We start from the raw sequence: 125,141 nt of genomic DNA on the forward strand, positions 1-125,141 counted from the left end.
TGATGCTGCCCAAATATGTAAAGGTTTTCACATCTTCCAAATCTTCTCCGCCTGAAGTCCCTCCGAGGGCTACTGCTGGTTCCAAGCCCGGATAAAGGAGGAGGATTGGGCATGGGGTTAACGTCCCCATCCCGTAGAAAACTAACTCGCTAAAAAAACGATAACCAGAGCAAGATAGTATCCAAACCATATTAAATTTTCATTCAAATTGTTATTAATAATGTGATGTAATTGTCAAAAAGTATCACTTTATTCTTTAGACATACCAAAAGTTTTGATTTGCTATATTTTACATGATAAATAAGGTCTCAAGTTTATTTCAACTCTGTTGAAAGTGGCTACGTTTTTAATTACATTTTTACTGATATGGTTAACAGGAAATTACTACATATTACGAATATCTTGGAAATTCTTAATGCATTATTATTTTTTATTTAGAGTTTGTTTGTTAACCAATTTTTTAAGGTAACAGATTGATAAAACATAACTTCGTACACATCAATATTCACCAGTAGTGAAAAAATAAAGGAAGAATCTGTTATTACTAACTAAATAAACAAAAAATGTCACATCAGTTACACTAATTGCATATCACGTTACACCACCATCTCAATATCATGTTACATTTTTTAAAATTAAATTTTGAACTGTTAGCTTTTTCATCTATGACCTAAAATTGTTGTTATCATGGGACTAAAATGACTGGAAAAACTATAAGTTTTATACTTTAAAACATATACTCAATGATTCTCGGTCAGTATTTACGGATCAATTTTCTAGGTAAACATTTGGGTCCAGAAAACGATTATTATTAAATACAAATAAAAATGGCATTTTAATTGATTGCAATTGTCAGAAATCATCGAAACTGGACATAACTTCTCTGTTTAAGTACCAGTAAAATTTAATATAGATTGAGAGAAAAATTGTTTAACGGTGAAATTAATAATTAATTTGAATTTTCTAAGATTCCATTTCAAATTATGAGTTTTTTTCGAGACATTGTTGCTGTTCAAATGCACATCATTCGACGACAAAATCTTAGTTATTGAAATGTTTCCAGCACTATATACCTAACTATATAAACTATCATTCAGTTTAGATTTTCAATAACATTCGAAACAGTTTCATCGCAGAATTTTAGGAGGCTTCATTAAAAATATGAAATTTTCCACACGACAGAATTTTCTTTGTGGTTGCAAAACTACTGGTTTAATGTATGATGTTAACAAGATAATGTGTGATCTTATTATCAAGAGTATGGACACTTCTCGTTTAGTTCAGTACTAACGCATCTGACTGTCGCACCGAGTAACGTGGGTTCTACTCCAACTCCAAGCTTCGGTCTCTTCAAAATTCTACTTTCGTCTTTCTCTAGAGTCACACTTAGTACAAAATACAGGACTAGCGGTTTCTATCGATTTTCTTAAGCCGACAAAGATCATAGCAAGATAAACGCGATGATAAGTTATGTGTTTTAGTTGCAACATTTACAACTGTGTCGATTGAATTTGATCACTGTCTAGGACTAGCTAAAAAAACAATTCTTCACGATGAGAATGAGAAAGCTGTCCAGCTATCCTCGGGTTTCAGCGATTTTCCAACCGTTGTCATTTAGCGATGAAACTAGTAATTTAATTTGTTCATGATATCCTTTTCATAGTTTCATTATAAGCTATATTAGCTTCTGATTATGTTAAATGAACCGTTGTTTTACGGTTAAAATGTATTTAGCTTTGAAATCCCATATTGGCTTATGTCATTTAATGCTAAGGTGTGATAATCCTCATATTACATTAAAACTTACACTCTCTTATTCAAATAGTCTTTCAAAATTCTAGTTTGATCAGTAGTTTTCATCACTTAAGTTTTTATAATAAGTGTTTTCGTTTTTTGGAAATCTTCAGAGATTTGAAAATGGAATAAAATAATACACTGTAATCCAAATAATATTTTTTTATTAAAATAGCTTAGTTACTATATTCTAAAAGAGAAGAGATTTCAACCAAGCTTTATCTTATAAATCTATCTAAATCATTCTGTACACATTCTATTACAAGGGTAACAAAATGATAAGAACAACTCACAACTAGTTATCTTGGGTTATCACAGCTTTAACTAGTGTTAATCAGAATCAGAAGATTAAATTATTTGGTAAACATTTAAGTCGAAAAATTCATTAGGCTAAATGCCCATGTAGTGTCTATTGTCTAGTTGCAGTTAGATCAGTTTTGTGTTAAAACTTGACTGTTATTATCATCACAAAACCGTTATATAAATGTCGTTTTATTCAGCGTAGCAGAATATTTTAAACTTTAAAGCAATTGATCATTTTGATAAATCATTACAATATCCAGATTTTAAACTTTCCTTTATTTCAGACACTGCTTAGTGATTACAGAGTCCTTCATTCAACCTTAATAACTATATAGTCACTAGCAAAATTAATCAGGTTGTTATGTTTGGATTACTGAATATTAGATAAGTTACTTTATGGAATAACACTCGAATTTCTCCTTCACATCTTTTAAACGTTCAAAAACAGGTTTAGTGATTAGACACTTTGATGGTTATGCAAAGTTAAAATCACAACCATTACAGTCAAACTACTCTAAGTAGTTTGCCATTTTGTTTCATGACGTTACTGACACAAACATGCAACATTTTTTATTATGCTGCTTAAGTAATTTGTGATGAATATTCCCATTAGAGGTTTCTTAATCATTTACAAATTATCTATCAAACAAATATAAATTACTGTCTTAATCAAGTATTTTGTGTCACGACGAGTTTCTAAACCCACAAATGCAGTATTTCGTACACTTTTTTCTTATGAGCACTTGACTGGTCATTACGGCAGATTTGTCTTCAACGAGTGGCTAACGTAATTATTTTTGGTTAACCAAATATTTCTTTAACAAATTCTGGAAATCTAGCTAATTTCCTAAAGATCTATTTACATATGAGATAAATTAGTCAGTTAGCTATTTATTTAGTAATGTTGTGATGTATGCTGCTTATATCTGTCGACATAATTAGTATATGACCCTAATCAGAAGTGGAATGTCTGTCAAAAGAAGGTTGAAAAGATTGAACTTAAGAAAATAAGAAGGGAAACATAGAAAGTGAGAATTGGAAGAATTATAAAGAAGTTAAAGGACAATTGATGAAAGATTTGCAAACGAATGTATGGTTTCAAGTTAATTGAGCATTGGATAAGAATCTAATGATTGATATACAAATTGTGGGGAAGTGTATCTCTGATGATGCGTGACTTACTGTAAGCCACTTCTTCAAAGTGAATAAATAACCGAAATAAAATTAACATAATCTTAAATGGTAAATAGGAAACAATACAGAATAACTTCAGTACAATCAAAACCATAATAGGTCTGAATATGTTCAATCCTCAATAATTGATCTTCGACAAAATGTTCGAAATAATACATAGTAAATATAATGAAAATAACTTTCAGATTTCTACTTAAACTGGTTCTTATTTTGACGTGAATTAAACCAAACATTCATGATATACAAGTTACATAAAAAATGGAGTGGTAGTGATTTTCTAATTAGATTCAATTTCATGAATTTGTATTAAAAACAATGTAACTAAATTACATCGTTAAATCATGACATTCTACTATTTTTTTAAATTCTGGCATCTTTCAGAACTACACGTCTATTCATTCCACAGAACTGTAAATTGGCAAACAACACAATTTCAATTTTTCTTCATCAATGACGTCATATATTTTTAGAAATTCATAGAACTTTAATAATTGTGTTTGTTGCCAGTCACCGATTTATATTTCAGATTGCAAATTTTGTTTGACATTCAGATGTATAAACATTAAACGTAAACCATCATCATCATCAACTAAATCTTACTCATTTAAAATGATTTAATCAGTAGATTAGAAACTTAATAGCCATTAGAAATCAATGTGAAACCCCAGTTTTTCGATTAAACAACTAAATTTTCCTGATCAATAACTGTGATAGTTTAGGAAGTTTTAAGCCCAAACACTTTTATAAAGGTTTTTCGCACAACAATTTTTATGAAACTTAATGACTAGTGAAATATACTGCAAGATAAATAAATAAATTTTATTCTCGTTTTTTTTACAGAAAAGAACGTTTGCACGTTTTGTTTTTTACCAAGCAGAGTAACACAGTTGTAAACCATCTAGAAATGAATCCCATAATAAATCAACAGCTTCAAACAAACCTCACACATTGAAAATTCTGCTCAGACAATAGCTCAAGCTAGAGGAGAAACGGCCTTTACCAAACAACTAAAAGTTGAAGGATGTAGTAGTATCAGATGAAAATAATTTTGAAATCTTTGTAAAATCAACTGCAAATAATTGTAATTAATTTATAAGTAAACATTTGATAAGGTGACCGGTTTTTTCATTATCTAGAAAACTAAAACCAACCAAGAAACAATGCTCTGTTTTTTGTCTTAGTTTAGAATTCTTCAGTGTTATATAGCTATAACCATTTAAAAAATCAAATTAATCCTATTTTGGCAGTGCATCAAATTAGATACTCTCAGACAAAGAATTTAGGATCTAATAATACATCCTTTCGACTTCAATCGATTCACCTTATAATATGATTATCATCTGATGCAACTATAGACAACTGTATCAATCTGCACATGATCAAATCCAGTGATCGCCAATAAAGTAAGCTTATATATCCGAAGAAATATTGTTTTTTCGTTTCGCCAGACCGTACTTTCTCTTTACTTGTTTGTGCCTAACATTATTATTTATTCACTTAACTTAAAGTTGATTTCATACAAACAATTATTATAGGCCAGGACAATTTAATCATCTACTAATAAGATAAAGATGCCTAATTATTCGACCCTAGTTAATTGAGGAATAAGCGACATACAAAACCGATTTTATTCAATCTTTTTTGCCATTTGATCACTTTATTCAAATCACGTGATAAATCTTCCGCCTAGAGCAGAAAAAGGATTAATATAAAAAATTCCTGTTTACTTAGCAAACAATGGTGACAAATAAATGTCAATAGTGAGGGTGTAATTGGTATACAAGATAGAAACATGATTTTTAATAAACTGGAAAGCTTTTATAACAAGTTAGGATTATCAAAACTTTCTGAATATTGTTACACAATGATCCTATTTTATTTTTGTTGTGGTGATATAATGGATAAGTGTAACAGTTAGGCTCTACTCATTGATGAATTAGCTATCTATAAAATCAATTTTATTCAGTTGTTTTTTATCACCTAATCGTATTGTTTTCCTGGTAATATTTTGTACATAGCTAAGCAATCTTTAAGTTGAAAAACCATTTTTCTGGTTCATGATATTGTTTTTGACTCAAAACATTCAGGGGGTTTAAGTCAATAAATTGGTCTTGTGAACAATCATTACATAAAATCTCCCGTTCTCTTCTCTTCGATCTTTCTAACCTTGTGCCCCCAGGTATTTTGATTAGTGATACTACTGTAGTGAAGGAGAACACAGGTAGGGACAACCGAATTAAGATGGTGGTTGGAGGTAATCGACAGGAAACCCTGGACCCGGGTTTCGTGCTACTTGGCACTCGTCAGCAAGGTGTACCTGTAATCTTGAGGGAACTGGTGCTCCCTGGCCGACTCGATCTCGTGTCACCCAGCTTCACAGTCAGAGACGTTACCACCGAATGTCGAGTCACCTTGGCTGGTGACCACATTGCAAATTGATCGACAGCATTCGACCTACACTAATAAGGACTAGACACACATGACATTGATTGCCACCCAGTGATTAATCAATTGTGACAATCGAGCATACCAAACATAGAAACTCCCAAGTTAGTTGGCAAAATAGAAAAACCATATAGTAAATCGTTAATTTGCAAAATATCAATCCATCATATCAAACCGGCCTGTTCCTGTTGCAATCATTAATCCATTGTCTCACATTTCTTTGTTCATGCGTTTTCTTACAAATTGCATTGTGTTCCCGCTCTTTCTTTTTTTATCTTTCCCTCATCTTCTGCTGCCAGACATTACGTTTTAACTCGCGTTATATACTACTTATGTCAATATAAGTAGCACGCACCACACTACTTATGTTGATATCAGTAGCGTACACTACAGCGTATTAAGTAGCAAAAGTGTATTTTAGCACCAGACCAAGTCGTTTAATGAACTTTCAAATTGATTGAAAATTCATTACATAGAAGAAAGGAAATACTACTTTAGATCTAGTTCGTTTTCTAATTTGTGTGCTGCTCAAATGAATGGTTCCTATTCTTCTGAATAACTGAATACTTTTGATCTGTTTAAATATTAATTGTTATGTATACTACTTATATAAGTAGTGTGTAGCACCAATCAGAATTGTAATGCATGCCAACAGAAAATTAAGAAGATTCAAATAAAGAGAACATAAAAGTAAATAGAGAGTAATTTTAATTATCAATATAGGGTTGTGCAGATTATTAAATTTTTGATTCACATCATGAACCGATTGATGTTAAACCACCATTGAAAACCTGAAAGCACTGGACGGACATTTCGTCCTATTGTGACACTTCTCAGCAGTGCGCATCCACAATCCCGATCGCGAGATTGGAACCCAGGGCCTTCAGTCTCGCATGCGAACGCTTAATCTCTAATTTGAATAACGACATAATTGAAAAAAATCATGAATTGTGCAAAAGAATAATTGATGGAAGATGTGAAAATTATATATTTAATAATATGGTTTTCATATTTTGTCATCCCACTACGTAATTTTACATTGTAGGTCTAGTAATTTCAATAGTTGAGGAGGAGTCCCACGCTAAGACGAAACAGCCATCCAGTTCTTCCAAGTTTTCCATGATGGTTTAGCTTCAATTGACTCATGATCTCAACTATAATATGAATTTCAACTTAGATTACCTCAACACATTTAATACATATTTTTATTTTATAATTAATTTTTTATGAAAATTTAATTATCTATCTTGACAATGTACCTTGTTTTTTTTTCTGGTTAATCAGTTTGTCTCATTTATATAAAGTTTTATTCAAGGAATTAACAATAATAACCGACAAAATTAAACCAGTTATAATGATTATATTTATTTTAACCAATAGAAGCCTAATAGTGATTTTCTATGGTAATGATCTGAATATATTTTAAGAAAAATAAAATTGATCAAATGAACAAGCTAATTAAAACAAAAACACCTTCCAGTAAATAATAGTTGCATTCTAATCAGTATAGTAATAATTCTTTTTTTTTCAAACAAAAAAAATGTCTCATTTAAACAGTTAATCAATAAACTGGTGATTTATTTCAACATTTTTTTTACATGTAATAATTGTAATGAATAATTTTGAATTATAAAATAACAACAACCATAGTAACAGCTGATCATTATTCTACTCATAAATGAATTGATGATTTGTTTTGAACAATTCAATGAAAATGTTTAAAAGAATATTGAAACTTGACAAGTCATATGTAAGTGATGTTTTTTTTGGTTTTATTTTAGTGATATATAATCATTGTATAGAAATCAATTAGAATAGATTTCATAATATGCTTTTTCTTTCATTTCAAATTATTAAATTATTTATTGAATAAGTGATCTGGCAGTGAACAATGATATTTGATATTGATAGTAACTTCTTTGATATCTAACGTATGTACCGGTTATATCCGGTTATTTTAATGAGTAATCAGTTCGAATTATTTTCATACATTTAAACAATGTGAACAAAAGATAAGTAACTGATCCGTTTGTTACATTTCTTTTTATTACATTGAAATATTTAAGAAGATAAAATGTAGAATACACAAATAGTAATAGATACTGGAATAAAGGTTAAACATGAATAATATAATTGATAAAGAAATTATTAGTGTCATAAAATGATAAAGTATAGAATATCAATAAGATCAAATCCCATGCATAGGTTTATGATAAATGTTTCTGGGACATTGCAATAGATTTTAGACCACAATACTCGAAATTTTTAACCATACATAAATAATTTTAATCTGGAAAATGAATATATATATAAAGTCAATAAGGAATATTTTTGATGAACTGGTTGAACTTACACAATAACACTGTTGGATGCCGGCTCAAAGGTCTAGGGGTTAAGCGTCTGCGTGCCAGAACGAAGGTCTTGGATTCGAATCCCGCATGCAGTGTCGTGGATGCTCACCACTGAGGAGACCCGTACTATGATGAAATGATCGACCAGTGTTCCCAGATTTTCAGTGATGGTCTAACATTGATCGGTTCATGATCTCAATCAGAACATTTTTCTAATATTGGTTCTCTGTTTTTATAATTTTCTGACTGCTGTTGTAGTTATTCTACTATGTTGGTTTTTCTGATACGATGCAGTGTAAGATCTATGATTTCATTTCTATTCTTATTACTAGATGGACACTCAATATTTGATATTGCACTGGCGTGATATCCAACAATTTCTTAAACAACATTTTTGAATTTAAACTAAATAAGTTCTACATACAAATTCAACTTTCATTTCCACTATTTTCAGAAAAACAACTTAATTAGTTAAGTAATTTATGAGGGTTTTGAACCAAGGATCGTTTTTATTCACGTGGTATAAGCTTACCAATTTTTTTATTTCCTGTACTTTTTTTAAATACAGTGAACTGCGTAAACTAGTATATTCTGAGTTATATAGTTACTTGAAAGTGACGTCTTAGTGAGTACTGTATTGTGTTACAAATGGACTGATGTAAAACACCAGAATAGTACATAATTGGTTTAAACCCTGTTACGTCCCAACGAAAATAATCAATGTTAACTGTTGGTATCTGTTTATGGACTAATACTATACATATATTTTTATTGTATAATTGTTAAGTAACTAAACTATTCATATTCGTGTTCCTCTTACTATAAGCTTTATTTTAATTTATAGACTGTTATCATACGATTTACCATTCTTAAGTTATGCCCAGTTTATCAATTACAATCTCCCACATTCACAGTCACTTTTGGCTAAATCTTGTAAAAATGTTATTTTCTATTTCGTGGTACGATGTGGTCTGTTTGGTTTGTATATAAACAAATTATATTTGAAATACATGATTCATATCGCAGAAACTGAGATTGGTATTCTGGACTTAACGAGTAGAGCTAAGCAGGAAGCGGGACCGGTAAAGACTCTCGACTGCTCGTACGGGTTTTATGCGCCATTGGTCCGGTCGATAAAGCACTGTTCTCCGATTGGTGGTATCATTACGTTATACATTAATAGGGCACAAGGCCACAAGTTATAACAAACCCCTTTTGGGTTATCCATTCACACTGACGAACCATTTGTCTATCCCTCGTTCTTTTCCAGTATTAGATTCGCTGATGTTAACGCATAATAAAGACTAACATTCATATATTTGTGTTGGTGAATTCAACAATCCGTATTTCACTCGGTGAAAAGATATACTAGACCAAATATTAGCTATATAAGTGGATTAGAAATGAATTCTTAACTAATAGTTGCTAGTAACTTAGTCCGTACTGTTTTCACAAATAGGTTTTTTATGATAAAGTAAAACAAAATGCATATAGAATAGAATAAAATGAATGAATCTGTAATAAAAGTAGTCAACTATAATTTCCTGAGATGATTAAACCAACAGAAAGTTACGAAATTAAATTAAGTTCAGTATTTATCCATTTTAGGGTAAATGTTTCCCATCTTAAAACACTTAGCCTTGCGGCCTATAATGAATTAAGGCAACTAACCCATGAATTTTAACTCAGACAGTGCATATTCTGTAACAGTCTATCCGTTTCATTTAGGGCTTTGCATATCTCTGTCATTGAAAAATTTCATTCGGTGATATACACATTATCTGTGAAGAAGACATGGACCCTAGTGAAATTTTGAATAGATTTAATAATTGTCACCCGTCAATTCAATATACCTTAGAAGCAGAGGCAAACAATGAATTTTATTTTCTTGATGTCCGATTGAAAAGAATGCTGGATGGTTCTTTTACAGAGAGCTATATATAGAAAACGTACCTGGAATGGACAATACACGAATTTCTATAGTTGGGTCTCACTGAGTAGAAAGAGGAACTTAATTCACTCTTTATCCTCTAGGATCAATTGAATCTGTACCAATGACATAATTGGTGAAGAACTATTTCAACTTCGACAGACCCTCATCAGAAATGGTTATCCACCTAGATTCGTCGATAGCAACTTAACACCTAGACTTCATCATGAAAAAGTATCAATGGTAGAGAAGAAAACCTTGTTTATGAATATGGAATGTAAAGGAGACACAGCTGCTGAAATCTTGAATAAACGGATTTCAAAATCGTTGAATAAAACGTTCTACGCATCCAAGCTCCGAATTGTTTTCTCTCGTTGACCAACCATTCTAGGATGTGTTAAGGGTAAACTTCTGCTTTGGGTCACATCAATCTGTATCTATAAATTTACTTGCTCATTTGGGGCACATTACACAGGCCACACAAAGCGATCACTGTCCAAACGTATATCAGAACACTATCCGGCATGGCTTTTAAAAGGAGAATGTAAAACAATTACAAGTTCTATATAGGAGCACTTGATTAACTGTGGACACATTGCTCCAAAAGATTCTTTTTTTAAAGTAATCTACAGAGTCAAAGGAAATGGATCAATGGGGTGTTAAACCAATATTTTATGCACTGCTGAGGCATTGGCAATCCACGAACTCAAGCCTGAACTTTGCGTGCAGAAATGATTCGTCCAACCGTTCATCCTTCCTTGGCCTTAATTCCCTTAATGAATATATTTTGGGTTGTTTTTTGTACTTTTATTTGGTTATTAGTGAATTCTTTTTAACTTTTAAATTATTGTTTTGCAATTTTAAACTCTAATAAGTTATTCTTATTACCTTATACAAGTTTTTTATATTATTATTCAGTTTATTATTATGACATTTGTGTTTGTCGTTTTCCTTCATATCTGTCAATTGGACTATTATCTGACCCATAAACTATTTTCTTCTTTACCCCTTGATTAGTACGTAACTTCATTTGTTATTTAGTCTCAAATCCATTTTTGTAATGCAATCTTTTCTATCCTCCTATAGATATATATTTTCCATATAACTATATATACGAATGTACAGCTTAAGTAAACGATTTCGTCGAAAAGAAAATTTTCTTCGCTGAATTCTCTTTTTCTTATTCAATGACATAAAATATAAATAAAATAATTCCAGTCACCTTTAAATTTGTGATTGATTTCATGTGGGGAAAAGGGTATTGATTGTTTTTCCTTCGGAGATGGCTATAAATATTTTAAGTGAATGATTGTCTTATCAACTGATCATATGCTATGAGACATGTTAAGTTTTTAAGCATAAATAAAAATAAAAGGTATTCAATTAAGATATTGTACTAAAAAGTTTCAACGCCTTAGTTTCTGATACATTGACAATGAATAGACTGAAAACATACAAAAATAAGATTAACGATTTGTATTGATGTTTATAAATTATTATTTAAGTAAATATCTTTCTAAAATCAGATAATATAATTGTTTTGGAAAGTGATTTTTACCTTGAATTTCGGTCCCTTCATACAAGCTATAATCCATGTTGATAACTAAACATATAGTTGAGAATTTAAGAGTGAGTAAAAATATAATATATCTGTTTTGTTTATTACAACTGTAAATTTTTGAACAATATCAAGTGCTATATTAGTCAGAGTCGTTGAGTACCCTGTTATCTTTTATATCTTAAAAGAATGTACACGATTATTTTCTTAAATCGGCGTAAATGAAGTAATTGGCTGTTATGAAAAAAAGTGTGTATCATAAAAATGATTAAAATCATCATATGCATTTTAATCACTATGTAAGAAAAGTGTGAAACAATTGGAATACATGAAGCTCTTTTATTACAGTAATTTATTTATTCTTAGAAATGGAGGAAAGTTCTGATGCAACTGATTGATTAAATGATTTAAGTTGTACTCTAAGAATACGTTATACAATTCAGATATTTCTCTTTGCATAACAGTTATAATATAACAGTAAGGTTGTTTATTTTTATAAATATAGTTGTAAATACGATTCTAAATAACATTAAGTTAATGTTGCCTTTTTGTTCTTTAATTATATCCTAAGAAAAATCTATGACTAAATACTAAGCAATGATAAAAGATTTAATGAAAAATTAACACAGTAGTTCTTATATTTTGAGTCTGTTTTTCATCACGGATTAATGTCAACGAAAGGACCATATAAAATCAAAAGGTATTGAACATCACTTCTTTCCGGTTTAAGATACCCCCTATCCTTGTGACATTTTCAAACCGAAGACCTTTAGATCTCAAGGTAACAATGATACCACGTATGTATTACAGCATAAAACTGAATGTTAGTATTCATCAAGACTGTAAAATGTGTTTCCACCTTGAAAAAAACGAAAAAAAAATGAAATTTTATTAGTTTTCTCTCATTGGACAGTGGCATATAACTTAAGAATTTAGTGTAATGCAATAAGTACAGACGGACAATAATTAATATACATTTTTGATTTATTCGCTGTTATGACAACATAAGTGTAACGATAAATATGATTGACGATAACAATAATAATAGTAATAAGATTGACTATTGTTTCTATTATTTCATGAATATAAAATTTTTGAATCTACAGTCAAATCTTATTTTTCGATTAAAATTAAATTCACTATTAATTTATGCATGTTTGTTATTTCATACCACAAAAAAGCGTTTTCCACTGTGTTTTTTGGCGCGTCAATCATTTACCTTGACTGGTTTGGTTGAATAACCCAAGTAGGTAACAATATTCATAGCTATTTTTAGTAACACATGAGATATTCAATTTTCTTACGGATATTCTCTGTTTTTTAACCGGAAATATAAAGTTTGGTCTTATATTGTATGTAGGCGTGGTTTTTCATTGTTCTCTCGAGAAAGAATAATTTATGAGAAAGGTGAGAAAGTATTCAAGAATGTTTAAAAAATTAATAGAACACATTTGATTTGGTAAGAATATCGTGTTATTACACGTTATTTGTTTACTGAACCAGATCGACAGATCTATGGTAGTGCACACAATCCATTTGATGTTAATATTAAAAAGTATTTCCCTCAATTTATTACGATTACATTACATCAAGTAAACTTTACATTGTTTAGTTTCTACTAAGGACAACAATTATTGTAATGTCATTCACCGAGTAACTGAATTTCGATAACATATTACCTTCTTTAGTAGAATATTTAATTGTAACTTAATGAATCAAAGTTTTGGCATGAAATGTGGTAGACATATCGTTAACTGATGAATCTCAAACAAGAAAAACAATATTTATTCTACTGCGATAAAACAATTGAAGGATGCACTATGTGGACAAAATAGAAGAATAGTTGCGTTTTTCCCTAAAAACTTGACTTCATCTTATAGTGAGAAAACTGCATAGAAAGGTTGAATACGTTTCATGACAACATCGACTTATTACTTTTACCTTGATTCAAGACTATCATTAGTTTGTAACAAAAATAGTCTTCAAGCTCAAAGAATGTCCTGTTGATAATCACTTTAAATTCACTAGTAGCCAGTTTCAAAATGAAATTCTTTGGTTTCTAGTGAAAAACTACAATCAATGTAATCAACTACAAACGAGAAGTAAAGTTGTAACTCATCTATGAAGTTGGTTCGGGCCCACCGTGTGATACAAATTACTTAAACTAAAGGAAAAGAAAATATATACTATAAGATCAGTTGTCTAAGGTTATTGAGTTTGTTATACGACACTAAGGCGTTAAATTTGTTTTAGTGTTTGATTATATTTAGGTATTTATCCAGCATTTACAAACGGAATGTTCAGTGACTTTTAATTTTCAATAGTTTAATATAATTGATGCTATTTCAATTCTTTTCAAAAATAACAGACAAAGCTTAAATCATAGTACCGTGCACTAGTGAATATTGTTACTGTTTGGAACATTAATGAGCCCAATAACTTTTAATGAACTACATAAAATTGTTACTTACAATAACTGAGAGGATACACTGTTAAAATTAAAAAACTTTTTTTGATGATTTTTAAACAAAATAACTTGATAGTGTTTACATATTGTTATGATTATTATAGATCTAGTCAAAACATTGACAAATTCATATCAGTCAACACCTTTTCATATTTGTTTTTATTGACTCAGAATAAAATGTTAACTATATCATTGATATCATTGTCATTGAATAAAATAAGTACTTTTCCAGAATAAATCATTATTAATTTAAACAAATATCATACATTATTAACTTTAAGAAGTTATATACCTATTTTAATGTTTATAGATGATCATTATCGAATTTTTGAAAAGAATTTAACTTGTTAATAATATCTCCCGATTGTTTTAAGAAAATTTATTAACATAACGCAATTTCGTGGATTGGTTGAAGTAACACCGTTGGATTCCGGCTTAGTGGTCTAATGGTTAGGCGCTCGCGCGCGAGACCGTTAAGTCCTGGATTTGAATCTCGCGATGGGCGAGGTCGTGGATGCTCACTGATGATGAGTCCCACAATATGACGAAACGGCCGTACAGTGCTTCCAGGTTTTCCATGGTGGTCTAGTTTCAATTGGCTCATGATTTCAACTATTGAAATAACATATTTGTGTTAAAATTCCACATTCATGTAATCTAATATTTTTCTAGATTTTTTCAATTAGAAAACATTCTAGAACATTAAGACTGTAAACCGGACATTGCTGATTAGATATATCAGGCTTTTATGCTTAAGCTAATCCACAAGGATAATCTTTATAAACATAATTTTAGGTAGAATAATAGAATAAATACCGTTATATGTGTATAAATTTACATTATTATTTTCTTCATCAATCATACTGTTGTTTTTATATTGTTACTAAACTATCCAACTAATTCTAAACAGTTTCGTTAAAGAGTGAGGATACTTCACCAATAAAATTAGGTGGCAATTCAAATTAAATAGAAGGATGCTGTTTAAAAATTATCAAAATACACATATTACTGCATTGATGAGAGTTAACAAAGGGATAAATAAAAAGTAATTTTCTTTAATAATTGTTTCAATAGAACAATGAGAAGACGGAGTTGATCTGAAAAATGTAATGTATTTGCGCTATACATTTCGAATAATCCGGTCACACACATGTCATGACACTTTATGTACCGTTAACTAAGAAATACATATCATGGTTAAATTGAAATGAATTTCCATCATTATCATCCATAAGTGAATTTACCCAGCTTTTGTGTGGACACACATACATAAAGAGAAGTAATCGAACAATGCAATCAAGAATCATTGAACACGTGCCTAGATGGCTTCAAAACCAATTAGTATCAAATGATCCGATCAACGTGGGAGGTAGAAAACCATGTTCATCGGTAGAGAAACATATAATTGAAATGGGGGCACAAAACTGAGATTAATACAGCTTTTAAAACCTTGTATAGAAATTGTCAAGAACGAATTCTCAAGTTTATTGAAGCCTTGGCTATTCGTGAATTTAATCTTCCCTTATATGTACAAAAACAATTTGTCGTAACCTTGAATTTACCTTGGTAATCTTTAAGTCATTCTATGGCCTAGGATAACGCGACAATTTCTTGTTCTTTCTATACGATGTTAAATTGTTTCTCTCCCCTTTGTTACTTTTTTACTTGAACTTTCATTTAATTGACCTTCATTAATTTTCATATAAAATGTCCTGACAAGTGTATGTGTGACCGGATTATTCGAAATTTATAGCGCGAATACATTACATTTTTCAGATCAACTCCGTCTTCCCATTGATCTATCCAAATTTATAGAAGAGACCAATTACTTTAAGAATTGTTGTTACTATTAGCTTTATTCAATATTATATTTTCGGTATAGTATAGTATTTTAACAAGTTTCCGTTTCTTGTTTCTTGATCGACTCTGAGGATAAATATTGAATGATCGCCAACTATGTGTTAGCTGTTCAGGAATCTGAATTATGTACATTCTTTTCGATGTATATTGTCAACAACCGCAATAATTCTGGTTGTGTGCTCTTTTCTAAATCGTACAGCGAGAAGTCGTGAACTTTTCACAAACGCACCTTATACACTGTGCAATTAATTGACATAATGATCTGTTAAAACAAACAAAAGACAGATGATTTGTTTAAATATCTAGATGTCGGGAACTGATAGCCCAGATATTCAAGCAGGCCTCCCATAATTGTTCGTAAAGTTGGTCTACTGCTTTATAAACGAATATTTAATTTTCTGTCTGATGCAAGTAAATTTTGTTAATAAGTTAAGAAATAAAATTACTTAAAAATATTTTCACTGAAAGAAATATTATGATTAGAAAATCATTTTAATTCATTCTAATTGAATGAATTCGACCCAAACAGCATGTAAGCGGTTGTGTCGCATCCCAATGTGTCTATCAATTTACATATACGTGAGGAAACACGTACATAGGGAGAACCAATCGTGGTCTTCAAGTAAGGGTGGCGGTGCACATGCGCAAATGGCTGCAGAAACGAACGAATTCCAATGGTCAAATAAGATCACAGGATAGACAAACATCCTACACCATTACGAAACATTTGGTTGATATCAAGTCAGCATTTGTAGTCTTGTACAAAAGCCTTCAAGGGCGTATACTAAGGTTTATTAATGCCTTGGCTATACGGAAACTGAAACCCCCTTTATGTGTTCAAAAACAATTTGTTCTTACTCTTAACCTACTCTGGTAATACTGATTTATAATCCAACGTGGTTATCACACTGTGTTTGTGTACTTTATTTATTTTTTGTTACGGCTTACCTTTAACCTGTCTAGTTGACCTTTAAGTTTTCATATAAAAATATCTTAACAAGTATATGCGTGATCAGATTGTTCGAAATGTGTTGAACAAATATATCACATATTTCTGATAACCCTCATCTTCTCATTGTATTATCGAAATATCATTATCACTGTGTGATATTCGTCCACATACTGATCACTATAAGAGATTCAGACAGTTGTTAATTGGAATTCTGTTTCCACTTCACTTAATCATAAGATTAAAATCTAATTCATTAATTAGACTTTTAAGTGGCTGTCATTTAAGGTCTCAATTAAACGGTGGTCTAAAAAGTTTTATTAGCTGTATGGCAAACAATCCGTATATTACTGAGAAAATTATAAAACATATTACGTGGTTGTACATCAATTGAACATCGAGAAGTAAGTAATGTCATATTATCCAGTCATTAATCTTGAATGAATCGAAAAAGTCTTTATATGGATGGTAGTCTTCATAACTCCTCATTACAGAATACTTGTCTTATGTTAAATATTTGCAGGGAGCTCAAAATTTAAATTTGGTGCTAGTAGCTTTCCGTCGAATAAAACGTGTCAGTAATTTATTATAAATTAGTTTACTAAACTAAAAACTTAAAAAATTGCCTGAAAATGAGCGAAAGTATAGATGACATCCGTTAGTACCTACATATACTTTCTTAAGTAATCTGACTTGCGATTTGTAAGATATTTGGTCTACTGGATACATCAGCCATATGAATATTCTAGTATTGTTCTATCAAATTCACTAACAAATATGAGTGATGATTATGCATGTTAAATAATTTTCAACTTATTATTCATTAATATCTCATTTACAGAGAAATTCAAATAATTATTTTTCTATAGAAGCTTAACTCTAATTTATCCATATGGATAGGATAATTCTTTCAGTTACCTCATCATTATATCACAAGAAGTGATAATAAACTCTCATTATTTCATATTTTAAGTTATAGTGTAGTGAACGAGAACACTAATGGGAACAATCATATGTTTCTGAATACGAAATTACAGAAACTCTTATTTAAATTTGAAAAACTACTTCATTTGCAAAATATCCATCAATTGTCTTAAACATGATTATTCCTTCATTTTCACATCAATCACTCTCTGTTCTCATTCTCATCATTTCGATCTTCTTAACCTTGTGTCGCCAGACATTCCACTTTCGATTGATAATCAATATTACTTAGATCTGTTGACATTAATAGTACATACTACAATTGTAAACATTATAAGTAATAAATATATCATACTAGAAAATATTTTTACACTGATTTACACGACTACATTCTGTATTATTACTCTGGTATATTCTATTTGAATTATTAATTAGAAATACTTCGTATGAAGTGTATCAATTTATTAATAAAAGTTACCCAATATATCTTACTATCATTTCATGTTCTTTTTATTTTAGTGCAAATTTACTTAAGGTCATTTTGTGTAAAAGTGATTTCATTTTTAAGACACATTGATCATTTTAAAAGAAGTCATTTTCTCCATCCAATGTGTTCAATGTAATATGTTCTAATGATTAGAAAGAAGAAAAAAAAGAACAAGTATCTTACTATGGTATTTTCATAGACCATACACACCATTGATCGATTATAATAGTACTTAAAGTAATCCAGTTTGTAATATCAAAAATACCATCCATATTAACAAACATCAATAAAATACGTAAAATAATAAAGGTTATTTAACTGGATTTGGTTATTCAATGTATAATAGGTGACATCATAAAAATATTTTATCAAGAAACGAAAAAAGAGAAAAGATTTCACTAAATAAAATTGCTACAATAAAATACCTGGAATAAAATATATTTCATAAACTAGATATAATGCATTTAAAATAGTGACTACATTGTTAGTTGTAAGAATGTGTGTTGTTTCTTGTTGTTGTTGCTGTTATTGATATCTTGGAATAAATTAAATTAGTTTGTAATGATATATTGGGTCATTTTGAAATATGACATAATATTTCATGCATCTACAAATTTTATTATCAGAAGGGGTTTTGTAGAGATTGTAGTAATTTCAATAGGTGAGATCATGAGTCAATCGAAACTAGACCACCGTGGAAAACCTGAAAGCACTAGACTGCTGTTTTGTCCTATTGTGAGATTCCTCAGCAGTGCATATTCACGATCCCACCTTATGAGATTCGAACCTAGGAGTTGATACTAATCAACATGTACTCACTAGTGACTGGCTTTAAGAGGTATTCCTGGAGTTCTAGCGAGAAGTAGTGACCAGTGGAGTTCAACCAGGTCAGTTGTGAGATAGTAATGGTGGATGCGTCGCTCAATTTCGTAGATTAGTTAAAGTTAAACATTGACACCGTTGGATGCCAGCCCAGTGGTTTAGCGTTAAGATCCTGGGTTCGATTCCCACGAGTGGGATCGTGGATGCGCATTGCCGAGGAATCCCACAATAGGACGAAACGGTCGTCTAGTGCTTCCAGGTTTTCCATGGTGATCTAGCTTCAATTGACTCATGATCTCAATCATTGAAATTTTATTATACTTTTGCTAGGTCTTTATCAATGGGATAACAGAATGCAAGTTTTATACAATTCGGGAATTATCAACATGAAGCATTTACATTCTAGTGCTTATATTCATATTAGCATTTAAACCTAGTACCCACAGCTTCATCATCATTGTTTGAGAATAAAATCATCTTTAAAGTAGTGACATCTGTTTATTAAGAAATCAAATGTACTATATTTAGCAAAAGTTACCGTTGTATGTAAACTTGAAATTCGTTTTAAAACAATATCTTATTGGATTTAATGGTTGGCAGTTTAGGAAAAGAGGTAAATAGTTCCATTGAAATATTCATTGCATAAAAGTACAAATTCACCTTTTATATTCCGTCTATTCAAATTGTGATTAATTAGAAAAGAATAGTTAAGTACTTGAATACACACACTAATAATCTTTTCTACACTGCACTAACGAGTACTCGTTCTACTTGATGCAATATATGATCACTTTGATTTGTAATAGTATAGAAACTCTTCACCATCGTAGGAGTTAACTATCTAGAGTCCAAAGTTAGGAGTAAGCTTACATTTGACTATGGTAGATAAATCTCTCACATTTAAGGGCATTCAAAATTTCTATACTAAATGTATTATTGCAGTCAACTGAAGTTTGATGGACAGTTAACGCAAATAAATGCCTCTGTATTAGACGTTTCAACCCAAACTGCAGGAAAGCAAAACCAGTTGAAAATATGGACAGAAATCTTTCATCTCACTATAATAAACATGACCGTTTGTAAACATATTACACACATTATTTAAGTTCCATTACAATTACAATAAAAGGCTCGATATAATGTAGATAAAAAAATCTAACTATTATAATTATGTGTCGCTTACTGAAGATTTGGTCTCTAGTTTAGAGAAAGATTAGGTTCGTTTGATGGAATATTCAATCTAGAGAAACAGATTCATGTAGATATGCTTTTTTCTAACTGATAATAAATATCAGGTTGAACTATAAGACTAACTGAAGTTAACTTGTATCCACCAGTAAGTAATGTTACCTAAATATCGATAAATGATCTAAAAGATAGACACTGACTTTTCTTATGTGAGCTTTACATCATTGGTTTTCTATGTTGAATAAGTGTACATAAACGGTTAATCGCCTCAGCGCTAATTCGGTAATGTTTAAATCACACTTGCTTTGCTAAACATCAATAGCTTTTAACTATCCATGTCTTTCAGTGGTATATTGGCCAAGATTTTATTTTTTAATAGTGTTTTCAAGGATGTCATATATTGTAATTTTCCGAAATCAAATATGTTTACTTTCTAAGCTCGGCTTTGCTCGGTTACTCCATTTTCAGTTGTTGTGGTTAGTTTCTCCGATGCTACTAACAGAAACTGATGATCATCAGCAGAGTAAGGAAGACAGTTAAACATTTTACTGTCTGTTTCTCAAAATAACAGTATAAGCTTTATAAAATAATAGTTATATACATATAGTGTCAGAGTTTCGAATGTTTTCACGTGATCATTAACGATTTTCATAAATCCAGTAGTAGTGATTTACTAATTTTAACGAATCATTATTAGGTAACATACTAAAGTCAAACATTTCATCTTAACCATAGTCTTTCTTGAGTATCCAGCCATACATTATTTATTGACGACAGTCATTAGAGCTTCTTCAAGCCTTATGCCTAACCTTGGATATTATAATGAATTTTTGAATGTAATAATGTTTTACTGGTGACTGTTCTCATTTGACTATTCTATTTCTAATGCAATGAACAGAACACAGAAAATTTTGTTAATAGACTATCTTATTAATAGTAAACTAGATTTTATAAAAAGTCAATGTCCTGGATAGGAATTTGAGATAAATATTCAGAATGAAAAATGTTTAGTTTTCATTTGGCATTTCTCTTTTCTCAACTTTTAAAAATAACTTAAAAATGAGTGCCAGTAATCACAAAATATGTTTCTATATATAGAATGACATGCTTTGAATAACATGCTAAATCTTCAGCACACTTTATTCGTTATGTTAAAGCTAAATTAAAAGAAAGCCCAAAATTAAGACTTAGTTTGTTTATAATTATTTAATTTGTAAATTGATAATGATCGATCGCTATAAAACAATCTAACAGACTCTAGTACAAGGTCAGATGTAATTTAAACTATTAGTATAATTGCATGTAGCAAAATACCACTTTCACACTAATATGAATAGTGAATAATATAAATAATGGTTGATCTTTTCTTTGGAGATTGTAGATAGATCTTTTCATCTATACAAATGAACATCGTGTACTGTATTCTTAGGAAATCAGAATCATCAAAGAGAGTGATCACTGATAATATGTAATACATACATTATTTTCATTCCATTCACCAGATTATTTGGTAAAGTTACATGGGATTTGACTATTGGTTCCATCCTAAACACCAACCATGAATACTCAGTACTGACTAATAGAATTGTTCATTTCTAGAATTCACTGGACAATTTGTTTAAACCATTAAACTTGGGTTTTTAATAGTAACAGAACAATACTCTTGAGATAAACCATTTGTTATCAATTAAAGATATTTTATTTATACATAAACAGCTTTTTAATTTATTCCTATAAATGGTTATTTTTTATATATTTTAATTTTTCCGCAGCATTTCCAAACAGAAAATACGATAGATATACTCTCTGAACGAGAAAGATGCATAGATCGTCGTCCAGCTTGGATAAAAGCAATATGCGCATTCCTTATGATAGCAAGCCATTATGGTATACTTAATGTTGGTGCTCTATTCTACCCTGGACTAGAAGAAGCATTAGAAGTTTCAGTTAGTTATTTATTTTGGCTTATGACTGGACAATTTGCAATAACATGTTGTTTAGGTATGTATTATAACATGTTAAGGTAAATATCCAGATTCGTTAAGTTCATTTTTTTCTTATCGGCACCATTTCTTAATATGTACTTAAGATTCATCTAATTATGTTTAATGACAATTGAAGTGATGAAAATTATTAAACGTAGTTATCGAAATGACTGGGAAAAATTATCTTACTTCACTGACCTTTAACCAGTGGACAATGTGTTACGTTATAAAATTTCATTGACAGGAAACTCATACGAAAATAAATTGGTTAAAAAATTTCCTTTTGTTTAATGATTTTTTTCAAGTTTTAATTATGTAAGGTGTTTAGTTATTTGATTATATTGAAAAATTTTAATTTGATTTCCAAGTTCAGAAAGGAACTTTTTCCCTTACTGGTAGTTATTTGTATAGCTATTCATCAAAAGGATATGCGACTTTATAGTTCATCTTTCATAGTGACCTCATTCACTATCAGATTATATCTTACACGACAATTTCTTAGACATTTGTTACCTGTTTTCTTTTATTAATCTAAATCAGAACTTTAAAACAGTTAACTAATTGAGTTTACATCAAGATCAAGTTACTAATATAATTAATATTCATATAAATAACTACATTATGTCTTCATTTGGCTCTGCAAACTGTATTTTAAAAAAACCGATAAATTTAACTATTAAATTATATTAATTTCAATGGTTGGGATCATGAGTCAATTGAAGCTAGACTCCTATGGAAAACCTGGAGGCGTTGGACGGCCGTTTCGTCCTATAGTAGGACTCCCCAGACATTAACACCGTTGGATGCCGGCTCAGTGGTCTAGATCCTAGGTTCGAATCTCGCGAGGCGAGGTCGTGGATACGCACTGCTGATGAGTCCCACAATAAGACGAAACGGTCGTACAGTGCCTCCACGTTTTCCATGGTGGTCTAGCTTTAATTGACTCATGATCTCAACCACTGAAATTACTATGATATCCACACAACCTTTCTGACATTAAATTATAGTTGATAGACTTAATAATATAATGCATTTGACAGAATCTATTAGTTGCAGATCGAGTAGTTTGATACAATGTTAGTAGGAATTTAGGTAGGAAAAAATGGTTAGTTTAGAAAATAGATATCATATATAGATCAAACTGATAATCTTGTAAATAATTTACAACATATTACTTATATAAGCATTATACCCATTTGCTTTACTTCAGGAGTAATAAAACCTAAAACCTAGATTATGTCATTAAATTGTAAAGGTTAAATCGTAGTTTTAATAATCCAGCATTAGTTAAATAGATTAAAATGTTTCTTTGAGTGAAATTATTTATAACATAGTCAATAGAAAATAATAACTTTCAGTTTTGGTAGACAACATAATGTTCCGATATACGCGCCGTGACATCGAAACAGTCGACACGTTTACCATTAGCTTGAGAATAAACCTCGGCTTTTTCTTATTTATAATCTTTAAAATAATTCATACTAACCCAATATCCCGATTATAAAATAGGTACAGTGATAAATAAATCTCCCACTTTATTGACAAAAATTAAACTTCTAGTTCATTAAACTACAATCCAATTCATCATTTATTCATTTCATCATACTTCACAACTGTTAACATCACATCGAATTATATCTCAGTGCGTTGTTTTTAATTATTTACTCTCCTATACAATTCTGTTGTTAATTAAAATTGAATAATATTTTTTTCATCAATGTTTAGCACCATTATATAATCGTTTATTGGATGTAGTAGCCACTAAACGTGCTACTATTGTTGCTGTGATGATAACCAGTATTGCTATGATTGCTTCAGTATTCTTTAATAGTTATTGGGGATTTTTCATAACGTATACTTTAATTGGAGGTAAATTAATTCTGTTTTAATTAAACACACTTATTAAAGAATTTCTTTACAAATGAAAGTATATTTTACTGCTTATGTTTCTACTCATTATTATTCATCAGTAACCAAAAATGTAAATACATTCATGAAATATGTATTTTGAAGATTGAGTAGAGCTCCATCGACTATTTCAGTTAAAGAGAATTTCATTATTACGATAAATGAAATACATCTCTTTTTCAAAATCTCGATAATACTCATCATGATATGCATAAATAAATCATTATAATACTTGTATAGGTGTTGTGGAGATTGTTAGGTTTTTGATTGAGATCATGAACCGATTGATGTTAGACCACCTTTGGAAACCTGGAAGCACTGGACGGCCGTTTCGTCCTATTGTGGGACTCCTCGACAGTGCGCATCCACGATCCCGCTCGCAGGATCCGAACACAGGGCCTCCGGTCTCGCGCGCGAACGCTTAATTGAAATATGAAATAAATATTAACAGTCTTTCAAGACAATCTATAACGTTAATTATACTTTCAAATAATTGATGGATTTTCCCTAACAAGATAGATATTAATTTCAAAGTTCAGATCTAAATTTATCCTAAAATGTATCATATATTATTCATTTAAGACTATACTAACAACAAGTGTTTCAATTAATTACTAGTTTAACTAAATCATTGAAGATTATGAATTGAGTGATGTGTGATTAATGTAAATTACAATGATAAGTTACAATGTGTTTACAATTTGTAGTTTGCTGGGTGACATTATTCGATCAACGCATTACATTATTCTATAATTATAAATTGTATTTTCAGTATGACCCATTGATATTTTGATGTAGATCACTATAGGTAGCAATAAGAAAGAGTAAAACTCTTCAGCCTTTGTATCTTGTGCTGTTATTAACTACATGGAGGAGTAATGATTTAGTGAATACAGCATTTGATTTTCAACTGTTAATTTTAAGCCTCCAACGTCACTCGTTCTATCACGTTTTTACCAATCGATCAATATGATTAGTTAACACATAAAATGTCAGGCTTATATCTAACTTCATAAAATTGAACCTAACAAGTAAGTTACATTTATTGCTTTGGTTTGAGACATTTATTATGAATTACAACTTTTACTGATCAAATTTATGATGTCACATGCGAACTACTGTTGTTACACCATCCATGATCCTTTAAGTGTGAGTAACTACTCCGAATTCATTTTCTAAAAAGATAACGTAACAAAGTTAATGGTCCATGGTGTTGACAAATTCGAAAACACTTAGGCTTGATTTAAGTCATTAATGAAGTTTAATGATGCTCGAAATACCATCTTCTTCAATAAAAAAATGATTACGTTTTAAAGTATAACTATCTATGGAAACATTTTTGCTCGACATCTAATTAAGGCCAACCTTATTCCTATAGTAAACTAGAGACCTATAATCCATGACGTGTGATAGATCTTCAAGTTATGTTCATATAGCCATTTTTTCCTGAATTAAGTTCATTCTGTTGTGTTCTCAACATTATTGAAATATACCATTTTGTCTTTCCTTTATCTCCGTTATTTTAGGCGTCGGAATGGGTATCAGTATTGTTCGTATTATAGCTATCATGGCAGGATACTTTGATCGGTATAGAATATTGGCTTTGGCTATTTGTAGTAGCGGTGGCGGTTTCGGGACATTATTCTATACTCTACTATGCAATTATATGATTGAAAATTATACCTGGCGTATGGCCTTAATTTCATTAGCTTTATTCCATCTTAATGTTATTCCTTTAAGTTTATTACACAAACCATTACCTCTTGAACCCATTCAAGAACCCGTTATCTTACTACCTAACGATCCAGTAGCGTCTACAATTTGTTTAAAATCTGTTACAGGCCCACCAAATACATATGAATCATTTATAAGTACAACTGGTGGCAGTATACTAACCAGCATTGATAATACTGCACAAAAAAATACATCAGAGGCAATACATTCACGGATAACCGGACAAAATATAATTGGTGTTGTGGAGTTCGTCAAAATTACTTATGACAAAACTAATTCAAATCAGATTACGGTTAGTCCAATCAATTTTATCAACGACCCAGAACCACATTTATTAGAACGAATTCAGACAATAGTTGATAATTATTTTGACAACGCGGAGAATATTAAGCCAGAAGTAATGCCACATCCCAGTCTCACTCTGTTTCTTCCAATCATATTTTTAGTATGTGATCAGCTGAGCGACTTTAAAACTAATCTACCAGAGTCACAATTCCTAGTTGATAGTCGTTTAAGTGGAATCGATAAATTATTCACTGATCATGTTACTCACACGGGATCAACTGCATTTACCAATTCTCAAGCAAGTGTGGAACAAACACCTAATGTAAATAAATCTACAGCTGCAATAACAATGGCTCAGACAAAGACGAAAACAACACCATTTTTCGGTGATTCATTTGCTTCGAGCGTAATTCAAGCTCATGATACTAAATACACTGAAAATCTAATAAGTGCAGTTATTAAACGTGCTCTTGTCAAGGTAGAGGAAATTTCAAAAGAGTTAACTTCAAAAAGTCTGTTGGTTCATCCAAAACCACTTACTGTGATTGTAGAGGAAAAATGTATTGATTCGTTGAATCCGAATTTCTCATCAGATTATCGTTCTTATGCTTTAAAGAATATCAAGCCGACTGAAGATACAATTTTTGAAGAAAATGAAATCGATTATCAAACTGATGAAGATGGGAACTCTGATAATACGCCATCTACCAAAGAATCTACATACAATACTTCACAAAATAAAATAACTTCATCTGAGCACCATTTTGCGAATTCACATTTAAACTTGGATCATCCAAAACTTTCATATGAGTCTCGAGGATATATTGATCAAATGATACGAAGTGGAACTACCATTTACCAAAGTCAAGCTGTCATGGTACCATTATACAAGTGTAAAGATTTGCCTGGCAGAACTAGACTTTTATCGTTAACTTCAGTGGACGAGCCTAAAGAAGCTGTTGACTTAATGATTTCTAAGATAAAGGATGAGAAAGTTGGAGATTCATTTGGTTATGAGATAAAGAAAAGGAGAATGTCGTTCATTAGCTTGAAAAATATTCTTTTTCTTAGCTTCCTCATCAATCGTTCTTTTAGTTATATGGCTGATTCCATACTATATGGTCATTTCATTAATTTTGGTATAAGCAGTGGATTGAAGGAGGAAAAAGCCAATGGTTTACTTGCTTACGTCGGATTATCAAATATGTTAAGCAGAATAGCAATTGGACTTATTGGACATTTTTCGAGAAAATTAGATATTCGTTTTCTTTCAGCCGCTTGTTTATTTATTATATCGATACACACCATGATTATGCCATTCTATCCAACATATTCATCTTTAATTTCCTACGGCATATCTTATAGTATTTTTGTAGGACCAAGTTTTGCATTTTCACATGCAATGGTTATTGATATTATGGGTGACAAAAAGGTAGATAGAAGTTTATCTATGGTTCTTTTTTCTGAAGCAACTGGTTATTTAATTGGTGGACCACTAGGAGGTTAGTCAGAAAAATTTTCTTAAAAGATTTACGTTTTGTTTGTTTGATTAGCTTAAAGTAAAATTATTCTATTCATTCAAGTGAATAAACAGAATATTGAAAATACTATTAGATCACACAACCATTTAACTTCACCTTTATTATACTACCTTAAGATTATTAAGTAGCATGAAATAGGATAAACAAATTATTTCATAATTATTTGACTGGTTATTATTATTATTCAGTAAAAATTTTGTGTAATTTATGAGATACTACCGAATCTCGTGTGAGAGAAATCCGATTATCTCAAATTGGAAGTTCAAACTACTTAAATTCCCTTGACTTTTGTCTAGATAAAGCTAGTTCATCATCCAAATGACCTTCAATAAAAACCTGTCATTAACTTTTAAGATATATAAACAACGAAAATCCATCTCCTTTCATTTTCTAAAGAATAACCAAGTGTGAAAAGATTAAACTACAGAACCAAGCGGTATGAGATAATTTAATGTATGAAACTGAATAGACCAATTTTGGATAAATATTATTCCCGTTAACAATCGTCACTTGGTAACATTTATAAAACTCGTATTAATGTATGAGTCTTTTAAGGATGGAACTGTGGTTATAAACATTTTCATTAATTTGCCTAACCTGCTAGTCGTTAGTGTAACGAACTATCATGGAGTACTATATTTTAGTTTTACAATAGTTTTTCGTCTTATAAATGCTCATCGACATGTCAAAATTAAAATTTCATTTACTGTTATGAAACTGTGGGTAGATTAGCCGATAAATATCAGACAGTTGAAAAAGAATAACTTCGTGATTCAATACAAAATTGATTAAGTCTCAGTAAATATATAGAACTAGTATCTTTTCGTTTTACTATATATTGGTCGAAAGCTTAAAATCTATAAAGATACAGAAGATAATCCCTTAGTGATTAATTCGAAAATAGGCATACGAATTAGCTATATTTCGGTGACCTGTCGCATGACACGAGATTCCTTTCTCGCACAAAATTAATTGTAAGTGGTACTTGACATAAGATGAACCATTTTATCATCGTTACAGTTTTCGATAGTAATATTCAAACGATTAATGAGTTCTTCATACTAAAAAATATTCCATCAACACTTAGCACTGAATTAGTGGACATGAAAATTTCTATTTTCTTAGCTATAAAACGTTTATAGAATTTTATAATAAATCTTATTTGTTATTATAAGACCTATATTGTTATTTTATTATTATTTTTACGCTTAGGTATAATCAAAGATCAAACTGAAAACTATGCATATACATTTCTATTCTCTGGATTATGTAATATTATTTCAGCTACGATTATAACTGTCCATGCAATAATCAAATTTAATATATTCAAAAGATTGAAACAATGTTGTTGCAAGCATAATGATTGACTGTTATTCTAAATAATAAATTAATTTCTTATATAGAGAATGAACAGGTAAAGTAATGACACTACCATTTATATCATTTAGTAGTTTACTAGAAAATAAGTAGTTTCTCTCTTTTATTTTTATATTGTTCGATGAATTTCATCATTTTTGAATTGTTTGTATATCATTCACTTTCAAATACATAATGAAAATGTCGTCAATAAGTGTTCTTAATACCTTTGAGAATGTTCCATAGGATTAAGATATGCTGTCTAGGTTGAAAAAGCCCTGAATTGTGTTTAGATTTTATGAAAACCTTTGTAAAACTATTATTTTGTAAGGTAAATTTAGAATTGTGAATTTGTGTAATTAATACTGAATGATTATTATTAATTACAGATGATACTTATTCCCAACCTTATACTTTTATTATTTTTACCGTCATAAAACATGTTTAGCTTTATTGAGGGATTACTTGATGAAAGATCAGTTCAATGAGAGGCTGCAATCGATCATAGTGAAGTACCCAAGAAAGGATCTCACCATCCTGATGAGGGACCTAAACGCAAAAGTCGGGATGGACAACATCGAATATGAAGAAATCATGGAAAGACATGGACTAGGAGAAAGGGACGAAAATGAGAAGAGATTTACAAACCTATGTGCATTCAACAAATTGGTTATAGGTGGAACAATATTCTCACACAAACGCATGGTTAAAGCTGTATGGATCTCACCGGATCACACGGCGTAGAACCAGATCGACCACATTTGTATCAATAAAAAATTCAGAAGGTCAATGGGAGATGTGTGAACTAAGAACGGAGTTGAAATAGCTTCAGGTCACCACCATCTGGTTATGGCCAAGAAGAAACTGAAGACAAAGAAGCATTAGAAGACTGAACGCACAGCATTAAAAGGATCACTACAGAATTCCTTCGACATACTGAAAAACTCAACCAATTCAGATAACTCTCAACATCAGGTTCCAAGCCTTACAGGATCTACTGAACGAAGAAGCTGCTATAGAGAACAACTGCAAAAAGGCCAAAGAAGCACTAACTTCAACTTGTCAGAAGTTCTGACCCGCAACAAGCATCATGATAAAGAACTGATTTCTACCGAAACAATGTGCAAGATTCGAGAAAAGAAGAACAGGAAGACAGCATTTAACAACAGCCAAACAAGGGCAAAGAAAGTCAAGACACAAGACGAATACGCAGAAGTAAACAAGCAACTGAAGAAGAGCATCAGGGCCAACAAGCAGAAATACATCGAAGACCTAGCAACGAAAGTGGAAGAAGCTGTATGAGATGGAAATATGAAACAACTATGTGACACAGCAAAGGAACTAGCAGGGACCAAAGACATCAATCAAGGACAAAGAAGCCAGGCCAATCCCTGAGATTCAAAAACAAAGGGATAGATGAGTAGGACAAATTGAGGAACTCTTGAATAGACCAGCTCCATTAAATCCACCGGATATCCAAGTAACACGCAGACCTTCCTATAGATGTCATTTCACCAACGACCGAAGAGATCAAGATGGCTATCAGAAAAATCAAGTGTGGGAAAGCAACAGGACCTGACAATATACTAGCCGAAGCACTGAAGTCAGACATGAAAGTAACTGCAAACATATTTCACATTCTATTCATGAAGATTTGGGAGGAGGAACAAGTGCCGATGGACTGAAAAGAAGGACACCTCATCGAGATACCAAAGAAAAGAGATCTGAGCAAACGTGAGAACTACAAAGGCATCACACCAATATCAGTACCAGGAAACGTTTTCAACAGTGTGGCTGAACCGAATGAAAGACTCAGTGGACGCTCAATTTCAACATCAACACATCGGATTCGGTAAAGATCGGTCGTGCACAAACCAAATCGAGACACCACGGATCATCATTGAACAATCAACTGAATGGAACTCGTTACTATACATCACGTTCCATCGCTATGAGAAGACATCCGACAGTGTTGATAAGAGGACTTTATGGAAACATCTTCGACACCATAGTTTACCGGAGAAAATCATCATATGGGATTCAAACGATGTATTACACTGCAATATCATGCATGGAGGGCAGCTGACAGATGCATTCCAAGTGTGGACCGGAGTCAGACAAGGCTGACAACTCTGACCCTTCCTATTTGTTCTAGTAGTTGACTGGATTACGAGGACCTCGACATCTGACAGGAAGCACGGAATACAACGGACAGGCCGGACGCAACTAGACGATTTGGGTTTCGCAGATGAACTAGTCCTTCTATCCCATACACATCAACAAATGCAGAACTAGACAACCTATGTAACAGCAACCTCTGTATCAGCAGGCCTCGACATTGATCATGGAAAAACCAAGGTCCTCAAATACAACAGGAGGACACCAACGTAGTCACACTTGATGGAGGAACTCTAGAAGAGTTGGAAAGTTTCGCTTCTCTGAGTAGCATCATCAATGAACAAGGAGGATCTGATGCAGATGTAATAGTGGGGATTGGCAATCCAATGACAGCATTCCTACGATTGAAGAACATATGGGATTCAAAGCAACTGTCAACCAATAACAAAGTCAGAATATTGAATGCGAAGTTCAGGACAGTTATACTGTATGGAGCTGAAACTTGGAGAACTACTACAACCATCATCAAAACGTACAAGTATTTATGAACAGTTATCTACGTATGATACTCAATGTCCGTTGGCCGGATGTGCCATCATCAACAGACTACTATGGGGGAAAAAAACAGGTTTCAGCTGAGGAGGAAATTAGGAAAAGACGTTAGAAATGGATAGGATATTGAGAAAATCACCAAACTGCATCACGAGGCAAGCACTAACTTGGAATCCTGAAGAGACGGAGAAGAGGAAGGCCGAAGAACACACAGACATGAAAAGAATCGCCCACGACAGGGTTAGATAGAGTGTTAGTAGGCGGCCTATGCTCTTCCACGAGGAGTAATAGGCGTAAGTAAGCAATTAGGACATACTGCCACCCACGAGGTTTGCACAATGCGAGTACATCACTTGCACAATATATGAATAGCTAATTAAACTTCTCGAAACTTGAATCCATGCACTGAGACACAGATTAACACCATGTAGAAGAGATTATTTGTATCAGTATGAAATGAATTAAGAACATGATTGCTTGGACTAATTACAAGCGTCATTTTCATTACTATAAATTTCAAAAGTTTTATCATTAGTAAATCAAATGTGATAACGCTTCTGAAAAGCCTTTTACATAGGTTTTGTAATTTTTCTGAGAAACATTTCAGACGTCTTATATGAAATATAGTTTGCGATACTTCTCTGTTGAGCCATATTTTGCTCTCTTGGAATCTCGATCACCACTTTTTATGCTACTAACTTGTTTTCATCCAAAACGCACTGAGAAATAAACGTGTGGTCAAATTGGGCACAAATCACACTTCGGATCACTTTCAACTTGATTAAATTCTCGAAATTTATAAAATTAACAATTCTAAGGAACAGAGTACATAAAGATAGTGGAAAAACCTTCTTTACTTTAGAATTAACTAATTTGGATAAACACATCGTTTGAAGCCCAGTCTTCGAGCGGTGTACCAAGATTCTTAGTTCATGATATTGTCAGAGTAGTTAAGTCATAAAAATTACAAATATAAATCGATAATGTTAGTAAGAGATGAGAAAGAAAAGTAAAGAGCAAAAGTTCCAGTAGTTATTACTTGATAGGTTATTTGTATTTTCAAAGAATTATCAGTGATCTGATTGAATTGTAGTATGTAACATTTTTAATTTTAAGCTTTCATCTCATCAGTCTTATACGAGAGTAATTGCGTTACTTAGTACCATAAGTTTTATCACAGTAAGAAATTCTAAACTATCCAACATTGTAACAAATTCCTTGTTGACAAATATCCAGATTTTAATTATTAAAAGTGTTTAATATTTTTAGTAGTCAGCATGAGCTATCATTAATTACGAAAGTTTTCTACGTAGCTTAGCTGGTACAACTTAATTTTTTCATCCATCACACCTTAAATGAATGATTTTCAACACAGTTCCATCTTGTTTCTTTAAAGAATAAACTAAGGTGCAGATATCCCAATAAATGTTCTGTTTCCCTACAGGTTTTCGAATTAACAAAATTTTAAAACAGGAAGGTTTGCTGCAGTACACGCGCAGCAGAAAAATAAGCATCCTAAATCTTTAAATAGGTCACCACCGATAAAATCGCTCTAAAACAGTAAATAATTAATTCTAGAGATATTATGTAGTTTTATATAAAATACGTATTAGTTATGAAGGTAGTCAAAAACTACGGGTTATTGCGCACTGTTGTTATACGTACTACCCGTATGATTACGAGTTATGAATTAGAATAATGAATGTGTTTAAAATCATTCGCTTTGAATACTGTGAATTGTTTCAGAAATCAGGGCTTTTCATAGAGTATAGAGTACAACAAAGATGAAGGATTTATGTTAAATATAGTAGGATATACAACTGCAATTAGGTATGCTAGCAAATTTTATCTTGAAATTTTTGAAGCACTCATAATACGCTTATACAACCTACTTGTATTGAGGATGATACGAGCTTTCGTCTCCAGTTGATTTATAGCCATATTCAATTTTATTAATTTAAACCATATAACACAAGAAATAACATAAACTTAAATGAAACGATGTGAGCTATTTAATTAATTAATGAGAAATAATTTTTAACACCAAGTGTAAAATCATGACAACTGAAGTTTAAATTATAAAGTTTACTCTCATCTCTTCTAAACTAAGGAGGGGGGAGGTGATTTGAACAGCTTGAGTTTAATGTATTTCCTGAAAAAAAATCTAAGGAAGACGTAAAATATCCATCTAATACGCTTTAATATTCAATTAATTTTCTAAAAATCAACTACAAAATTATTTACTATCTTATTTCTATGGTGATAAATAGTTAACTTTGAAAGACTAAAAGATCAAAGCTCAATTCATTTGCCGATGAACTCTGATTATTTGGAAAATAATTTTTTTTAAAAAAAATTTTGTAATAAAGAAAAACTCATAGAAATCAGTGTAATCAACGTAATTTTTAGTTACTTTAATATAATATAATAAATGAACTGAATAAAACTTAGAATAAACGACTACATTTTGTTGTTGTTGTTGTTGTTGAATTTATACAACGAATATACAAAGTAAGTAAACAAAAAAAAGAATTTAGGATGTATATACATATAGATGGAAATCTTAATAGGATTAGTAAATAAAAAAGTATACAAAAATACGAAACAAGAACACAATTAAATGCTTACACATACATATAAATTAACCTGAAATTATAGACACATTAGAAATATATTATAGAATTATTAAGTGTTATCATAGGTGACAATGTTCTTCTTCTTCTTGTTATTATTATTATTTACAGAATGAGTTGTTGATTAATGAAGGATGGAAAAAGAAAAATTATGACAACTGAATAAATAATGTTATGATAAGACATTACAATATATTTGAGCATTATTAAATTTATTTGGATTAGCTTTAGTGATTACTTTTTTTCCTTGTTTGATCGTTTGTTAGCTGTTGTAATTACACTGTTAACTTTGTGTACATTTTTTGAATTATTTGAAAAAGGATGCTGACCTTTGGAATTTCTAAAAGGTTGACTACGACCACCTCGAGGTAAATATTTCTATTAAAAGGTGAAATAATGTCATCAACAAGTTACTTATATGACTATAAAATATACATGCGCTAGAGAAAAATCGACAAACGGTTAGTCAAATAAATTTATGAGTAAATTAGTCAAATGTATTGTGGATTTGATTTTGGCATCCGCTATCATATGAAGTCTTGCGATAAACAAATATTAATCATTTCACTAGATTAAGTAAAGCATAAAATGTTTTCATATATGTTCCAACTAGGGAGAAGGGTCATGGATAACTGGGTGTTTCTCTGGTTACGCTACGTTAAAAATAACATCAGAAAATAAAACTCAAGTATATGATCCAGTATATTTCTCAATGCCATAATTAATACGCGTAGATTAATAAGCACGTCCAGGAATAAAAACAAGACAGTAGATACTGGGGATATATTTAATGTGATGAAATAATGTGAAGCTATTTGAAAGTGAAACTCTGAATAAGTATTCAAAAATATCTCCAAACGTTGCTTCTTAACAGTGAGTGGGTCTAACCCCTAACCCCTTCAGAAATGCTAGTAGTTTTCAAACAAGATGATTATTAACGAGCCTCAGGATTGTATGAAAAATATTCACAATAAGCAACGGAAAAGAATAAAAACAACGTAATCTATAAATTATTTGGAAGTAACTAGCTACAAAATGATGACCTCTGGATCTAAAAAGTCTTACTTTATAATCCAGTTCTAACTGGTAAAATCGTGGACGCTTCAAACCTGTAACTAGAGTCCGCAAAGGTATGTTCTTGACAAATATTTCTCCTGTCAAAATATCCACTTGAAGTTCATCAGCTTCCATTTCACTTCGAGACTGCAAAGTTAAAAACTCGTCAGGAATTTCAAGCTGTTTAGAGTATTTTTTCGCACCAGATGGTCTGCGACGATTATTTGACATTTTAAGCATCTCAATTTGATTAGAATCTACGGCGACTGGAAGCTCATTTAAGTATGGATGTTTCTTAATTTGCTCAGAGTCTTCATTTAATTCGTTATGTTTATGTGACAGAGTACCTTGTTCGCTACTTTTGAAATTATCATAAGAAAGAGAAAACCCATCTTTCATTCTTTGTTTTTCTAATTCAGGGTTTTCAATTTTATCTGGTGTCAAACGTTGGGTATCTTGGTAAGAATATTCGGATGAGGTGGAACTAATATTTATAATAGATGAATCTGAATCAGTATGACCGTATTCCGGAATATCATTTAAACGTTCCAATGTAACTGATATATCACGTAGTGGAAAAGAGGAGTTTACTGGTAGAAGAGTAGACTCTTTACTAGTAAAATATCTTTTGGTTTCTTGCTTTGAAATTGTCATGTAGGATGAAAAATTGATTGACTTTCCATGATCAACTAATGACGTGACCTACAAAAAGTATATAGGAAAGTTTTCTTATAAATACACTTTATAGAAAATCTACAATACAAAAAAGAGATAAGAAAATCATTTTATACATTTCACAAAACCCTATAATTAGTGGCTTGCATTTCTTGCTGATGCATAAAGATATCGTGAAAAGAGACACACACCAATTAAGCATATCATTTTAGACTGTAGAGATTTAGCAATCAAGTTCAAACGCTAATATACTCTGACTGAAATTTCCTTAAATTGATTAGAATGGTTTTTTTGAACACTTATCCGACGTCGTATACATTGTCAAATATTTAACAAAATAATATAAAAGGGAATCGCCTATAAATATTACATTGAAACATAACTGAATCTATAAAATGAGTTCTGATATCTACTTTTAAGATTTTTAGCGAGCAATAATAGCAATAATGACTCTAACAATTATGGAATCATTTGCTAAAAATAATAAACAACATTTCATAACTAATCCACACAATCAGCATAATTAGACTTTATATAATGATCACGGTCAAAAATATTCATGTATGAAAAACGATATAATTGAAAAAAAAATTAAATGTAGATAATTAATAAGTTGGTTGATTTGAAGTTTTTGGCATTCAAAATCTAATACGTTCGTGTACTGTGCTAATGATTTCATTATTCCGACTTTAATATCTCAAACAAAACTGCTTATATTCACTTCTTTTTCCTAGCCCATTTACTAGAGTGAAAATACCAGGCTTTTTCATGTTGACCCAGTGTACTCAACACGAAATACAATAGGTTTTTCGATTATATATCAATAAAAAATTATTAGAATATTTCAAACTGAGTATTTATCCCGGTAACATGGATCATGGTAAAAATGTATTGAAATCCCCTGATTAGTGTTACCACTGAATAATAATTTACTGTAACAGGATTTCAATCTAATCGATGTTGGTTTAATTCTCATAATTCGTAATTGCACTTCTCCAATAAAAATCTCAACAAGTACAACATTGTGGTCTGCAATAATTGAAATTGAATCCCGCCAACATTTGACAAATATATTACTTTTATCATTGAATACCCGACAGTAGCTCCCACCTTGAAGTGATGGTTGAGATAACTTATCGTGATGATCTAACTGAGCTATATTGACTGGAACACTTGTTCATTTAGGTCCTACCATATCAGGTGAGCTAATTTGGTTTTGGTCCCAAGAGTTAAGGGTTTGAAAGCACGGAGTTTATACGTGTAAAACCACCCACATAAAGACCGTGTGTGACTGGCTTCAAGCAGCCGTCTCTTTGGGCACTCCAATTAAGCTCCTAGGTTGTTAATATTTAATCCTTCTTATGATGATTGCTACCACATTGTTTCAAACCGACTACTATTTATCATGTTAACTTTATCTCGTCGTGCCAACGTAGTGTAGAAACTTGGGCTAACATACACTTATATCAGGCTCTAACATAGATTATGAGGGACCGACCATCAATCAATACTTTGTACTGAAGTGGAATATCAGTTTATATTCTATTTTTGGCAGTAGACGGCAATAAACACAACGTAGGTAACAAGTTATCGACATAAATATCATTCAAGAAAATGGAAAAAAGGGAAAAGACATACATTATGGCGATTACTTGTAATACGATTCTTTCGATGTCTATTTTTTTGTTGACTCGATGAATGGAATAAACTTGTTTCTGAACCCTCCGGAGAATGTAGCCTATAAGAAAAGAACATTATAAAACAAAACTGAGACATGAAAACTAGAAGTTAATCTTTATCATTTTCTAACTATCGGTGAAGCACATAAATTCTTTATACAAACAATAGTTGTTAAAGCTTAGGAATACTTGAACACAATCCACATAACTATTGTTCGGTATGTTACGTTACTTAGCTTGTTATAGGTTACTATATACATGAAATTGTATATATCTAATAAATAAAAAATGTTGTCTTCCCTCCTGGAATTTTCTTAGCACTATAGTGTTCCTTTTCTTCTTTGTTATACTCTTTTTATCTATTAGTAACAAGTGGTATAACTCATGTATACTGGTTTTTATCAGATAATCAGTCAACTATTATTTAAGTCTTTATGAATCAGTAAAAAGAAGATTAACCGGATGATAAATATATAACTTTTCGGACTGATAGCTTATACTCTCTTAAGGAGTTGATCTTAAACATCTACATTACTACACAATACACTCTTTGTTGAGAAAAATCTCAGTAAATATTGTAAATATTTAGCAAAGTATGATAAGAATACCGAAATAGTCTATGTCTATAAAAAATGATTAAAATAGCAAGCATTTGAATACTGTTAATTGTTTATTGAACTAATTATAAATTGTTTGTATAAGTTTTTTTAGTTGATTCCTTACATGTTAAGTACATTAAAATATTTTTGCTGTTAAAAAATAAATGCACTAACATTAATCATTTTATACACCTCGAATTCAGGTTTGTGACTTAAAGGGATCTTCCTTAGATGTACAACTAAATATATACCGAGCAGGTATAACAATCTACAACTTGAACTGCGCACGTTTAGATTTAACGGGCATACAATAGATTAAAGAGTATAAATATGCCACGTTCTGTAAAGTATAACGTCATGTAAACAGTTGACAAAAAAAATCTAAAGCAAAATATAAATAAATATGTTAAATAAGAAAACATACCTATGAATTCATAAACATTCTCAATGAAATATATCAAACACACAATCAATAGCTAACCTTTTCCGTGATGATCCCATATGAGTAAATCCTAAAAATACTGAGTCTTTTTCATCACTGGTATCATCTAATGTACTACCAGACGCATAGGATGAACACGAAGATTCATTTAAAAGTGTACTTCCTTTATTATTCACTGATAATTCAACGCCCTGAAGTGGCAAATCACAAAAACGATTATTTGGATAAACAACAGGCAATTGGATTAGGTCTGAACCACCCGGCATCTTGAATGGAAAACTTTGTTTTCGACGACTTGACGACTTTGATAGAGTATTGTGTGAAGAATTTTTACAAGTAGATTTATTTATACTAGAAGTAAGAAATCAATTAAACTTATAGAAATTAAGGCCTGACTAACAATTACAAATAAACTAGATAAAATTCATCAAATAAGTTATTTCATAAATTAGGTACTAAGTTTTGTCAATATATTAAATTTGCTTCTTCGTGAAAAATAATTGATGCTTACATATTCGAAGTATTTGGCATCAACAATCACTCCAGTGCAAAAGACGCATAAAATTTGACAAACTTTTTAAGCTATGTTTCGGAGATCTCCGTACGCTTAATTCTGAATGATTAGTTACTAACTGCGAACATTCAATTTATCTATTAATTTCTGCCATCCGATATATATGTCTGTAGTATTCCAATTGTGTATTTTCAATGCCTTATTTTTGCATATATTGCACCTGCATAGTAATACTGAGTTGTGGTCCAGTTATTCACAGGTCTAGTCATATAAATCTATAGAAGCAAGTACAGCTGTTTGAATTTCGCCTGCTCAATCGATCATCAGAGAAGAATTTTTGCATAGCTAACTAGCGTTTCTTCAGTGAGTTATTCAGTTCAGACAGTAGGGTGGTTTATAGCATCTTCATCCATATCTAAGTTTGTACGCCTTTAACTTCATTAAGCACTTTAATTAGCTTATTCAATAGATGATGTCGTTTCGATCAGTAACAAAATGCCTGTATCTCTGCACAAATAGCCCGATATTTCTCTGGTCACGTGTTACAATCTACACCTAGATTCCTCTTACTAGTTTAAACAAGCTTATTTACACTTATCTGTCCTGTTAGATATTGTATACACTAAGCCCACTACACAGCAGAATAGTCAAGTTAAAGAAAACTAAAAAAGCATCTCACTAGACATATAAATATACTACACTGATTCTGTATTCACAATTAAATGCCATTAAAAATCATTCATTATACGAAAGTAATTCTATGTATTTAAACGATTTAACCTAACAACAGTCCCTGACATATCACAAGTAGTATTATACTTTTGCGAAAAATGCTATTCGCACGACAAGAAACGAACTATTATATAGCATTAAAACATTCTACTTTTCATTTACGTAATATATATAATTATTAAGAAGTCATTCTTCTTTTTCCGAAAATAGACCAATATCAACTTACCAAACTGTAACCGGTATATTTGGGAACGATTCGGATGGAAGTAGATTACAAGACCTATAGTTATTATTATCGTGAGTTGTAAAAGTCGAAGGAGTATCTAGATCAAATTTCACAGAAAAATAAAACACTAAGTTTAATATAGTCACATTCCATAGCTATGAAACACATCTTTATTCACTTATGTAGACATAGAACATAACAGTTTTTTCGGAAATCAAATAACTTTACAGAAAATATTATGTAAGATAGCGCGGAATAGGTAACCTAAGTTGCAAACTGGAGGAAAACCTAAACCTAATACATTTTGAACAAAAACAAGGGTAAGAATATATTTCTGTACTACTACTAATAATAATAGTAATAAGTATTATTATTATTATCGATCGTAGACATCAAAACATGTACAGTGATAATATTATTCCCGTGAAATCTGAGGTCTTTCATAATCGTTACAAATCATCGTTATCCACACAGATCAGTTATCCCCCTGACGACCGATAAAAAAGAAACATATTCATAATTATGCACTTAAACAAACTAAGTGTGAAAAGTAACTTATATCTTAGATTCATTTACTTATTCCTTTTCTTTTATCAAACATATTGAGTTAGTATAACAAAACCTTATGGGTGCTGATGAATAACAAGAAACGAAAATACAATGCTGAAAACAAATTAGATCCAGGAGTAAACTTTTCGGCAATATACAAACTTTATTGTTGTCCATGGAAGACTGATTTGTATATCAAAAATTTCAGATTGTACAAATAGGTGCTTAATAGAGGTATCAGTTTGACAAAATAGAGAAAACATACATAACGGCCTATAAAAACAGTGTAGCATTAACTTGTACGCTAGAGTAGGATCTACGAAAGCGAATTTATATTACTACTAGAAAGTCAATCATTCACTTAGATATTCAATGAAAATTAATAAATATGAGAGAGGAATAACAAAATTATTTTAATACATGAATAAAGTAGCTGAGATTACCTTCATCTATTTTCTTCACTGTTACGAAATTGTGGGTTCTAAAAGAACAAGCTACTAAATTTGTAAAACTTTAATATCGATTGAACTTAGAATTTAACATGATTGGAAAACAACTATTATCACAGCTCAAACAATTTGAAAGTATCTGAAACACATGAAATTCATCACTGAAGGCATACCATCAGAAATATTCACGTCACTAGAGGAAGTCATAAATTAATTGGGGTGTAAATAACAAATATTGAACTACAGTGAATAAGATGAGATAAATGTGACTCAGATAGAGCCTTTCGATGTTCTCAATTTCATTTCAATAACAATCATTATGAAAGTGATTGCTAGACTGTAGTTGATTTGTTATGAATAAAACCCTAACTCCTATGAGATCGTGGGAAAAATAGTTGGAGTTATGGTAATGTTAGATCGTTCGACTTCCAACCAATTAACTTCAGAAAGCTCAGGTAACACAATGACTGAGATAAACCAACTGAATCATTTATAACCACTAGATTACCACAGGAGACAATAAAGTTATTCTCTCAGCTGACAATGTATTTAGCATAAGTTTCTACCATAATTCTTAGGAAAACATTTTTTCTACTCTACATGGTTTAGATGTTATTCTGGTATAAAAACATTGTCCTTAATTCTGTCAAGTTCAATGCAAATTCAGAAATTGAAGAGATGTAAAGAGAGGAGAATGTAACCTGCTTGTAATACAATTCCGATAAAAAACAGTGTGATAAACCGTTTATTAATTTAGTGAAGCATTTAAATTAAAATGAATCTGCCAAAAATCAGTGGAACGAAATTGGATATATTAGATTGGGCATGGGACCTAATTTACTATGATCACTAACACAACAAAAATATGATCATCATTGATAATAATAGAGTAACTATATTATGCTCTCGAATCAATCAACAAAAAGACACTATCTTCAGGGTTTTAGAGCGAAATTTCGAAGTTAATGCTAATTGGTTCCTATCTCGCGAATAGCCTGATGGATCTCACCCTTGTAAAGAGCTTAAAGTACTTAGGATTAGTGAAAGATTTCTTGTGTAATCATGCTTTGAAAATGAAAAGATGTAAAAGATTACACAAAACACTTACTCCTGATAGCGATTATGTTCGGTACATGAATTAACAAGAACTCATTCCTCATTCTTTTGTTGAAACTAAACTGTCAACCAACAAATATAATTACTGATGTACTGAATAACAGATTAAAAGTAAAATAGATTCCTTGGAATATTCGGGAATGCCATTTGCATGACTTTTATTTATAGTGGCCCAACACGAATATCGCGATAACTATGTGGAATTGTTTGTAAAAATGTTTATGACCCATTAAAGGAACAGAACATTTACTGGTCTTTATAGAGAAAATAATCTACTTCAATATAATAAAAAACTGCAAACACTATAAAACAAATAAGCTACGTAACAACATTATACATAGCTAAATTTCAATACTTGTTTTTAAAGATGAATTCATGATTTTGAAAGAGTGCACTTTACTGATCAATAAGATTTAATTTTGATTAGTTTTAATTAACTCATTTAACAGGTACTTATGTATGAGCCGCGCCCTAAATGTGAGGGCTAATTATACTACTAGATTGCTTAAATTGAAGTAGGTGGAGTGGAGTTTAACGTGGGAATTCGTGGCTGAAAATCAAACACCTCAACCACTAAGCCACTGCTAATAAAAAGCACGTAAATTTTAAGGTTGATTTTTGCGTTGCACATAATTTTAATAAAATTACTTTAACAAAGACCTATTTTTATCAAATAGATATTGATACATTTGCTGAGTAGGAAATAACTAAACCGTGGACTTACTAGATACTGTTGTTTCAAATACGCTTGAAGAAGTAGAATCAGTAACCGGTAACGATGAAGTGGAATTAGTAATCGAAAACGAAGATGACGATGACGAAGAATAATCAGATGTGATAATAATTTGATTCGAAATATCAGATAAAGATGTCGGATGAACTTGAAGGCATGAAGGTTTTACCTTATCATGCTCAAGCGATGATAAATGCCGTGAATTTATATGTCGAAAAAGACGATCGGAATTCGAAGACCTTGATAGATAAATAAGATACACAAATTATTTTGCATTAGAAACACTGAAACAGACAGGAAACGATTATTTGCTGCAATTTGAAACAACAGACATTGAATTACTATTACGCATTGTTCTAATCAGTCAACTATAATTCACCAAGTTTAAAGAAAACGAACTGCACTTACGATTTTTACAGTGAAGGAATTCTTTTGATGAACATTAAATATGATAAGCAAAATAACCTTCAAGAGAAGATGCAAGCATGTTTACAAATACAATCATATATATGAAAAAGCTATCAAGGTTAAGTGAACTAATTTACAGAAAATATTACTTACAGTAAGTCAGACAGTTATTTAAACAATAATTTTCTCCAGTTACGAAGTTTGTGTCACCATAATATTTGAATGAATTCAAGAAATTAGGCTATTTTTGATTAATTTAATTAAATGAATAAAAACTAAAATGGCTCGTTATAAGGACGAAGGCAAAGATAATAGATGATAATTTATTATGTAGTGAACAAATCTCAAATAAATATATCAAAAGATATTAATTTTGTGTAAGTTTTATTTACGCCAAATAACAGTCAAACTTTAAACAATTTAAATTGAATTTTACTTAGCACTAGTTAACAACTTAGGATATTAATATAATTTATAATATCATAAAATTAAATTATTACAACAGCCCCCAAATGCTCTGGTATGACCGACAGTGGGCTGGGCCCGCCCCCCTCTCGAAATGCTCTCACATGGCCATGCGTATACAGCCTCTGCCACGGAAGTCCTACTCATTGCATTCTCGTGGCGGGGGTGTTGTTTACGAAAATGAGGACGAAAAGCGAATGTCCGGTGCTTTAACCGGATCTCAAACCAATGGTGCACATGGGCTCCAGTATCCTGCGGGAACAAATGGCGTATGAACCAATCTTTGGTCACCAGCTACCATGGGAATGCATCTCCTCACGATGCTCCACTGCCTTGTGGGTCATACCTTTAGGTCAAAGGCTCGGGGTGTGGTCCCCTAAGAAAACCACCTGTTTCGGTCTGGGCGCCCGGGCAGAATCACAGCCCACACACACACAAATATGGTGTGACGCATATATATTTGGTGCCCTCTTGTACCAATATTTATGTGTTGAAATAAATAAATAGATAAAATAGGACTTATTTGCTGAGTTATATCATTAATCGTCCTTAAACAAGCATTTTCAAATGTAGCAACAGATAAGATAAAATCAACAATTTACCTAACATGTAAATGATAATACTTCAACGAAACAATTTGAATACTAAATTATTGAATACAACAACCAAATTAAAGACAAAAGGTATCTGAAAGTACAAGAAGAAATCATTGTACTACATTGATGATTGCGCATCAGATATGAAAAAATTCTAAATAGGTCTAATATGTGATTCATTTCCAATTTACGTATTTGCACATGACTCCTAAACATTAGATTAAATTAAATATATGAAACTAAAATGTATCAACTAGAAGACCATTAGTATAGTGTTAGTACATGCAGTCGATAATACCACTTATTAATGCAATACAAAGAGTTAAGCTAAAGGCATTAGTTACAATCAGAAAGCATATAAGACTAGCAAATATATACAGCTTAAGGCATGGGATAAGTAACTATCGATCTACATTGTTCCACTTAATCTCGACACAACAAATTGAAAGCAACAAGAGAAAAGCGTAGAGAGAATGCAGACAATGGTAGTAATAATAAGAGCTGAAGGGTAAACGCAAAAATACCACAAGAAATAAGTGAAAGAGAGAGCGAACTAAACATAAAATGACAAAATGTTCAAAATACGGAATAGATGTATATACCCCACCAATACTTTGGTTAAATAACATTTTAGGCACTAAAAAATGAACAATTATTGGATGTAACGTATTAAGTATTTAAGCTAATGGAAATTATTTTCTGACAAAAGTTCAAGTTCAATAAAAAAAAATCATAAATTTATTTTAGAAACAAGACAAACTCTTATATAAACACATAGATGCCATACAATTTAATTTATATAACTACTATTCCAAACAACCTATTTGCAGACAATGCAATCAGAAGACGAAGTCAAATGATCATAACCATGTGATATCTATAGGCGTAATAACTTGTCGAACAACATGATCATATACTGACTAGTTTAGATATTTTCATGAAAAATAAGGGCCAACCTAGACAAATTAAGCAGAGATGGATGATGGTTAGCAGTGAAATACAGGACGCGAATTCTATCCTATTTGGGACTCAGTTGGATGTACTTGCATCCCAAAATCCTAGAGTGTATATCTATGATGAAAACACAAAATAAACGAGAATTTTCGTTTTTAAAAAAAGGTTGAATAATTTTCTGACAGAACAAATTAAATTTACTCACGTAAAAGTACAGTAATCACAATGGAATAAATTTTTAGGTGGAGATAGCTCATGCTGCTGGATCGACTTATCAGGAGCATTTTTTAGATCTGAAGAAAATGTAAATATATCTAATAAATCATATGAATTTAAAGGAAAAACAACAGATAAAACATTTTCTTGAAAAATTTCATGTAAATGGCATGAATAAACAAAGGTTATCTTAGAAAAAGTGCGAAAAAGTGCAAAGGTAAACAATGGATCATAGCTTATTCAATTCAAGGTCAGCAGAACAAGTTGTTAGTCGATGGTGGGACAATCCTAACTGTTCAATTGCCTTTGAAGTAGATAGTGTTGTTCAGAAGAACAACCAAAGCTTCATGGTCAAAATATCCGGCTCAGATAGCACAACACCTCCAACTGTGGATTAATTTGATGAAAGAGATAATAGCGAGTAGTGGAATTCAGAACGCGTGTTTTGTTCTAATTGAGATAACCTATATTCGGGTAAACGAAGGAACTAAGTTTAAAATCACGCATAACATACATTTTATTCGACGTTACATCCTGGATGTGTTTTGAAATGGCTACCTTCCTTTCAAAAAAGAAATTGAGTTTGAGTTATTAAAAAGTGGGGACGATGGAAAGAACATGATGGGCTTATATTACACTATACATATTGTTGGGGAAGTTCTAAAATATCCCTCGTCAAAATCTCTAGAGGCCTAGAAACTCCAAGAAGTGTTTCGTCCAATCAGCGCTGAATTAAAGCTTCACAGAAATATCTAAAAATGCAGAATCATGTATCACTGTTTTGATTGAAATAATGACCGATACTGCTACTGTATTTAGTATGCTTTAGGGAATTTTCAGAGCCCAAGGTTGTATGTAACTATAAATACCCTCGTTTTCCTTTACATAAAATAACGTTGAAGTAAGGTTCTTACTCGCAATTCGTGCTTTCTTTCTCTCTAGTGTTGCAGTTGACGTGTAGAAATGATTGTAGTTACTATAACAGGCTAGGAAGACAATATAGACGTGTCGATAGCACAACTTATCGCATGTGAACTGTGACATAGGAGAAATGTCTAAATGTGCCTTACCTGTTGAAAATAATAACTGTTTTCCATGATAAGGCGACTACTTGAGTGTTGATTTTCCACTCATTAACAGTTATTTAAATTATTTTTATTGGGTATATTATTACACATGATTGGAATGGTTTTCGATAAAATAAATTATCAAATAAATGTACGCGACATAACCCACTTACAACACCTTAACATCGACATATATTTCGCATAATTAGAAGTCAATTAACAAAATCTCAACTTACTAGCTATATCAAGACAGGATTCTTCTAAATAATTGATTTCGTTGACAAAAGAAGATAGTGTACTGACGGGCTAAAACAAAACCAAAGAAAATAGCTAGATAGTAAAATTTCTAAAAAGGTTGACAAAATCCAACTCAACCCCAGTTCAACAACTTTGGAAATTTAAATCATTCATTTACTAAGTCAGCAACATCCTCAAAAACATAATATTAAGGGGGTTAGAAAAATTTTAGAAAATCTAAAGACGCTTTTAATAACGGAGCTAATTGCTATTAGACAAGGAAACTATTGTATATAAATTTTATTTATAGACGAATCATCAAATTGAAATGTCTGGCAGAATTTGAACCTGTGACCTAGTTACAATCAGGATGAAATTTCTTTCTTATGATTCACCTATAAATAGGATTTCTCTCCAAAGTTAGTGATGCTACAAGAACTGTGTAGTACATATGCTATTTAAGATTTGTTCCCATTAGTTTCCTGACTGCTCCACAAATGGTGTAGTTCAATAAATACCTAACAACCAAAGTCTGTACCTGCGATGACACTTCGACAGCCACTAGGCGAAAAAGGGATGTAAACTTTCACGTTGTTGATCTAGGGGTTTCCGGAGACGGGACTTAATACAGCTAACAAACAGGATTGTATCGATAAAATACTCCCGGGTAGTGATTTATCTGGTTAACAGATAAACAACTAAAAAACCAGACGAAGTTAGTGCATTCGTTAGTAGTATATCTAAGAGAATAGACAGTCGAGGTTAAAACTACTTGATGTAGCTACAATAGATAATAACACAACGTAAACCCAAGCCTGGTCACGAGTGTTCCGATAAAATGCTTCTCTGTATCTCTTTTAGTGATAAAAAACGAACCCAAGAGGTTCTGATGGATGCAATCTGATAAGACCATTGGCATTTATAGTGTTAGCTAGACATTCATAATCAATGTGGACCCGGGGACAAAGCCACATTAGCCCAAGTTGCCATACTGAATTAGCACAACCAGATAAAACTAATAAGATAAATGGTGGAACCAAAACAACGTAGTAGTAACGGTAATAGGAAAGATTAAGCATTTCGAATATGAACCGAAATGATATAATGAAAAGGGATTATGAATGAAGGAATACTAGGGCTCATGATCTAGGGAAAGACACAAGTTGGATGCATATGACTGAAACTGACAGCTTTGAGTTTGTTTGAATATCGAATACCCACCGATATCTGCCACCTTGACGTGATAGTTCTAGTCAAATATTAAAGTTTTATTAGATGGAACACTTACTAACCTCTAGGTTAGGAACGTTGGTTACAGAAATAAAATCGTGTAGTTGCTTGAATAAAAAATGATAACATTAGGGTTTTACAGCATCTGGCATAAATAACACTACAATGTAGTCAACCAAGAAAAAAAAATATTTAAAGGCAGAATAAGCAGAAAACTTACAACTTGTGAAACATCCCCCGATTTTCTGGGCGGTTGGGAACGAGGATAAGGTATTGCACCACAGTAACTTACATCTACAGTTGACAAATGGAAAGAACATATGTGTGAAACGAAACAACTAACAATGACGTGTATGGTAAAACCGAAACGTTCTATCCTCCCACTTCAGTCTTGAGTACTAGCCTTCACAAAAAATATTTGGCTACGAACCGTTAGGGGGTTCAAACTCGAACTGCGAATACTTTAATTAGTCGCCTAAACAAGGTATCAAACACACCGTCACAAAACAGTATTTAAACGCCTGTACCTTTCCGCAACCCATGATTATTTTGACTGCCTGGCGAGACTTCATCATACCAAATTTAATGCATGAAAAATAATCAAAGTATGCAGTTCTGTTTGAGGACTACGGTTACAAAGTCAATTACGTAGCTTATTATGTAGTGATTTCTCGACTGATAAATGGGGAGATCTGGGAAAGAACTACTAAGCGATTCATAGTTTATCATTTTTGGAGAAAACCTCATAAACCACTCGCTTTTCACTGGGTTTATTGGAATGACAAAACGTTAACAAATAATGTTAAAACTACTACGAACAACTCCATGTAGTATTACACTAAAGACAAAGTTATCCTTTTAGATATAGAAAACTGTTATAATCCACAGTGGCTGAAAGCAAGACATTTTAGGGAAGAACATTAAAAACATTTAAATGACGGCAAACTTTTCAATCTGTGTGGGTCAAACATTTATTTTTATTAAATGGTTAGCTCCTATACATTATAAATCTGAGCATATTACAATTACCATAGATAGTCGATGATAATATATCACATTCAATTGATATTGAATAATATCCCCAGTTAAAAAATGGCTAGTTTATAAACACAACACATCCATTTTGCACTTTTAGTCAACTCTAGTGGTAATGAAAGTAGTAGATATATCTATTTAGGAAATGATCTTCTAAAAGGCATTTACGTCTAGGTGGGATACAATCTGGTGATCTGTATCTGAAGAGAAATTTCCTATTGTACTACCTACTATGAAGCTATCATTTCGTCCCAGTTGCGTCCCATTTCCATACTAACCGTAAGGAAATTAGACAAATTAAATAATAAAATAGAATAAAATGATCAAAATAAACAATTATTGCTAACCTGGAGCTGCAACACTAGAGTGAATTTCTTGATTTATTAATGTTGAATGAACGCACACACTCGGTAGTTTTGCCACATTCCTCGAACTGACAAAACAGAATGTCTGGTAAAAAATGATACAGTGCAAAACATTGATGTATGGTTATACCATTATAACACACAGTAGGATTATTTCGAGTCACTATTTTGTTAGCGCATGAAGTGACTATTGAAAGATAGAAAGTAAAATAAACAGCAACAACCCTTTCGAAATCCTGCACTACTAAATGTTATGAAAAACGTAGTGTATCATATTTGTCATTGACAAATACAAATATTTATGTAGAATAACATGAATTAATTTCAATTCGTTAGGTTCTCGTCAGTTGCCTACAACCTGTAATACTTAGAAATCATAATTATCACTTAGTATAACAAGGACATACAACACGATACCATGCTGATGTGTGTTCAAAGCAACTTTCAACTAAGTACAGTTGTGTAATAATTTCCAATCAATTCTGTAATTAGGATTTTAATATTACAAGCTCTAAGCAGCTGACGAGGATCTCATGAAGTAAAAGAATTCATGTTATGCCGCTTAAACCTTCAATTTGTGCTCCATTTAAGGTGATAAAGAAACCATATTGTTGATAAATAGTCTGTGATTGCTTGAAAATGATCGATACGAGACTCTTCACCATAGAAGAAAGAAAGTGGGGACGCCTGTCTAGGTAGGAATTTACTTAGTGATCACAAAACACTGATTTCACTAACTGAACACCAAAACATATAAAAATAAACTACAACCAAATCCATAAACCTAATTCGTGTAAGTTTAGTTTGTTACGGAGATCGATATACACGAATGATTTAAAAAATAAACTAAATCAAATGAGTTTATCTGACCCATACCGATATCAGGTCTAGTACACCAAATATGTTAACTGAATATATCATGTATACTGACAAATATAAGCATTGAATCCTTAAATTTATAACCACAGAAATCAGATCAGCAATAAACGACTGTAGTAAATAGGATAATAAGAATAATTAAGGCCAAGGTAACGATAACGATAAGACGTACTTCTTTTGTACGCATAGTTTTGGTTTAAGCTCCTATTATTATTATTATTATTGTTATTATTATTATTATTATTATTATTATTATTATTATTATTATTATTACTGCATTCCCCCCTTTACTTACGTCTTATATTCTCATTGTTTTATTCGTAGATGCTTATCATATCTGCTTTTGTTTAGTGATTAATAAGTACAAATAACTCAGTTCTACAAAACAGACAACCTAAATGAATAACACAGATGTCCCGACCGTTGTTGCTACCTTGACATGGTGGTCGAGCTTGCCTATCGTGACGAAAAAACCGAGCTATACTGGCTGGAACAACTGTTCCTCAAGGTCCTACCATGTCAGACAGGTCGGTTGAAGAGCGGTAAGACTAAAAGCAACAAACCTAAGGTCTGAAGGCGAAGTCGTACTGCTGACTGTACAGAGGTGTGACAGCAGTAAGGTGTTTCCTTCAGACAACCAGCATGACAGCGATGCTGCCTTCCCACAAGGAGGGGTGGGGTTAGAAAAGGTCGACCCTAAAAATGCACACCTCGCCTTATCCCACGGATATCCGTCTCCGGCGTTAAGGTCTCAACAAGTACGGAGCTAACACAGAATTACCCACAAACAGTCGTGTGACCGACCTCAAGCAGTTGTCCCTTGGGCACTGCGGTCACGCTCTCAGGTCACTAAGACCACCTCTAATCCAATTTCCTCTTCAGGCACCTCCAGAAGAACCCTTCCACAGTGTGGGCAACCAGGAAGTGATAACCGCCCTCATACCTCTAACAGCACTCAAGACCACTGACTGAACACAGATGTTATGAGTATGATAGAGGAAGAAAGCGAAACAGATTGTAATTTTGACGAAGCAGGTTTTATTCAAAGTGTAGATGATGTTATAGATAACTGATAAGATTTAAACGCAGCAACGTCGAACAAAGTCATTGTCAATAAAAGATAAACTAAACAACAGAACCTCCAAGAAGTAACAGTGTTTGAAATCTATAAGGCAATGATAGGACTTTCTACAAATAAAACAAGTGAAAGCACTATCTCTCAGGTAAAGCAAACAGGCTCGGCAACCTTACATTTGTCGGTGTGCGAAGAATTAAAAAATCAATACCTGGTATATTAAAGTAAAACGTACTGAAAACTACATTCAAAAATCAATAGAAACAAATATGGTACCAAAACAACTTGATCATAATGTTTATTGAACTACATCAGTGATCATGTAATCGAAGTAAAATAGGTGACAATCGAATAGAAGAAAGTAAGGAGTGAAACAATAGCTTACTCGATTTGATACAGTTGTTTTTACACTTTCTGGAATGAAACGTGTTGGACAACAAAATGCAGACGAAGTTATGAGGTTTGGTAAGGCAGGGGAAATGGTTACAGAAATATTATTTGCCGCAAGACAGATCGATGAGGGGTTTTGAACAACTATTTGACCATTGATTATGCTAGTTGGAATGCGAAAATCTTGTTGGTCAGATAGTGCTTTGGGAATGAAACTATCATTTTGTAATATCAGTGAACCATCATTATTTTTGTTGATAATACGGTTGGACAGTGAGATACTTGTCGGCTATATTAAAGCAACAAGAAAAGAAAAGAAATCAAGTTTTTCAATTTAAACTACCAAAGACTTTTGACGTAGCAATTTGAAAATACTAACGACGGTCGGATGTGTGTAGCCAAGAAACCAAAAATACTTCCACACCCAAGATATAGTACACATCGTAAGACTCGATGAGTTAAAACTAAGATTACCAAAATTCACACCACATTACACTGGACCCAGTGGGTGAGAATCCAGTCATCAAAGTCTACATTTTGAACACACTACACCTGTTTTGATAAAAATTAACACGTACAACGTAAATACAATATCAAGTCTGTCGTTATACATATCCATTAAAACCTGTGACTATATAAACAGGCTCCTTGAATTTCGCTAAGACATACTGTTAAGTAATGAAGTGACGTTAATGAATTTTTAAGAGACAATCAGAAACTAGAAAACAAAATGAACATAATGAGGATTTGCAGAGATTGTGGTAATTTTAATAATTGAATTCATGAGTCCATCTAAGCTAGACCACCATTGGAAACCTGAAAGCACGGGACGGCCGTTTTGTCTTAGTATTGGACTCCTCAGAAGTGCTCATTCACGATCCGTCACGCGGGACTCAAACTCAGGACCTCCAATCTCGCGCATGAATGCTTAACCTCTAGACGAAACGACCGTCCAGTGCTCTCAGGTTTTCAATGGTGGTCTAGCTTAGATTAACTCATAAATTCAACTATGAAAATGAACATACTTGATAAAATTATCCATAGAGGGAAGTTATGTCCTTACATATTGACAATACTAACATAATAACATTACGTTACATCTACTTCAGTCGCCCAACTTCGAGACCAACAGGCAGGATTCCCTAAGGATAGATCATGTACAGACCAAATCGTAACTCTACGGATCATTGTGGAACAATCAATTGAATGGAATTCATCACTCTACATCAACTTCATTGACTAAGAGAAATCATTCGATAGCGTGCACAGAACAACACTATGGAAGCTTCTTCGATACTACGGCGTGCCTCAGAAGATAGTCAATATCATACAAAATTCCTATGACGGATTACACTGCAAAATCGTGCATGGAGGACAGGTCATAGACTCGTTCGAGGTAAAGACCGGTGTCAGGCAAGGTTGCTTACTCTCACCCTTTCTCTTTCTCCTGGTGATCGACTGGATCATGAAGACGTCAACATCTGAAGGGAAGCGCAGGATACAATGGACATCTAGGATGCAGTTGGACGATCTAGACTTCGCAGACGATCTGGCCCTTCTATCCCAAACGCAACAACAAATGCAGGAGAGGACGAACAGTGTAGCAGCAGCCTCAGCAGAAGTAGGTCTCAATATACACAAAGGGAAAAGCAAGATTCTCCGATACAACACAGCATGCACCAATCCAATCACAACTGATGGAGAAGATTTGGAAGATGTAAAAACCTTTACGTATTTGGGCAGCATCATTGATGAACAGGGTGGATCTGATACAGATGTGAAGGCGCGGATCGGCAAAGCAAGAGCAGCATATTCACAATTGAAGAACATCTGGAACTCAAAGCAACTGTCAACCAACACCAAGGTCAGAATTTTCAATATAAATGTCAAGACAGTTCTATTGTATGGGGCAGAAACCTGGAGAACTACGAAAGCCGTCATCCAGAAGATACAGGTGTTTATTAACAGTTGTCTACGTAAAATACTTCGGATCTGTTGGCCGGACACTATTAGCAACAACCTACCGTGGGAGAGAACAAACCAGATCCCAGTGGAGGAAGAAATCAGGAAGAAGCGCTGGAAGTGGATAGGACACACATGGGATCCTCAAGACCAAAGGGAAAGAGGAAGACTAAAGAACATATTACGCCGGGAAATGGAGATAGACATGAGAAGAATGAACTACAGTTGGATAGAACTAGAAGGGAAGGCCCAGGACAGAGTGGGTTGGAGAATGCTGGTCGATGGCCTATGCACCATTGGGAGTAACAGGCGTAAATAAGTATATAAGTTCAGTCTCTGACCGCAGAAAATGACTGAATCCTAAGAGGTCATTGCTCAGCACATCAGGCTTATAAAAAAATTAACCTCAAAGAAGTGAACTCTGCCAACGCTCGTAAATTTATTCTCATGCGGTGCCACACTACTTCGCAAAATAGCCCCAAATATGTCTGACAGATTTCAAGATAAATATAGTCGTCAAACAACGAGACGACTATATTTGGAAAGAGTAAAGATGAAACCCACTTAGAAAGTATACCTAAGTTTCGGATGAGAACAATCACCACATAAAACTGTTACCTAGGTGGAATAGATTATGATTCATTCGTTTAAGTCAGTAGGCCGAAACAAGTGAAAATTTGTAAACGTTTATTAGTTTGGAGATTTCGGAAATTATGCTGGTCAGATGTACTTCTCGATAGTTCCTGATGTGTTTTTATGCTACGTATAAAGTTGAGGTAATACCTTACGATGAAATGATTTCATTTTTTGTGTATTATAAATTACGCTCTACTAAGTTGGTGATCAAAAAGGATTTATTTTAGATGGATAGAAACCACTGAATTCTGCTGTCATATTGCAATCTTTAGTCAAAGTCTTGAAACTTGTGGTTGACTAATCATTTCCTGTATCAGATTTGAAATAAAGATAGATAGGTACAAATGCTAACGAATGAAATTATTTAATCAAACAACCATATTTTGTAACGGTATAAAAAGACGAAATCTACAATAAAAAAATACTAAAATAAACAAAAGTAGGAGTCAGGAAGGGGGACTATAATGAGTGGTGGAATGTCCGAAGTATGAAGGTGAAGAATTGATGCATCCATGTCATTTTTAGATTTGAAATCATACTACCTATATTTTCAATTGTCATAGCGCGTTCAGATAATGTATAGGTCGAAATATGAATGCTTACTGGTAAGGTTCTTTGAGCCTGTAATGAAGTAAATTTAACTATTAAATCCAATAAACAATAGCATATAACTCATGCCCCCAGATTTCTCAAGAACAGATGTCATCAATGAATAATTGAATCTCAGAAATAAATAAAAGTAGGTTATCCAGCTCTGAAAACTAAGTTTCTTGGAATATTCGCAATCACCATTGAGATGAATGGAAAATCAACTACGCCAGCCTTCTGAAAGATGAATTCCTTTGAACTGTTGTACTTTAGTTTTAACTAACACTTTACAGGAACAATATAGATAATCTCTATCGACCTGAGTTATTTAGAGATAGAATTCCTAATGGAGTCCTCTAAATAACAGGTATGTGGTTGAAAAGTACATGGGTTGGATCAGAACCAATCAATGACTAAAGTAGTCATTTTTGGAGATTGTCATGGAAACCGGGATGCACTTTTATCTTACAGCTGCACTTCTAGCCAGTTCTAGAGTATAAATGCAATATATAATAAATGTCATAGTAACAGAATCAACAACTCACCCATAATCCGCTAAAATCATTGGTGGTCGTCGATTTGGATGAATTTATTGGTGGAAATCTGGGATTAGAAATATTCAGAACCAATGGTTTATTGTTTATACTGGATAAATGAGATCTATTCTTAACGTCTGGGGATGGAGTCAGTTTAGGTAGTGAGACAGGTGAATGAAACAACTCAGGATTTTGAAAATGACCAAGTACTCGACTTTCATAAGTAATCCCTGGTAAATGTTTAACAGATTCTGTTAGGGGATTAGATGTTTCGAATATAGTATGTTTATCAATCGTCATTCCAAAGGTATTGGACTCCTTGAAGGGGATCACACAAGTAGAAATAAAAATAAGTAAGAATTGACAATTTTTCAATACTCACGCAGAAGCAGAAATAAACAGTAATCACACATTCATTAAAGACACACACACCGCTATATTGCCATTATTTTATACCTTCAGCATAGTAATTCCGGAAATTAAACGCCACTACCAAAAAACAACGCGGCGATTGCCTCTAATTGATCCCATCCAATATACATCAATCAGATGGAATATCAGTGATCGTATATCATAACAGTATCCGAAAATGCTGTGGATTTGGACTAATTAATAATAATAATAAATAATAATAATAATAATAATAAATAATAATAATAGTAATAATAATAATCGGTCTGACGTAATAAGTTAATATTTGAAAAAAAACAGGACAATCTGTCTAAACACAGCACATTTTTCTAGCTACTAGATATGTATTAAAGTAACTTAGTCCAACAACATTAGTAATATCACTTAGTTAAAGTTATATTGATCAGTTTTATTAGCAATCACTTCAAGTATGTAAGTTCTGGAAGGATTTCTGATTTCAGTAGAGTCACTGCTAGAACATTATTTCGATTTCTTTACTGTTTATCTTCTTAAATTCATTTCGCTGTGCAAATGTGGCAGGGCAACTTGAACAAATATAAATATGTGCCAGGCTCTATGCTGATCTTAAATGACTGATTGACTGAAAACCCGTATTGGATTTATGGCATTTTAAGTGCATGGCCAGGCAGACTAACAAATTGTTGGTTTCCCACTGATAAGTGTCATCATCCAAATACACTAAAAGCAAACAACTCTGGAAATTAATGTACACCAAAATTTAAAATCAGAACAAAAGAATGGTATACGAAGAGATTTATGGAGAAAACGAATGTAAAAAGTACATTAGCACATAGAAAAATTTAGATGAAAATATATTTTAGTTAAACTTTGATCGTTAGTACGTGTAATGATAACTGAGATTTCCAGTTTTCGTAAACAAAAGGATGACGAATGGATGGCGGGTTCTCCATTGATAAATGTGGGAAGAACTGTTCACACATAACGACATTACCCCAAGAGGATAGAAGTAAATTTTCCAACGGTTGTATGGATCCAGGATACGCCTAAATGTGCAGAGAGAAATCACTGATCATTATGAAAACACAATTGTCCAATACGAATATTTTGTCTATTTAAACATGATAATTTTGGATTTATAACTGTACAACCGAATGAAGATATTGAAGACGATCGTTCGCTCTTTTACTCTTTCTTAATCACTATGGATAACTCAAAGTTTACTGATACACTGAACACGAAACCTTGAATACTAAATCAAATGAGATGGAGTTGATATGAAAAGCGAAATGCATTTGAGTTACGCATTTCGAACAATCTGGTCACATATGTCAAGGCGTTTATATATGGAAGACAAATAAAGGCCAATTAAATAATAGTCAGTAAATATGAAGAGGCAAATGGAAAGAAAAGGAAACCATAATCCAGGATGACAACATATTTATTTCATATTACATTAAATTCTTACTCTCTTACCACCATCTATTTACAGTAATCTTGTTTGATTTTTAGTTTTTCAATTGTAATAGTTTGACAAGTGTGGCTAGATTGTTCGTAATGTATATGGCGAAAACACAACATTTTTCAGATTAACTCCTTTTTGTTACACTATAAAAATTTATGGAAAGAACTATTTATTCCGTAGCAAGTTAAACAGTTTAATTAAATACCCTTAAGCAAAAAAACAGAGTATTAAAAAAAGTGATACTAATGCAAATGAAAAGTTAACCTTATTACCAAACTTAGTGTAGATTTATGTGCTAAGCCTTGAGTCGCGTCGATTTTATTACGGCTAGAAGTAGTACCCAATGAACAAGAATTATGTCAAATGTTTAAAACACAAGTCACAAGTGGTAATCAAATGTTAAAAGTTCTGGCTTTCACTCCAAAAAGTGCTATAGACTCATACTGCTGAGCTTCCAATCGGGACAAAACAGGCGTCCAGGGTCTCATGGTCTAACAGTTCTTCAATAAATATCAGCTCATGGAAATTATCTTCCAGTTGAATAGACCCCCAGATATCACCAACCCAAAAAGTCATTATGGTATAACTCTAAATATTTTCAGTAGTTCCACTTAATAAAAAAAACTAGTTAAGATAAAATTTCTCTTGGGTTTCTTTTCCAAAAAATATTCAGATCTTTAGAAACAGTAAATTTATTTAAACACGATTGCTCAATACTTAAAACGGGTTCATGATATTTTCGGTTTCATTAGCCAATGGCTACCTGAATAAGGTTCAAACTAAAGATGCATTACTTGGTGGGTAAGAGTAATTTCCTAGTATTTTAGTCTCCTTAATGTTTAATTCATAGAGTAGATTATATAGTATTGTTTTACTCTAAAAAGAATACAGTGATGAAAAATAAATCTCTAATCAGGATTGCAAAAACAGCTGGACTCACCAATTTGAGTATACCTGAGAAATTTTGATATGTTTTAAGATGGTTTATTGTATTGTTTAAAATTGTCACATTAGATCCTCCTAAATCGATAAGTGATTTGCAAGACTGTGATGGATAATGTGAAGATTTTTCTAAAGGTATATTTAACAAAAAACGAGGTGGCATGTAAGTTCTGAAGAATACATGAGTGACGCATCCAGTTACATTACTTGGAATGGTTCTCATATAAGAAAATAGCCCAGCTTGGTGTAAGTACCCATAAAATAAAATCAAGATAAACTGATGAAATATCCATAGTACAAGAATACTTATACAAGTACATGAAACGTCTTTTCGTTTTGTATGTCTGACTTTAGCATCAACACTCTGACCAACAACGAAACAAGCACACGGTAGGCATGGAATAAGAAAACGTGCTTCTTGATGAGGTATAGTGGACAAAACAAATGTAGGGAATACCACACTGATCCAAGCAATACACGATGAAATTGAACGACGTTGTAAAGGTTGAGTGAATAAACGAAATGTAAAAATAGGTCCAAATATTAAAGGCCAATTAATAAGGAAGTGTGTAAATCGAGAATGTAAGCCATGGGAAGAAACATGGTATGAGTTGGAGTTATAAGTTAAAAACCGGTAAGGTGTATATATCAACTTAAATCGTGAAAAATCGACCTGGAAAGCTTGTAATAAACTCACATTGTGAAAGTATAATGTATCTATTATTACACAAATGAATGTATTGAAAAAAACAAGTAGAACAGATGGTAAACAAAGAATCATGGAAATGTACTTAAACTTGACTAAGATGAATGCTAATTCGATAATTCCTAATGGAAGAATGAACAAAATATAAGTAGGTCGCAAAAATGTACCCCACACAACAACAGCAGACTGAATACACATGAAAAGAATTAAGGATTGTTTATTCACAGTAGGATCAGATGATTGCTCTAAACGATCCAAAACTTCCAAGAACAGTAGGCCAAATAAAGAAACATAAATTGATTCCCATACATTGACAATTGTACGTGTAGACCATAAACTCCCACCGAATGCGCATGATGCATAAAGTAATAAAGCTGTTGGTACAGAATGATATTGTACAGCATGTAATATTTTTTGGATTTTAGTCTGCTTTGCTGAAACTTGATGATGATCAACACGTATGCAACAGCGTAATATAAAAAGATCGACTAAATATGAACCAAGTACAGTGACTAACCGGGAGGGAAACAGAATTCTATTTAACATATCAGATCCATTGAAGTCAGTTTCTTCAGCTAAAAAATAAATAAATTGAAATACTAGGGATATTTTCAAGATGATTAAAAATAATACACACAAACACTATCGTGTACTTTATAAGGGCATGATAACCATGTTTATGTACCGACTCGATCCTAAACACTAGCTAACTCTCATTTATTAAAAACTTGAACGAGCAACGAAACTTGACAGACAGCAGCTAGCCAATGTCAAGATATGAAGCAAAGGATAATCAAGAGTTATAAGACGAATATTTACTAGTTTTTCAACTAGATGTGTTATCAACTAAGATATATAATCATTATTAACTCGTTTACCAAGTGCAGATTTACGCACTTTAAGTCGAACGCTAAGTGTAAGGGTTAGTAGAACTACTAGTTGTCCTATCCGTAGATGAAGGGGAGTTCGAACCTGGACGGAAATAGGACACCTTAGCTACTGGTTCACACATGCATAATAGTAATAGCAATGAAAATAACTTTATGGTATAAAAAACATGTAGAAAAGAATGTAGTACACAAACCAACTTGATTTTGGCAGAAAGAACATAACCTCCGTACCTCTGATAGGTTGTCCTATTTAACCGTAGTCCCATATTTTTCAACAGTATACCTGGGACTCAGATAAAATGTGTGTAAAATGAGCGACAAACCTCAAATCATAGAAACATTACTTTTATAATCAATTCCACCATGAATCCATTTGGCAGCCTGAATCGGGATATGTACAAAAGGTGACATTCCAGCTACAGATCTAAGAGGACCTTTATCATCTAATTGAAATTCCCATGTCCTTAATACGTCCAGATTATAAATGTCACCCGCTGCAACTTCAATCCCCTGAAAATACTCATCTGGATGTAAATAACCCGACTGCAAATCGAACACAAACAGAAACCGTAAAAATAAAAGCAGTATGTAGATAACCCAACCACGAAGATGGGAAGTCATGGATAGCTGGAAGTATAAAATAGAGAAGATAATTTGGATGAGTTTACGTTACAGTTTCCCAATAAGAAAATGAGATATTCAATAACAGAAAAAAACTAGGGAAAATAGGTTATCGTTTATTGAACTTCAAAGACACACATCAGCAGAGAAAAAATGATCAAGACGTTGATTCTAATTTAGACAACTGAAATGAAACAGTACTGCGTGACTCGTTTGGAACAATTTCAGACTGAAAACAGCTCGTTTCATCATCCTTTTTTGTTTTCAGTTCCATGCACTGACTACTAGTTTGAACAATGAGAAGTGAATGTTTATTGGTTGGATGAGGGAGAATACGCCATGGACATTGTGCTTTTAAATTGGAATGCATTGACCTTGAGAAAAAAGATTGAAAGAAATATTTAGAAAACTTTATGGACATTCAATATTTTGTATACCAAATCACAAACATTTTTAATTAACAACAATAGTTAAAAATAATACTTCGTTACGTGCAAATATAACCATCTTTTACGGAACATTGCTTCAAAACATTAGTTATATTACTACTTATCCAAGAATAAAATCAAAAGGTCTGTCTAGATTTTTAAAGGGATTCATCAAGTTCGAAATGAAGATATAAAGATTTTCAGTTTGAAACGAGAGACATATAACTTGAATTCATTGTTTTGCTTGTCACTAAGTCATGTAATCACATTTCCACTTTGACATTCTGTAGACAAACAAAAGACAAAGAGCTTCCATCAGACTTATTTCACAATCTAATTATTTAATTACTGCATTCGAATTTACAATGTGACTTACTATCATCAGATTAATGTACTCGGCTTTGAGCTTCACTTTGTGACCCAATGATACTATTTCACTAACCGAATTCAGCGTCCAACCAGAAAAATCATATACAAATTTAAGGTCAAGAATCAGATCAAGAGGGAAGACAATCAAGACAAACGGGCTGATAATGGGAGGACCAGTGTTAACAATAGCTAATCAAACTCATAACCAACAGAATAAGCTGCTAGTCACTTGTGGGGAAATTCTCATAGCTTATTTCCATCTTAAGTTTGTGATTTTGCCTAGGAAGATAACAAATGTTCCGCAATTAAACCCCTCTGCTCACAGAAAGCAATTTCAACAAAATCATTCTACTAAACTAAAAACTTTCGCCACCTCAAAATGTTAAGATAAGCAGTGTGTAAAGCAGCTCGTTACGAATTAATCAGAAAATTTTGACCAAAAGTATAAGACAATATAAATAAGCAGGTATCATTGCCAAGGTTCGATTTGATAACTTCGAATAAATTGAGCATTGGGTAGATTGTTATAAGTAAGCAGCTTGAATACACTTACCTCAAAACAATTACTGGTGAATACAAACTATCATTGAGTGGAGATATGGATGGGACCAATATATTTAATTTTTCACATAATACTTTCATTACGAAGTCAGCCGGTGCATTTATGTTTAAAGTTGCATATTTAGCTATTTTTGTTGGCTGCAGATTAATAATTACTAGTTTTGATCCAAGATTCTTTGAACTCTCAATTTTATAATAATTTTGAATGAAAGGACAATTGTTGGTACTTCTGTTATTGACAGTCTTACAAACATTTGTAAGAGGAAGACCGGCAGCAGGGAACATTTGTAGTGATGAGCCAATACATATATGAAGATCTGCTTTTCTGGAAACGAAAAAAGATATGACATAAACTCCGAAAAATACTCTTAAAATCATAGTCTCAACTTGAAAATTTTAGGACTAACTTTGACTGTTCTATTGCAAGATTATAATCTAAGAGTGGTAGGTCATCTTCCCAGTCAAGAATAGTATCACGAAGCTTTCCTCTGTTGTTAATGTTACACAAATATATGTTAGCATACCTGCAACACCGTTTATTAGGTTTCAAATAGGTGCATACAACTGATGACTGCCGTAAACCCACTGATCCTGAAGGTGTTGATCGAGCGTATAAAGTTCCACAAGCACTACATGATTCAAGAAACATATCACCATGAAGAATAGCCAAACGGTCTCTTGGAAAGCCAGATCTCAAGTGCAACCCATCTATATTTTGAGTCACTAAGAATTTGACAACATCTGGGAACGTAAGAAAGATTTCAAAAAATCCAAAGTACCATGTTTTTCCAATTCAACAAGAGCTCGATGTGCTAGTGATGGAATCACTTTTTCAAAAGGTATAGAAAGTTTAGGCTTCTTTCCAACTTTCTCCAACGTCCAGACACCTACAATGAATAACTATTGTAAAGTTTAAACCTACCACCAGGACCTCGAAAGTCCGGTATACCCACTGATGTGCTAATACCAGCTCCAGTATGCACAACTATGTAGGTGGATCGACGTACCAAATTAACAAGTTCAGTGAGTTTAAAATTTAGTTGGGAATCGTCATCGAGAACTTCAGGTACACCACAAACTCCTTTGTTGGGATAGTAGGACAGCTTAGATGCATAATCAACTGACATTTATCTTGACTTAGTGCGCACAGTACTGGGAAAACATATCATTATATTATCTCAGATCAGAATTGACGATCACAAATTCACAATCCGGCGAAGGATTTTAACTTTATACTCCAGGCTAAAGGGAAATTTATTTATTTATTTGAACACATTAATACTGGCACAATAAGGCACCAGTTACATACGCGCCACCCAAATCCCATTTGATATGTGTGAGAGCTGTGATACTGCCCGGGTGTCCAAACCGAAGCAGGTGGTTTTCTTAGGGGGTCACATTCCGAGTCTTTGACTTGAAGGTCTGATCCACAAGGTAGTAGAGCATCGTAAGGAGATGCAGTCCCATGGTACCCGGTGACCAACGATTGGTTCATACGCCATTTGTTCCTTCAGGATACTGGAGCTCATGTGCACCAGTGGTTTGGAATCAGGGTTTTTCAACTCCCCTAGATGGACTCTCCGTGTCCACCAACCCGGTTAAAACGCCGAACATCCACTTTTTGTCCTCTCAATTTCGTAAACAACACACCCGCCACGAGAAGGCAATGAGTAGGACTTCCCTGGCAGGGGCTATATACGCGTGGCCGTGTCGAAGCATTTCGAGAGAGAGAGAGAGAGAGAGCGGACTCTGCCCACTCTCGATCGTACCAGGGTATTTGGGGGCAAAGGTTGAGAAAATACCATCACATCAACTTTGAAAACCATTTAGCACAGAGGAACTAGTTTGCAACTTACAATGGGAATATCGGAATCCATTTAGAGGTTTAAATTATGTAGAACCTAGAACATCAATTTAAACCCACATTGATGGTGGACCATAAAAAACAAGAAGGGAGATAAACTAAGACGAAATGGACGAAAGACAATCAAGGAAGGACAAATAAATATGGGGCAAAGTGAAAGCGCATCATTTAGCTGTCTAACCGATAGTCGAGGGAAAATTCTCACTAGGCATAGTATTTTTCACGTATGAAAAGGTTTTTCACTTATTGTAGTCTTTGGTGTACGGTGTTTGATCCCCAACAAAATTTAATCACAAAACTGTGAATCCAATCTAAAATCTGTTCTGTTTTGCTTTCCGAGACATGTAAATCTAGTGTACTGAACATATAAGTATACAGTCTGAAAGTGTCTCAGGATTTGGTGAAGCTCAATTCATATGATAAAAAACAAAGACGCAAATGGACGTAGATTTTAAATTGAATATTCAACCTGAGAAAGAATTAATATTCATTACCAAGTAATTGTATATGAGCTACCCTAGAAGTGTGAAGGCTAATGGAACCACCTGGTTGTCCAAACGGAAGTAGATTAAATGAGGTTCGAATGACTGGAAGTCGAACGCCCTAACTACTGAACCAACACCCCTTAAAAAGGCTGTTTCTTTTTTTACAGGTACTGAGTCATTTTCCTGAGCATAAAAGTCATGGAAACTAATTCACGGCTAGTTCCAGTCTCCTGATTTCGGGGAAATTCTGTGGCTTTCCCTAAAACCAAATGAAAATGAGTACCTTCCCCAAAGTCTGGAAATATTTCGAGGTAAAATCCCAGATATGAACCTTTGGGGTTTTCCAACATTTTCCAATATGGCTTTCCTAAAACGCATAAAATCTCCCCCGAAACCAGGGGATTGAGGTATCGCATAATGTAATAAAAACTCAGGTATTCAACAGAAATTACTGTAGAAGCTCAAATGAACACTGAAGAATCTTGAAATGAAGTAAAACAGTAATGTTTTGGGGAGAACGTGCTACTTAGTGTACTATATAAATGACATTACACAAATCTGAATGGGCATATATCCGCTTAAAACAATTACATTAAGTTAAAATAACCCCCTTCATAAAAAAGACCTTATGGACGAACAGATCATACTTTTAAGGTGGCGCTCAGTTTTAGGACGTTCAGTGTCGGATACGAGGGCAATTTAAAAAGGACATATAGAAGCAGGAACAATGAACTGGTGCGTAACTTACTTCGCAATGCGATAATTATTGGATTCTCGTATTCTTGACACTTATCATTAGACTAAAACCATTCAGATTTCTCGCAGTGGAAGGTTTCTGAGGTTTACCATAAGTTTTGTATTACGAACAATATCAAACCCCACCAATAAGGCCAGACTCTATTATGCATCATATACATTTTTGAAAAACAATTGACTGAATTCATCTAAACCACAAAGCACACAAGACTAGATTCGGTAGGTACATCTCCCTAGGCTGTCCAATTGTAGGTGTGATTAAGAAAAACAAACTTTGCACTACGAGCATAAATTTTGAAATGAATATGCGACTTCTCTCAAATTTATAAACGTGAACTGTTTCTGCGCTATCATGAACAAATTTATGATTGCTTCACTATTACTAACTAGTCCTCTGTGATCTGTATCTGTAGCGATGAATCCTAAAGTAAATTGCTTTATAAAAACCCTCAGCAATGTTGGAAAAAGCAAAAACAAAGGTTCTAGCAAAGTCGCATGGATTCATTTCATTTCGCAGGTTCTCGTCAGCTGCTTAGAGGCTGTGATATTTAAAATCATAATTACATAATGGGTTTAAATCACTTGCATGAAAGGTTTGGTTGGAAGTTCTGTTGAAGACATATTCGTACAGTATATATACATATAGCTTCCAACCAAAACTCTCATACAAGTAACTTAAACCAATGTAATTACGACTTTAAAAATCGCAGATTTTAAGCAGCTGACGAGAACTTATGAAATAAAATGAATTCATGCCATTCCGCTAGAATCTTTGTCCTTGCTCCTTTCGAAACGACAGAGGGAACAATGTGTATGAAAAGACCTTCAGCAATTATCGATTTTATCCTGGTTTGTCCTCAAAGTATTACTCATAAAACAATACCCTATTTTTTGCGTATCTAAAATGCTCACTGGTGAGCCTTTTTGCTCGGCACGTTTGAGAACGATCTTCGAGTTCGTTTCTTGTTTTAATCTCTGTATGTTATGCGTGTTGATCTTATTTTTCGTACTCTCGACCTCTTATACGTATGTCCGAGCTCGTCAATACCAAGAAACCCAAAAAATAAGTTAAAAAAACCATAGATCTCTAAATCATTTCTAAGAAATGACAGTCCCCTTGTACACCACAACAAGTTTTAATCATTTTTTAGATACATTACGTGCTTTCATAATGTCCTCATATCTCCAAGCGCTAGACCTTTTCTTGTTGGTGTCACACGTCTTGGATAGATATCGTATTTGACACATCCTTTAATATAAACGCTCAGAGATTACAATCTATTTTGCATCGCATTGGAGCAATTCATTGGACTGGTGGGTATTAATTCAAGTAATGGAGTGTCTCAGGGTTCAATGTATCGGTCTAAATTTCGGTGTATGATGAGGGAAGTTGTCACAATATAAATCAGATTCAGATTCGTGTGTTAAGGACAGATGGCCTACAGCCTGTGTTATTTCTTTTCTAATATGCTTTTGTCAGTGTCCAGTCTTCCCATGAACTAGTCAATTGAAGGTGTGGACACCACTGCTTGGGGGGAGCAGGTTCCAAGTATTGATGACTCGGTGGGAAACCTGCATGCCACGGGTACTTTGTTCGTTCTTAGCTTTTCGACTCGCCTGCTATATCTTCTGAAATGCCCCGATCTAGTGGGAAAAAAAAGAGAGAATAAGTTAGGTCCAAAATCATTTCTGAGTATTCTATACATCGAAATTAGATTTCTCCTTAGTCTAAGATAGGACAGAGTAAAGAGATCCAGCTTTTCAAGCCTCTCTTTGTATGGTAAACCCCGGAGTTCTGGAATTGTACGGGTAGCTGCCCTCTGTACTTTTTCTAGAATTTCCGAGTCTTTTTTTAAACAGGGGCTTGCAGCCTGAACACAGTTCTCAAGTTTAGTTCTCACTAAAGTTGTATATACTGTGATGAACATGGTAGAATATAACTTAGTGAATGTCCATTTTAAAGCTCAGAGGGTTCTAAACCACGCAGCTGAGACCTCATGGCAACGATTCATCGTCTTAAGATCATGACTCACCGTCACCCCTAGATACGGATGAGACCGGACCGCGGGTAGTGGCGCTTCCCCTATGCCGTACCTATTAACCTTTGTATCCTCAAAGTGCATGTAGACACACTTTAGACCAGTTAACCATGCTATTTAAGTCTGCCTGAAGTGCACATGAGTCTGTGTCTCCAGTTATTATCACTCTCAAACATCTTATGGGTGCATAAGTGTTGTGAAGAAACCATTTCGGGTTTCTTCAAAAAATGCAATAAGACACAGATTTCAATAATGTAGCATTATATTTGCCATATTTAAAAAAATAGTAATAATAATAGAACAATAATAAATCAGGTCTGTGTAATTGGGAAGAATATTGAATTCAGTTTAAAGAAGGAAATAGAGAAAATAAGGGAACAGAAATAAAGGAGACGTGAAATACGCAAATAGTTTAATAGGCGTGTTCGTGAACGCAGAACATGAATTAACGACCATGTATATATCGTCAAATTAGTAACAAAAAATAATTAAGAAAGAACAACTTATTATTGTAGTAAGATATGACGCTAGAATAAATGTTTGTGCAGTCATAGTTTGGAGTGATGCGATGAAAGTCTCAATTGAGTGAAAAGGATAATGAAATATCAATATGTATGAGACATATATGCATAGTGAAGATAAGACGGGTCTGAGAAGTTAATTTAAGTGTAACACAAGCTATTGTCTTAATTACAAACTCCGTAATCTTAAGAATATTATTTATTTAGAAGGGAAAGGAGAGAGAAAAGAAGTGGACACCTAGTGAAAAGGTTCATCCATGATAAGAATAATTGATTTCAAAGGACAATCTGGAATTAAATATGTTTATAAGGATAAGAAGAGATAAAAAGAGTATCCAATGTATCGGGGGACCAATAATCATATTGATAACGGTAATAATTATAAATACGAACATAACCAGACTTCATATATTAAGATGAGTAGAAATAAAATAAAATAGACGTGAAAAGTTCCAAAGGTTACATTTTTCTTTTCAGTCAATTAGATGGATGACGGACCTTTTTTGTATAAATCATTATTAAACACATCGATATTCAATAGGTGATATAATTCACTTACGGAAAGAAAATCATGAAGGAGACTTCTGAGCCGGGTTGTAGTTTCACTGCGACCGAGGTTCACTGGAAGTCTGTTCCACATGGTTGAGTAGCGAATAAGGAAAAAATTCTGACGTAAGTTTGTGTGGGTTCTTGGAATCGGTAGAATATTCTCCTTATTGCGTAGACTGTGGGATGATATCATAAGGTATGAAGGGGTGGATACCGAAGAGTAGGAAATACCGTCAATAAGTCGGTAGATAAAGACAAGATTTAATTTGATGCGTCTGATCCAAAGAGGTTCCAAGTTGAGTTGTTGACATCTTTGGTGATAGTCTTTGTTATCGGAATACCCCAGAACAGCTTTGGTGAACTTTCTTTGAACACCTTCAGTTTTAATCAGGTCCTTATGCCTTCAATTACTGTAAACTAAAATACTATATTCAAGAATGGGTAAGATACATTTTCTTTATAATAACAACCTCGATTCTATATTATTGAAGTTTATCATTGTCAACCCGATGAGCTTTCTAGCTTTGGATACTTGAAATATAATGTGCTCAGAAAAGTTCAGACTGTTGCTATATCTTAAACCCAAGTCACGAACAGTGTTGAGAGGTTTGAGTGTATGCTTATGTATAGTCAGACTTAAGTTAAGGCAGCGGCCAATGTGGATAAATCCACTTTTGTCAACATTAAGTGCCGAATTCCACGAAAAACTCCATTCGTATAACTTTTTTATTTCCTCCTGGATTACCGCTGAAATATAGTTTTCTTTCGTGGGAGAAGAGAATGAATAAACTACTTACAAGTCATCGGCAAAAACGAAAGGTTTACCATACTGAAATAGGGAACACACGTCACTGATAAAAAGGAGAAAGAGTAGTGGCCCAACCACACTTCCCTCTATAACCCCACTGGTTACATTCACAGGTTTAGAGTAGCAAGATCCAAAGCGAACGTTCTTCTAAAATAGATTTGAGCCAAGATAAAAGAGGATTCTGTATGCCAAATGAAGAGAGTTTTAAAAGAAGTTTGTGTGAGACACTGTCGAAATCCTTACTAAAATCGAAGTAAAAAACTATCACTGACTGACCAACATCTCTTCTCTGGGTAATTTGATCAAAAAACTCCAGGTGCGATGTGAAACATGAGCGTTTAGTCATAAACCCGTGTTGGAATGGGCTGATCAGACTAGCCGAAAGTAAAAATGATAATAGCTGTATGTGGATGATTTTTTCCATGGTTCTTGAGAGCACGGATGTCAAGTTAATTGGCCTATGGTTAATAGTATCACTACGTGATCCTGTTTTGAATCTAGGGCTGATAAGAGATGTTTTCCATACAGATTGATAGGTCCCATATTCCATAGATAGATCGAAAAGTTTCAAACAAAATAGTGGAAACTCTCTACTCCCATATTTCAAAAATGATGGAGGTATCCCGTCAGGTCTACCATCATAAGGCTTTTTCAGGGCAGCTATGGCCTGTTTGATGCTAGAGGGTATAAAATCAATTTTCGATAGATGTCTGGATGTCAGCATTGGAAACGTAATGATAGAGATTTCAGTTCCAGTTTTTTAGCGTTGCGAAAAGTGCTTGCTGAATTGTTCGCAAATAGTATTCGGGTCGTTAACTATGAGGAGTTTAGTCGTGCCAAGGGAATTTGACTTCACACGGGATTTAAAAAGCCGAAGTATTGATAATTCTGGGCTTTTACCACGTAGGGCTTTATTTTCTATATTCATAAAATACTTACGTTTAGATGAAGCATTTCTGTCGATTTTTACATCTTCAGCGTATAATAATATTGGGACTGTACTATACTTGGGAGATCAGTAACACACAGTACAAAAAGTAAGGGACCTAGGGCGGAAACTTGAGGTACTCCACTAAGTACTGGTTTCTAGATGGAGCGCTTGGAATTTATTCTTACTCTCCGTCTGCGACCTACTATGAAATTCTTAAGCCATTTTAAAAGAAGTCCGACAATATCAATGTTTCCTAACTTCAATAACAGTCTATTACTTGGCACCTTGTCAAAAGCCTTATTGAAGTCTATATACAACATCTACTGAGTTTCCGTTGTCTAGCGCTTTTATCCGAAATTCCCTTATTATAAGGAGGTTCGTTGTATAAAACAAACCCCTTCTAAAACCATGTTGTTTTCTGTTTAACAAGTTATTGGTTTCCATAAATGCCATTATGGTGCGTTTGACTATTCTTTCCATTATTTTAACTATAACACTGGTGAGGCTTACAGGTCTGTAGTTTGATGGAAGTTATCGTGGTCCTGTTTTATGTATGGGCGGGACAATTGCGTCCTTCCAGTCCATAGGTAACACACATTGGTCAAGTGACAAGTTGAATATCACAGTCAGTAGGGCCGCGATATATTGTGGAATATGTCTCAAGATTTTGGTGTATAGTCCATCTGATCCTGTTAACTTTTTCATGTCCAAGATGCTACGAGCCTTAAGCACATCGTCTTGATCGGAGTCCACGGTAAGCAAGTGATTTGCTGACTCTGTATTTTTGTCTGGTTCATTGTTTAGAGGAGGCTGCTGAGTGAAAACTGCCCCAAAATAGTCAGCCACAGCCTCTGCTTTTCTCTGATCTTCCTCTATCATTTCAAATCCACTACCTCCTTTAATTAGGTTGGTAATCCAATGATGCATCCTTGTGCTGTAGTCTATGTACATGAATATTCTCTTAGGCTTTTTGAGTGCAGATTTTGCCAACTGCATTTCATATTCTCTTTGAGCTTCCCGAATTTTAGTTATATTCATGTTTCTTACCGATCTGTAGCGTTCCATCGTACCTGCTGTGTCAAGGCTGATGGCAACATTCCAAAATTTCTTCTTTTGTCTTAGTAAACGTCAAATATCCCGGCCTATCCAGGGATGTCCATGCTTCTTCTTCTCCTTCTTCTTTAGGCCTGTCCAGGGTTACCCGATTTTACAACTGCCTCTTATACTGATGCCCTTGAGACAATTTTCCAGTTTTCACCGATTCTGCGGAGTTTATTGCCTCAATATCTACCTTCCATAAATTAGGACGGGCCGGCGCAACTGTTTGACAGGCAATCTCAGCCATGAATTCGAATAATATGACTGCATAGTCACTTCTTCCTAGTGGTGCGACGGAAGTCATTTGACCAACGTCATCACAGTGTGTGAAAACCAAATCTAAAAGAGAAGAAGAGTTTCGTAAGTCAAATCTTTTGGGGTTTCTAATGTGTTGGAACGAAGCTAATCCAATCGAGGTTTCTAACAGTTTGCAATCGAACGATGTTATCGATGACCCTACTTCCAAGTTAAATTAGATTATAAACGGTGCATTAATGTCGCCTACCACGAAACTTTGACCCTTGTTACACCAGGGCTTAAGTTTACTTATGAGAAAATCATCTACTACACATTCTGGACTGCGATATACTACAACTAATTCAATATCTCGCCATGTATACTTCAGCTCGCAACGCATTAGTTCATATGTCCTTGAATCATGTGCAACTGTCTCAACTGCTCTTATGGTTAGGATACTTTTCGTGTGCAAGATAACCCCGCCTCCACTACGGTTTAATCTATCAGCCCTAAGGGATAAAAACCCTACCAACTGCATTTCATTATCTAATACTTCTGACGATAACCAAGTTTCTGAAACAGCAATAACATCCAGTTTTTCTTTATCTACCAATGACTTGAGCTCCACCATCTCATTTAGTAAGCTGCAAGCATTTACGTAGCAAAACTTTAAGTCTAAGGAGAACTTTCCCTTACCACCTAGAGTGGTCTGAGGATCGTTTTGCCCTGAACTTTTACAATTTGAAAACTCTTAAGGTCTAGGTTTCTCTCACCTTTTCGACTTCGCTCGTCTATTTCCACTTCTGCAGCTCGTCTCCTTATACGATCCGATAGGGTGAGATCCTCACGGACGTATATTCCGGGTACAATCAGCTTGCGTGAGTTCCCTAGTATTAGATTTCTTTCTTCAGACGAAGTCAATGTGACCTTTAAGAGACAGCTTTTCTGAGGACTTTCAGAATACACCTTTTGTCCTATTCCATAAAGCTTACAGATGCTAACTGCTGGAACTGTTTCTGGGAGTAGCTTGCTTATTGAGGATTAATATGACTGAGGTCGTGCTCAAATCTAGTATTTGGTTCCTTATCGGAAGATCCTCTTAACTTATGAAAAATTACCGACCTCTCAGCGAAGTCTGTCTTGACAGTGTGGAATTTTCGTTCCTGAAACCGTCTCTCCCTTTCACTCTGATTTTAATTCAGCGTAAAACACAGAGGTTGTGGTCTGTATTCTTACTTTTCTTTTCCTAGGTGTGACTGCGCAGCACTCATATACCTTATTTTGTCTCTTAATCATATCCTCTACATTGCTCAGACCTCGCTCCCTTATATTTTGTATTACATTGTTTCGTGAATCTAGGACAGAACCCGCGGATTCGCACGCCTCAGTACTCTCTATAGATAGTTTCTTCTTCTCATCGCGCTTCTTTTTCTTCGTGAAAATGCCTACATCCATATGCTTATCTGTTTCCCTGATGAGGTCCACCTTTATGGTCTCATTTAAGTCTAGAGCTGGGCTCATAATAACGCTCTCAATTTCCTCAAAAGCAGAGTTCTGATCATCTGCTGCTGCCTACTTATCAGAGGGCAATTTTCTAGCTACGTTTAGCAGCTCTAGAATCAGCAGAGACTTAGTAAAACAACATGATTTACGCGACCGACGTGATAATGTCTTAAGGCACTGTTTATATGCGGCTGGAGTGAGTCCGGTGCATACATTGTAATACCACTTATTGCAGTTACCACACTGAATCCCCCCATCGACCGGGAAATAGCATGCTGGTCTACCACAACTATGTTTCAACTGCGCCATAGATTTGTTCTTTGTTCCTATATAAATGAACCAAAGAAACAGAAGCAAAATCAGACTTCAGCAGCTACGAAAAAATCTTAACATCTATGGAAACAAACAATGCTCATAGATATGTCCAACGACGATGACTAAGTACCAGTGCCTTTAGTTTTATGTATCTGTACTCTTTAAGTATAGATGATAAACGTCTCTAGAGAAAAAGCTGTACTCTTGTGGATTACTTTAACAGAAAGAATTCAATTAAACGAAAAACAGTAGTTTTTATGCTTAATTAAACTATCAATACTATAAAAATTACTCAGAGGGAATATATCACTGTCTTTTTTTAATAGCGCGCGCTCCTCAGCATACTTTCTTTCAGTCTCCAACGGAGATCCCTATAGTCTACTGTCGGTGTGGCAGGACTAGTTGTGTTAAGTCTGAGTGTCACACTCTGCCCATTTCGCCGCATTCGATATTAGATATTGTAATGCGAATTTAAATGACAGTGATGATGTTAATTAGTATATTCTGACCTTATCTACTACCTTAGAAATTAAGTTATATAATAAAGAGTATATCTGGAGGTTCTTTTCTTAGCTTTCTATTTGACACCAGTACTATTAGATCTATTATTTAATTACAAATTTAGGATCATTATATCATATTCATACTGTAAAACTCGTTAAAGCTTTAATAATGGGTATTATCAGACACAAACTTCCTATTTGTGAGTGTTGTACTTCATTGACTACAAATTAGTTACATACCCATGATTCATGGTTATCTTGCGAACGAAGTAGAATCATGTCATGTGGGCTGAGATGTTTACTGCACGAATTTTATTCGATCATGCTGACATTCCGGGTTTTGACACCAGCATCTACGTTTTGTTGCTGTTGTCGTGACTATTATTGTGTCTGAGTTTACAGCTCGTAATCGGAGCTTACGATCGGTAAGTATATCTAACGAAAGTACGCACGGCATTATTCATATTATCATTTTTAGACGGGTTTGTTTGACATTATTTCCTATGTTCATTGTACCAGCGAGTAGACGTGTAATTATTGAACATGACAAAACCTAATGTTGCTATTCGTTCACTAGATCTGGTCGTGCAGTTTGGGATGGTTAATCACAGAGCATTTCATCTTTGATTTCGTCGTGAATACTCCAATGATGCAAGAAAAACTTTACAAGTTTGTAAATAGCTCAGTAATCTCAGAGTATAAACATCTCCATTAGCTTTCAACGCCAATTCCAACGATTTCATTAAAGAATCTATTGTTAGATTTATTAGATAGGACTGTGAAATGGAAGCAGCCGATCTAACACTGATTGATTTTACGGCATAACAAATAATTCCCCAAATCTTTTAAAGAAACATTTCATGAAATATTAAATGATTTGTGAGATAATTTTATGATCAAAGCAGTTCAGCCTTCTGATTTTAGTGCTTCTACCGTTAAACTGCTGAAGTCTGATGGTAAAACTTTAGAAGATTGACTTTAAAACCATCTCTGTTGTGGCAGACATTCACGACCGATTAGGATAAAAATACTTAGCACGACGCACTGGTTACGGAGCGTCCTTTCTAACAAACAAAATGTCACTGAACAGTTTTTACGTGGCATAAGCGACTACTTAAATTTGAAAAATCTACTAAGTATTGGTCAAGGATGCTTAAGTGGACCAATAAATGGTATGCTATGGGCGCTAACAGTGGTTATACTTTGCATTTTTTTTATTTAGTTCTCACCGACATATACTGTCGCTGCAGTTGAATGATTTGTTCTAACTATACGCCTAAGAAAGCGATTAATCTGGCCGTCATGATGGATTAAGATAAGTGGAATATAAACCAAGTTGTGTGACTTCAACGCACGCCACAAAGAGAACGGCACTTGCACTTTTAAATGTACCGTCAAATCATTCGACTTGGCCTTTGGATAGGTAATAGAATGAAGGTGCTCGAACATGATTGATTCTGTTCTGTCAACAAAATTCTGAGGAGGAACTTCAATCCAATATATATCCTACAACAGCATTTCATATATCTTTCTTTAAATTGCGCTTGAATTCTGTGACTCACGCTCTGGAATTATCGGTTCAGTTTAGTGAGTCCGTCCTAATTTTTGTTCGGTACTTTTGCCAATAAACCTGTCACACATATTTTAGTCATAACACATTAGTTTTGGATGGCAGAAGAGTAAACGTGAGAACGATCATCCTCTGTTCTCGTTCACTTTTGCTCGATCTTCTTAACCCTATACCTCCAGGCATTTCACTTTACATTGAAGATACATATTACTTAACTCTGTCGACATCAACAGCACATGCAGGAGTATTTCCTGTAGCAGTGCATACCGCTTAACTCAAAACTCCCAATCCTGACGTTCACTTCGTATGTATACCACACGCATCTTACTTTGATCGTCCGATCCCGATTATAGATAGTTTTAAATTCCTTTGATAAATAAAGTAATAACTTTATGTGCAAAGACTTGTATTTAGGGATATTTACTCGTTTCCCATTTATTGATGATCACAAAAACATATTTCGTTTAATTTGTTTCTTTTACACTCGGCAAATCTAGATTGCATATTTCTTCTGTCCATTCTGTCCCTAATTTCCAGCATCTGCATTCTTCACATGTATGAAACGCCAATCTGTCCCTCTAACCCTAAAGCCAATGGATTCTTTGAATATTCCTTGTATTTACACATACTAAATGAACTCCTGAAAATCTCCTACTTTTCAGTGAGTTCTATGCCTTTTTTCTTAGTTTAATTGGGCCGTCCGTTTGAACTTACCGTTTTCCATATGATCTCGACATTAAAACATTTCTCACGTCCACATCTTTATTCTGTTTCATATCTGAACATAGTTAAACATGACAAATCGCTGCTACGACTTTCCAACGATTTTCTTTCTGTGTTTAACATGTACACCAGAGTCCGTTAAATCATATCTGATTCTCACATAGGTCCTCGATCCTGGAAAACCTTCAACCTCCCAATCGGCCTTTGCACCCTCATGTCTCTTCTAGCAGTTTCGCCGATCGGTTTATTACTAATCACCTTCACACTGTTTCAAGAGGCCCTGAAAGTTCTTGCCAGTAGGCGTCCAGTCAAATGTGGGAAGTCGAAACAAACTAATACCAACAAAGGCACAATTCTCAGAGGTCTTGATGACATGTGTTAGTTCATTCATACGGAAACAGACACGTCAATGTCAGTTGTTACCATTCCAGATGTGTTAAAAGCTATGGTGGAAGACAATGATGAGAACAATGACTGTATACATACAGATGACATCAGAAAGTTGCAAGCCGACATGAACATTCCTAATTCGCCTGCTTTTTTTCATACAAAAACTTCACCGAAATCCAGATCAGAAGTATGTAACAAGCAGTTTCCTAGGATGTGTCGCCTCAGAAGTGTTTGAAGGAATGGAATGGTCTGTCATTTTGTACAGGTAAGTAAATCCTTGAAATCAATAGCTCTGTAAGTCTTCGACATTTGATGCTGACCACATTAGTTTCAATGGACTTGTAGAATTATGGCCTACGTCGTTAATAGTATTATTATAGTAATAGACTTAGTCCTAAAAGTGTAAATATGTCACAGTGTGACTGCGTAATCTATAAGATCATGCGTGGAAGTCATATCATTGTCTACAACGACTCATCGTATTGTAACAATTAAAATGATGTCTGGGGTTTGAAAATAACATGTTTGGGCTAAAGATGGAATAATATACTTAATGTGAGTAGAGACAAGTTACACAGAATGACCACGCCTGCAAGGCTAAGCCATACCACCTGGTTGAACTTAACTGGATGCTCCCGTGTTCTCAACTGTTAACCTTCTCTTCGTGCCCGTTGTTGAACACAAATCTTTTCAGTAATTATATTATCGGCTTCATAGGTTGTGTGGTCACGATCCAATGCCACTACAGACTGACCTAGCTGAAAGTGCTCGGTCATACAACTACACCAGATCACGAGTGGTTACACTATGCTTCACTTCTCTTGCAATCTCTTGCCAGTCTGGATTGGTAGCTTTTTGATATATTGGTATTCTATCAAATAAATATTCGAACCTCTTCGCTTCTGACTTCTGGTTTCACTGGGTCGGCATGTTTCGGTTACAAAAGGTGTTACTCACTGAGGTGTTGTCAAACTCCCAATACTTGTGGCATAGTTAATTTAAATCATGCTCGATACACGAGAAACAGAGTCTCTCAAAACTATAAAATTTAAGATTCGAAAGGTCAGAATTATAACACACGTACCATATGCGTTCACAGAACTGAATAAGTCTCCCTTGTTTTCATTCACAAATACTGCTTATCTCCAACACATCTATTGAGGCAGGTGGATTTCCAACTTTCTTGAGGGTAGTCATGCACAAAATGATTTTCAGGGATGTTAAGAATCTGCCAGATAGAACACTGTATCAACGGTGGGCAAAATCCTCGTAAACAACGATTAGCACAGTGACGTCTTAAGTATGCAGGTTATTTAGCTCATAAAACTGCGATCGATTTTGTAAAAAAAACCATTGAATTGACAAATAAGCCACCACTGACTAACTCATCCTTACCTGTTTGATGTGACTTTAATTAAGACGATGTCCTTCTTTCTGAAAAAATTGATTAAATCTGATCATTAATATTTCCGTTGATACTAACTTACATGATACCACGAAATTTCCGCTAGTAAAACACCCAGTTGTAATATCTGTGAAACGTCCAACGGCCAAAGAGGAAGAAAAATTACATAACAGACTGTTATGATGCTCGGTTTTCCACATGTAAACGAATGGACCGTTAATTTGCCTTAGATAATTATCTACACCTGATTCCCTCCCACTGTCTATTCTACAGGGCTTCAACACAACTCAGATCAAGAACACGTGATTAGCCGAACTAAAACGCAATTATATTCACACATCAAAAAACCAACAACAATCCGACACGATCCAATAACAATCAACAGTAAAAAGGACACCTGTTAGACTACCTACAAATCTAAGCAAACAACCGATCATTATAATTCTCGCCCACACATCACACTCCATTCAATAGACATAGACATATTTCGACCTTGGAAGGCCAAAAAACACCAAAAAACACAAGAAAAATACCAAATAACTAGTAAACACAAAAACATAAAACTTGAGAACAAAAAGTTGAAACGTATAACACGTACAAACAATGTAAAGCTATCCTAAATTACAAACGGCGATAAAGTCGATAACCATGTTGGTTTGGGTTGCAGGGGGGATTACCATACATATTACAAGCTGGACTCAGTAACAACAAGTAGATGTTTGTGCGACTCCATCAGCTATTCAGATGGTAATAGTGAGTATATGACGATTGATGATAGAATTACTGAATATACAAACCGTTGTAAGGTAATTCTCTCCTTAGACAATTCAGTGAGCACTCACAGATTTGTTACTTGTGAGTTGTTCACTAACCTGACCCTTCACTACATTTCGGTTTCTTATTCTTTTATTCAGTGCCACTTTGCCCTTTGACATTATTGATGATCTCAAAAAATAACTCTTTATAAATCCAAGTATTGAGCTTAATACGGAAGAATGGTGTTAATTATCAGATGCCACAGGTATTCGGAGTTTGACAACGCTTTAATCAGTAACACCTAATATGAAGCGTACCCACCAAGTGAAATCAAGACACAAGCAAGGAGGTTCGAAGATATATTTGATAGGCTATCAATATATCGAGGATCGTCTGATCTAATCTGGCTAGCGATTGCAGGAGTTGTTGAGCACGGCGTTCTCACTCGTGATCTGGTGCGGATGCATGACCGAGCGCCTTCAGCTAAATGAGTCCATTAAAACTAATGTGGTCAGCATCCAATGTCGAAAACTTACAGAGCTATTCATTTTAGGGATTTATTTACCGCTACATATCTATGACTCATCATTCATTAGACGTAGATAGCTGCTTTACCTATCGATCCGATATACATAACGAAATAGGAGGGCGTACAATAATTTATTGCCCTTTAAGCACTAACATGTAAATCTGAGAATGATTGCTTTAACAGTCTGGATGAATTGTCCTAACGTAAGTTGTTGATCGCAAAAGTATCTACCGGGGCGATGTATGTATCGACCGCTTCCAGCGGAAACTACATTCTACGAATTGTTAAAAACATATTTTTTAGTGTTTCCATAAATCACATAAGTGTTAATCATTGAAGGAGGTTTTAGTCTGTCAAACGCTACATGAGATTAGTTTCCAGTACCTGAATAATATAACACTTTAGCCGAAAAACACAAAACCTTGTGAGTGAATTCAACAAGTCCGAATCCCGACTACGAAGGATGACATTCTTGAAGGATCACGTACAACCATCTTCGACACATCCACATATCACATCAGTAATCAATTTTTAAGGAGTGACAATACAAACGTACTGAATAAACATCATTATCCAACCACAAAATATGAGGATTTAAAGCTGAAGTTGAGCTACAAAATAGGGCGTTTAATAAAAAAATGGAAGCGCACTGAAAGTTTTACTTGATGCTTACTATGGGAATCATAACACAAATAACATTGATACTGGATTTTATAACATATGCCGCAATTTGTCATATTGCCTTAACTGCACTGTTTCAAGTGTCGGCAAACTCGTTTATAACGCTAATAGGAGCCAAGATGCTCTTAAAACTCTCAAAAGAAAGCCGAAGAATTAAGGCAACCCTACCACTAGCACTGCGACATGTTTGCGCTTTGGAGCATACTTAACTTAACTAATAGAAACTATTCGTCTCGACTCATGTTTCTTTTAACCATGGAGAACAAACCTCTAGGCAGCAGAACTCAGAAATATCCATACTTCAGTTTTTCAAATCCCTCAGGAAATCGAATTCACTTTATACAAACACATTGTTCATTACTAACAGTAATATTATAAACGGTCCTGGTACTATTTGTGAACTAGTCAGCCACCATTTCTCTGGATGCCAAAATACAGAAATCGAAATTTCCACCAATGTATTTCTAGTGTAGATATCTAAGCATCTATACGCAAATGACTACATATTAATCAAAATCAACAAGGCTGAGACTCCTCTGAGAAAATTCTATGACAATGGAACTAATGGTATTCCCGCACTATTCTATCTATTCCAAGATCCTACAAAAAATTATGTCAGAACATTTATTTATTTATTAGAACACATGAATATTGGTACAAGAGAGCGCCAAATATATATGCGCCACACAAAACAATGAGAATTCGAAGAGAAGTAGAAAAAAAGCTAAAGAGCGCGAATAAAAAGAGAACAATAACAAAGAGATTGAGTTAAGGTAGTATGGTAGAAATGAGGGAACGGAAAGGTACAACCAGAAGAAATCTTTCAGGCAAGGGAGACACAACCACTTTTTATGAAGAAAGTAAAAGAAGGTTACAGCAGGATCGCCACTGGCTTCTATTCTGAGCCATATCTGATAACATATCTAGCCACTGCGTTGCGCTATCTCTCGGACCCCAGCCAGGGAGTCGTGAAGGAACAACAGAAGCCAGTCCTTTGCAGCTTTCTTTCATACCACGACACCATGTCATATATTGACCACCTCTCCGGTTTTTCCAACCAGTCCCAGAGTCGGCAAATAATGCACGATGTGGAATTCTCTGGGACGACATTCGTAGAACATATCCAAGCCACTGAAGTCGGTGTTTCAAGATGGTGACACCGATTGCATTATCGTCTCTGTGCCCGAACACACGATGCCGAACCTCTGTATTACTGACATGGTGTTGCCACTGGATGTCAGCAATCCTTTGGAGACAACGATGATCGAACACAGAGAGTCGTCTAACGTCCTCAACTCGGAGAGAACAGGTTTCACAAGCATAGAGCAAAACTGCTCTCACCGACGCGTTGTAAATCCGACCTTTTACAGCCAGACTGACATCACGAAGGCGCCAAAGGTGGCCCAGATTGGCATAAGCCGCTCTGGCTTTCACTATACGTGCATTGATCTTATCACACACACCCACCAGCACTTATGCAGCTACCCAGATACACGAACTTCTCGACTACGTCTATCTGCTCACCATCCAGGGTGAGTACAGGATTAGAATCCTGCCAGTCTTGTAGAAGTACTTTGCACTTCGAAGGTGCAAAGCACATACCATACCTACGGACACTGATTACAAACTAATTAAGTGCGGATTGCATGGCTTGAGCATTGTCGCACAGTAAGACAATATCATCCGCATACACAAGGTTGGGAAGTCTTTCTCCAGGCAACAGATCCACACCACCATTACTTACATCCATCAGAGCTGTTTCCAGAATGTCATCGATGGCAAAGTTGAAGTGGAATGGTGAGATTGAGCAACCCTGCCTAACCCCACTGCTCGAATGGAACAATGGAGAGAGGTGGTTGTATGCCCACACTCCGTCTGAGGTGTTTGTATATAGGGCTTTTAGAATGTTAATAAACTTCTCAGGCACACCCTTCTTCAATAGACAGTCCCAGAGAACAGTCCTGTCCAACGAATCGAAGGCAGCCCTGATGTCAAGAAACACTACGATTGTTGGCCTTTGAAAAGTATGACGGTGTTCTAACATTTGGCGGAGAGTGAAGATATGATCAATACATCCTCGACCAGAACGAAAGCCAGCCTGCTCCTCGCGAGTCAATCTTTCTCGGGTTTTGAACAACCTACGAATTATGACGGAAGCCAATAGTTTGGACGCGATCGGAAGTAGACTTATCCCCCGATAGTTGTTACAGGAACGACGTGAACCCTTTTTAAAGATAGGGACAACTATCGACCCATTCCATGACGTTGGTACACTCTCTAGTTCCCAAACCTTTATAAACAACGTCGTTAATTCCTTAGTCAGAAAGTCACCACCATCTTTAAAAAGAGCCGGAGGTAAGTCATCTGGGCCAGGTGATTTGTAACGCTTCAAGAGTTGGAGTTCCTTGCGGTTTTCCGCCTCATTTGGTGGATCAGTCGTCACCGGCCATGGAGGGCAGGACAGTCTGACCGATGTTGCCGGAGCAGCAGGCCAGTTGAACTGCCCTTCAAAAAATTCTGCCCATCGTCCAAGACGTCGATGGATGTTAGTGATTGGCATCCCGTCATCCTTGCAGATTGTTTCACTCACACCAGACTTCTTGCTGCCAGTGGCTCGGATGAGTTGGAAGAGCTTCCGGTAATTACCAGATGCAGCTGCTGCTTCCAGCTCATTAGTACGCTTCGACCATCAGGCTTCTCGGTCCTTACGCAAGTTTTGCCCAATTTCCTTACGTAACATCCTTCGTTTATGGTCAAACTCACGGTCACCTGGAGTAGACCGACGGGCTTCAATGAGTTGTAAGGAACCTGCAGAAACCCAGTGCTTATAAGAGGGACGTTTCGCGAACCCACAACTGACTGTACCCGCCATTTTCATGGAGTCATGCAATTGCAACCAATGCTCATCATCGGTGGAGTGGTAGCTAGCCTAGAGGCTAGCTCGGTTCGATACTTACTGGCAACAGAAGTTGCAACCAGCTTGCTAATATCAATCCGTTGATGGCGGTCACTTCGTTGTCCACTGAAAAGTAAGGCAAGATTGGCGCAGACCGAGGCATGGTCAGAGTCCAGATAGGTACTCCAAAAGGAGCAGCAGTCTTGTACACAACCACGCCAGCGGTAGCTGATCGCGATGTGATCAATCTGAGTCCAGGCTTGAGATGCAGAGGGAGGACGCCAGGTGGCACATCGGAGATGACTGTGCCGAAAGTTAGTGCTATCCAGAAACAGGTTGTGCTCTGTGCACAGTTGCAGTAGACGGTCCCTGTTATCTGACCTGCGACCAACGAGTCCCCATCGGCCACCTAAACGACTCTCTTCTGTGCCTAGACGCCCGACCTGAGCATTCAAGTCTCCGGCTAGTACTACAATATCTGTCGAACGCACTTTCTGGAGAAGAACTGATAACTGGTAGTAAAACTCATCCTTGATTGCATCCGGGCTGCAATCTGTCGGGGCATAGGCGATGACGAAAAGACATCGTTTCTCACGCCGATTTCTTCTCACTTTGATGGAACTTTCTAATCTAACAGCACATAACCGACTGTTAATGGGGATCCAATCGACTAGTGCTGCCTCAGCTCTAGCGCTTAGTGCGACACCAACGCCAGCAAGACCAGACGAAGATGCCACAGGGTCCCCGGATAAGCGCACGTAAAACAAGCTTTTTGAAGTGACAGATGTAGAGCGAATTTGTAGTACTTCACCAGAGTCTTGAATACGGGTCTCGGATAGACAGCAGACATCGATATGAAAACTTTCCAAAGACATAGCCAGCCCTATCTGTTGTCCAACCTGCATAAGTGTGCAAACGTTGAAGGCAGCCAGTTTGAATGGTGCACGTGGTTTCAGAAAAACTGCTTCAGTACTCATATTCGGTGGTAACATACAATTTTCAACCGGACAGTGACTCGAGAACGTTTAGATACAGTCGAATTTCCACCAAAGACGAGCCGCTGTATAAGTATAAAAGAGGATGAATAATGTGGTTAATAATAATAATAATAATAATAATAATAATAATAATAATAATGACAATAATAGTAACAATAATAATAGTATTAATAATGGCAATAATTGTAATGATAATAATTTGAATCAATTGATTGTTTTTCGAAGCGAGAAAAGTAATTTCCATAGACATAGAGAGTTCATCATTTGTGTGTGGGCTGTGATACTACTTACTTACTTACTTACGCCTGTTACTCCCAATGGAGCATAGGCCGCCGACCAGCATTCTCCAACCCACTCTGTCCTGGGCCTTCTTTTCTAGTTCCATCCAATTCTTGTTCATTTTTCTCATGTCTATCTCCATTTCTCGGCGTAATGTGTTCTTTGGTCATCCCCTTCTCCTTTGGCCTTGAGGATTCCATGTGAGGGCTTGTCTTGTGACGCAGTTGGGTGCTTTCCTCAATGTGTGTCCTATCCACTTCCAGCGCTTCTTCCTGATTTCTTCCTCCACTGGGATCTGATTTGTTCTCTCCCACAGTACGTTGTTGCTAATAGTGTCCGGTCAATGGATCTGAAGTATTTTGCGTAGACAACTGTTAATAAACACCTGTATTTTCTGGATGATGGCTTTCGTAGTTCTCCAGGTTTCTGCCCCATACAGTAGAACTGTCTTGACATTTGTATTGAAAATCCTGACCTTGGTGTTGGTTGACAGTTGCTTTGAGTTCCAGATGTTCCTCAGTTGTAAATATGCTGCTCTTGCTTTGCCGATCCGCGCCTTCACATCTGCATCAGAACCACCCTGTTCATCAATGATGCTGCCCAAATACGTAAAGGTTTTTACATCTTCCAAATCTTCTCCGTCAAGTGTGACTGGATTGGTGCATGCTGTGTTGTATCGAAGAATCCTGTTTTTCCCTATGTGTATATTGAGACCTACTTCTTCTGAGGCTGCTGCTACACTGTTCGTCCTCTCCTGCATTTGTTGTTGCGTTTGGGATAGAAAGGCCAGATCGTCTGAGAAGTCTAGATCGTCCAACTGCATCTTAGATGTCCATTGTATCCTGCGCTTCCCTTCAGATGTTGACGTCTTCATGATCCAGTCGATCACCAGGAGAAAGAGAAAGGGTGAGAGTAAGCAACCTTGCCTAATACCGGTCTTCACTTTGAACGACTTTGTCAACTGTCCTCCATGCACGATTTTGCAGTGTAATCCATCATATGAACTCTGTATTATATTGACTATCTTCTGAGGCACGCCGTAGTGTCGAAGAAGCTTCCATAGTGTTGTTCTGTCCACGCTATCAAATGCCTTTTCGTAGTCAATGAAGTTGATGTAGAGTGATGAATTCCATTCAATTGATTGTTCCACAATGATCCGTAGAGTTGCGATTTGGTCTGTACATGATCTATCCTTACGGAATCCTGCCTGTTGGTCACGAAGTTGGGCGTCTGCGGAGTCCTTCATCCTGTTTAACAATACCCTGTTGAAGACTTTTCCCGGTATTGAGAGAAGAGTGATGCCCCTGTAGTTATCACACTTGCTGAGGTCGCCTTTCTTCGGTATTTTGATCAGACTTCCTTCTTTCCAGTCTGTTGGTACTTGTTCCTCATCCCAAATCTTATTGAAGAGAATGTGGAGTATCCTTGCAGTTGCCGCTATGTCTGCTTTTAGTGCCTTTGCTGGGATGTTGTCCGGTCCTGCTGCTTTGCCACTCTTGATTTGTCTGATGGCCATGCTGATTTCTTCAATCGTTGGTGGGCCAACATTGATTGGGAGGTCCGTGGGTGCTGCTTCGATGTTGGGTGGGTTCAGTGGAGCTGGTCGATTCAAGAGTTCTTTGAAGTGTTCTACCCACCTGTTTTGTTGCTCTTCAATGTTGGTGATTACCTCGCCCTCCTTGCTTTTCACTGGTCGTTCTGCTTTCAGGCGATTTCCAGAGAGTTTCTTTGTCGTGTCATACAATTGTCTCATGTTTCCTTCTCTTGCAGCCTTTTCCGCCGTCGTTGCTAAGTCTTCCACATATTTACGTTTGTCGGTTCTGATGCTCCTCTTCACCTGTTTGTTTACTTCTGTGTATTCAGCTTGTGCCTTGGCTTTTTCTGCTCTTGTTCCGCTGGTATTGATTGCTGCTTTCTTGTTCCTCCTTTCTTGAATCTTATCCAGTGTATCAACAGTGATCCATTCCTTGTGATGGTGCTTCTTGTGACCCAGGACCTCATGACATGTTGAAGTGATTGCCTCTTTGATCCCCTTCCAGTTGCTCTCCACAGTAGTTCCTTCTCCATTGAGTAGATCATGAAAGGCCTGGAACTTATTGCTGAGGTCTATCTTGAATTTGTTGAGTTTGTTAGTATCCTGAAGAAAGGCCGTATTGAACTTTTGTGATATTGTCCGCCCCGTTGTCCAGTGTTCCTTGAGTTTCAACTTGGCGACCAGCAAGTGATGATCTGATGTTATATCAGCTCCTCTCTTGGTTCTCACGTCCTCTATAGTCCTCCTGAACGTTTTGTTGATGCAAATATGGTCGATTTGGTTTTGTGTAGAGTGATCCGGTGAAGTCCATGTGGTTTTGTGTATGCGTTTATGTGGGAATATGGTGCCGCCTATGACCAGCTTATTGAAGGCACATAGATTTGCAAATCTCTCACCATTTTCGTTTCTTTCTCCCAGTCCGTGTCGTCCCATGATGTCTTCATATCCAGTGTTGTCCGTTCCAACCTTGGCGTTGAAATCTCCCATCAGAATGGTCGGGTCCTTTGTTGGGCACTTCTCGACGATTGACTGCAGCCTATTGTAGAATTGATCTTTAGCGTCTTCATTGTAGTCGTTGGTAGGCGCATAGCATTGGATGATGTTCATTGAAATACCCTCTTTCTTTGTTTTAAACGAGGCTTTGATGATCCTTGGTCCATGAGATTCCCATCCTATAAGTGCATTTTGCGCTTGTTTGGACAGCATCAATGCAACTCCTTGTGTATGTGGTGCATTTTCTTCTTCATGACCGGAGTATAACAGGAGTTCTCCTGTAGTTAGTCGTTGTTGTCCAACTTGTGTCCAATGTGTTTCACTGATCCCAAGTACCTCCATGTACCTAGATAGATAGTCGCTCTGGTTGTCAGAAGGGGCATCGGCCTCGTAACTTCCGAAGGAATTCGGCTTTCATCATGAAGCGTCATAATTCTTCTAAATGAGGACCTTCTGACTCCCAGGGCAGAGTTTAAAAGGTTTGAATAATTTTTTCTGGTTAGCGTTTTTTTAGCGAGTTAGTTTTCTACGGGATGGGGACGCTAACCCCATGTCCAACCCTCCTCCTTTATCCGGGCTTGGGACCGGCAGTAGCCCCCGGAGGGACTCCAGGCGGAGTTCTGTGATACTACCCAGGTGCCCAAACCGAAGCAGGTGGTTATCTTATGGGGCCACTCCCCGAGCCTTTGACCTAAAAGTCTAACCCACAAGGCAGTGGAGCATCGTAAGGAGATGCAGTCCCATGGTAACCGGTGACCAACGATTGGTTCATACGCCATTTTTCCCGCAGGATACTGGAACCCTTGTGCACCATTGGTTTGGGATCCGGTTAAAGCGCCAGACATTCGCTTTTCGTCCTCTCATTTTCGTAAACAACACCCCCACCACGAGAAGGCAATGAGTAGGACTTCCGTGGCAGAGGCTGTATACGCGCGGCCGTGTGAGAGTATTTCGAGATGGAGAGCGGACTCTCCCCACTCTCGGCCGTACTAGGGCATTCGCGGGCAGAACATCTTCGACCGTCAAATCTTACTACATTATTGGTCGATTACAGATTCTTTTTCTAATACATTTACTTTGTTTGTCTGGTTTTTCATGTGAATATCCGCTTATGTTCATATTTATTATCATGATTGAAACGAAAAAATATAGATTTCATAAAATTTAAACTATAAATTAAGCTGAAATTCAGTTTCACGCTTATATTTCAAATGCCATATACGCTGTTTGTCAAAGTTAAGGAAACAGCACCTTAGGAAATATTGGAGTAATAAATGTAAATTGCTAATTAATATAAAGGGTGTAATAACTTGTTTTAAGACCAACCAAATATATTTACTAAAAATTTTCCGTGAACAGACGTATAAATAGATTCTTCAAAGTAAGAAAACTTACTTATTATTAGATGGAAAGCAAGTTCAGATCAAACTAATAAAAGTTGTTTGTGGACGAATTTCTATTTGATTAAAAGAATGGTAAATTTGAGATAGAAAAAGTGGTTACTGAGTACGTTCTTTATGATGATAAAAAATACAATCAACTTCATATATTTTACTGAAACATCAAAGTGATATAAGCAGTATCACCAACCATTCTTCATGAATGTTAAGTGGAGTTAGCGATTTAGTCTGCCTTAACATGTTGATTATATATATGAGGAAGCTTTCTTTGTTTTATATAAAATTCCAAAAAATATGTCTCAAGGATATTGGTCATTATAATATATATATATATATATATCATTATATTATTGGTCATTATTGGAACTATTCGGTTTACATCGGAGAGTTTCATCCCATTTTGAAAAAAAAGAGTCGGAGAATCACTGAAAGTATTTGTGTTGTTACAAAGTGCTATCTTGGCTGCGTTCAGCTTCAGTAGCGTACACAATTTTTGACATTCAATGTATTTTTATAACACATTGATTTAGCTAACAGGAGATGAATACATCGTCGATTTGCTTTTAACATTCGACAGTAGTAACTATCCTGTAATCTATACATTTTCAAAAATAATACGTAAATGTTGAGATTCTGACAAGAATTCAGACCCGAAATAAGCTTGAAGTGAAAAAAAGATACCATGTCAATTGTTTACCGTGACGACCCTATTACATGCACAGACAGCATGATACATGTATCTGATTACAGTGCTATCACAACCCATACTTTGGAACCCAGTCATATTTTCAGTATATAGCAGTGGACTAGTAAATTGAAACAGTTCCAACCTGACCAACACTTGTTGGAAATAAATTTAGTATACCTTGCACACTGTAGTGTGGATACGTGTTTTGACCCATCCCCTTTATAGAATCTTTGTATCTTCCTTCTGCGCATGTGCTTGAAATATCTTCTATTTCACATCAATTCATTTTGAAGCATTACGAGGATTCTTTCAACACGAAATTACTTTCGAGATAGAATTTATGATTCTTCTCAAATATCAAACAATAATACACATCAACAGACTGCTTAATAAAATGATCATCTGACGCAACTTAGTCTTTGTATCGTAGCGCATGATAAGAACCGAATTTTTTTTAGCGAATGGTCCAGTGTTACCTAAGAATGTGGGTTAATATTCAAAGAGTGTAATATATGTTTAAGTGAGATAGAAAGGTGAAAAATTCGTACAGGTAAATGAAAACCTCAAGCGGCAGCCTAAACCAGAATTCTTATTCGTTTTCATCTGGAATGGGGATGGTTAGTCATGTCCTATATTACAGTAATAAGTGAGTGGCGAAATTATGTACCTGCAAAGACCCCAACGATTTATAACCTAAACGCAACCAATAGCGGATAATGCTAACATCAGGATGACCTTCATCAAATACACTGGACAAGAACTTGCTTGTAGCTGATTCAAAATCTGTATATTGAATGTCTAAAAACAAAGAATGAGTAAGATACACTATTTATTTAAGTGTAAAATACGTTATTCTTTAGTTTTGTCCATAATAAACCAAAATTTACAGTCAAAACTTACTTGTAGTGGTCTTCAGCGATGTGTTGTTTAGAGACCTAATTATCACTCAAGTCTAAACTCAAATAAGCAACGTGTTCAGTAATTGATAGGTTAGACGAATATAGGACTACTGCTTCTCTTGGCTTACGTGTATCCATTCTTATCAAACTTTAATGTGAAAGATTGGAAAAGCGCTATAAAACCTTCCTCACTGTATTTTGTGATTATCTTTACTTTCTGACTGTCCCCAATATGTGCTCATTTTTTATCTGAATAATCATAATATTGTCACATTTTATGTAGTATACTGAATTCGTACTTAAGTAAAAATGTAATGTGTCAATAAGCAAAGATGAATAGTGGCTAGTAGTAGAATCCAGGACGCGCGTTTCGACCTATTTGGGATTCGGCTGGATTTATCTGCATCACAGAGTTGATGTTCACTCCGGGACTCGAACCCAGTACCGTTCGCTTCAAACGCCATCGCGTTCTTCACTACATCAACTCTAGGATGCAGGTACATCCAGCTGATGAGTCCCAAATAGAACGAAACGCGCGTCCTGGATTCCACTGCTAGTCACTAATCATCTTTGCTTAAAAAGCTTGTGACTTAAGGCTATATCGAGGCAATCCGCATAGGATGCACATATGCCAACATGAGACTGATCAATTGCAGTCCTATATAACAATGGGAAGATACAAGTAAAACAACATTGAGTCTCTTTAGTTCCAGTGATATATTTTGACTTGAAAAATTTACAAAAAGAATACAACATGAATTCGTATATGAAAATCTAAGAGATCTGTACAACTTTATTGCCTGTTTTTACGTTGCAACACGTTGTTTTTAAGCTGCAGTTGAAGATCGTAATGTTAATGAGAATTAACAAAAAGATTATTATTTGCTGAAAAAGAAGTTAAGGTTTTGAATTATGTTATAAGAAGTAAGGAGTAATTCTTAGAGGAGGTTTGACTCTTTCTTCATCTGGTACAGCCTCGAAAAGTTTGGCGTCGAATTGTGTCGGACTCTGAAACTCCAAAATTGCTGCTATATTCCCGCAACGATAACAGTAATTTGGAGCTGACCAAATAGTGATTAGCCGTCCATCAAACATACACTTATAGCCTTCATGGACAAGTTGATGAGCCCTACAAATAGACTCCAAACCATTTAACTCAACAAATTCACGAGTGACCTGAAAGTGATTTACAAAAGTGATAACGATAGTAAGTGTTGAGTGTGATTTCTAAAAAACTTTATAATATTTGGAAAATGTAGTAAGTATTGTAAAGATTTATATAAATGTATACTTTTGAATTTAGAGCAGTTAGATTATTAGAGAAAAAAATATAATCATTTTGTAACAAACTAAAATAACCATGTTCAGATTTTCATACAAAATGACTTAAATCAATTCAACATTGCAGTAACAAAACAAGTAGTGTAGTGAAATTCATGAGTATACTCTAAACAAATTGCAACAAATCCAACTTATAGACTTCCTGAAATAACCAAAATCTAACCAATACACTAGGCTAATATAGACCTGAGCTGCTTCTAATAATTGAATTAATTGAAGTATGATCCGGGTTATGACAAAAAAATCTTCACAGGTTGGTCTTAACAAAGTATTACTGCCGCTTGATAGAAATAACAGAAAAGTTTTCTGCCACAGCCTCAAAGTAACCAGTTTAACTAACATAGACACCGGGATTCCAGGTTTGAAAGTTAGTTGAAAGTTAATTGCTGTTTGAGAAAAGGAAATACAAGCAAACTAAGCAAATTTCACGGTCGCCAGGGGATCATTAACCATAGTTTAGTTTACGAGACAACTTTATACACTTGATCCTGAGCCATATTCTTTGTGATGATGAGTGATATACGATAAAAATTGCAACTACTACCAATCATGCTCAATATAGTCACAAATATACCAATGAAAGTGGTTCCAACTCTCCGGAATAATTTTCTAACTAGGAATGTAACAAATAACTAATAGAATACAAATGATAGTCATAGTATCATAAAAATAATGAGATTTGACGTTTGATATGAGCTATGCACCATCCTTAATATAAAATGATACTCTGAGGCTAATCCGCACCAACATTTAATCAAGGTACAGAAAAGGACTTAGTTGAGAGTGTAGATCAATGCACTTGGGATGCTGTATTAACCTTGACAGGCTGAACGCCGACAAAATGTCGCTATTGAAACATAAGACATCCCTACAACTTGTCAACCTATACTACTTATGGCATAGATGGGATATTTAGCTATCTACCGAAAAGTGATCAGATCACAAAATAATGCTAAGGCTGCTTGATCATGTCGTAAGGATAAACATGATTTCGAATTACTGTTTGCACGTAGTGAGATGAGTTCTTGAACCTCTACTGATTAAGCTGCGAGGATTGTGACGTGGATGGGAAGTTACTGTCTACAATGGAATGTGGTATCGGTTGATGGTGAAGTTGAAAAATAGAACAAGAATGGACAAACCGAAAATGGAATTAGGCTACAGAGTTACTGACTATGTAGACTATACATGGAACTATCTGAATGATAGAACTAAGTTGTTGACTTGAGAATGAACGAAATAGTGTGGATATAGTTTGTAAATATTACTCCATCTAAGGGTTACACTTTAAAAAGTTATGCATCAATTAGAAAAAAAACATGGAAATATGTACCAGTACATCCAAATGTAAACTTTTACTTATGCCTAAGAAACTGAATACTCATACTTTTGGTCCAAATAAGTATCCGGCACCGCGCGGACTGACAGCCCACTGGGCTACGTCATCAGGATCTGACCATAAAATGTCACAAAAAGGACCTTCATGGGGTATTTCCATATGTCTGTCGATTGTCCGGATTTGATCAAGTGTTTTGATTTGAGGTGACAGACCCCCATGAACGCAAAGGACTTTTTCCCCAACCAATGCAGCTATAGTAAGAAGATCGAAGACTTTGCAACAATAATGCCATGGATTTGCATTGCCATATTTATTGATACATTCATCATAGAAGCCATAGCACTTGAACAAAAACATGAATTCGAAAAGGCAGCTAATAAGGTAATACCTGGAATCATTATTAAATATATCAACACGATGAATGATAATCTAAAGACACGGAATTATTGGATTTCATTGAAATTCAGTTTTCACTACTTTATTTGGGCAGTACAATTGTGGTTTATGCTACTTACATCGACAGATATGCAACACCAATCAGAAGTGGAAACCCTAACGGTAGAAGGCTAAGATCAGAAATAAAAAGCAATTGTGACTTGGAAGAATCATACAGAACGTGAAGGAAAAATGATGGAGATTTGCAAATTATTATTATTATTATTAATTATTATTAATGGCTTTATTCAATATTATATTTTGGTACAATATAGAATTCTCAGCACAGGATATTTCAACAAGTTACTTACTGAACAACGAACAAAAAGGCAGTAGCAAATACAAAAAGAAATTTAAAAAAGGTTTTAAAATATATATATATATAAATTTTAAAAAAGAACCAAAAAATAACTGTACAAACTTTTTTAAAATTAAAGGCATGTTAAGAATGTAAGTTATTGACTAGGTAAATTCTAACAACCTGTTCGTCACAGAGTATATTTGCTAGGTAAGGTATTATAGAACTTTTATACTTTTCCTTGAGTGCATGGATTTTAATGTAATTACGTCTCGTTCTACCAGAAGACATACAAGGAGAAAGATAAGAGTGAAGGGGATGGCTAGTATCTGATAAAATAACACCTGCCAGGAGTTTGCATGATCTTAAATGTCTATCCACAACCATATTAATTATGATCTCGAAAGATTCACCACACACCTTGCTAACTGCCTTCAGCACTCTTCGCAATACAGCAAAGTCTTTTCTCAAAAGCCCGGGAAAGAATAACGGAGAACAGTAAAGAATAATAGGTAATATGCAAGAATTGACAAATTGTAAGAGTAAATGACGAGTAATTCCAAGAGCATGCAATCTCTTTATGTAGTAGGTCAGACGGAAAACCTTCTTCGATAACGATAAAACGTGGGAAGACCAAGACAGATCGGAGGAAAAGGTGACACCAAGATAATTGACCTTCGACACTGTGTTTATCAAAGAGTCGCCAACGGTATAAGCATTATGGGATCTCAAAATGGTGTTTAGATTCCGTTCATGTCTCATGCTAAAGTTAACAGCTTGACATCTAGACGGATTAAGTATGAGGCCATTACCAACAGACCAACAATCAATACGAGACAAAAACTCATTCATTTCTATGGGATGTAAAGAGGAAGAGATAGGCATACATACAGTGAGATCATCTGCATATTTCACAAAAGTGTTTTCTGCGGAAGATGGCAGATCATGCAAAAAAAAAGAGAAAAGAAGAGGTGAAAGAACAGCTCCTTGTGGTACACCTTCATGTGACAGTAGAGACTCTGAACTCTTTCCTCCAATCACAGTGTACTGTTCCCTTCCAGAGAGGTAGGAACATAGCCAGTTGGTTATCCAGCTGTCAGTGTTGACGCTGATTAACTTGTTAAGTAAACGTTGTCTTGGTATAGAGTCAAAAGCTGAAGTATAGTCCAGAAAAGCACATCGAACATACTTCTTACCCTTTTCTAAGTTGAACACTATGTTGTGATGCAGAACTGCAACAGCATCTAAAGTGCTTCTTTTGCGCCTGTATGCAAATTGGTATGGGTCAGTATGCTCTTTTATCGCAGGCTGAAGTGGAAGTATAATAATTTTTCCATGGTTTTGAGGAAAGGTGAAGTTATTGCAATAGGTCTAAATTTTACATTCTTATCACCAGATGCTTTCTTGGGTACAGGAATTATCTTCATCTTTCTCCACATTTTCGGTATGAGATTAGATGAGAAGGATCTGTTAAATATAGTTGTGAACGGATGACACAGAACGTCAGCACAATTTTTAAAAAGGATGTTTGGGATACCATCAGGTCCCAAACATCGAGATGAATTAAGCGACTGGAGACATCCTCGTACATCAGTTTCAGTGAAAGTAGGAACACAGCTATTTTTTAAACCCGTGGATAGAGGGAGCATCACATCAGATGACTGACGTACAAAAGACTTATTTAAGTCACAAACATTCAGCTGATTATCGCTTCTAAACTTTCCGTCACCTGTAAGTTCTTTAAAGAATTTCCACATACTTGGAGAGTTTTTGCAAGATAAGAGTTTTTGAGTAAACATACAGTTGAGACGTATAATCTCTAGGTTTATCAGACCATTTAGCTTACGAACTTCATTTGAGTTCTTCTCCTTGTACATTCTTTCTTTCATCCTCCGTAGTCGTTTTAGTTGTGAAGATGTAAGTCGATCAAAACCTACAAAAATGGTTTCAGTGGGACAAAACGGAATTTAAGGTAACAAGTGATAACATCAGTAGTGATTTCGAGTGAGTCATCTGTAAATAATTCCCAGTTAGTCGTATGAAAAATGTTTTTCAGATTTCGGATATTTTCTTTTGAGTAATTCCTATATTTGACTTTCTTTGTTTGATGTAAGAGTGTACTCTTCCCATGCTTTCCATATACTTTAGGTAGAACACGAATTATACGGTGATCTGAGCTAGACAATGGAGCACGTTTACGAGTCGCATATACACCCACATCAATAATGAAGACGAAGTCTAGATGAGCATCCAAACGGGTAGGAAAATCCACTACATTTTGGTGACCTAGTGACGTAAGGAAGCTACAGTCACATTTTACCAAGAAATTCTGTAATTTCGTACCAAAAGCGACTATCTACTGGTATCCAGTCTATGAGAGCTAGTTCTGCCCTAGGACTCAATGCTACACCTATACCAACGAAGCCACGGAAGGCAGCATCAGGGTTTCCAGATACACGAAGCGTGAATCGAGATGGTTCTCTATTTTGATATGGTGAGGTCAAATGAATGACACTACTCGAATCCAGTACACACGTTTGGGAGATGCAGTATACGCCAACAGCGCGAGATTCTAAAGTCCTAGCTAAGGAAGCCTGTTGTCCTATTTGGTACAGTGTTCGGACGTTAACAGCTTGTACATGTAGTTTGGAGCGTGGTTCCAGGAGATCGGGAATAACGTTCCGCGTACTCGAATCGTTTGCATTAGTGGCGCGAGGTGATAAAGGAACATGAGAAGGGTTAGTCGTGGAGATAAGAGAGCTATTAGGAGGTGTAGGAAGGATTTGATTGTGGTCAACTTGATCTCGTGTACCTTTACTGGTATGAGGGTTGATGTCACTTCTCAGCTGCCCACACCGTGGAAGGGTATTTCTCGAGGAACCTGAAAAGAAATTTGGATCAGTGTTGGTCTTATTATTACTATTACTATTTGAACACATAAATATTGGTACAAGAGAGCGCCAATATATGGTCTTAACGACCTAGGAGCGTGACCGCAGAGCCCAAAAGGACAACTGCCTGAGGACGGTCACGCATGGCCTTTTTATGGGAAGTTTTTAATGTGTTAGCTCCATTCTTCAAAAAGCCTTACCGCCGGAGACGGAAATCCATGAAGTAAGGTGAGGTGTGACATTTTTAGAGTCAACCTTTTCTAACCCCTTCCTTCCTTGTGAGAAGTCAGCATCGCTGCAGCCGCTGGTTGTCCGAGGAAAACACCTTAGTGGTCACACCGTTCTACAGTCAGCAGCACGGCTTTGCCCTCGGACCCTAGGTTTGCTGCTTTTAGTTCTACCATTCTCCAATCGACCTGCCTAGCACGGTAAAACCTGCAGGAATACATATGTTCTAGCCAGTATAGCTCGGTTGTGCCATCATGATAGGCAAGCCCGATCGCCAGGTCAATGTGGCAGCTACGGTCGGATGAATAAATTTTGGTTGAAGGGATTTGTCCTGGAGTATGAATTAAATAATCACATCTTTTATTCATAAAGAATTAATAAAATTCAAACCATTTCTCACAGTAAGAGATAAACACAGAGACAATCAGGTTCTTATGATTAAAGACCTACGAAAATAGTGACGGACTGTGGTTTATACACGAACCAATTAGGTAAAAGAAACAGGTCTTAAATCCCGGCGCGGAATTCATTCTTCTACTTGGCGAAATATCGTTTCGGCATTATAGCTGATGTCAGTTCGTGATGAAAGCCTTAAATCTGATTCTTAACATTAACCATCAACTGCAAATCATATTCCTAACTCCTGATACTGGTTTATTAGTTGGACACTCTCAAAGTCACTTTAGCGTCGCTCAAAAGCCTTTCATAAAGTGTAGGCTCACCTAAATACTATTTTATGACTTCCTATCCAGAAACCAATGGTTTAAGAGACCGTCAGAAGTCAAATGTACACAGACATAGTGCTATGCCGACTTCAACGAATAGTGAGCTAATTAATCCTATACGTAAATCTTTCAGGAGCTGAATGACATTTCTATAAAGTTGCTTAGATTATGCAAGTGCTCGAAAGATTTTTAACATAAGTAATTCAGTTCTCATCACTACTGTCGAAACGAATGTAAAGAATCAAATAATCATTAAGAACCGATAATGTTAACGGATTTTTACCTGTCGCTAAGATCACTACGGTTACAAATCATCTCACTAGGGCGCATATCCAACATAATAAATCGTGAAAATTATAAACGTATAACTTTGGAAATTCACTGGTACTTAGGAACAAATAAAAACATCTATACAAAACTTTCTGGACAAGCGGACAGACTGAGCATATTAGGAGGGACGAAGTATTAACAAAGCCTAGTAAACAAGACTCTGCAAGCATAGATTCTACCTGGGTAACTTGCCGACTTTCATGGTTTCCTCTCAGTAATGTTATATGTGCGGGATATTTGGCTTTTAAAACAAGAAGGAATGTGAGAGTTTCAAGACTGTAATAGCCACGGTCAACAAAATCTCCCATGAAGATGTAATTCCTGTCAGGTAGTTTGCCCCCTCTGCGAAATAACTGCAAAAGATCATAGAACTGTCCATGAATATCACCACATATGGTAACAGGGAAAGAAACAGGCTGTACATTGCATTCTTCAATCAGCAATTCACTAACATAGCTGCATAATTTTCTAAGTTCGTTTTCTGGAAGGTATTTACAAGTTTTGACAGACTCTATCCACTGATCTAAGACCATTTTAAAAGTAGCTCCTCTGAACGGACATCGTACGCAATGTAACGCAACAGTCAATCTGTGCACTTCCAATATCCAATATCTTTAGCACGTAATTGTAGTTCATCTGAGACATGTTGCACGCCACACATACAATCCGGGTAATTACTCTCTAGAGGTGCTGGAGTTGTAAAAGATCTATGAGTATGAGTACCCTATAATCTGAAGTCTTAAGCCCACCTTGAGTTGAAGCACATGTTTGACCACACTGACTACACAAATTTCCACGTAATCTTTAACAGTTTTAACTGCTCGTTTAGGGCAAGGAGATGTAGTGCTTCTTCTGCCGTTCCAAAACACTAGAATGTATCCAAAGGCAAGTCGCAAAATCAAAAGTGATCTCCTGATGACTTAAGGCATATCAAACATTCCTGACTGTATGTCAAACTAATAGCCAACATCTAATTCTATCCATCTTAATGTGACGTGGTAAAATATATTTATCATAAATCGCAAAGAGTCATTTTGCACATGTCATGAACTTAATCAAACATTTTGAAACTATTACACGCACCTTACGACCAGTTACTGACACCATTTTGGTTTATCTTTCACTTTATCATTATCCTGAGGACTGATATTATTCGCTTGGTAACCTACGGCACGCGATGACCATACTCGATTTGGTATTGAAACAACGGTAAATCGATTCTGGTGTGAGAGTAGTGTAGTGGTATTTGTTATATACTAGTCAAGATTAAATTACGAGTAACTTCTGGAAACTAATAATGGACTAGTATTATATATATATATATCCCTGTTGTATAGCTGTTCAGCGACCACATTATTTGTATCTATATTTCTCCTGTCATAAACATCATTTTGACCTATATATTATTATTATACGATTGACTGTTCTTAAGTCATGTTTAGCTCGTTGATTACAGACTCTCACGTCCACAGCCACGTTTGGGCTTGATCTTGTATAAATGTTATTTCCTATTTTATGGTGTGACGCGGTCTGTTTGTTTGGTATATAAACCAAGTGTGTTTGAAATAAATGATTCGCATAGTGGAAGCTGTTCTTGATGTTCTGGACTCAACTGGGTGGGCCAGGTGAACAAAGGACTAATAAGGACGCTAGGATGCTCATACCGGTCAAACGTCATTAGTTTAACAGATTACTAGGATTGAATAAATTGTATTCCAATTGGCGAATAAATCGCGTGATAACTAACTGGCCTTGAAATACACAACAGTGTTGGTTCCTAATATAGCAGTCTCTGAAGCCGTATGTATAATCATTGAGATTTACATTCAACGTGCGACACTCAAGGAAGGTTGAGATAACGAACGTGGAAGCATTTGATCGGTGTGGCGTGGCTTATCTTTGTAGGTGTGGTAATCCTTGTGACAAATCCATATTCACATTAAAATATATCATACTATCCCCAGCTCGTCGAAAGTTCTAAACATCGTACTGTTGACTGTTGCAATATGATGAGTCAGAAGAGACAATGATGTAGCTTCCCCGTAAGATCTTATGTTTAGGTAGTCATGTCAAGATAAGTCTACAATTTTGGACTTAGGTCTGCTATAGCAGCAACAATGATAAGTGTATTAATACAGAACTAGGCCATAAATTTACAAAACTAGAGTTAGCAGTATTACTACGCTGTCTCGTTTCGAATTTGAGGGTAATATGTAATGTATTCCATACAGACTTATAAATTCAATCGTCCATGAACATGTTAATCACTTTTAGGAAGAATAATGGGACCTCTACACTACCGTTTTTCATGAATGATGCAGGAATGCCATCAGGTCCATCGTAATAACATATTATCAGAACAGTTCCAGCATTGTTACTGGTATACATTCACAGATGAACAAAATGTCACAAACAGATAAGGATGAGTTAGTCAGTGGTGGCTTATTTGTTAATTCAATGGTTTTTTTTACAAAATCGATCGCAGTTTTATGAGCTAAATAACCTGCATACTTAAGACGTCACTGTGCTAATCGTTGTTTACGAGGATTTTGCCCACCGTTGATACAGTGTTCTATCTGGCAGATTCTTAACATCCCTGAAAATCATTTTGTGCATGACTACCCTCAAGAAAGTTGGAAATCCACCTGCCTCAATAGATGTGTTGGAGATAAGCAGTATTTGTGAATGAAAACAAGGGAGACTTATTCAGTTCTGTGAACGCATATGGTACGTGTGTTGTAGTCATTTGCGTGTAGATGCTTAGATGTCTACACTAGAAATACATTGATGGAGATTTTGATTTCTGTATTGTGGCATCCAGAGAAATAGTGGCTGACTAGTTCACTTGAAACAGTGCAGTTAAAGCAATATGATAAATCGCGGTATATGTTGTTTATCAATGATGCTACTCAGAGACGTGAAACTTTCCAACTCTCCTAGAGTTCCTCCATCAAGTGTGACCACGTTGGTGTCTGCCTGTCGTACTGGAGGACCTCGGTTTTTCCATGATCAATGTCGAGGCCTGCTGATACAGAGGTTGCTGTTACATAGGTTGTCTAGTTCTGCATTTGTTGATGTGTATGGGATAGAAGGACTAGTTCATCTGCGAAACCCAAATCGTCTAGTTGCGTCCGGCCTGTCCGTTGTATTCCGTGCTTCCTGTCAGATGTCGAGGTCCTCGTAATCCAGTCAACTACTAGAACAAATAGGAAGGGTCAGAGTTGTCAGCCTTGTCTGACTCCGGTCCACACTTGGAATGCACCTGTCAGCTGCCCTCCATGCATGATGTTGCAGTGTAATACATCGTTTGAATCCCATATGATGATTTTCTCCGGTAAACTATGGTGTCGAAGATGTTTCCATAAAGTCCTCTTATCAACACTGTCGGATGTCTTCTCATAGCGATGGAACGTGATGTATAGTAACGAGTTCCATTCAGTTGATTGTTCAATGATGATCCGTGGTGTCTCGATTTGGTTTGTGCACGACCGATCTTTACCGAATCCGATGTGTTGATGTTGAAATTGAGCGTCCACTGAGTCTTTCATTCGGTTCAGCCACACTGTTGAAAACGTTTCCTGGTACTGATATTGGTGTGATGCCTTTGTAGTTCTCACGTTTGCTCAGATCTCTTTTCTTTGGTATCTCGATGAGGTGTCCTTCTTTTCAGTCCATCGGCACTTGTTCCTCCTCCCAACTCTTCATGGACAGAGTATGAACCGTGTTTGCAGTTACTTTCATGTCTGGTTTCAGTGCTTCAGCTGGTATGTTGTCAGGTCCTGTTGTTTTCCACACTTGATTTTTCTGATGGTCATCCTGATTTCTTCGGTCGTTGATGGAGTGACATCTATAGGAAGGTCTGTGCGTGTTGCTTTGATATCCGGTGGATTTAATGGAGCTGGTCTATCCAAGAGTTCCTCAATTTGTCCTACCCACATGTCCTTCTGTTTTTGAATCTCAGTGACTGACCTGGCTTCTTTGTCCTTGACTGATCTCTCAGGCTTCTATATTTCTGAAAATTTGAAAGTTTGAAATATTTCTGCTTTAAACCTTTCAAACGTTTGTAAGATAGCGTGAAAGGAATCTTACTAAAAACACTATGAAATGCCCTGGACGCCTATATCCGTATATAAGACCAAGGACGAAGACGAAATGTGCAAGAAGTGGTAACACGTCATCAGCTTAAGACAGCTGAGATATACCACGGGCATCCTTTAGTTTATATGTGTGTGTACTATAGAGCAGTACATATAAGCGAACAACTGTTTTCAATTAGATCGTCATCAGGTTTTACTATTATATACATGAATATTTATACGAAAACATTAAATCAATCAAGGCAATTTGGGCCAATACTCATAATGAAATAGGTAAAAATGCGAGTTGATAGTAGGAATACAGGTGTACTGATAGTAGTAAGAAAAATAAAATACTATGACAAAAGTCACATCAATAGTTAAACATTGGAAATAGAAGGTCAAACGTGGGTAAATAGACTTAGAATAATCATCACGAAACATTAAAAGCACTACGTGATAAGAGGTTTGTAAATAATTAGATAGTGAAGAATACAAACTGAAAAAGGCGGAAAATTACAAACAAATAATGGATGTGAAAATAAGGTTAATGACAACAAAAATAGAATCGAGTAAACATATGATAAACGTAATAAAAATTTTTAAAAACCATTTGTCAAGTTATAACTGGGCATGGAAGGGATAAGGGGTTACGAATTTCTTCTGTACACATAAATTGGGGTTATATGTACGAATTCCTATGACTTCAGCTATATGTAGGAGGAGGGAACAAACTCCGTTAGGAAATGATGGAGCTATACGATAGATCAGTCGAAATGCTTCTGATTTATCTACAGTATGGCCGCTATCAATGAGATGTGCCCAGATGAAACTGCGTATTGTTTTTATCTGGCCCCTTATAAATCAGACTGGTAGACGTTCACTCATTCATTGGTTAAGTTGCCTGGTAGTACGCCCGATATAGTTATACCAACAGGAGTAGCTGAATTTGTAAATGCACATTGAGGAGGCCAACTCAGGTAACTTTTCCTTATCGCTTGTCGACTAGAGGTCAACACAAGATTGGCTGCGTAGAATTTCCTGCTAATTACTTTCATTAACCTAGTTTTCAGAGCATCACTAGCCACATATCCGTTGAACTGTAGTTTCACGTATAAAGGTTTCTTACGAACAATCGAAATTTCCATATAGCATAGAGACCTAACATTAGATACAAATACATTCATGGAATTATAGAGCTTGATGTTTGTGACCCGCTGAATAAACTTGATATAGTTATATCTGTAGGACTCGAGAAATTTACACCAGATTACTAGAGTGACTCGCAAATCTCTTGAGCACACCTTTTTATATATCTGTGACTGAAGGTAGATTACTAAAGGTCTGTACGAACTCCTTAATGATTCCTGCCCTCATAACAGACACAAGATACAAATCTGGGAAATATGGACCCGTAAGCAAAATCAGCGTGATTGTTAGGACTCCAGGAAAGATAATTCAGGGAGAGTTGTTTAAGTATCTAGAGTAAGTTATGATTCTTTCTGAAAAGCAGCTCGTTGTGTGACGAGGTTGTTCATGTCCCACAAACTCATTATTACATTGTGGAATTTGGCATATTCTAAAACCAAAGGTCACCTAGAAGTATGGCCTTCACTAAAGTCAGTAAGGTTTCATATAATTTGTTGTCACCCAAAGTAGGTGATTTCAAATTTATAAGTAACTTCGTTATCTGGTTCATGATTTCTTAGTTGGTAGCCAAAAAACAGTACGGGTCAACTTCAAGTTGTCTCGTTGAAAAACTGTGCTTAATGTAGTCTACTAGGATGCGGTTTTAGAACCAAATCTATTTCTCCTACATGCAAATGACCTTTCGAGAGTCGTGTTATCATCGATTTTAATTTGTGCTGACAGTAATAAAATTTAGAGGGTAATAAAAAGTGAATTTGATAGTTCATAGCTTCTGAACAGTTCGGAATTTGGCGTTTGGAGATAAATGCTTCCAAGCGTATGGTGATGAATGTTGGTCACCAAGGTACGATACATACGCAGTACATAGCATTGAGTCATCTAGTAGCTGTCATTAGCTAAGGCTAGGAAACTACACTACACTGCCGTGAAATAGTTCCCAAACGTTGTACGACCCTATTTCCGTTACATAGAGCTTGTAGCGGTAAATAAATCAGTAGAATAAATAATTCTGATTTTACTGAACTTGTAGTGGCCTTAACCACACAAACCCTAAAGCTGAATGTGAGTGCTATATCCCGAAAGAATAATGAATGGTAATTTTTGGGACCCATTTATGGGCCATTACTATGACCATATTTTTTATCGTGTAATTGTTATGTAACTAAACTGTTCATATTCATGTCGCTCTTATTATAAGCCTTGATTTGACCCATAGACTATTACTATACGATTTACCACTCAACACTTATGGCCTGTCTATTAATTACTACCTCTCTCAATCACAGCCACATTTGGCTAATTCTTGTGCAAGTGTTGTTTCATATTTTATGGTACGTCGCGGTCTATCTGGTTGATATATAAACTGAGTATGTTTGAAACAATTGATTCATATCGCAGAAACTGAGATTGGTGTTCTGGACTTAACTGGCTGGGCTAAGCGGGAAGTGAGACCGACAGGACTCTAGGCTGCTCGCACGTGTTTTATGCGTCATTGGTCCGATCGATAATTCACTACTTTAATTGTCGGTATCGTTGCGTTATCCAACATACAGGCCACACAGGTTTGCAAGTTATAATAATGATATAACTGGGAAAAATTTTTTCAACAGTTGACACGAAGAGAAATTCATTAATGGGGAAGGCGGGAAGAAAGAAGTGACTCCATTAGACCGGATGGTGTATCTCAACATCGCTGACGTGATCATTCTGTATAACCTGTCTTTATTCACCTTTAATATATCATTCTACTTTTAGCCAAAATGTTTATCAGAAGTACCGAGTATCATATAATTAATTGTTGCGATACGGTATTTCGGTGTAGACAAGGGTCTTATAAATTATGCAGTCACATCATGACATATCCACAATTTTAGGATCAGGTCTATAATTATAATAGTACTAGTAACGACATAGACCATAATGCTACAGACTCATCTAGGCACTTGGCCATGCATCCTCACCAGATGGCGATTAGGTATACCGTTCTACGGACCCTTTGAAACTGTTAACTAAGTTAGACAAAACTCTTCTTGACAAACCGATAGCTTTACAAATATATCTTCGAACCTTTTCATTTCTGACTCCTGGTTTGACTGGGTTGATATGGTTTGATTAGAAAAGTGTTATACGTAAAGGCGCTATCAAACTCCGAATACCTGTAGCATCTTCAGGCTGACGCTAAAACCTTTTTGACTTAGTATACAGTGTTTGTTTTTTCTTAACTCAAGTATCACATTCATGTCACCAATCCATGCGTATAAAAACAGTGAGCTGTTGGTAAAATTCAATTGCCCCCAGCTACCTTGATTCCTAGAATTGTAGAGCTTCTGTACAACGTCAGTCTGGTTATACTAAAAGTAATTTAATTTAATATAGAAGCACTACAGATGAGCTGATCAATTTCCGAATCACTGCGTGATCAAGTTGCATTTGACACACGTTAACGTTTCTTGCCTTTTGAAATAGAGAACTTATGAGAATGTTAAAATTTTTAAAGCCCAGGAAAAATTGATTGCCAGATGACTTTTAACTCTCACGTTGAATCAGCAACGAATGTGACTCCTTAACTGATCTCGTGTTTGAAGTACATCTGTAGACACATACTAAAAATACTTGAATCAAGTAAGGAATTGTTATCCCCTGAACCAACACGGGCCAGCAAGCCCCCGTCCAACTTAAATTGAAACCGAGAGTTGATAATCCCTGGATATAGGTCACCCTAGAGAATAAACACAAGTGGATACTCCTCTGAAGTAACCAATCAGTAACTAACTTCCAAAAGGAACCTTCACAATTAATTCACACTTGTTATAAACGGTTGACCAGAAAATCTTTTCCCGAGGATTCTAAAGGCTGAAAACTATTTTTCTCACCTGGACCTTAAATAAACTCGATTTTTTTGTAATTTATCATGAAATCCGAAACTGGATGATTGATTTCCTCAGAAATTAGAGTATATATTTTAGTACTCTTTGCATCCATAGGTGTTAAGGTCTTTTTTAATTTACTGATGTCGGGTTTTTATATTGTTGTTAGATACAGTAATATACAAAGCTATGTTTTTGTATTCAGTGTCCATCACTTATCAAGCCTTAAAAGACACTTATTCTAGGGACCAGTTTTCACTGTTTGTTCTTCCTGTGAGATCACTAAACAATTTTATGGCACAAATCAAATATCGTTGTGGTAGACCTGTATGTTATTCCTCGATCTATGATGAAGTGCAGTATGACAACTGCAATAAGTGGCATTACAATGTGTGCACTAGACTTACACCGAATGCAGATAAAAGGTGCTGTAAGCCACTATCACGTTGGCTGTGCAAAGCATACTGTTCTACAAAGTCTCTTCTGATTGTCGAGGCGATTGAGCTGCTGAACATAGCTAGAAAATTGCCCTCAGATAGACAAACAGAAGTAGGTAGGCAGAATACAGTTTTCGAGGAAACATCAAGCGTTATCATGATCCCAACGTTAGACTTCAACGAGACCATCACAGTGAACCCAATTAGAGAAGCGGATAACTAGCATACATATAAAGGCATTGTTACAAGAAAAAAGAGAAAGAAGCTGAGAAGAGACGAATTATGGGCAATACTGAGGCAGCAGCTTAGGTTCATTGGTTGAGATTTCACCCCAAACAACTAAGTATATGTCAAAACAATGGAGCTCAAGTATTTATTCACTTCCTTATTTCGTATAGGCACTACATTTCCTATTACCTTGCATTGAAATCGGAAAGCCTTGTGTTCTTGAACAGGTAACCTCCCACTCCACTGTAACTGTACCACAATTTGAATGAAGACCTATTCACTGCTCGTGTAGTATCTTCTATCAATAGAACGAGGTATACCTATGGGCACAAAATATCTACAGTGTCAGTTCCGGCTTAACATATCAACACTAAACAAACTAAGGGGGAGCAATGTCTAAGCGGTGTAGAGGATATTATTAAGAGACAAAATAAGGTATATGAGTGGTGCGCAGTCACACCTAGGAAAAGAAAAGTAAGAAGACAGACCACAACCTCTGTGTTTTACGCTGAATTAAAATCAGAGTGAAAGGGAGAGACGGTTTCAGGAACAAAAATTCTTATCTACATACCTTTTATTCACATCAAACATATTGTCCTATCTCTAGTCTAAGTGTGTTCTTCACCATATATTGATGATTGTTACTATGAGATGAGTGGGTGTAGATAATAATGTGACTTCCACGTAAGATCTTATAGATTAGGTAGTCACATCATGACAAATATATAATTTTATGATTAAGTCTATTATTAGAGCGGTACCAGTATCATAGTAGACTATAATTCTACAAATATACGCTGACGATATAAAAATCTGGCGAGAAATAACGGGAGACGCAGAATCATACGCACTTCAGGCAGACTTAAGTTAGCTGGATTAGCTGGAGCAAGGAGTGGTTGATACCTAGCAACGCAGCAACTTGTTTTTACATGTACTTTGGGGAAAAAAGTTAATAGGTATAGCATAGGGAAAGTACCAGAACTCAAGGTCTGGTCTCACAAGGATCTCGGAGTTACAGTGAGTTATGATCTTAAGACCAGAACCCATTGCCGAGAGGTTGCAGTTAAAAGGGTTATAACCTTATGGGATTTAGGACGAACATTCACCAAGTTAGATGCTATCAAGCTCACAATGGTATACATAACCTTAGTGAGAACAAAGCTTGAGAACTGAGTTTAGGCTGCAGGCCCCAGTTTTAAAAGTGACCCGGACATCCTTGAAAAAGTACAGAAGGCAGCTACCTATTCAGCTTACAAACTCCGGGGTTTATCATACAAAGAACGGCTTGAAAAGCTAAAACACTTCATTCTGTCCTACCGAAGATTAAGAAATGATTTGATTTTGATGTATAGAATGCAAAGAAATAATTTCGAGGCTAATATATCCTGTCTTTTTATTCCCACTATATCGGGATACCTCAAAAGACATAGCAGGAGAGTAGAACAGCCAAGAACGAATAATATACCCGAGGCATTCAGCTTTTCACACCATGTCATCAATTCTTGGGACCTGTTACCTGAGGCGGTGGTGTCTACACCTTCAATTGACTCATTCAAGAGAAGACTAGACACTGACAGAAGCATATTAGAAAAGGAATAGCATAGGTCGTAGGCCTTCTATCCTTACTACACAAATCTGAATATGAGAAGGTGCGGAAAAAACGGGCCTAACAACATAAAAATCTGTCGGTTCTGGAGTTCATGGGATTACAGTCCCATTCTCTCTTCTTTTTTCGCCGACTACAGCAAAGTCATATACTCTACTCTCTGAAGATGACACTAAGATTTATAGACCCATGAAACTTATGTCAGGTAAGATCATAATACGGGAAAACCTGAATTCACTAGTTGAATGAATGCATAGGTGTTTACTAGAAGTTAATTCTAGTAGGGGTGTAGTGATGCAAATAAATAACAGCAACGAGACTTTTATCCCTGACGTAAGTAATATGACTTTACCTAAAGTAACCCAAAATCTAAAAGTTATGATAAGCAATGACCTTAGAACTAAGACTAACTGTAGGGCAATTCGTAGGTCGTTTTTACTACATGGATGAAGAAGTGTTTAACGTATCATATCCAATGTTTGTGAGACCACATCTCTAATACAGGATACAAGCAGCGAGTATTTGTTTCAAGTAAGAACGAGATATACGTGAAGGAGTTTAACGGACAGTGACCAACGTGGTGAAAAGTCTCAGTGAGTCGTCTTATGAAAATGGACTGAGACACCTCAACCTATTTCTCTTACCTTACATCAGGTTATAGAGTGATCTAACACTGAGTTACCGTATACTGAACAGTGATTCAGAAGTTTATATGTCTTATATTTTCTTTCCATCTATAAATTCTCACCTGAGAAGTCATCCTAAGAAAGTTAAAAAATCGGGGTTAAATATTTTACATCTGGGGTTTCGTTTCTCTCACTCAGTAGTTAACTATTGAAATTCTTCACCAGGACATAATATCAGCAAGTGTTGACAAAACGATATAGGATCTCACAGAACTACAGATTTCAAGGACTAATATTTACAGGTTGAATTTCTGTTTTTACTGTTGAATAAAGAATATAACAAGGAATTCTGAGGATAAATAATAATGGATTTTCTGCTGACTTTTTCGGAATAGGGCTTCTAACCTACTTAGAATGCAAGGAAATTAAAATGGACTATTCTAGCATTTATCCCTTAACAGAAATCAATATATGCATGGAAATACTAAGCTCCTGAAATACCAAAATATTCATTTTTACATTCCGATTTTGTGACATATTTCAAAGCACTGATACCTTGTTATATTTATTTCCCGAAATCTCAGAGTGGTTTCTTTGATTCTTCATCGAACAATAATAAAAGAACTAGTGAAAAAATATTTTCACTAGTTTAAAACCCATGAAATTATTTTTTAAAACTAACAAAGGTTTTTGTTTACACACGCTACTTCTCAGTACACACATTGTGTGAGTTCTACAGCGCTTATATTAATTAGTTTGCGAATGGCTGTTCCTGCTGCCCGTGGGAAGTTAATTGCAGTAATAGGAGATGAAGACACGTGTACCGGGTTTCTGCTTAGTGGAACCGGGGAAGTTGATAAAAACCGACGACCTAATTTCTTTGTTGTTGATAAAAACACATCGTTAATTGATATTGAAGATGTGTTTCGAACTTTTGTAGGACGGGATGATATTGCTATTATCTTGATCGTACAAAATGTTGCCGAAATGATTCGTCATCTTATAGACTCTCATAATGTCGCCATACCGGCCATATTGGAAATACCCAACCGTGATATTCCGTACGATGCTAGCAAAGACACTATTTTAAAAAGAGCAAAAGGCTTATTCAGTGCTGAAGATTTTCGTTAGCGCATATAATATAAACTTGATCATACCTTTTCGTGCATAATATGTTACTTTCTGATTTGTTTAATATATATTTTCAATCACACTTGTTCTGAATGTTTCACACTGAGATACTCCAATGTGTGTAGCTTTTTTTTTAGAAATGTCTGACTGCAAACCAGTATCTTCAAAACTTGACCAAAATGCAAAGGAGTTTGTACCACTGGCTGATATAAAGCAAAGAACACTGTCAGAGATGAAAACTGTGGTTGAGGATGTTTTCAATGTACCTCTAGGAGAGGTTCAAGCACACATGAAAAAAGTAAGTCATCCGACAATACTACTAATTGTCTTCGGATTCCTCACATAAATAGTGCCAAGCAGTTTCAACGCTGAATTTCGTTTCATTTAGACTTAAATATTTGTCTTCCATGTCAGTAGTTCTTTATCAATGCATTCTGCGTGAATGTAACTCAGTTAATGGATTATGACGTTTCCTAACACACATCAACAGGTTTGTGTGGTCTTAAAGGTATTTCAGATCGGTAACTATAGACTAAATGTCGAAACATCATTTTCTTTTGGAAGGGCAATAGATATATGCACATGTATATTTTGCGACCACGTTCAGTTATCTTTTAGATATATAAACTAATCTTGTAGGTAAATGCCGAAGGTCAGACAGTATGTTAATACCCGTGCTGGTCCTTCATTGTGAATTTCATCATTTTTCTTTCTCTTATTGCCCGCCTATTATTGTATTTGTCGTTTTCATCTTACTTATTCCTAAGTAAAGTAACTGGGACAAACAAAATTTGTTTCCTCCGCTCTGATTTCTTTAGGGATAAGTTTACTCCTAACCCTTCGATTCTGTCAGACATCAGCGTATAACTACTGAGAGTCAAGTGTAACCCTTAGGTTAAGAGGTAGTTGTATTGACAGTAAGTACTGTTGTGTTGCAGTGCGCGACTTTACATTCGTTAAGTCCTTGGTTGACCTATTTCCAATGTGGAATTCGTCATGATATTTGTATACTCTAATATTTTATATCGGTTGCTCTAATCTACCTATGGTTATCATTCGAACGTTAACAATTGTTCATAGTTATCAACTTGTAACTTATGTCTACTGGTTAGTTAGACCACAGATCCTAAATGGCTTTAATTCAGCTAGAGATCGAGAAAGTTCATTACTAGCTAAACCACCCAAAAGGCATACGATCATGAGGTACTATAACGCAAACAAATAAATAGGGGCTGTCTCTCATAGGTCAACCATTTCAAGCACCAGTGACTATGTAAACTGACTTTATTTACCTCTTAAGTCGTTCTTACATATTTCAATGTCATGCAGTAGTGCGTCCTAAAATAGGTAGTGTCCTGTGATGATTTACTTCCACTAATGTTGTCTAGGGTTAAGGCGGGAGAAAACAATATGCAACCGACAGTTATGCAACTTAAAAACATATGCAAGTCGCATTGCCAACTAACATTACTAGTCCTCACATACACAGTATTTTGAACCATTAGGATAACTCAGTAGCATATTTCCATATTTTTCGAGTATTCCATTATTTATGGCTAGTAATAACGTACACTAACATTCAATAATGCTATTTTATAGTCACTTAGTTTTGCCTTTTGCATATCACTTTCCTTTTTGTGGGCACTTCAATAGGTATGCTGTTTTACTTGGTGTAAATTTTCCTAATCGGTTATTTTCAAGGTTTTTAGTTGTTTTAATAGATTATATACCCTCAAACAAATAGCATCTGTAGATTCGTTATTTTGATAAAGTGTATTAGAAGTCTAATCAACGTCACATACTATTCAAAGGGTAATTTGCCAACTATCAATTTCTAGTTTTTTGTTTTGCTAATTAAAAGAACAGTTTCCGAAACATAATTAACCTCCGTGTGATCTTTTTCGTAAACATATGACAGGACATGATTGTTCCTGCTGCATGTTTACAATTCGTGCGTAGAAACAAATTTAACAAGTAAATATTTTATGTACCTGACTTCAAGCCACTAGAAGATTAGCTTCTGCTTTGGTGAGGGAAAAACACCTAGGATTGTTAATAGTCAGGCACTAACTATTACGCCACCAATCCAGAGTATTTTATTATCTTAGAGTAAACAATAAATGCCCTGGTACGGCCGAGAATGGGGAAAGTCAACTCTCCCTCTCGAAATGCCTTCACATGGCCACATGCATATAATCACTACCAGGAAATTCCTTCTCGCGGCAGGGGTGTTTTTCACGAAATTGAGAGGACGAAGAGCGAATGTCTGGCTCTTTAACCGGGTTGGTGGACACAGAGATTCTACCTAGAGAATTTGAAAAACCCTGATTCCAAACTAATGGTGTACATGGGCTCCGGAGGGAACTAATGGGGTATGGACCTATCATTGGTCACCGGCTACCATGGGATTACATCTCCTGACGTTGCTCCACTGCCTTGTGGGTCAGACCTTTAGGACGAAGGCTCCAGGTGTGCCCCCTAGGAAAACCACCTGCTTCGGTTTGGGCACCCGGGCAGTATCACAGCCCTCACACATATCAAATAAAATTTGTGTGGCGAATATGTATCTGGTACCCCCTCGTACTAATATCTATGTGTTTAAATAAAATAAATAAACAATAATTACCCACTTGGATAAAGTATTTTACTAAGTAGGGTAGCAATGTAACAATTTTAATTCAACTTTTCACCGTAACAATATTTTTTGTTGGGTTATTTCCTTAACTCCAGATTAAAGCAATTGCAGAGCTTGATGTACCACAGGCATCTCATCTGGTTGGAGAAATCCTTGCCGAGTTGACTACAAAAAATGTTAAACGAGTCAGTCTGGGATTTCGATGTCTTAAAGATGTACGAGCCTATTTGCCTGATACAAAGGGGAATGGTTTGGAGGCTGGTGTCCTGAAAAGTGTTAAGTTGATGACTCAAGAAGTTCTATCTGGAAGCATTTTGAAGTCTTTGATGTTAAGCTCAGAAAATGTTTTGTCTGACTCCACTACATCTTGTAGGATGAGTGTGGAGTCCAGTGATGTTCAAAAAGAACCAATGGACTTACCAATTGATAATCTTTTTGGTCTGGTTGTGTTCCTCAGATATCTTATTACTAATCTAAACGCTTCTGATGATTGTGAATCCTACGTATGTATTCCACCCATTGAACCCTGTATAGACTTTTGTTTACTTGTGGATGCCGTTTGCGAACTCCAACTTCATTTTGTCAGAGTGGGAAACTCTGAAGTGAATGAAACCGGCTTGTCTCTACTAGATGCATCGTGCGCTCTTTTATCTGAAACCAGCTGGGATAGCTTGTTGTATCAATTATTTGATGGTTTCTCTCACGGACTTATGTATTTCAATTCCGCTTTAGCAAGTGTCAATGTAAGAGTCCTTAATGGTGCCTGGCAACGTACTTGTAGTTTGGATGATCGGGAGAATGACCCGTATCACTCGTCCACAGATTGCACATCTGCATCGTATCTCTCAATGTTAATAAATAAATGCCTAAGTGGGATGCGCACACTACTAGTCGAAGAACAGTTACCGACAAAAATACTCCGTTCCACTGTTTTAGACCTGCTAATGTACGCTTCCGAAATGGCTGCTATTCAAAACACCAATTGTCAAAATTGGACGGAATCAAACCAAGTATATGAAGAAATCGGTTCGAAACTCAATCTTTCTGATGAATCGTTAGGAGAATTAGATGGAGAACAAGCAGCTGATTTTGAAGATTTTCTAATAGAATCTGGGCAGTTATCAAAAAAATGACGTACTGTAACCTTTTCTAGTGTCAGTACTATGTATATTGTCTTTCTTAGTGTACAAATGTAAAAAAAATTTAGTCTCCCTATCATAATTTGTCTAATCGACTATCTTGTGTGTTTATTTCCAAGCATTTATCTTGCTACCTCTTAATCTAAATTGTATTCTCGTCAGCTTAATCTTTACTAATTTGATGTATTACTTTAAAAATAAATGCTCTTGAAAATTCGATTAATTATTATGTTTTCTTCATTTAGCAACAAATCAAGACGTTATAAAAATAGTAAATGATACCAATCAGTGAGGATATTAAAAGTCGATATGCTAAGCTGAAGTGATTAAGTCTGTTTATGTTGTGTCAGATATGATCTAGATGTTAGTTTGAAGTCTCTGATATCGAACACCTGTAATTATATGATTGTATTAAGATGACTTACTGCAACCACGACACTACTTATTGCAGCATTATAGGTGACAGCATGGAACGAGTTTGAATTCCAAAGACAGATGTTGCGCTATTTGTAAAAAGTTAATCAGTTCCGCTGAAATTTCAATAAAAACGAGATTGCAGTCATTAACTCCTTAATCTAGTTGAAAACATTAGTAGTTAGTCCTAGCAGTACATATGCCCTCGTAATAAATGCACAGATAACAGTTCGCCGAGGTGAACGTATATAAAGTAATTCTTATTAGATATCTTAGTGGTACGTTGGGAATAGGATTCGCATGTTTCTCGACAAACATTGGCTATAAATTCTGGATCTTGCTGGCGCATAAAAGAAACGTAAAATAGAATTATTAATCATGAGAATGGCAACGAAGTAGAGATCGAAAAACTTGATGAAGTTAGAGACTAGACTATCTACAGACATCAAGGTATACTGGTTGAATCCAATTGGTATAATGGGATTTGTACATGACTGCAGACATGAAAACAACTCAAAGTGCTGTCAAGCTCGTTTAGACAGTTCGAATTTCACGTTGACATGGTCAATAAAGTGTAGGATCCGGAAACACTTCTGACTGATAGCTAAGTAGTAATCTGAGAGCAGACAATCTGAAAAACAACCTACTGAAGTTAAATGAGTCTGGTTTAACCACCTTTATTTTTGCTTTTAGATGTAGTAATCTCCGTCTAATCACTCCGCGACGTATTGTGGGCAAGTCTGTACAAACTTCCAGTAGTGAAATGTTTACCTATCTAATAACGATAGTATAACTTATCTGGTTTCATATGTAGTTAGAATATACGATTTAATGACTACAAGTAAAGTAACATGAAATATTCTCAATACTAACAAGGTAACCCAATTAATTGCAATATTTGATCATAAGCTACTGAATTTTTGTGAGTTAGAGGGAACGAATATCATGTACATAACAAACTGAAATTTGTAGAAGTGAATAACATAACTCAGTAGTTAAGTAAATTTACGGTCCGGTTTTTGAAACGTGACAGGTGAAACCATGGCACACAAAAGTGGTGTTTTAAGTAAAATGCATCTAATGTTGGGTACTATGTAAATAGGTGATTATTGTGAAATATGCGTAAAATATTGGTTTATTCCTTAGAAATTTATTAAACTATAACAGCACTGTTGGCTTTTAAAATCCTCGTATAATCTCCAATGTTGTTGGATGCGGTAGCTACATTGCTACATATTCGATTTCGCTTCCCACCGTTCTTTAGCCTGAAAACTAGAAATAAAACCATTGTTATATAAAGGAATGTTGATTCCTAAAATTATTATTATTATATGCATGACACAGTCCTCAAAAATAAATTAAGCACCAAGTTTTCTAAATAATACAATATCCACTTCACGATCATTTTCCAACTACGAGAAAAGCATGATAACGTTAGTTTGTTTCTAGTTGCCTAACTAATATAATCATACAAAAAAAGTACGAAAAATACCCAGAAGCGACTTTATGCCTTAGCATTGTGTAACTACGCAGACGAGTATCCAAGCAAAGTGAGGATGTTACCCACAGGTTTGAACACTTTAAGATAGATTAAAATAGAAACGTAACAAGGTTTGAAATGTGTCTATACCAATTAGTACTTATTCGATTCCTAAGACCTAGATAAAGCTACATACCTTTAAAAACAACATTTATGATAGTAAATCCCGTTCGGTATTGTAAAAAATGATTTTAATAGTTTCCATAAATCAACATATAGTAACCTATTAAAATATTGAATATGTTACCATACATACACTTTGTTTAATTATTTTAATATATGTAAATGTAAGTCACATATATGAAATTATGACGAAATCGAATGCTGAACATGTTAAATCGATATAAAGAATATCTTATCTTGAATAAAAATTACATTATTACACTGAAAATAAAACGAATATTATTCTGAACAGTTTTCACATTGAATTAGGGAAAAAAGGCTTGTCAGTTCTGACCAGAATAGTCTTAATATGGTAAACGAAATCACCCATCTTAGGTAGTAAGAATGTAATATCTAACAATGTCTACTTATCTTAACTTTTCATGAAATCAACTTACGCAAAAGTGAAATAATACTTAATTAAAATTTATTTCCAGGTGTCATTAACTATATCATATTACATTAGCGTGTAACTTCTATTGAAAGCATCATGAATGAGGCGTTACTTCAGTTAGCAGTTTCCGAAATGACAATGAGAATTTGGTGATTTGTATCATCACAATTCTCGTTACTCAGCCTATTTTTACTGGCTTCAGAGGATATACCTGTGATAAATCAGTAAAAACTTGATAAAGTATATCCAGTTAATGTTATCAGTATTTCTGTGCTTTTTATTTGTTTTACCCTTCAGTGGGTTTTTTCATCCTAATTGACGTATAATAAATAATATGATAATATATTTGTAATATCCCAATAAATAGTAAAGTGAATTTCTTCCGTTTTATTCACTGAATAAGCGACTTATATTAAGTCGCAAAATATCAGAAGTTTAATATTTTACTCATTGATACATTTTAATAGCATACTTTTGTTCCTTTTGTTATAAACCATTCGCCTAGTTCTTCATTCATTTGAAATTATCCAGTAACACCTTAGTAGCAATACTTAATCCATTTATGTTTATTTTTGTTAGTCTATGCTTAGAAGTGAGACACTTTAAGGAAGATTGGCACTTCAAATCACTGATTTTACTTCTGATCCCGAAAATGATATTACATTAGACGTCTGGTACAAGAGATATGAAGATGTGTTTAAAATTTAATTGGTTGATCTGGACAATGGCACAAGAGCTTTTTCTTTTCTCAAGTTGTGAATACGTTAAATATACGAATGTTATTCTGCCGAAATTGTCTAGAGACATTAATTTGTTGATAATATTTATTATTATTTGAAAGATTTTTGGTGAGTGATCATCCCTACTCACTAGCCATTACAGTTGTTTAAAAATACCCAAGTTACCTACTGATTCCCTGACTTATGTTGATAGACTGAATCGATCATGAGAGCGTTTTAGTCTGTGTGCCCCCAAATGCCCTGGTACGGCCGAGAGTGGGGAAAGTCCGCCCTCCTTCTCGAAATACTCTCAAACGGCCACGCGTATATAGCCTCTGCCAGGGAAGTCCTACTCACTGCCTTCTCGTGGCGGGGGTGTTGTTTACGAAATTGAAAGGACGAAAAGCGAATGTCTGGCCCTTTAACTGGACTCCAAACCAATGGTGCACATGAGCTCCAGTATCCTTCAGAAACAAATGGCGTATGAACCAATCGTTGGTCACCGGCTTCCATGGGATTGCATCTCCTCACGATGCTCCACTGTCTTGTGGATCAGACCTTTAGGTCAAAGGCTCGGGGTGTGGCCCCCTAGGAAAACCACCTGCTTCGGTCCGGGTACCCGAGCAGTATCACAGCCCTCACACAAATCGGGTGATTTATGTGGCGTATATCTACTTGGTGCCTCCTTGTACCAATGTTTATGTGTTTAAATAAATAAATAATAATTTAGTCTGTGTTCACTAATCCGAAACCAATTCAGATATTTAATTTTTGCACTGAATTTCAATCACCATTCGATTCTGAAATCTGTAGTCGTATTTTAACACTTATAGAACAGGATGGTTCTCTCTAACCCCTAAAATATGACAGCGGGGTGCCAAAGAACTATGAATTTAAAATGAGACAAAACTAATTGGAAACAGGGGAGATACATACATAATGAACAAACGGTGCCGAAATATGGGCTAACAAACAAAGAAGCAGTCGAGGGGAAAATTTACACTGATAAAAGTACATACTCTTTAATTCCGATGTTTATTTACAAAAATATGCACTGGATTCTTACATATGTACAGGAGACTGCTTATAAGCAACACATTATAGAAACTTTTGTTTTTATTTAACGTCAAGTACAATAATTATAAAGACAATGTTTATGAAGTATTCCTATGAGGACATAAAATAGATGTACTAATTAGTTATTGATTTGAAAAATAATGTATTTAGCATATAAACGGATCGGGAATCATATGGAACCACGCGGCAAACAGATTTGATCGAACTCTTCTGGTTAGCATAAGTAGCATGACATACTAAGCTAACCATCTACTGTTCTTCAACATTAGGCAATACAACAAATGACAAATTAATGCAAAATATGCAGCGAAATGCAGATGGAAAGTATAAACCTTGGTTTTACAGCTCTCTTATTTACGAACCTCATAAAGTATACTATTTGGCTTATTTTCATGATTATATCTATGAACACAGTAATTAAGAATCTAGTTTTTGTTTCTCATGCGTATCGTTCAAACTGCTCTTTTGTACAGAGTTAATCTCAAAAATCTGTTTAAAATTTGCATTAATAATTATTTACTAAAGAGATTGAATACTAAAACTTTAAATCAAATAAAACTTTATACATGGATTTTTGGTTAATTAAAAATCACACAAAAAGTGAAACAATATGAGAAAGAGATAAATTTAACAGAGAAAAACATGTCACATTTTAATGTAGAATATTGATTCCTTATGACTGTTCATAATAGTGAGCCGTATTCTCATGATAAACTATGAAATTATAAGGTAGACAACATCAAAATGGGTCAAGTTTTCACATTTCGATTCGTAACACAGAAAAAAGAGACGAAAACAACGATTAACAAGAATTAAAGTGGAGCGTCAGCTTAAGTGGTTAAAGCGTCTAGCTTTCAACCAGGAGATTAATGTTCGATTCTTACTTCGAGTACAAGCAACCCAATGGTATCACTAGCTTTACAAAAAGTGTGGTTCTCAGGTTCGTACGTAAATCTGTACTTGATAAATAAGTAACATAGGCACGAACTAGAAAGAAGGGTAGGCCAAGGACTGAATAAACAAATGTCTTATACTTAATTAAAGACTTGGGTTATCTCGTTACTGATAAATCTTGACAGATTTTTTTTACTAGTCTTAACTGGGATATATACACCCTGAGCGGATAGCCTCGATAGAGTCATTTTCACAACATTTTACTGAATAGATGGGTTTTGGCTAGAACTAAATCCAGAACGATTGTTTCGTCTCGCTTGGGGCACGTCAGCTGGATGCATGCGATTCACGTACATTCAGCAGACGAGTTTAAAACGACAAAATGCGTGTCCTGTATTTCGCTGCTAGCCACAATCCATCTTTTATATTAAATGTTTGTAGTTGAGTCTAAAAAGATGTGAAAATTTCCGCAACCATCTTACTAAACTATGACGTTTAAATTATCAACAAATAATCCCTTATATTTCAAATATCATAAGCATGTTTAGAACAATTGCAAACAATTTAAACCAAGAGATGATAACTGATGATCAGCTGGCAAAAAGACTTGGTTTGGCCAACCTGAAACTTTCTCATGTCTAACTTAACAATGAAGATGGGAGTAGGAAGTGACTAATCCTGTGTAGGATTTATTCTGATTTTTTCACTTAATGAATGTAGACAACTTTATCAGATAAATTTACTTCCTGTGCAATAAATCTCATCAAAAAAATTTGTGTTAGTCGTCTATAAGACGTAGTGCGTATACGCACTTGTTGCTTCAAAGTGATGAATACGTATATGTGGTTTGTTTGTGTGGTACATATTTCCCTTTAGCTTTTCAAAAGTAAGCTTTTAGACAGAACAATCAGTTGAGTGCAACAAGTGATGTGAGTTGGTGTGTGTTAACAAGACAATTTGTATTACCGAGGAAATAGGCCACCCATCAATCATGTGAATGAGGAGTTCAGTACATCTTACGGGATGACTTTTGTAATCAAACTGTCGTGTTGTATTAGGCAGGGGTTCTTAGCATTAGTAAATTCATAATATGGGGCCATCACTACGATACAATACCATTAGTGAATATCCATCTTTGATTTTACATTTATCGATACTGTAATAAGTCTTTTACCACATAAAAAATCAACCTTGTTAATTTTCAAAGTTAACAAAAATAGACAGACAAACAGTTACAGACATGGTGTTCCATAAAAAAAGCATAAAACAGGAAAAATTGACTCAATAAATCATAAACTTACAGCCAAACAGGTCGCCGATTTTTTAATTCCTCTTTGTATTCATCTTGCTTGCTCAAAGTCAAATGAATATTTTTGTCGGAAGAAGCTGTAGACAACAACTATAGATTTGAGGAAAAATCGAGGTGGATGAGAATGACTGACACAATAAATTACTATTTATGAATTATTTTTATACTTAAATGGATTGTATTATTAATGTATTACGGTTGTCGAACCAGCTGTACTTTCTGAATTAAGTATTTGATAAACATAGAGTAATCTTTCAGAACTTAGCAACTGAGGATCAGCACTAGAAATAATTGATACGCTGAGTCAATCAGACAGGCTAAATGACAAGTGAGAAATGCTGACGGACGCACGTTATTGACCAAGATTCGGCCTGACTTTTCAAGGAAATAAACATACGCTACAGATTAAAAATGTGGCTTTATTTTCTGAGGGACATATATTTATGTTTGTGAGTTGTGTATACATTTTTGATCCGGTTAGCCTATCAAAAATTCCTACTCACTCTCGGTTTTCACACTCAATTAGCTGATTTGGCTACATATATAGTAAGCGTGTTTTTTATCAGTAGCAAACTCGAACAACCACAGAGCATAGCAGTAGTTTGTGATGTCAAACCTCTTTTGTTATAAAACATCTTATAATAAATCTTTTGATCATTTAAACATGGGTTTTCAAAACATATAGACTATGAATGAATCAGTAAAATATAATAAAAATTATTTGTGAATTCCCATTAATTACGTGCTCTACGAATGAAAGTCATGAATATTACAGATTGCCATAAAATGTGCTCATAAATTGCAATTTTTATTTAAGTGAGTGGCGCAACTATACAAACTAGAGGTTTTTATCAAAGAAATATTAATCAATATGCTATATATGATACTTTCCTTGGGAAAAATACAGTTAAGATGCGCCACTTTGTATTTTTGACTTAACTGAATCCAGTTACGATGTCAGAAATAGATGAACAAATAATTTATTATTTGCAATTCAATTTATGATATAAAAGATTGCACATTCGATTTTCCACGTATTTCAAGTAATTCTTCTTAAGAAACAAGTGTTAGGATTGAGAGAATAAGGTAAAAGGAAAAACTTTGTAGGCTTTCCTCATAACTAGTATATATATATATATAACCCCGCCTGTAGCTCTTCTAGAGTTACTGCCGGTCCCAAGCTCTGGTAAAAGAGGAAGGTTGGGCATGTGGTCAGCAACCCCACTCCGTAGAAAACAATCTTGCTAAAATAACGCCATCCAGATCAAACAAATCAAACCATTTAAACTCTGACTCCGAGTTGAAGGAAGAATCATGACGCCTCATGATGAAAGCCGAGATTATTTGAAAGTCACAATGCCGATGCCCCTTCTAGCAACCAGAGCAACAATTTCTATGGGTACATCGAACGTCCGGATAATGTGGGAGACCGGGAGGACCAGTCAAATAGCAACGGAAATGAGAATATACAACTTGACGGTTCTCGGAATCAGCGACATCCATTGGACCAAAGCTGGACAGCAAAGGCTAGATATCAGAGAGATGCTGCTGTACTCCGGTCACAAAGAGGAAAATGCTTCACACACTCAGGGAGTTGCTCTGATGCTGTACAAAGAAACACGAAATGCACTTATGGGATGGGAATCTCACAGATCCAACATCATCAAAGCATCCTTCAAAACAATGAAGGAGGGAATTACAATGAATATTATCCAATCTTATGCACCCATTGATGATAGCAATGACGACGATTAAGATCATTTTCATGAGGGGCCGCAACCGATCATAGCAAAGTGCCCAAGGAAAGGACCTCACCATCCTGATGAGGGACCTAAACGCAAAAGTCGGAATAGACAACATCGAATATGAAGATATCATGGGAAGACATGGACTAGGAGAAAGGGATGAAAATGAGGAGAGATTTACAAATCTATGTGCATTCAACAAATTGGTTAAAGCGGCACAATATTCTCACTCAAACGCATGTACATAGTTATATGGATTTCACTGAATCACACCACGGAGAACGAGACAGATCATATTCGCAGTTCACAGATTCTCTCGAGTCATCGCCTGTATATGTTGGGACTATGAGTTAGCAATTCTTAGGTTAGAGGCGGAGTACTAGATAAGGATGGTGAATCGACTGGTAATGCTAATGAGTTATCAACTGAGGTGGTTGTTACATATATGAGGCTTTACATATCCCTAGCCACCACTTATAGCGGCGCACAATCATGACTGGTGTATGAGTACATTGGAAGAAAGCTAAAGGCAACTAAACCGAGACATAACGATTCGACTGAGCCATATAGATAAATGCAGACCGCCTAGTTAGATCTCCGTGAATATTGTAATCAGTGGCTGAAGCTGTTGTGTGAAATAGCCGAGAATCGTTTGAAATGCCGCAGGTGCATCTAAACTTTGTCTATCCCTATATCCTGAGTCCGAAAATCCTTTAATCTTTTAACTCTGTGTCTAGTCTTTTCTACTATTACTACTGATTATGTTAATACTTCTAACAAACTGGGATTTATCTTGATAATTTTACCCCGCCGTTAAAATGTGTTGTCTCAACTCGAACCGATGATGCACATGTGCCAGGTTTTACACTATTTACGACTGATTATTTAGAGAGGAACAGGGTAATAATCCTTCAGTAATAGATATAGACTAAACTAATTAGATCAATAAAGATGTTCTGAACACTTTTTAGATGACTATCAATGTTAAAGTATTCTCAGTGTCTAAATATTCTTAAAGCCAGCTGCCTAAGAATGAATTATGCTGTTTGCATGGTATGATCGGGTTATCTTTGAGTTTTACCTCATTTCAGTAACATAACTAGATCCAAAATTCTACATTCAAATCTTTTGTTTGGTACCAAAAGGCCGTTACAGTTACAGATATGTTACGTGTAACATACAATGTAAATAGTAAATATAAACTTCACTATTATTGGATTCAAACTATCATTTACCAACACAGAACATTAGGAATATATCGCGTACGTAGAACAAGAACTGTTTTGTCTATGGGGTGAATATGAGTTTTTATTTTATTTCTATACAGCTACTGGGTCACTACATCATAAAGACCGTTCAGTATGATTAACATCAGTAGGACACCAATATTTTAAAGCTCCTCTAAACAATGTTGGTAGGGTGAATTTTAGAAACACAATCAAATATTCTCGGAGTTTTCAAGTGTTTTTTAACATGCTTTAAAATAAAACTGAGACAACTGAACGCTGAATATCATTATTTCACCAAGAATTCATAAATTTATCGAGAAATTAGTCGTATGAGTTTACGTAATGTACATAATTAGATTAAATAGGCATGAGCATATATATACATATATGTATCTATATGTTAATAATTTTAAAACGAGACAGAATAAGGAGTTCGCTAATAGTTATTAATTAAAGTAGGAGAGAATAAATTATTTTGTGATCCGAACTCACACTTGAAAATCTACCTTTTGAGGGTATTTGCATAAAATGCGATTCAGAGTACAAACGTAACCGGAAAACCACATGATATAACTTACATGATCTCCAATGGAGTCACTTATCTTTTCTGCTAGGTCAGCCTGCCCAGAATCGATTGCGCGGTTCAAACGCCATTCTAAAGTGCCTTTATGTAAACTCTCAGCATGAATACGACTTAGGTCTTTAGAATTAGATGCGTTTATAACAACTGAAGCGGGGGGAGACTGGATAAGAAAAGTCATACAGTTAGTTTTTAAAAAAAGCACTGACAATAGATAGTATTTGATTTACCTAAAATGAAAACCATAACAGATGGAAATGGGTTTCACACCTATCGAAACTCACCGATATTCTGCAAAAAGTATTGCTCTTACAAAATCTCAGGTCGTGAAGGTTAGATACTCATTATAAAGTGTGACCGGAATAAACAGTGCAACTTAAAATGTTTTAGGGACAGCAAATCAGACAGAAGACACCAAGTTGAAAACCCAAATACCACATATATGAAGCTGTAAGAAAACTAAACTATCGGACCGAGTGAACATCAAAGTACTGAAACTATTACCTAATAGCATGAAAATTAAGTACTATAAAGTGAAACTTGTATCAATAAAACACTATATACTTTAAACTCGACCGCTGTTGCTACCTTGACGTGGTGGTCGAGCTTGCCTATCGTGATGAAAAAACCGAGCTATACTGGCTGGAACGACTGTTCCTCAAGGTCCTACCATGTCAGACAGGTCGGTTGAAGGGCGGTAAGACTAAAAGCAACAAACCTAAGGTCTGAAGGCGAAGTCGTACTGCTGACTGTACAGAGGTGTGACAGCAGTAAGGTGTTTCCTTCAGACAACCAGCATGACAGCGATGCTGCCTTCCCACAAGGAGGGGTGGGGTTAGAAAAGGTCGACCCTAAAAATGCACACCTCGCCTTATCCCACGGATATCCGTCTCCGGCGTTAAGGTCTCAACAAGTACGGAGCTAACACAGAATTACCCACAAACAGTCGTGTGACCGACCTCAAGCAGTTGTCCCTTGGGCACTGCGGTCACGCTCTCAGGTCACTAAGACCACCTCTAATCCAAATTCCTCTTCAGGCACCTCCAGAAGAACCCTTCCACAGTGTGGGCAACCAGGAAGTGATAACCGCCCTCATACCTCTAACAGCACTCAAGACCACTGTATTCATAATCAACCTCCGTCTTCACTTCCTATTACTCCTCCTACATCGACTTTCACCTCTAAACTTCCTTTTTTGGCTTCCCCCTCAAATGTCACCATAGCCAACGATTCTAGTGCTCAAAACACTGTCCTAGGTCCACTGAAACCTCGTTCCAAACTACACATTGGAGCCTTCAATGTACACACCCTATGTCAAATCGGTCAACAGGCTTCCTTCGCTAAAACCCTAGAATCTCGTACCATTGATGTATGCTGTGTCTCTGAAACACGCATACAGGATCCCAGTGTGGTGATTCACTTGATCTCACCTCGGCAAAATGGAGAGCCAGCGAGATACACCCTCCGTGTATCTGGTGGCCGACGGCCAGCTCTCGTGGACTGGCAGGAGTAGGGATAGCACTAAGCATGAGGGCGGAACAAGCACTGTTAGAATGGATCCCCGTTAACAGTCGTCTATGTGCTGTTCGGCTAAACGGCTCCGTAAGAACTCGGAAGGATAGGGACACACATCGTTGCCTTTTTTGTCGTTTCTGCCCACGCTCCCACCGACTGCAGCTCAGATGAAGTGAAAGATGAATTTTACAGAAAACTATCTGAACTTCTTCAGAAAGCTAAACGTTCAGACATAGTACACGTAGCAGGTGGCTTTAATGCCCAGATAGGTAGTTTAAACCAAACAGAAAGGCATTTAGGTGGGTATTTTAGTATTCCGGCTCAGTGAGCAGATAATGGTGATCGTCTGTTGCAACTGTGCTCAGACAACCGTTTATTTTTAGCAAACACAAATTTTAAGCATAAGGAGAGACATCGTCTAACATGGCGACCCCTACACCAAACCAACAATGGACTCAAATAGACCATATTGCCATCAGCCATCGTTGGAGAGGGTCGGTAGAAGATTGTCGCTCATTCTGGAGTACCTGCTTGGACTCCGACCACGCCCTCATACGGGCACGCATC

General features: G+C 35.2%; 5 protein-coding genes across 8 annotated transcripts; 3 read left to right on the forward strand and 2 right to left on the reverse strand.

Moving 5' to 3' along the window:
* Positions 1–7,444: 7,444 nt before the first annotated feature.
* MS3_00006497 (uncharacterized protein) lies at positions 7,445–32,220 on the forward strand (the record flags this gene model as incomplete). 2 transcript variants are annotated; one of them, XM_012944544.3, is made up of 5 exons in its annotated part: positions 7,445–7,486; positions 22,045–22,273; positions 23,983–24,126; positions 25,692–27,686; positions 28,938–32,220. In XM_012944544.3, 5 exons carry the CDS (start codon positions 7,445–7,447, stop codon positions 29,090–29,092), a joined length of 2,565 nt encoding a protein of 854 aa, XP_012799998.2. In that variant the 3' UTR covers positions 29,093–32,220. The 2 variants fall into 2 exon arrangements, with proteins under 2 accessions (XP_012799998.2, XP_051067844.1); XM_051214664.1 differs by lacking the exon at positions 7,445–7,486 and adding an exon at positions 7,570–7,667.
* A 1,398-nt stretch (positions 32,221–33,618) lies between these two features.
* On the reverse strand, positions 33,619–65,484 carry SIRT6_1 (NAD-dependent protein deacetylase sirtuin-6). Of its 3 annotated transcripts, XM_051214665.1 has the most exons (18): positions 63,088–65,484; positions 62,945–63,052; positions 62,690–62,906; positions 62,573–62,653; positions 62,158–62,490; positions 58,589–61,181; positions 55,803–57,229; positions 52,067–52,360; positions 49,710–49,812; positions 48,548–48,621; positions 47,097–47,166; positions 45,783–45,870; positions 43,146–43,393; positions 40,308–40,404; positions 38,875–39,186; positions 37,754–37,853; positions 35,450–36,142; positions 33,619–34,762 (listed from the first exon to the last, which is right to left on the reverse strand). In XM_051214665.1, the coding sequence occupies exons 7-18, from the start codon at positions 56,091–56,093 to the stop codon at positions 34,619–34,621; spliced, it is 2,514 nt and encodes an 837-aa protein (XP_051067846.1). In that variant the 5' UTR covers positions 56,094–57,229; positions 58,589–61,181; positions 62,158–62,490; positions 62,573–62,653; positions 62,690–62,906; positions 62,945–63,052; positions 63,088–65,484; the 3' UTR covers positions 33,619–34,618. The 3 variants fall into 3 exon arrangements, with proteins under 3 accessions (XP_051067846.1, XP_051067845.1, XP_051067847.1); XM_051214667.1 differs by lacking the exons at positions 33,619–34,762; positions 35,450–36,142; positions 37,754–37,853; ... (6 more) ...; positions 49,710–49,812; positions 52,067–52,360 and having other exon boundaries at positions 56,964–57,229; positions 58,589–59,871; positions 60,531–61,181; positions 65,162–65,484; XM_051214666.1 differs by lacking the exons at positions 45,783–45,870; positions 47,097–47,166; positions 48,548–48,621; ... (7 more) ...; positions 62,945–63,052; positions 63,088–65,484 and having other exon boundaries at positions 33,619–36,142; positions 40,308–42,483; positions 43,146–44,682.
* A 24,729-nt stretch (positions 65,485–90,213) lies between these two features.
* On the reverse strand, positions 90,214–97,675 carry PPP6C (Serine/threonine-protein phosphatase 6 catalytic subunit). Its single transcript, XM_051219185.1, has 3 exons — positions 97,282–97,675; positions 92,244–92,537; positions 90,214–90,691 (listed from the first exon to the last, which is right to left on the reverse strand). The coding sequence occupies exons 1-3, from the start codon at positions 97,633–97,635 to the stop codon at positions 90,431–90,433; spliced, it is 909 nt and encodes a 302-aa protein (XP_051067848.1). The 5' UTR covers positions 97,636–97,675; the 3' UTR covers positions 90,214–90,430.
* An 11,178-nt stretch (positions 97,676–108,853) lies between these two features.
* ATP6V1F (V-type proton ATPase subunit F) lies at positions 108,854–109,222 on the forward strand (the record flags this gene model as incomplete). The annotated part of the gene is made up of 1 exon (XM_051219186.1): positions 108,854–109,222. The coding sequence occupies one exon, from the start codon at positions 108,854–108,856 to the stop codon at positions 109,220–109,222; it is 369 nt and encodes a 122-aa protein (XP_051067849.1).
* A 115-nt stretch (positions 109,223–109,337) lies between these two features.
* On the forward strand, positions 109,338–112,990 carry MS3_00010786 (uncharacterized protein; the record flags this gene model as incomplete). Its single annotated transcript, XM_012945244.3, has 2 exons — positions 109,338–109,520; positions 111,953–112,990. 2 exons carry the CDS (start codon positions 109,338–109,340, stop codon positions 112,988–112,990), a joined length of 1,221 nt encoding a protein of 406 aa, XP_012800698.2.
* Between the last annotated feature and the right edge of the window lie 12,151 nt (positions 112,991–125,141).

This window comes from Schistosoma haematobium, chromosome 2 (genome assembly GCF_000699445.3).
Source record: "Schistosoma haematobium chromosome 2, whole genome shotgun sequence".
Taxonomy (NCBI): Eukaryota; Metazoa; Platyhelminthes; class Trematoda; order Strigeidida; family Schistosomatidae; genus Schistosoma; species Schistosoma haematobium.

Coding starts and splice junctions, on each gene's coding strand:
- SIRT6_1 (XM_051214665.1), bottom strand. CDS start 56,093: ATGACGATTGATAAACATACTATATTCGAAACATCTAATCCCCTAACA. Junction 45,871..47,096: donor ATCCTGTCTTGATATAGCTA/GTAAGTTGAGAT, acceptor CATTTTCTTCAG/ATCTAAAAAATGCTCCTGAT. Junction 34,763..35,449: donor AGTTAGAACTGGATTATAAA/GTAAGACTTTTT, acceptor ACCTTTTAATAG/AAATATTTACCTCGAGGTGG.
- PPP6C (XM_051219185.1), bottom strand. CDS start 97,635: ATGGTCTTAGATCAGTGGATAGAGTCTGTCAAAACTTGTAAATACCTT. Junction 92,538..97,281: donor AAAGTCGGCAAGTTACCCAG/GTAGAATCTATG, acceptor TTTTTGTTCAAG/TGCTATGGCTTCTATGATGA. Junction 90,692..92,243: donor GATACTTATTTGGACCAAAA/GTATGAGTATTC, acceptor AATCACTTTCAG/GTCACTCGTGAATTTGTTGA.